At 35.8% G+C, this 144,179-nt stretch overlaps 1 long non-coding RNA gene across 1 annotated transcript; it reads left to right on the forward strand.

Annotated features, from left to right (window-relative positions):
• Nucleotides 1-14,199: 14,199 nt before the first annotated feature.
• LOC141276755 (uncharacterized) lies at nt 14,200-82,006 on the forward strand. The gene is made up of 3 exons (XR_012326747.1): nt 14,200-14,209; nt 47,655-47,713; nt 81,855-82,006. It is a non-coding gene; the product is annotated as an uncharacterized lncRNA (long non-coding RNA).
• The last annotated feature ends 62,173 nt before the right edge of the window (nt 82,007-144,179 follow it).

Below are 144,179 nucleotides of genomic sequence, written 5' to 3' on the forward strand. Positions count from 1 at the left end.
AAAAATTTTATTTATTTATTTTTGCTGTGTTGGGTCTTCGTTTCTGTGGGAGTGCTTTCTCTAGTTGTGGCAAGCGGAGGCCACTCTTCATCATCGCGGTGCGCAGGCCTCTCACCATCGCGGCCTCTCTTGATGCAAAGCATAGGCTCCAGACTCGCAGGCTCAGTGGTTGTGGCTCACGGGCCTAGTTGCTCCACAGCATGTGGGATCTTCCCAGACCAGGGCTCGAACCCGTTGTCCCCTGCATTGGCAGGCAGATTCTTAACCACTGTGCCACCAGGGAAGCCCTGCCCACTTAACTTCTAACTATAAGAGTGGCTGAACAGATGCAGATCTAAACCTAAATGTTTTCCCATAGTATTTTCATTTTCTCTTACTTTTTTTTTTTTTTTTTTTTTTTTTGCTATACGCGGGCCTCTTACTGTTGTGGCCTCTCCCGTTGCAGAGCACAGGCTCCTGACGTGCAGGCTCAGCGGCCATGGCTCACGGGCCCAGCCGCACCGCGGCATGTGGGATGTTCCCAGATGGGGCATGAACCCGTGTCCCCTAGCATCGGCAGGCGGACTCTCAAACACTGTGCCACCAGGGAAGCCCGTTTTCTCTTTCTGATTTGTAAGAAGGATTTTTATAGTAAAGATTTTAGTCTCTTGTGTAATATGTCTCTTTTCTCAGTTTTTTCAATGTCTTTTTATGTTTGTTTATAATCATTTGGAATGAATTGATTTATTATTGTTGAGTGTATTGATGAATTCTTTACATTTTTCCTACCTTGAATTTTCTATCTTGAGTCAACCATATTTGTTTCTATTTTATATCATGTTTAATTTTGAAATTTAGTATCTTTGGAATATATATAGCTATTGGTTGTGAATGCTGTGTGGCAGGATTCACTGTTACTATTTTTTTATAGTTGATGAGAATCCCACCATCATTTATTAATTTGTTTGCCTACTAATTTGAATGCCTTTTTTCTATAAATTAAGCTGTTCTGTATAAGTATAACATAGAAGAATTTTCCCTGGATTTTTCTTTTGTTCCCATAATCTTTCTGTATTTATATTCTGTATAAGAGCCATCACAGTAAATGGATTTTTTCAACTCTAAAATGCTATAATGTCAGGAAATGCAAATGCCTTTTATTCTGTTTATTTTTTGTAAGAAAAAAGTTTTATTAATCTAACCCTAAATATACCTCCCGATGAATTTGACAATCATATTATTGAGATCAATAAAAACTAATTTGGGATTTTATTGGATTAATATTAAATATTTACATTGATAGGAATATAAAATTTGTGCCATTATAATGCTTGCCATCTAGGAGAACAGCGTTGGTTTTTTTGTTGTCGTTCCTTGATAAATGCTTTCCATTATCTATTAACTCTCTTTATGGCTTCAATTGTTTGTTTTCTTATTTAGAGATATTTTAAGCTTTTGCTTTGAAAGCATAGTTCCACATTCCCAAAAGCATATTCTCTGAGATATTAACCATGACTCTGACAAAAAATGTTTTCTGGTATTAGATCTGGGACATGCTGATTTAACTTTAACAGCTTTCTTTTCCATTTACTAGTCAGATCTTTTCATATACTGATTTTATGGCAAATTTTAAAGGAGTTTGGCTTTCCTCAAATTTATTTGACCACAAAACTCATTTCTCAAGGGTCATATTAGGGATCTCTTGTTAATGAGAATCCACTAGGACTGTTACCTTAGTTACATCTAGGATCACTTTCTTTCTACAAAAAAATATATCTCTTGGAATTTCTTTTGATAAGGATTTACTGGTGTCAAACTCTGTTTTTCAAAAATTATTTCACTTCCGTTCTTGAAAGATATATTAGTTTGGAATATAAATGTTTTGTGTGGTATGCAAGAAATTATTTTCTCTCAGCATGTTACAGATATTTTTTATTAGCTTTCATTGTTGGTGGTGAAAAATCATCAATCATTTTTTCCATTTGTACAAGTAGATAATCTGATTAGTCTCTGCTAGTTCCTTTGCACATATGTTTTATCTTTTATATTATGCACTTTTATTATATATTTAGGTGGAGATATTTCTTAGTCTGATCTGGTATTTTTTGGGCTTTCTCAATCTGAGAACTGATATCTTACCATTGCTCATGGTAAATTCTTTGCCAGTGTTTCTTTATGTATTTCACCTCTCCTATATTTTTTTTCTCTTCGTTCGAAAATTTGGTAAAAATTCTACCAGTTGAGTGTATGTTGGAACTTAGCAGTCTATTCTCTACTGCATTTAGCTTCTTTTCATTACTTTCCGTATTTCTGTCTCTTTATATTGTTCTAGATAAATTCTTACTTTCTATCTTTTAGTTTTTGAATTTTCTCTTCAACTATGTGTATCTGCTCTTAAATATATCCAATGAATTTTAAATATCAATTATTGTATTTTTCTAGAAGTACTATTTTTTCTTCAAGCACTTACTGTTTCAATTAATCTATTGCCCTTTGCTCATATATTTTAATCTTAATACATGATTAAGGTTTATATGGATATATAAATTTTATACATTTATAACTTACATATAATATATAGTTATTATATAAAGTATATAAATATATAACATATATATGCAAATTAATTTTATATGTTGTCTCTGATGTTTTTAGCATTTGATGTCTGGTACAGTTGCCTGTGGTCTGTCAGGATTTATTTGCTGCAATCTCATTTCCTTGTGTGATTTGTAAGTTTTGGCTTGGAGCTCAAATTCCTTGGAAGTTTGTTTGTGGTAATTCTTTATTACTTGTATTGAAGATGGTTCCAGGGAACATTTTTTTTTTTTTTTTTTTTGTGGTACACGGGCCTCTCACTGTTGTGGCCTCTCCCATTGCGGAGCACAGGCTCCGGACGCGCAGGCTCAGCAGCCATGGCTCACGGGTCCAGCCACTCTGCAGCATGTGGGATCCTCCCGGACCGGGACACGAACCCGTGTCCCCTGCATTGGCAGGCGGACTCTCAACCACTGCGCCACCAGGGAAGCCCAGGGAACATTTTTATTTGCATCTTCCAGACACTTGAGGACATGACAAAAAGGGGATTTTCTTAAAGCTATATTTGGCCTAAGGTAGTTTGGACTACTCAGGCAATATTAATTTGAGTGTAAACTCATATGAGGACCATTTATGGTTACCAAATCCTATGAAACATAGATTTCCCCTTTTATTTCCTTCCACCTAGAATTATGTTTCCAGCCAAGCAATTTTTCTTAACTTTTCCTGTGAGATAAATTTACAGTCAGTTCAATTTTCTATTGTTCTATCTCTGTGATGAGTACTTCCTGTTAGGTATTCCAACTTGGTTGTGTCATGGTATCTTTTCCCTGTTTCCTGTGCCTTTCCAAGCAGCGGAAAGTAAAGCTGAAATTAGTCAGATATGGAAAATTTTTTCAGGGCACAAACTTACTTTAATAATGCTTTTCTCTTTAAGTTCAGTCTAGGACATGCGATGTCACTTCAGCTGAAACCACATAAAACCAATAATTCAGGTTTCATTTCTTGAGTGACAAGCCTAACCCCAGCACCTGGCTTCAAACAATAAGGCTGGCTCACATGGAAATTTTGGGGTATAATTATCCATTAGACTCTTATGCCCACTTCTTCCTTAGAATCTGAATCCTGGAAGGCCTCTAAATTCTGCAGTTTCAAAAATGACTTTCTGTTTTATTTCCTACCTATGGCCTATACTTATTTTCGATGTATGGAGGCTACACACACACACTCATATATAGTGTATATATGTGTATATATATATATACACATATGTACATTTTATATTGATATAAAAGTTTATTTTCTTATAGTTCACCTCTGATTTCTAGTTAGTTTGGTTAAAATGTTACTTCATATCATGAACTTTCAGAGCCATGTTGACAAGAAGTCCCTATTCTCAGTGTCTTTTATTTTTAAAACAGATCATAAAAAAACTCACAAATGCCAGCTAAATCCTGATAATAAAAAACCAGAACAGTCCACTACATATTTCAAATAGTATTTATGTAACTTAGTGGCCTGGCTGAAAGGCTAAAATTTATGGCCTATTTTTTTTTGTTTTTAAATTCTGATGGGTAGAAGCTAGGAATAAAAGATTAAAAAGAAAAAAAATAGAAATTCAGTAACCACTAAAATAATAAAACCTTGTACTAATGGTGTTATTTCAAAGGTATATCAGGTTATGTTTTCATTAGTTTGAATAATAAAATTCTCATTTGAGTAGTTATAGGGAAACATAAGGACAACACCAAGGCTGAATAATAATGCAAACTTTTTTCAAGTACACAAGAGGCTTCCCCTTGTGGTCACTCAGAAATAAATTTAGGGCACATGTGCTGATAAGAGATTTAAGTCTCCTTTACAGGACTTGGAGTAAAATAGGGTAGTATAGGAAGTAAGATATCAGTTTTGGGTTGACATACTGTAAATATTGACTATTTCAGAAAGAGTATACCTTACTAATTTGTTATACTACAATAAACTGAATCAGAAGTAGTTCCTACATCCTCTGTACCTAGTAGGAACCTCTCTCCCCCACCTGTCATTCCAATCCCAAGTCCCCACATATGCATTTTTAAAAGCACATCATAAATGTATTGATTTGCTCTCCCATAAAGAAGAAAGGAGATGGGTAACTCAGTATGAAACAAAGGTCATGATGCAGGCAGATTTGCTAGGCTAGGGTATGCAAGGGAATTACAGAAGTTTCTCTATGGATATAGAGTGTTCAATATTCTGTACCTTTGGTAAAACACGGGTTTTATTCTGATTGCCTGAACGACATGTATCCCACTGATTCCAATCAATGGTTTGCAGGTGCTGAAAATATGCAAAGGGGGAAATAAAAAGCTTCTCTGAATAATTTATTGTCTTAGATTCCTTAAATTATCATCCATAATTCTGACATCATGATTAATAGTAAAATATGAAAAATTATTTCTTAATATATGAAAGGCTTGTTATAAAGAGTTCATTATTATAATTGAAGATAAACAATAACTCATAGAAGACAAGTTGGAAAAAATTGAGTTAATTAATTTGTCAAAATTTAATCAGCTTTTATTAGCAAGCCGTATGTAAGGGTAAATCTTTTTTTGCGGTACGCGGGCCTCTCACTGTTGTGGCCTCTCCTGTTGCGGAGCACAGGCTCCTGACGCGCAGGCCCAGCGGCCCTGGCTCACGGGCCCAGCCGCTCCGTGGCATGTGGGATCTTCCCGGACCGGGGCACGAACCTGTGTCCCCTGCATCGGCAGGCGGACTCTCAACCACTGCGCCACCAGGGAAGCCCAAGGATAAATCTTATATGAAGCTGTTTTCTAAATAATTTTTTAGGGATAAGATGTAAGGGGTGGGCAACAGTAGGATGACAAATGGCTGGAAGACCCACAAATATTATTTTTAAAAGACCTTATCAAACATGGAGTTGCTACCAAGATTACATGCTATATATTGACTTAAAATAATAAAAATATAATTTAAAACCATATTTTTTCTATGCTTATTAAGAAAGATAACTTTTTATTCAAATTAAAGCCACTCGTACGTTCCTTTCTGACCTGATTCCTTCGTCACCCTGGAGATAAAGCTTCTTTTCTTACTTCACTGTGTATGTTTGTACTGCTAAACAATATATTGTTTACTTTACCTCTGAACTTTATTAAAATGGATTCATAGTTTGAAGAGCTTTTGCTCAAATAGTATGTCTTGAGATTTCTCTAGGAAATCTCAAGTTTATTTACTTTACTCTCTATTGTTCCATTTTATGAATATGATATCATTTATTCATCATCTTATCACTTCTAAGCATTTTCTTGCTTCTAAATTTGTCCTGTTAGAGAGTTCTCCTGTTTTTTATGATTGTTTATGCCTCTATTTAAAATAAGCAAGTTTCTATAATGTATATACCTTGAAGACAAAATGATGGGTCATAAGTTATTAACATCTTCATCTTTATTAGTTAATGGCAAATGGTTTTTCAACATAGTTGTGCCAACCTGAACTAACTAATCTTATATAAAGTTTCACTAATATTTTACTACTAAAAATACATCTTACCCTTTATTTTTCAACTTTTCAAACGATAACACACAGCAGAGTGCATATATGAAAATATATAACTTAAGGTGATACGCAAACAACTGCCAGTGCAACCCAACCCATGACAACGTATAAAACATTGCAAAGAAAAGTCCCCCTTGTGACTCCTCCCAAAAACGATACCTTCCCTACCTCCCTCTAAAAAGTTATTAGCATATTGTCATTTATAATAACAATTTCTTTGCTTTTACTTTTATCACCTAAGTACACATCACTAATCGCTATTATTTTCTTTAGTTAGATTATTTATTTTAAATTTTGTATAGCAGGCATGACATAATATGTTTAATATTGCACCTAGCTTCTCTTGCTCAACTTATATTTGTAAGGTATGTTTATATTATTACAAGTAACTGTAGTTGTTCAGTTTCATTGCTGAATAAACCATACTGTGTATGTGTATAGTGCAATGTGTTTATCCATTCTATTATTATAGCTCTTTATTTGGGTTGTTTCTACATTTTTACCATTATGAACTGTCCTACTATGAGCGTTCTTTAAATATGTCTTTGTGTACAAACTTCTATTGGGTATATTCCTTCTATATGAATTGCTGGTCATAGGGTATGCAAATGTATAGTCAGCATAAATTGTTGCCAGACATCTATTTTCAAAATGATTCTACCTAGTTCCACGTGTTCCACTTTTTCATGAACACTTGGTTCAGCCAGTCTTTGTAATCCTAGTAACATTTGTGTGTGATTAATGGTATCACAATGTGATTTTAATTTGCCCTACTCTTAAACTATTTAGCGTTATCTGATTTACTGGCCATGGATATCTGCTTATGTAAACTATATTTTTAAAACTCTACGATATTTGTGATTTTCATGTTGATTTATATGAGTTCTTTGTATTTTATGTTTGTTTTATGTCTAGAAATATCTTTTTCCTCACTATGTCAGTTTTCTTTTTACCATTCTAATTATGTCTTTTAATCTTAATTTTAACCTACCTCAGTTTATTAATCTTTACATTTCTGTTAGGTGTGATTTGTTTCCTTTTTAATAAAAGTTTTAACTCCTAGAGATCATGAGCATCATCTCCTATATTCTCTTCTAGAATTATTATTACATTTTGCTTTGAAACAGAATCAGATCTGCACTCCATATGGTGTAAATTTTTATGTATGACATATGGTAAAAGTCACATTTTAATTTTTACATATGAATAGCCAGTTGCTCCAGCACTACTTTTAAAAATGCTATCTTTTCTCCACTTTCTACAGTACACTAAATGTAATAAATAAATAGGCCCTATATATATGTATATATATATATATACACATATATATATGGCAATTTTTTGACACCCTATTCTTCTCATTTTTATATTTAGCTATCCTTTCATCAATAACTCTTGATAAACTTCCACATTGTTTTTGTTATCATTGTTACATTGCAATTCCATATACATTTTAGAAACAGTTTACAAAGATTCATACCAAAAAGTATTGAATATGAATTGGGATTAAATTAAATGTATAAATTAATTTTGGACTGCTTTACTGACATATTCAAAATATTAGTCGTGAAATCTATAAAAATTTCCTATCTTCCTTTCCTGAACAATCTGGATAGATGATTTTTTAAGTAAATGGATTAATTCAAAGAACTGGCTTTTAGTGTCACTTTTTTTTTTTATTCATTCCTACTTTTTAAAACATCTTATTGATTCTGATCTTAACCATTATTTCCTTACTTCAGCATACTTTGGGTTTAATTTGGTTTTTTGCTAGTTTTTTAAGGTGGAAACTTAGCTCTTTATTTGAGACTTTTTTCCTTACTAATATAAGTCCTTAAAGATAAAAATTTGCTCCTAAGCCCTGCTTTAGCTGTATTCCACAAATTTCGATATGTTGCATTTTCATTACCTTCAGTTCACTATGTTTTATAAATTTCTTTTTGATTTCTTCACTGACCAATGGGTTATTTGTAAATGTTTTGATTAATTTTAAATTATCTGGAAAATTTTCAGGTATCTTTATTGATTTTAATTTAATTCTGTTGTAGTCTGAGAACATACTTTGTATAATTTCATTCTTTATAAAATTTATTTTGTGCCTGAACATAGTCTATCTTGGTAAATGTTCTGTTTGCACTTGAAAAGAATGTTTACTCTGCTGTTGTGTAGTGAGTTTTCTGCAAATGACAATTAGGTCAAGTTGGTTAACAGTGTTGTCCAAGTCTTCTGTATTTTTAATGATTTTGTATCTACCTATCTTATCAATTAATGAAGGAGCATTGTTAAAAATCTCCAATGAAATTAGAGAGTGGCATTGACATATATGCATTACCAAATGTAAAATAGATAGCTAGTGGCAAACAGCCACATGGCACAGGGAGATCAGCTCCGTGCTTTGTGACTACCTAGAGGGGTGGGATAGGGAGGGTGGGAGAGAAATGCAAGAGGGAGGGGATATGGGGATATATGTATACGTATAGCTGACTCACTTTGTTATACCGCAGAAACTAACACACCATTGTAAAGCAATTATACTCCTATAAAGATGTTAAAAAAAAATCTCCACAGATGGGTATGGCTTTTTCTATTTTTCATTTCACTTTTACTAGTTTTTATTTCATGAATTCTGAAGTTCTATCCCATTATTGTATTGACCACTTTATTATTGTAAATGTCTCTCTTCATTCTTAGTAATATGTCTTACGGCAAAATTTCCTTTGATATTTATTGAGCTATTCCACCTTTATTTTTAACAGTATTTGCATAGTGTACATGTTGATATTTCTATCTTTTCACTAATTTATGTTGTTTCATTTAATGAGTTTTCTTTGTTGTTGGCAGTATAGAGGAGGCTTGTTTTCTTATTTTACTAAGTATTTCTTCGTGTTAATTGGAATGCTTAGGCCATTTACCTTGAATATGTTAAGTAATTTGGATGGTTTAATCTAACATCTTCCTATTTGTTTTCTTGTTTGTCTCATCTGTTCTTTGTTCCTTTTTCCTCTTTTCATGTCTACTTTGTTGTTTGTGTTTTTAATAGTGTTTTTTCCAATAATACACATGTTTATTTTTTCCATCTTAATTTTGTTAAAGAAAAATTTAGAATAATTGACAAATGTAATTATATATATATTTAAAGTATACAATATAGTGATTCGATATATATATACATTGTGGAATGATTGTCAACATCAACATAATTAGCACGTCCATCACCTCACATAGTTACCTGCTTTTTCTTTTTTTTTTTTGTAAAGGTGCACTTAAGAGCTACTCTTAGCGACTTTCAAGTACAATGGCATATTATTAACTATAGTTACCATGCTGTACATTAGATCCTCACAACGTATTCTTCTTATAACTGTAAATTTGTATCCTTTGACCTACATGATGCCATTTTTCCCACCCCATAGCCACTGGCAACTACCATTCTATTCTCTGTTTCCATGAAATTGGCTTTTTTGTTTGTTTTTAGATTCCACATATAAGTGATACTGTATAGTATTTGTCTTTCTCTGGTTTATTTCACTTAGCATAATGACCTCCAGATTAATCCATATTGTTGCAAATAAGATTTCCTTCTATTTTATGACTGAATAATACTCCATTATATATATAAATATATACCAATTTTCTTTATCCATTCATACATCAAAGGACATTTAGGTTGTTTCCATATCTTGGTTATTGTGAATAATGCTGTAATGGACATGGGGGTGCATATATCTCTTAGAGATTCTAATTTCAACTCCTTCAGATATATACCCAGGAATGGGATTGATGAATCATTTAGTAGTTCGATTTTTAACTTCAGAGGGAAGTGCCATATTGTTTCCCACAATAGTATTTTGTTGAGCATTTTTGTATCTATGTTCATCAGGGATGTTGGCCTATAATTTTCTTTTCTTGTAGTGTCCTTGTCTGACTTTGGTATCGGGGTATTATTGGCCTTGTAAAATGAGTTTGGAAATATTCCTTCCTCTTAAATTTCTTGGAAGAATGTGAGAGGGATTAGTATTAATTCTTTTTTTAAATATTTGATAGACTATACCTGAGAAACCATCTGGTCCCAGGCTTTTATTTACTGGGAGATTTTTGATTATTGATTCAATATCCTTAGTCATTATTAGTCATTCAGTTTTTCTATTACTCCATGATTCAGTCTTAGTAAGTGTGTTTCTAGTAATTTATCCATTTCTTCTAAGTTAGCATATTTTTTGGCATATAATTTTTATAGTATTCTCTTATGATCCTTTGTATTTCTGTGGTATCACTTTTCATGTGTCCTCTTTTATTTATAAAAGTATTAATTTGAGTAATCTCTTTTTTCTTAGTTAGCCTAGCTAAAAATCTTTAGTCCAGTCCCTGGACTGCCAGGGAAGACCCCTTACTTGGTCTTATTTTAGGACATCACTCCTAAAATACATATGTTTAAATTATCATGTCCTACTTTCAAGGAATACTTCATGCATATTGTAAAAACCTTAGAACTATATCCTTCCATTTCTCCCAGCCTTCATATATCACTTACTTGATTTCTACTTTGTTATAGCCCCAATATATTATTTTTTGCTTTAAACAATTGTCTTTTTAAGAGGTTAAAAATGAGTATCCTTGTACCACATATTTACCTTTTCTGATGTTCTTTATTCTTTGTATAATCACAATTTCCATCTGATATTGTTTTCCTTATACAGTTGACCCTTGAACAACACAGGTCTGAATTGCTCACGTCCACTTATCTGTGGATATTTTCCAGTAGTAAATACTACAGTACTACATGGTCTGTGGTTGGTTGAATCTGCAGATGTGGAGGAACCATGGGTATGGAGAACTGACTACAAATTATACACGATTAAGCCCCCCTTTTTTAAGGGTCAGCTGTACTTGAAGAACTTCCTTTAACTTTATTTAAGTGCTTGTCTGTCAATGATGAATTCTTTCAACTTCAGTTTGTCTGAAAAAAATATATTTTTCTTCTTCATTCCAAAAGTTAATTTTGCTGGACGATGTATTCTAGATCAGCAGATTTTATTCTTTCATTACTGAAAAGACTTCAGTGTCTTCTGACTTGCATCTTATCTAATGAGAAGGCTAGTGTAATTTTAGCTTTGTTCTTCTAAACTTGTCTTCTTTCTTTTGACTTCTTTGAAGATTTTCTCTTTATTTTTAGTTTTCAGCAATCTACTTATATATAGTAGTGTGGTTTCTTTTATACTGATTGGAATTTTTTCTGGCCATTAATTCTTGAATATTCTTTTTCTTCACATTGCTTTTTCTCCTTCTAGAACTCCAGTTGCATGCATGTTTGACTCCTTGATATTGTCCTGAAGCTCAGATATTCTGTTCAATTTCTTTATTCTTTTACATTCTGTTTCATTTTGGATCATTTCTGTTGCCATTTCTTCATTCATTAGTCATTTTTTTATTAACCTCAGTCATTAATCTTTTCTTAATTGCCATGTAATGGTGTATGTGTGAGTATACTCATTGATATTTACATAATATTTCACATAATGAAATTACATTATGTAATTACATTACATAATGATATTTCACATAATGAAAGTTAAATTATATGTGGGTCTTTTTATATCTTACTTTTATTTTTTTGCTCTTCATGTTCACATATTTCCCTCCACTTTCTTGTATATATACAGAATATTTAAAATAGCTTTTTAAAATTTGTCTGCTAATTTTATTAAATATATAATTTCTCATTTGTTTCTATTGATTGATTTCTCTCATAATGAATGTATTTTCTTGCTTTTTGAGTGCTTGGCATTTTTATTGGATGCTTTATATTATGTGCTGGATATTTGTTCTGGGACACATTTAAATTATTGTAATCAGTTTTCTTTTGTTTGTTTTTCTTTTCAAAGGTTGCATTTAAGCAATATTAGGGTGGTACAGCCTTTGGTCTAGGGTCAGTTGGACTCACTACTAAGGCAGTGCTTTCTGAGAGCTTTATCTGAGTACTCTACCTTCATATATTTGGAAATCTTTGCACTTTGAACAGTGGAAAAACAAACTATTCCCAGGTCAATGTGAGGTTAAGATATGGTTCTGCTTCCTTCTTTCTGATTGTTCTTTTTCTGACCTTCAACGTTTTCATCACATCCATACTCAGGTCAATACCCAGCCAAAAAAGCTAAGGAATTATTTGCATATCTCTCAATTTCTATATCTCTGCAACTCCCTCCTCTTCTCTATGTTACTTTATACTTTTAGTTCCTTTGGCATCCTTGAAGTCTGAAATCTTGTCTCCTTAACTCAGTGAAAACACCTTGTTCTGTCTAATTTCCCCTTTCCTATTGAAATTCCAGGCAGCAAGGTCATACGTGCTTCTCATTTATTTCCCTGAGATTGTTGCTCTATTGTCCTTATTGCACAATGATTGAAAACTGATGTTTTCTGGTGCATAAGACAGGAAGGTCATTCTGTTCAGTTTTCTAGTATATAAGACAAGAAGGTCAGCCTGTTTCCTGGGATATCATGGCAGAAGGAGAGATTCCAATTGGTTTTTGAGTATTGTTTGTATGCAGCATACTTGAAAACTTTTAATTTTAACTGTAGTTTGGGGGAATTTTCTTTGTTGTATATTATATTTCCTGGAATAATCTAAGTTTCATCTTTTCAATTAAACATTTATTTTTCTTATTTAGGTGAAGTGTTTAGGATCTCCTTACAATGTAGAATAAAAGTAGTGCTATAAAGCATACTTCTTTTATCATGAATGGAATAATTTTAATGTTTCAACTTTCTTTTCAATATTATTTAAAGATACCCTATATTAGTTCAAGGAAGTCCCCTCTGTTTCTAATTTTAATGAACATTTTTTCCTGAAAGAATGTTAGATTTAATTGTGTGCTTCCTTCTTTTAAATCGTAATTTTTATTTTCCTTTATGGGCATGATATTTTTTTATTATGTCCTTGTTTCAAATAGTCATTTAGGAAATACTCCTCAGTTTTAAAAATTTTGGAAGTTAGGGAGTATTTCTTTCAATAATTATAGAATCCTTGTACATATAATAGTGAATATTTGTATATTTTTTTTCTGTTTTCTAGAATAGTTTTTTTTTTTTTTTAGAAGGTGTTGGGGATAGGAGTTTATTAATTAATCTATTTTTGCTGTGTTGGGTCTTTGTTTCTGTGCGAGGGTTTTCTCTAGTTGTGGCAAGCGGGGGCCACTCTTCATCACGGTGTGCAGGCCTCTCACCATCGCGGCCTCTCTTGTTGCAGAGCACAGGCTCCAGACGCGCAGGCTCAGTAGTTGTGGCTCACGGGCCTAGTTGCTCCGCGGCATGTGGGATCCTCCCAGACCAGGGCTCGAACCCGCGCCCCCTGCATTAGCAGGCAGATTCTCAACCACTGTGCCACCAGGGAAGCCCTAGAATAGTTTTTTTTTTAATCAAATTTAAATTTGTTCTTCCTTGGTAGTTCTTAAAACTTGTTATCTAAACTATCTAGGACTGCTGCTTGCTTTCTCAACAGACTTTAACTTGCTACTCGTTTTTATTAATTGATCAATGCAACAAATATATTTTGAATGCCTATCCTATACCTGGCATTGTTCTAAATACTGGTTATACGCTAGCATAAAACAAAACAGAACAAAATCCCTGCCTTATGGAGGTTACATTTCAGTGAAAATGTTCAGATATGAAAATAAATAAATATATACAAAAATAAATTTACCTACTTCAACTATTAATTTGCCGGTTTCTCTTGGTAGTTCCAATAATATCTACTTTACATATCTCATCATATGTCATGATTTGCATATAAGCTTGGAATTTTTTGCTTCTGAACCCATTGACCTCTTCAGCAATAATAATAATTTATGGTAATATATTTATTTATTTTTTCTCATGTTTATATTTTAAATATTCCTCATGAAAAACATATACCTGACTTACGGATTTTCAACCTGCCTCATATTTTTTTGTTGTTGTTAAGTAGAAGCATTTAGTTCATTATCATCTATGATGTTGGGAGTTGTCTTTTTTTAAACCTCCTATCTTGTTTTATCTTCCTATCTTATATCTAGGTTTTATCTTCAGTTCCTCAGGCCCTAAGTGTTTGTGAATGAAGTTCGGCACCATCAAGGCTGAAAACCACAATGAATGTCTAGTTAAGCTCTCATTTTTGCTTTCTCTTAATTTTATCCCATAAAGTTAACTAATTTCTTGCCAGAAACTTATAAATATACTTAAATATTCATTCTTTTCCTTTTTCCTCAGGTTTTAGGACTTTAGAGCAGATGCTTAAATGACCCACTAGAAAAAAGAAAAAAAAAACAGGAATAATGTCAACTTTTACTAAAGAATCACTTAAATAGAAATTACTGTGTTCCAGTAACTTTCAAAGTATTTTATAAATATTAAATAACTTAGTTTAGTTAATTTAATTAACAATTTAAGTCTCATAACAAACTTATGGGAAAAGTACTCTAGTTAGTTCATTTTGAGATGAGCAAACTGATACCTGGAAAGATTAACTTGCCCCATATTAGAGAGTTAGTGTGATATGAGGTTGGTATTCAAATGCAGGAAGTATGTGCTTTAAACTCTGTGTAACTCCATTCCTCCCATGATATCCCTTGAAGGTTCACACAACACACACATACACACACACACACACACAGATGATTACCTGTCTTTTGTGCCTTATGTTAGGAATTGTAGTGAAATTCTGCTACTATATTTTATTGAGAAATAAGAAGAGCCAAGGAATGACTAAAATATGACTTGGCCCATCTAACTATGAAGAAACATCAGAATTTATTGTAAGGTTGAACTAGAGAATAATGTAGGAAATAAATAATAATCACTGATAAGATTTGATTGTGCAGTCCTTCATCCCTAAACTTTGTCACCTCTATCCATTAACATATGAAATAGGAATTTTATATATATATATATATATATATGTATGAATGCAAGAAATAGAAAAAGTCAGCTTTCATAGAGAAGAAAGAATGAAATAAAAAAGAATGTTGTCGAATAAAGAAATATAAAATATTTATCACAGTTATTTCACTCTAAGCTTCCCATGTAGAAATCAACCACATACTCTCCCATCATATCCATTTATTGCTGGAATTCTAGTGAATAGAAGGATCTCTTTTTTATTAATTTTTACTATTGCCTCATTCTAACCAATCTTTCTTTCTCTGGTTTTGCTCCATCAGTCTGTTTATTAATCCATATTTCAGGTTTAATAAAATTAAAAACAAATCTATTCAATTAAATTTGTTCATTAGACCTGCATTTCCCATCAGATATATCAGTTCATATAAAGTGTTTAGCACTGCAAGACAGAAGCTTCCTGATCTTGTCCATTACAGTCTTCCTGTCATCCTCACTCACTCATCTCTCCTTGTTGTCCTTATGTGTGAATGATTAACTAAATAAGCAGATACTGCTACAACTCTGTAGTTTTTCTGACAGCAAATAGAGTTAATGATTAGATGATCATATAAGCAGTATATGGTATTCCTGAGTCTGTTTTGCATGAACCATGTTAAGTGCTTATGGCAATAGTATGGTTTAATATTCCATGATTATAAAGGTTATGGAGATGTGGAGGATCTGATAAAATTATCAATTTAAGGCAGAGAATATTTGAATGGTTTACCTGTCACCTAGACCAGAGACAAACCTTTATAAAGGGAAAAATCTTTTTGATGACCTTTCTCTTGTCACAACCCTTCACCCTGAGAAAATGTTCCTGCCAAAATTAAATCAGGACTCACTTTTTTATCAAATGCCAGACGTTCACTTAATGGGCAGTAAAGATTGTGTGCCCCAAAAGATGTCACCTTGTCAGTATGACCATGTTTATTGGCTTTATTATTCTCTCATTCTCTCTCTCTCTCTCTCTCCACACACACACACACACACACACACACACACACACACACGGAATTTCATTTACTAATTACTTATTGATCATTAGGTAATACTGATAGTGAAATCAACTTCATAAGATCATTAGGACAGATAACTGTAATAATAATTTAGTTGAAAGAAAACCTAGTTTGAAGCAGCTTAAGAGTGTCGCTCAAGACAATAATATTTAATAAACAGAGTGCATACTTAGGTCTACTGAATTCAGATTTGGAGCTATTGTTCTACCTATATACTACTACATATATATAATTCATGTGACTATAAGGAAAATTGAAAATAAATTCAGTGTCGATATTCTCAGACAATTGTTATAAGGTCAGAAAGCAAAACATGTAGGTAATCTGACATTTTCTTAATTATCAGCTGCAGATGTAATAGTATGCTTTTATAACTTTGACATTCTCTGGAAATAAAATAGGTATGGTAAAATTTTTATCTAGAATTTCTTTCTTTTTATGAACCTTTCATATTTATTTTGGATTTCTGGCTGCTTCTCTCTTTTTAAGGTCTACTTTTTTGGTATAAAAATGTGGATTTTGTATGATCACTTTTTGTTTACTGTTAATTTTCAATATGGCTTTAAGATTGTGATCCTATAGAACAAACTAAGCAGAAGATTAACAGCTAAATAGAAGAATTGAACAACACTATAAAAGAATTAGACTTAGGCATATGACAAGACTCTGCTCAACAAAAGTAGATTACAGATTCTTCTCTAGTGCCCAAAATAGATCAACTGCAAAAATAATATATCACATTAATAATAAAATTTTAAAAATGTAAATTTCTGTAACCCTCTCAGAAAACAACTCTTCATATTCTTATTTCAGTTTCTTTACAGAATCTTCAAAATGTTCACTATTAAGTCATGCATAATATGCCATCAGGTTGTTGCCCCATAGTTTACTTAACAGCTTCTTTTGCTGGGTATTAGGGTAGCTTATAATTTTTAACAGTCATGAATAATACCGCACTGATTTCAATGCAACCTATATGAATAAAATATAATTTCAAGTCTTTATCAATATGCTTCTATTGGGATAAAAAGGACACATTTTTTTCCTTTATTATTATTCTTATAACATTAAATTATGATGTGCTAGAAATGATGGGTGGACAATTTTACTGCACCTCAGAAAATCTCTTTGAATACTGAGGACAGTGTAGCTAAAATATAAACTATTAATTTATGCTTCATTCTTTGTCAAAGTTTGTTGGTTTTTATGCATCTTAAATGCACCTTAACACATATATGCGTCTCCAACACATCTCATATTTAATTAGTGATTTTTTTCATCCCTGGAAAATGAGCCTAAGCATTGTTGTGGAAAATTGTGAACAATGCAGTTTGGTAAAAATAACCCAGATTCCCTTCAAGATACATTCAAAGACTCTTACTACCTGACCAGGTGTGTGGCCTTAAGCAAACCCCTTTCCTTTTCCCTTTATTAGCTGTGATTTCACCTCCTGCATAATAAAGTTACACAGGCCATCCTCCACACAATTCTGTATTTTTTTGAGAAAACCAGATTCAGACGAACCTCCAAGAACATGGATAACCATATATTTATTAGAACTAGAATTTGGAAACTTTTTTAGGTTTTAAGTATTTATTGATTAAATTATGTTATAACTGAACATTGCATTAAAAAATCCAGTGGTAGGATTGCGGGGAGATGAGTCAGGCTCTAGGGGAAACAATATTGGTGACTGTTGATAGTATTGAATCTGGGGAATGAGTACATGCATGACTATTATATTGTTTTATATCTTTAAAAGTCTGTAATTTAAAAATGGATTATTTCTTGGACTATTTTCATCTAATTACACCCACCTTTGTTTCTTATAACAAGATTAGCCTCTTTCTAAATTGACTAATAACATATATACTGCTTTTAGTGGAGACACCATTATCCACGGAGAGTAACCTTGCTCTGTGGTCCCAACAATCCCATCAAATTTTTAAAAATAATCTGCATCGTGTATGTGAGCACAGGTTCTGGAATCAGACTGCCTAGTTTTGAATCTTTTTTCTACCACTGTACAGCTATGAGAATCTTTCTTCCACCACTGTTCAGCTTCCTTTAAATGTTCCCACATTTAAAAGGAAGATACTAAAAATAATCCTATTTTGTTTGTTGTCACGATTAAGTCAATTAATCCACATGAAGTGCTTTGCATAATATCTGTAATGTAGTAAACTCCAAAAAATGTTAAAAATCAAACTTACCGAAAAAGAAAGTCAAACATTAAAATGTTCGTCAATTCCAAGTCATTCCATCTTAGATAACACATGTGATGCATGAGCACCACGGTACAGGAAAATCTCTCTAAATCCAGCTCACTTTCTGTTTTGTTTTGTTTTGTTTTGTTTTTGTTTTTTTGCGGTACGCTGGCTTCTCACTGTTGTGGCCTCTCCCGTTGCAGAACACAGGCTCCTGACGCACAGGCTCCTGACGCGCAGGCTTAGCGGCCATGGCTCACGGGCCCAGCCGCTCTGCGGCATGTGGGATCTTCCCGGACTGGGGCACGAACCCGTGTCCCCTGCATCGGCAGGCAGACTCTCAACCACTGCGCCACCAGGGAAGCCTCCAGCTCATTTTCTTTCAATGATTGATCCTCTAGTAGGATATGAGTCATTCCTGCTCATCCTTCCTGCAAACTTCAGGTTTCTCAGTCCTTGATTTCTTTTGAGTCACTTTCTGAACCAGAACATACACATATATCCACATAGATAAGAAATAGATGCAGGTCAGGCACAGATTAAATGGTGCTTACAAGAGAAACATTTCTCCAAATAAAGAATAGTGACAAGCGATTCAAGACTGTCTACAACGTGTATTACTGCTTCTCATATATTTTCAGTAAGGTGATAGATTTTTGTCTCGTTTTCACATAAGTAAATGAGCTGTTCAGGTAGTTTTATAAGAGCAATTAAATAGCCTGCATAATAAGTGTATTCTATTTGAAGTACACTAAAGAGTATGAAGTAGCAATTTATGTTTTCTACAATTCTTATTCCACTTTCAAGTTCTTAACATCATTTTAGCCAAGGTTCTGACTCTACCTCTTTCGCTTCCTCAGTGACACACAAGAAGGTTCTTATAAAGGATATCAATAGGGCTTCCCTGGTGCCGCAGTGGTTGAGAGTCCACCTGCTGATGCAGGGGACACAGGTTCATGCCCCGGTCCGGGAGGATCCCACATGCCGTGGGGCGGCTGGGCCCGTGAGCCATGGCCGCTGGGCCTGCGCGTCCAGAGCCTGTTCTCCGCAACGGGAGAGGCCACAACAGTGAGAGGCCCACGTACAGCAAAAAAAAAAATAAAAAAAAAAGATTATCAATATAAATTTAGTTTGAGGATCATGGCATAGGGGATTTATTTTCCCTGGACCTTCCCTTGTCTACCTTTCCAGATTCTCCAAGAATCTGCTGTTTCCTAGACACTATTTTTCATAAATACCTATGCAGTCGTGAGCTGTAAGTATGGGTATAAGAGGTAAAATTAAGTTGAAAGGCATAAGCAATGAAGGATGTTTATATTCAGAACTAAAAGAAAAATTAATTATTAAGCGTACCTCACCTCTTTATGAGTTGTAACATTACACTTTATCAGTGATCATTCACTAAATCATTAACACTGCAATGCATAACCATCTTAAATATTTAAAAATATGTAAATCTCATTATAGGTGTTTTTCATTTTCATTGAATACCTGTGGATTCAATGTCTTAATTTTTAAAAGCTGTCATCTAACTAAAGAATGCAATATACATGATAGAGAAGAAATTATTTCATGCCACAGCAATGAGTTAAAATGGGATGTTATTAAGTTACTTCAGATGATCTAAATTTTTTCTATAAAAGTATTGTTGCAATTCTCAGGAAGTAGTCTGTAACTTGTGAGAAAATATATCCTATATCTTTAAGGAAAACACAAGTCAGTTATTTGTAGCCCTGGCACATACTTCATATCAAATCATCTGTGGAGCTTTTTTCAATTCTGTTTTTTTTTTCTTTTTTTTTTTTTTTTTTGCGGTACGCGGGCCTCTCACCATTGTGGCCTCCCCCGTTGCGGAGCACAGGCTCTGGACGCGCAGGCTCAGTGGCCATGGCTCACGGGCCCAGCCGCTCTGTGGCATGTGGGATCTTCCCAGACCGGGGCACGAACCCGTGTCCCCTGCATCGGCAGGTGGATTTTCAACCACTGCACCACCAGGGAAGCCCAATTCTGTTATTTTTTAAAAATGATTAATGGGGAAAAATTTTAGGGTATAATGCAGAAAATGTGAAATTTCAGAAAAAGTCTCAGAGATACAACTCAGTTTTTGCATGTATACATACATAAATGTATGTATATATACAGTTACTGACATTCAAAGCTCTACTAAAATGCATTAAAGACTTGAGTAATTTATAAGGCAATTGCAACTATTTTGAAAGAATAACAGTCCTCAAAAAGCTAATACAATTGGAAAAGCAAGAGCAAAGAAGGAGGATTTGTCCCATCAAGTGATACAACATATTACAGAGCCATAACTTCACTCATCCTCAAAAATGTGACACTGTCACTCAAAGGTGCATAAAATAAATCAATGGAACAAGTAGGTGACCTCCAAAACAGACCAGTGTACACTGAACACTAGATATATAATAGAAGTAGCATCGTAAAACACTGGAAAAATGCTAGATGCTTTTAATCATTTTAAAACTTGGATAAAAGTCTAGGACAAAGTTAGAGTTCTCATACCATATACGGAAAAGAAAAGATCTAAAACTACGAAGGTAATAAAAGAAAAACGGGGACTTCCCTGGTGGTGCAGTGGTTAAGAATCTGCCTGCCAATGCAGGAGACATGGGTTCAATCCCTGCTCCGGGAAGATCCCACGTGCCATGGAGCAACTAAGCCCATGCGCCACAACTGCTGAGCCTGCGCTCTAGAGCCCGTGAGCCACAACTACTGAGCCCACGCACCACAACTGCTGAGACCCACACACCTAGATCCCGTGCTCCACAACAAAGAGAAGCCACCACAATGAGAAGCCCGCACGCTGCAACAAATAGTAGCCCCTGGTTGCCACAACCAGAGAAAACCCACACGCAGCAACGAAGACCCAACGCAGCCAAAACATAAACTAATTAATTAATTTAAAAAAAAAGAAAAATAACAAGAAAAAAAAGTAGAAGAAAAACTAAGGAAACAGCATTATAATGAAAAGGAAAGGAATAATTTTTAAACAAGGGAGAAATGATAAATATGAGTACCTAAAAGTTGAATTGTTTAATTCATCCGCAAACACCATAGACATTTAAATATGAGATGACAAAATTTAGAGAAGATACCTCAGTGTTTAAGAGTAACATGAAATAAAAACTTCAAAATATTCAATGACTTTGATAAAGCAGCAAAGACAGTAAGTCATACGAAAGTAAGAGAAAGAATTAAAATAGACACTCGAAGAGGAAATCTGGATTATTAATCATATGAATAAATGTTCATCTTTATTAATATTCTGAGATATGCAGAATTTTAAAAGAATGAGTGTCTACAACCTTGATAATGGCAAAAATTTTTTTTAAATTAAGATAACGGGCTTCCCTGGTGGTGCAGTGGTTGAGAGTCCGCCTGCCGATGCAGGGGAGACGGGTTCGTGCCCCGGTCCGGGAAGATCCCACATGCCGTGGAGCGGCTAGGCCCGTGAGCCATGGCCGCTGAGCCTGCGCGTCTGGAGCCTGTGCTCCGCAACAGGAGAGGCCACAACAGTGAGAGGCCTGCCTACCGCAAAAAAAAAAAAAAAAAAAAAAGAAAAGAAAAAAATTAAAATAACATGATATAAAATTAAATAATGTAAAATTCAATTGCTAGCCAAAATGTGAGGAAACAACACCACATGCACTTCTGGTAGGAGTGTAAACTGGCACAGAAGAGGGCAATAAATACTTATTAATCACTTAGCTATCCCAGTCCCAGTCTTGGAATCTTTTTAACCTTGAGAAACTTTCCCAAGGATCTGTAAAGGGAAATAAATACACAAGGAGGTGAATTGCAACAAGGTGTTACCTAACATGTGGCATTCTCATTTTATTAAACCATACAATATCCAGAGTGGATTTGCATAGATCTTTAAAAAGACGAAGTTGAGCTTATCAAGTAAACAAAAGAAAAACATATCTGTGGAACATTATCATTGAAAAATTTAGCACACACAGATACATTTAAAAAATATGAACAGAAAAAAAGCGAACAAAAACCCAAAACAAATAGAAAGGAAGTAATAAACATTAGAACTGAAACCAAAAAAATAAAAAATAAATCAGCAAAGGCAAAAGATGGTTCATCAGAAAAAGCAACAAAATTGACAAACGTTTAGTTAGACTAACTAAAAAAGAGAGAAGACTCAAATTACTAAAATCAGCAGTAAAAAAGGAGATATTACAACCAACCTTACAGAAATGAAAGAATTGTAAAGGAATACTGTGAAAAATGTTATGCCAACTAATTAGGTAACTTAAATGAAATGGACAGATGCCTAGAAAAATACAAAACGCCAAAATGAGTTCAGGAAGAAACAGAAAATCTGAATATATCTATTACATGTAAAAATATCACAATAATAAATTTTTTAAAAAATCTTCCTACAAAGAAAAGCCCAGGACTAGATGTCTTTACAGGTGAATTCTATCAAATGTTAAAAGAAGAATTAATATGATTACTTCACCATATCTTGTGAAAAATAGGAGAGAAAGAAACACTTCTCAACTCATTCTATAAAGTCGTTATTACCTAGATACCAAGACCAGACAAAGAACTTAAAAGAAAATTGCAGACCAATATCCCTTATGAATATAAATGCAAAAATCCTCATTAAAATACTAACAAATGGAATCTGGCAACATATCAAAAGGATTATACACCATGACCACGCAGGATATAACCCAAGAATGTCAGGATGACTGAGCATATGAAAATCAGTCAAGGTAATATCGATAGAATAAAAGATAGATACCTTCATATGACCATCTGAATAGATGTAGTAAAAACATTTGACTGATCACTTCATGATAAAATCACACAATAAATTAGGAATACAGGGAACTTCCTCAAACTGATAAAGGGTATGTATTAAAAAAAACGTAGCTAACACAATAATTAATGGTGAAATTGAATACTATCATCCTAAGATCAGGAACAAGACAGGATACACATTCACCACTCTATTACATATTGTACTGAAGGTTCTAGCCAGGGAAATTCAGCAAGAGAGAAATAAATGCATCCAGATTAGGAAATAAAAAGTAAAACAGTCTCCATTTGTGGAAGTCATGGTTTATATACAAAAATTATAAGAGAAAATCTTGTAGGCAATATGTCTGTATCTTAAACTAAGCTTATTAAAATAAAGTTTTTCTTATCACTAAAATTTCATCTGGTACAATCAATATTAACAATTTCTATTAAGGCAAAATTTTAACTAATTATATTTTAGAGAAGTTTCATAAAAGGCATAATTATAAGTGATTGTCTAAAATGCAGATTCATTTAGGAAAATAATGTGTAAGAATATGCATTTCCTAAAACGTTCTACCTTTATTTTTAGATCTATTTATTAAAATTCTGTTAAGTCTTTATGAATAGTAATTATCTTTCATGTGAACTAATTATCTTCTGGAAAATCCTCCATGTTTCTAAAGAGGCAAAAAAAATCAGTAACATTATAATAAAATAGAATTTTAGTACTCTTCCTGTCAAATAGGTATGCAAAAATTTTGCAAAATATTTGCTGAAAAAGGGTCATGTATAATAAAATATAAACGCACAATATTTTATGGGTTATTGGCTTGATTAGGTGAAAGTTAAAACGTAGAGTATGAATCAGCATGTTCCAGTAAGACTCCATTGTTGGAGAGCAAACTCATGCAGAGTCATTTGAGAGAACTGTGTCCAACCAAGGAAGAGAGCATTCATAACAAAAAGAGAATTCCAAGAATGAATACCACCATAGACAGACGGGAGTGAGAACTAGAAAGTCATTATACAGAATGGAGCAGATCCGAAAGACAGGAGTCCTGTAGGTAGGAGGAGGGTTAGGGGAGGAGATGGCAATTAGAAAACTAGAGGTGATAATAGATACTAAAAAGTTCAATGACTTGATTCTAAATCAGTACATTTTACTCTGATGATGCAAATGTTCATAATCTTCACTGTCCAATAGGGTAGCCACTAACTCCATGTGGCTAATGAACACTGAAAATGTGACTAGTGAGACTAAGTAACTAAGTTTTGAATTTTCTTAAATATTAATTATAATTTAAATGGGCACATGTGAAGATTTAAACAGGCTACCATATAGGGAAGCACAGATGTAGAATGTCCAGGGTCAGGAAGTAGTCTCTCCTAGGAGAAAAGAATTGTTTATTATTAGCTTTTTTTTAATGTACATTCTCAAGTCTATGAGGTTCTCTACACTGCAGTTTTGTAAGAAAACATTAGTACTTTCAGACAATGTAGAAGCTAAAAGGAACATGAAGGTTGAGTGTATATGTAACCCAGGCATTAACATAATTTGTATCAGCTGCACATAATGTTCATCATACTCATAAGTGACCTTCATCTTTATCTTGTAGGTGTTTAGGAACATTGGAGGTCTTTAGGCAGGATGTTATGATCATATTTTTATGTAAGGTATCATTCTGCTTGCAGTGTAGAGAGGCAGCAAATTCTTTGGGTAAAAAGTCTAGCTTTCTACAGGTCACTATTAATCTCTATCCAATCCATAAAGCAGAGGCATCTCTCTCTGATGTTATATCAGACAATTGACTGTCTCCTCAACATTTGCTCTGATTTGCCTATGTGGTTATGGCCTGTGACACTGCAGAATCACCACTGAGGGATTCGCTCCTCAAAGGAATCCAAAATTCTCAGACTACTTTCATACTGAAAGACCCAGGTATATTCTATTAAATTTTTTTTGTAGCAATAACTATTTAGATAGCCCTAAAAAACATGGTGCTATAATTAAATAAATGTCAGGATGAAATCGTAGTAGGCCTGAAAGAAAACTCAGTTGGCAAAATAATTTTTAAAACTTTGTTTTCCACCATGAGAAGCTGAATTTGTCATGTAGAATTTAATACACCTTAAATAATTTGGTATCCTATGCAAAAGAAGGTGTGTATTGACTTACTGATGACAAAAGTACTGTAGATGTAAGTTCACATATGGCTAGTGATCCTAATGAAGCCTCTTTGAACTTTCCACTAATTATGTCACAGAAGAATTTTAAAACACAGATTATTAGTGAATACAAAAGCTAAAAAGTTAACTAGTCTGTGAGTAATTGTGGAATCTCCACTGAATCATATCGACAAATACTTGTATAGATGCACCTTATGGTATAACTAGATTTTACTTTAGAAAACAAACAACTGTCAGGAAAAGTAATATGGCACTTTGCCATTTTATTGTATCTCCATATATCTGTCTTTCATTCACAGACATAGGGACCATAGCTACTAGAACTTATGAAGCTCTCCTCTGACTCCCCTGGGGCACCTTTTAGGGTGGTTCTGTCCACCATGACCTGCTTTGCTCTGAATTTAAGAACTGCGGTATCCAGAACACAACTCTTCAGAAATTGAGAAGACAAAAGAAAATATACTTTATTTTCAAGAAATGCTGGACGATTTTTTTCTTATCTTAAAGGAAGAATGAAATAGATGAATCTTTGCCAATAGTAATCTTAACTTTGAAAAGACCACACTACAGTTTAGGATTCTTTTTTTCAATTAATCAGCTAACACTCTCTTTATTCTACTATTTTATTTCTGGGTTAAAATTAAATCCCATCTACACTTACTCTTAGTAACTTATTCTCTTGTTCTTAAGTTTTTTTTTTTTAAATCAATTACATTTCCTAATTCTTGAGTTTAAACTTTAGGCCATTTATATTTATGTATTTTAGTTTATTAATGACAGGCTTTTATACTATTAATTTACCTCAGAGTATACTTGAGCTTCATTTAATAATCATCAACGGTGTCTGTTCTCCTAATCATCTAAATATTCTTAAATTCAGTTTGTTATAGTCTCCTTGACATCAGTATTATTTTATAGTTTTGTTGTAATCAATGTAATTTTTATTATATTTTTACCCTAATCTCTTTTTTAGCACTGTAGTCAGATACTATGGCCTATAAATTAGGATTATTTTTCTGCATTTTCTTTTATGGCTAAGTTTTTAGAAATCTCTAAAAACTTGTCCATCATTTCTTGAAAATAAAATATATTTTCAATATTTGTCCATTAAATTAATCTTACTGTGCAATTCAGATACCCTTTCATTTCTAATTTATGTTCTTGTGTTTGGTCTGTCAAACCCTGATTCTCATATGATTATATTTAAATCAATTTTTCTCTGTTTTTATTTCTTTCCAAAATTTTTTTCTCTATTACCAAAAAGATAATAAATTATTTACTTGTCAACAGACAGAATGTGAACCTGTCATCTCACTTTGATCATTTGTATAATGGATAAATAGTCCTTTCATATCTGGATCAGAAGTCCAGCTCCCATTCAAGTCTTTGTTAACAGCAGATTTTGCCAAGTATTGCTCTGCTACTCAATCTGGCATTGTCTTTTGACCCATTGTGTGGGCCTCTTCTATACTCAGCTGTTCATACTCAAATACACAATTCAAGCATAGTCAATAATTTCATTACTCTTTTTACTTAAAAAATTGGGACAAAAAATAATTTTGTTAATTATCTCTAAGTGTCTTTTTCTAGATGTGATGGCTCCGTGTAAAACCTGACTTGTCACACCTCTTCCACTACACCCTGATGTGAACAATAGTTATTTAATTAACAAACATAAGTGCAATTACAAAAATAATGAATTGGAAACACAATTCCAGCATTGTTTTTTAATGAGTTGGAATATATTAATACTTGTATGTATTTACAGTACCAAAATTGAAAGTGCCATAAATGGGGAAAACAAAAATGAAGATGGGGGAAATATACTAGCATGATCCCCAGCAGTGTATCAGTTTTTTTCTCCCTGAATAAAATCTAGCTAGCATTTTCCTTTTCATTTGAGCCTCTGTCACAAATTAACCCTGCCTCATTAAAATGATGTATAGCCAAAGCAGATTTTTTTTTAAACATCTTTATTGGAGTATAATTGCTTTACAATGGTGTGTTAGTTTCCAAAGCAGATTTTAAGATGATGAGAGAGGCTGTAGCATGACAGTTACTGAACCAATGAGCTTGCTGACAGCTTACAATAAAATGAATGCTTTCAAATAGAACATGTAAATGGAAGTACCTAAATTTTAGAGACCCACTCAGATACATGTGAGTATGCCTATTCAGGCATATTAGACTAAGTGTAAAGACCTGACAAATTGGTAAGCTCACATTAATTCTATTTTATTCTATATTTAAGCAAGGGCAAATGACTAGTGCAATCTTCACCAAGCTTATTCTAGACTTCATACTGTTCGCTTTTAATTTTGAGGGAAGTAATTAAACCAAAAAAAATTCTCCATTGGGAGAACAAACACTGTGAGGAGAATGGAAGAAAGATTTTTTAAATGGATGGTGTAATATAAGAACATTAGACAGTACTCTTCTACATTTACTCAACTAGATAATGCTGTTTTCATAAATCTGCTACTGACCGTGCTACAAATGTCTCTCTTGCCCAGGACAATGAAATGAACCCTCTTATCAGAGTTAGCTCTGCTATTTGTTGTTAATTCCATCCCCATCTTCTTTTCTGGAATATCCCTTCATGAAGTAGCCCAACTTTTAAAAGTCTTCAAGACTGTGGCTGTGTCTCTTTCTGATTAATGATCTTATATATACTTTCTCTATTTTTCTTTACTACTTCACCAGAGATCCATCAAATTTGTTTATCTTCACGATGAACAAGTTTTTATTTTACTTATCCTGTTACTCAGCTTACTATTACATTAATTTCTAATATTATTTCCTTTCTTCTACTTTTTTCACTATTCTTTTTCTAATTTCCTAAGCTACATGCTTAGCTCATTTATCTGCAGTCTTCTTCTTTCCTAATATGTATTTAAGGCTATAAATGTTCCACTAATCATGGTATTACTTGAATTTTATGTTTTTGTATGTATTATTTTTATAATAATTTAAGTATGCTAATTTGTATTACTTGTTTCTTAGATCCCTGAATAGAAGTATATTTCATAAATTCCAAACACATGGGATATTTCCAGCTAGCTTTTGTTGTTGTTGTCTAGAATACTAACTCTGCAGTCAAAGAACATAAAGTTGTATTATTTCACTTCTTTTAAATTTATGAAATTGCATTATCACCAGGCATATGGTCATTTGGTTTGGTATGTAACCCATATGTAATTCAACAGTTTTGTTTTGTTTTTTTAACCTGCAGTTTGGGGATGCAATGTTTTTTATAAGTCAATTAAATCAAGTTTGTTCACTGGAATAATCAAATCTCCTAGATGCTTACTAATTTTTTTGGTATGCATGTGCTATCTAAGCATAGTTGTGTTAAATCACTCGCAATGATTTTTTGATTTATCAAGTTCTCCTTTTATTTATTTTAAATTAGTTTTATAAATTATAAGAGTATTTATCAGGTACACTAATTGTACATTTTTGTTGTCCCATCTCCATTCTCTTCACCTATCATTTTTCTCTAGTTGTTTCTATGTCAAATGTAGCCTGGAAGTACTTTGTTTAGTAATATAATGTATCTCTTAATATTTGCTGCAAACTTTCTCTTTGTCCATAAAGTGTCTCACCTTTAGCAGCCCACAAAGCCATTTTGTTGCATACGCAAACTTGGAATCACAAAAAAGTTAACATCTCCAGAGTTGTCTGTTGACAGAAATTCAGAAGATGCAATTTTAGCATACTAAAGTCTGTTACTAATTGGTATTTTACTTTTTTTGGACAGAGCAATGATTTTAATATAGTATAGTATCATTTACCCCATCACAACTTAGATATAGTTTCTCATGAATTTTAATTGTTTGTATGTGTATTATATATGTCAGTTTCCTTCAAATTTATCTCTATCCATCTATATATCTACATACACACAATATATAGATATAAAGCAATCCCACTAAAAATCCCAGACTTTTATTGTGGAACTTGAAAAGTCACTTTGAATTTTATTTGCGAGTGTAAAGTGCCAAGAATAGCCAGGCAACTCTTGGAAAAGCACATGTTGGGGGGACTCAAACTGTAGCAATGAAAGCATTATGTTATGAATGCAGAGATAGATAGATAGCAGCCAAACTAATGGAAGATAATGGAGAGCTCTGAAAAAGATCCATACAAGATAGCACCCAGAGGTCACACAGCAGATCAGCAGGTCACTGGGGGTGGCAGGTGGGAGAAGGGGAGAATAGGCTTTTCAATAAATGGTAATGGATCATTGGGAATCCATTTTTAAAAGATTAAAGAAATTGTATCTCTCGTTACATCACACACACACACACACACACACACAATTTCCATGTGTATTAAACAATGAAATGTGAAAAGGAACCCTGTACAGCTTTTAGATAAATATACAGAAGTGAATAGGTCATATTAGCTGTGAGAATAAGTTGCTTTAAGTCTTTGATAACAGGTTGCTTCTCTAAAATATAAGGCTGTAGATTAAGTATCATTCTTCTCTTTTTAAAAATGTTATTCTGAAATAAAGTTGGTTTGGAGAAGTGTTCCTTTAGTAATAGAAATCAGTAATTTAGCAAATGGGGAAGAAATAAAATGTACTTTTTCCTGCTGAGTGACATAGGGCAAAAATGCCCTGTGGTATTTATGGGATGGAATCATAAAGTCCAGTTTCTGCCTTTTGATAGATTGTTTACTTATTCACATTAAATGTAACTGTCCACATGATTGGACTTAAATCTACCATTTTGCTATTTGCTTTTATATGTCTCTCTTGTTTCTTTGTTCTCAGTTCCTCCTTTACTATCATCTTTTGTATTAAACACATATTTTTATACGCCATTTTATTTTCTTTATTGACTTCTTAGCTTATTTCTGTGCATTTATTATGTTTTAGTGCTTGTCTTGGAATTACAATGACCATCTTTATTTCAAATTAAAATTTATATATTTCTGGTAAATTATAAAAACATTGCACAAGAATAGTGCCAACACTTCTTTGAAATATTATTGTTATACCTAGTCCATCCATGTATATTGCAAACCCAAGAATATAGTGTAATAAATTTTGCTTTAAACAGTTATTTCTTTTTAAAAAAAGAAAAAGTATATATACCGCATAACCATAGCACATACAGCACATACATATAATTTTATTTTTAGCCAAATATTTACCATTTCTGTTGTCTATTATTCCCTTCATAGATTAGCACTGTCATGTCATGTCATTTCTCTTCAGCCTAATGGAATTTCTTTAGCATTTTTTGTAGTCCAGGTCCACTAGCACTACATTTTCATAGTTCTAGTTTATCTAAAATTGTCTTTGGAACTTCCCTGGCAGTCCAGTGATTAGGACTTGGTGCTTTCACTGCTGTGGCCTGGGTTCAATCCCTAGTCGGGTAATTAAGATCCCATAAGCCATGTGGCACAGCCAAAAAAACAAAATTTGCCTTTAATTTGCATTTATTTTGGAAGCATAGTTTCACTGGATATGTAAAGCTTGGATGACAGTTTTTATTTTTTTTCTGGTTTCCACATATTTAGTAATTTATGATTCAAAACTGTACATTTTAAATAATATATTTTAGTGATGCTAAATTTCTTTTTAATCTTATGTTGATCTAGACAATTAACTTGTATAGACTCCAACTCTGAAATTTCTCTACCCTGGAGTGTGAAGCCACTGATATCTCTACATAGATTTTGTTTTATTTTGAGATTGTGTAAATATTTGGGCCTGGCTCTCTAGGAGGTTTTTCCTTGAACCTGTGTATTTTGCAATCAGTCCATGATTTGCAGAGATTATTCTTAGACACCTAAAGTCGATAAAACTATTCTGTACCCTCTAATCTTTTGTGGGTTAGGGAACACATTAAAAAGCACAGTAAAATTGCAAGTCTCCTTAGGCTTTCAACTTTTGGTACACTCCCTCACAGAGTTTAACAGGTGAGGGATGTGTGGAGAGTATATTAACTCAGTCTTTCCATGGTTCTCTCACTTCCAAAAATGTCCTCAAGAAAGAATGCTATTCAGTTTGCTGTATCCAGACTATTTTTGACAGTTTTCTATGAGTAAACACTTTTGATATTGTTGTCTACTTTTCAATGATTCCCTGAAAAGGTTGCTTTTAATAATCTTGTTTTATTTTGTACATATTTTCTGTGGAGGAGAGTATCCTAAACTCCTCATGTTGCCTTTATCATAAAGACAATCCCATGCATTAAATTTTTAATTTCTGTTATTATGTAAATCAGATCTACACTTTCCAGAGTTTTTTAATATGGAGATTTCAATTCTCTGATGAAGTTGTTAAAATTGTCTTGTACATATTAATAATAGTATTTTCATATCCGTATTGATAACTAATAATTAGACCATCTGGTTCTGTGTGTCTATTTTCTATTTTTTCTTTTGGTTCTTTTTTTGGAGGGGGAGCATGTCTGTTAATTTTTTTTACTAAATCCCAAGTATTTTGTGTAAGTCCCACTTATAGATGCTCACTTTTCTGGTAGGTCACAGCAGGGGAATCCCCTTAATCACATTAGGGACTGAAATAAGCTGCCGATCTGCCTTTTTTATAAAGCCCAGCTCCTGGGGGAAGGAACTTCAGGATTTCTAATCCTGTGGAATTTACCATGGCCTGTCTTCCTTTTAAGTTCTGAATTCCAGTTTTGAGGTTCTCAGAAGTAGGAAACTGCTAGAAAGTCTACTCTGATTTTTCTAATTCCTTTTATCTAGCTCAATTGCAGAATTTTTGAGTTTCTTTGTATAGGTGTTTTGCCCTTACTTTTAGGCTAAAAATGTGCAGGGATCCCAAGTGAGAGCCTGTGAAATTTACTATGACCCACTTCCTTATATGTCCTAAACTCCAACTTTTGTTTTCTCAGCATTGGGAAACTGCTAAAAGCTCTACTCTGCTTTTTCAGTGGTTTTCTATTTACCTTCTTAGTCTTTGCCCTTCACAGTTTAAAAATTTAACAAATATGTCAAGCTAAAACTACCAGAGTGTTAGTCTTACTTCTTTGTTCTTCTCTTCTTTCTGAGAACTTGGATCCTCAAGTCCTTACTGTCTTAGCAGTACCAAACTGAAATTTTAAAAATCTCGTGCTTTGAAGGACTAGGGACTGCCAGAATGTCTGCTGGTTTCTTTTCCTGCTATTTGCAGCCGCTGGTAACATACCAAAAATTGTCAAATTGTTCTAAGGAAAAATGCTTAAAGAATGTCATCTCTTCTTTCTGTAGTTCTCTTCTTTCCAGAATCTTGACTCCCCAAATCTGGGTTGACCTAGTAACTCTCATGCTCTCAAAATATTCTCTTTTTTTAATGCTTTCAAAATATTCTCTCTTTTTTTTTTTTTTTTTGTATTTTGGTATTTTCTTGCTTTTTCCTAAGACTTTGTCAAATTCAAGCTATAACATCATCTCAAAACTAGAAGTCATAAACATGTATTAATCAGTGATAGTGAAAGATGCTTTTCATTGTTCCTTGGCAAAATTGTTTTGAATATTTTGATATTTATATTAGTTGGGTTAATTTTTAAATTGGATTGTCAAATTCCTTTTTAAAAAATCCATTCATTTCTTAGTGGATTTGTTTTGAATATTGATCACTTTTTTAAGAATCAACTTTATAAATATTGAGACTTAAACTTTCTACTCATGACCATATTATGCATTTATTCGTGTATTTATCTGACATGTGAATTTTATGTTGGCTAAATAAGATATGTCATTTATAGTACTTTTCTTTCAATAGTTTCAATATGCTATTCTGTGGTTTTCTAACTTCCTGTCTTATAGTTTAAAAATACATATATAAGGTAGATTCTCTTTTCTTTGTTAGTAATTAGTTCAGTCTTTATCAACTTTGTAATATTAATTCTTTATTATTGGAATTCAAGAGGTTCTCCAAGATACTGCTACTTTAAAATTTTTTTCTGCCAGGGGTTAAATGAGAAGTTTTAATCTAAAGTTTCTAGTCATTATTATGTTCAAGTAATTTTTCTTCCATTATTTCTTTTATTATTACTTCTCTCCTGTTTTTTGCATTATTTCCTTTCCTTAATAATTCTGCCCCCCCAATTTAATTAAGAAAAACTTTAAATACACAAAAAAGTTGAAAGAATTACATAATGAACACCACTTTACCATGCATATTTTAACTAATTTCGGTATTTGCTTAAATTTATTATCATTAATATTGAGGTAAATTTGCAGGGAAATGGGCAAGTCTTAAGTGTACTAGTCAATAGCGCCATTGTATATCATTAGTAAGAGTCACATTCCCATTATCCAAGATGACCATTTTTTAACTAGTTTTCTCTCCTCAAAAATCCCCTTACCTCCATCCTTACCTTACCCTCAGCTAATGAGTAAAAGAAGTAATCATGTATTTCTCTGGACCTGCTGTGACATTTCAATTCACTAGAGATGTACCAAGCTCTTCTGAGAAGTCAAGCTATTAAAAGGACAGGATGTAACTGTATGTTTAGTAACATGGTAGGTATAACTGATTTAGGTCAGAGTATTTTTGGTAGAATGAAGGGAAATAAAGAATTAGGTACAGGGAAGTAGACAGAGCTGTTATACACAAGTCTTTCATCCAGTTTTGCTTTGGATAGGAGGAGAAAAATAGACATGTCCTTAGGGATGGAGAAGAGGTAGTGACAGATTTTTCTCAAAGGTGAATGACACCTTAAACAGTATTCATACAGATGGTCTAGTAGGGAATATGAAGTAGATAAAAGATAAGGAACAAAGGGAAAGGAAGTCCTTGAGTCAGCAAGAGGAAGACATCACCGACCACGTGGAGAATTTGCCTTTGATAGAAATAGAGAGAGTTATTCCTTTGGATAGGTACGAAGAAAGTAATGGACGAGTGGTGTGAGGATTTACACATCCAACATGGACTGAGGTAAATATTAAGTGTAAGGCACATGGTGGGATTCAGCTATAGCTGAAATGTCCAATATGGTGACCACTAGCCACATGTGGCATTTAATTATAAATTAAAATTAATTAAAATTAAATAAAATTAGAAATTTAGTTCCTCGATCAAACTAACCACAATTTTATATGCTTAATAGCTACATGTGGCTTAGTGGCTACCATATTGGACAATGCAGATATAGAACTTTTTTATCATTGCAGAAAATTCAATTGGACAGCATTAGCCTAGATTGTCTGTTATGAAAGATTGGGCATACAGTTCATTATTTAGTCCAAAATGTAAAGCTGACAGGTAAGAATATATGTAGAGACTTTTTACTCTATACTCTCAAGTTTGAGAGGATTGAAGAGAATGATCTTGCTGGATATAAAAGACAGAGTCAAATTTCTCTTTCAGCTAAACTCTCTTATATCTGCAGAACTGGCTGCCTGGCATATGGCTTCCTTTTCAACGTTGCCAGATAGTAATTAATAGAGGTTACCTTGCTGCTGCTTCAATTTACTTCTTTAATAACTAATGAGAATGAAGTTTCACATTAGTTTGTTTCAACTAGAGTGATTTTTCGTTTTTTAAATCCTGTATTTGTGGCATTGACAAATTTTACATTTTCAAAGCATGTTTTTGCTTAAGGACAGAAAAGATCTCTCTGTATTAGGATTTTAATACTATATTTGTTGGTTCTGAAGAACCTAGGGGCAGGACAGGAATAAGACACAGACGTAGAGAATGGACTTGAGGACATGGGGAGTGGGAAGGGTAAGCTGGGACAAAGTGAGAGAGTGGCATGGACATATAAACACTACCAAATGTAAAAGAGATAGCTAGTGGGAAGCAGCTGCATAGCACAGGGAGATCAGCTTGGTGCTTTGTGACCACCTAGAGGGGTGGGACGGAGGGAGGGAGGGAGGGAGTTGCAAAAGTGAGGGTGTATGGGGACATGTGTATGCATATGGTTGATTTGCTTTGTTGTGCAGCAGAAACTAACACAGTATTGTGAAGCAATTATACTCCAATAAAGAGCTATTAAAATAAATAAATAATAAAAATGTTATTTTAGATATGCATGATTTACTTATATAATTTAGTAACTTTACATAAAGGCTATAATAAATATATGTATCATTCTACAGCTTATATTTCATTGATTTTTAAGAATTAGGAATGTTAATGTATAGAGATCTAGATTATTCCTTGTATCTAATGTCACATTTTACTATTCATCTTTCTAAGGATGGGCATTCAGTTACTTCCATTTTTTTCTGTGATAAATGATTAAATATTAAGAACATTTACATATTTGTATTTCCTTGTACACATGATCTCCTTTATTAAGGTATTGTAGCTGACATTATCAGTGCCCTACCCTTATTCTTTCAGTCCTCCTTTCTGTATGCTGAGGGCTGCTTACTATGAACACCTGCTTGCTGTGGACACCATGAAGATAGTTCCTGGATAAGAGCAATTCAGCTAGCAAATAGGGCAAGCTGGAAGTACCTGAGTCAATGCTCCCAGAAGTAGCCCTTAGTGATGCAGAGAGTAGGGAGATAAAAACCCCAGATTACTCACCCTTGACTAGGATAACTCTGAGGGCGTGTTCTACAGTGTCCCCTACAGTTCCTCAGTCAGATGGAGCTCCAGGTGCCCACAGCCTTTCACAACTTCCTTCCCTGTCTCACTTCCCCACTGGCATTTTCTGGAACCATCTCACAAATACACTATTTGCACTGAAATTTTAGTCTCCAGGCCTGCTTCTGAAAGCATTCAAACCTAGGAACAATATACCTCGGAGTGAAATTGTTGGGTTGTGGAGTATGACTATTTTGGATAAATATAAAGTCAAAAGTGTATGCATGTATGTATGTATAATATATATGTATGTATTGTCAAGTTGGCATCCAGAGTAGTTGGGATTCTTATCAACACTGAATGACAGTTGTCTTTTCAACACTTGATATGATCAGATTTCCTTTTAATTTTTATCCATCATATGAGTGGGAAATGGTATCTTGTTATTTTTATTCCTTCATTATTAGTGAGTCTCGTCTTTCCTTATGGAATGAGTATTACATATACATGTTGAGTTAACTAGATGTGTCCTCAATATTTCTCATTTTTAGTTAATCATATTTCTCTCTTAATCTTTTCCTCTGAAAGTCATGGAGAATTCATCAGTTTTCTAACTCACTGATCTGGTTTTCTGACAAAATTAATATGCTACCACTGGATTTATTGTTTTTGCTTTTTGAAATCTGTGTATGTCTTCCTGAAATAATGCTTTCTTGAAGATACAAAGTATGTTATTTAGTTGTTTCATTTTTCTTACAACATGTTTACTTTGGTGGTGGGAGGGAGGCTTGCTAATTTACCTACAAGATGTCTCATTGCTTGAATTACTTCAACTTCTGATGTATAAGTTTTATTTGCACTAAAAATGGAAGTCTGTGCCTGTGCGTGACCAGATTTAAGAGAAACTCTTATTTGTATTAGACGGATTACTGTCTAAAACTGTGATTTGGGGACAATAAGAAAAGAACATTTTCTCCAATTTTAAGGAAAGAGACAGTTGGAAATGTATGATGTGGTTTTTAGTCCTGCCAAAAATGAGACAGAAATCCTGGTGAAGACAGCTGTATGGCAGAGATTTACCAGTAGGAAGTGTTTTCTTTTCCATATTGGTCATAGTAGTTCATCCTTACGTGGGATACAGTCCTTCTTCAGGTAGCAAAACTGCTCTTGTTATCTTGTAGACAGGATTCTTTCCTGATTTCTAATCTTGAGAGAGACTTTGCCCAATTTACCTTTGTTGTATTGGTTATTTTCCAGTGGGAAGTTGTGAAGCAGGGAAATAAATGCATGGGCTCAGAAAGCTATCTTTGAATAAATGTCTACATTTTTGAAGCAAAATTTCTACAATAATAAAACAATGATGAATGCATTTAAAATTCCCTAAGAAAAGGTAGATTTATTTTATTATTATCATTTTCTAGAAAAAATTATTAGCTCTGAATTCAACTGTAATCTAATTCAATTATACCTAAACCCTAACAATTTTCTATAAAGCTTTAAAAATTATGCCTTTTTGACATTGTCAGTATTAGCTTCTTTAAAAATCCATTTTATCTTCCTTTTGACATTGCTTTACTCCAGACCAATTACAAATGATGCAGCCTCAACAAGATTTTAAAAGCTCAAACATACTATGAAATGATGCAGAACAGAAACTAAAATTCATGTATTAATTTTCTTTTTTATTTTCATAACTATTTCTACCTAGTATGCTACAGAGACCTTAATATGAAAAATTTAAAATATTTTTCTCTCTTTAATGACTCTTCATTCTCTAATGACTCTTTGTTATATTGGCAAAATAACATTAAAAATCAGTTGTTTATTGTAGGTTATAATATTCTATACAACTGTCAGCGTCACTTTCAATCTTTATGGTAAATTCAATGAAACTTCCTTCCTTGACCCCTCAGGAATAGTCAGCGTTTAGATAATGGCTAAAACAGCTAGGGTATTGCTCGAGAAAGAGTTCATCTGGTAGTGGGAAAAAAAGAAACTTTAATTTCTCCCAGTGCCCCATGGAATGTTCTCTTTGGAGGCCTTCCTTTGGATTTTGGTGTCTAGGGATGCCTTTCTTGTGTTCTCCTTTTCTTTCATGCAGCTGTTGCTGTAAGAGGATATATGAGACCCCTCCTGGAGGAAATATCAAGTTCTCCACCTGCCTCATTATCTTCCTTGTGAGGCTAAATGGCTATATCTAATTAAATTACATGGGGGAAAATGACACTAATTTTCACTATGAGAATTTCCCTTAACCATCATGTTGGTCCTACCAAAGAGTACCAAACAACTTGGAGTCATGAGAACTAATTTTATTAAGAAATGGGCAGACTTCCTTCTATCCTTCTGCTGTGGATATGTTTCTTCCCTGGCAAACAGTCCTCCACCTTCTTTTGGTAAGAATTATTCTCTCTTTTATGGTGAAACCATTCTGTGTCATTTAGGAGAAACTTAGTCCCTCCCTGCCAACTGCACATCATTAGGAAGTTGATTTTGACCTCATTAATCAGAGTGCCCAAATCCCAAGGCTGATGAGTGGTTAAGGAATAGAAATGTCATCAAAAGGAGGCAAATGGAGTTCTCCCCACCCAGGATACTTCATTGCTATCACGGAAGAAGCTTTCCTTATGCTGCGATTAAAACACTATTAGGATTGAAGTCTCAGGCTGCCAAGAGCCATCATGCATATCACATAGAGAAAGCTTGTCTGAGAGACGGAGGTACAGAACTTAACGATCAAACCGAGCCTGAAGCTAGCTAATGTTGGAAATTTTGATTGGGGCTAAAAATAGGTATCCTTTAAAATTAAGCCAGTTTAGATTACCTATCTCTCTTACTTAAACTGGAAGAGTCCTAAGACAACTTTGGCTTTGAGGAAGATAATATACAAGAGGAAACCCAAGGTAAAGTGCACCAAGTTTATAATTGACTATATTCAATTTTCTACATAGCACATGGAGTGACCACCTGAAAATGTAATTACACTCATGTTACTTCCTCCCTTAAAACTTTCAAATTATTCTCATTGCCATTAAAATATTATCATCTCCTTCAAAGTCTCGTCTACCTCTGCTACCTTATCTCATTCCGTTACCCCTTTTTCTCTGCTCGGCTTTTTCTCTGTGTCCATCCATTCTTATCTCGTGGCCCATAGGATTGCCCACAGTTATTTGTATGGTCCGACTTATTTGGAGGGTTGAGCTCAACTGTCACTTCACCACCAAGTGTATCCTTGATGACCCTATCTAAAATAACCAATGCACTTTCTAACTTGTTGCTTTATTTCTACATATCACTTTTACATGATGAAATTATCCTTTAAAAAATTATGTTAGGGCTTCACCCTAACACAGTGACACAGTGATTAAGAATCCACCTGCCAATGCAGGGGACACGGGTTCAAGCCCTGGTCCAGGAAGATCCCACATGGTGTGGAGCAACTAAGCCTGTGTGCCATAACTACTGAACCTGCGCTCTGGAGCCCGCGAGCCACAACTACTGAAGCCCACGCACCTAGAGCCTGTGCTCCGCAGCAAGAGAAGCCACTGTAATGAGAAGCCTGCACACGGCAACGAAGAGTAGCCCCTGCCCGCCGCAACTAGAGAAAGCCTGCACGCAGCAACAAAGACCCAAAGCAGCCATAAATAAAATAAATAAATTTAAAAAAATTATCCACTTAGTTGACTCTGTTTGCACCTGTATAAATGTAAGTTCCACGAGAGCAGAGACACTTTCAATTTCGCTCATTGCTGCATCCTTGGAGGTTATAATGGTGCTTAGTAAAAAGACACACTAAACGCAAAATTGTTCAATTGATAAATGTTCAAATACCATTTCCCTAATTTTGCTCAGGAGTATTCTGTCATTCTGACTTTATTCCTTTGTAGGTCTTTCTCGGTCTGGCTCCTTTCAGGATTTCTCTCTGTCTCTCTCTCTGTCTCTCTCTCTGTCTCTCTCTCTCTCTCTCCCGGGTTATCTGTAGTTTCACTAACATACATTCAGTCATAACTTTTTGGGTTACCAGCTTGGGCTGAAGTCTCATCAGTTTTGAAAAATTTGAAGTCATTTATTCTTTAAATAAAGCTTCTTCTCTATTTGGATTTTACCCTTTTGGGTTGCAAACTTTATTCTATCCACCATGTCTCTGTGTTGCTCTTCCACTGTCCTCATTTCCTCATATCTATTGCTGCATTCTGGATAAGTTTTATAAATATGAAATGCAATATATATGTATATATATTTTTATATATATTATATCTATGTAAATATATCTCCAACCCATATTATACTTCTTTCTTCAATTACACCTAGTCTGCTACTTAACGTATCTCTTGAGTCAGATATTTTTTCATTGACTGTTGTTCACATTTAAAACTTCCATTCTGTTTGCTAAAGTCTGTTTTTCTGATTTTTTGGTTTCCTTTGTAATTTTATGTATTTCCTTAAGCAGGCCATATCCAGATATTTTATATTTTAATCTTGAAAATTCCAATGTCTTCAGTCTTTGGGGATTTAACTCTGCTACTGCTTGTTTCTGTCACTTATGACTCATGGTGGTTTGCCTTCTTGTGCATTTGGTGTTCTTTATGCAGTTATACTTATGTCATCTGATGCAGTCCTATTGGCTATTAACTGAGGGTCTCCATAGAGAAGTTATCCTCTGCGGTGGCATGGATGCTGGCATTTCTTCTGCATCATTCTAAGTTTCCTACATCCAAGCAAAATTTTGTTCTGTATCCTTCTCTTAGGTCTTTTATTTTACCTTACTGTAGTGTAATAATTTCTCCATGTTCATACAACAGCTACATGCAATTACATTACTTGGAGGTTCCAAAACTTATTGAAGTAATGTCCTATTTATTGAACTGATGTCCTGTTAATAAGCATTTAGATTACTTCTTGCCATGCCAACAGTAATACACACATACCAAAGAAGTAAAGAATGAATGTTGAATAAATATGTAGATGATAGATTAGACAGATAGATGATAGATAGAGAAATTGATAGACAGAAAGGTATTTAGATAAAATTATAGTAATATTGGAACTTTCCTTCCAGACACCTGTGTGTAGGAATTAAGTATATAAAATAAGTAGATACTTATTTTTTTCTGAGTTCAGAGCTAGCTGTATCCCCTACATTTTGCTATGTGTTGTCATTTTCTTTAATTAGTAAAGAGCTTGTAATTACAGTTTTGATTTCCTCTTTGACACATGATATTTAGAAGATTTTTTAAATTGCTGTGTTACTGCTTTTAAATGTTAGTTAAACATTTATTTATTTATTTAATTTTATTACCAGAATTATAGAGGCAGAGAAAATGGCCCATACAATTTATGCTTTGAAGATTTTATTGACATTTCCTTTGTGGCCTAACATATGTTAATTTTGAAATTATCAATTGACAGATGAAAAATGTGCATTTTTCCTACTGTGTAAAATGTTTAATTAAATATATAAGGTTAACCTTAATTTGTATGGAAATTAGATCTTTTATATTTTTGAAACTTGATTTGAAAAATTAGAGAGGAAAACATCCTGCATTATTATTTTTTTGATATAATTTTTTAGCACAGAGAGACTCTTAACAGTTACAGCTTCCTTGTGAATGGTACTCTAGTAAATAAAATGATTGACTTTGTCCCGTTTAATGCTTTTAGCTTTGGATTGTACTTCATCTGTTTTTATAGAGGTTGAGAAAAGTTCTCAAGGGGAGATAGAGTATACATCCCTTCCTTTGAATCTGGATGGACTTACCTATGCTTCAACCAATAACATTTGATAAAAATGATAGTCCATAACTTCTGAGCTAGATCATAAAAAGCCTTGCACCTTCTGCCTGGTTCTCTTGAAATTCTTGCTTTTGGAACTCTCCTTCTCATAACCCAGCCATCTAACTGGGAGAAGCCTGAGCCACATGGTGAGGCCATATATGTATACCAGTGATGGTCCCAACTGAGTCCAGTCTTTCTGTTTTCCTAGCCCAGGCTCTGCAGGTATAAGTGAAGGAGCTTCCAGGTGATGTCTGCCTCCAGGCAAGTGAATGGCCTCCAACTACTCAGGTCTTCCCAGCTAAGGTCCCAGACATCATGGAGCATAGATGAGTTGTCCCAGCTGTGCCTTGGTGACTCCTGACCTCAGAATCTGCAAAAATACCAAAAAGCCTTTTGCTTATGCCACTAAGTACAATACTAACAGGCACAGACACTAATCTTGAAAACCCTACTTTATTATTGCTTACATGTGCTTTATAAAACTTATTTATCCTTTTACAATTAATGGTGTATCATTTTAGGCATGTCTTTTGATAATATCATACAGCTGCTTACCTTTTAAAAATTTTATGAAGTCTTTGTTTTGGGGTGAGATTTTGTATTTGATAATGTATTTTAATGGAGCTATATCCTATTTTAAACTAATATACACTATTTTGGGGGTCATACTGCTTCTTACATCTATTTAATTTTGCCTTTGTCCAAAGCCCTTTGAAATATCTTCCATTCACCTTTATTTATTCAGAACTTTGGTGATACTGGGAAGATGATATGTATTTGCCTACTTCATTTTCATCCTCCACTTGCCCTGCAAACATGATCAGTGTTTCCTGGACCCTAACAGTAGCTTTTCTCTCTACCTTCACTGTAATATGGTGGGTAGGCGCTCCGGGAGGCACTGCTGGTCCTGCCAGTGCAGGTGGTCCTGGCGTAGCTTACGGCCGTTCATCGTTTTCTAGTCTCTTAAAGGCTATCATCGGTGTGGCTAAAAATACTTTTAAATCAGGAATTGTTGAATATTATGAGTATTATTTGTTACCCAAAGGTTATACGAACTTTCTTTAAAACTACCTTGAAGCAAATTTTTATAGAGATTTCTAATCTTTTTTTTTCAGTTTACTTTATGGTTTGGAGTCTATCAGGTTCACTTTTCTTTTTTTAATCAATGATAGTTATTTATATGTTCTTTGAATGCCGTTCATTTCATCAAGATATTGAAGCATAATTACTATAGAACTTTATATAATATCCTCTTGTGAATTACAACCACTTTCTCATTCTCAATATTTTTAATTAAATATTTCTTTATTTTGTTGGTTTATTTAAAGAACCAACTCTTATGTATTCGTCAATACTATGTGCAGTTTTCTAATTAATTTGTTTCTCTTCTTATGTATTCATGTCTTTTGTTTCTTCGGTATTATTTTATTCTGCTTTATAGTATCATGATTTTTTTTCATTGTCTTCCCCAAAATAAAACAATTTTTGTATATAACTCTTCCTGTAACTCTTTTTTTGTTCAAGATTATTTTTAATGCTTTTGCTTAGACTTCCTCACTATTTCACATCAGTCTTGCTAGGCTTATGTGTATGCCTGAAAAAAATTTCTCAGCTTTACCTCTGATGCTTCACCTGCTGTTTAGATGAGCAAGCCCCAGGCTGAATTCAGGAGTTTTGATCTTTCTTGCTATATTTGGGGCTTCTGGATGACCTACTGGGGATGTGTAATGTGTATGGTCAGGTACTGTGAATAAAGCACCTCCCGATATGAGCTGTTTGTCCAAGTGAGGCTTCCCTCGGAGTGGTAGTGGCCTGGAGAAACTTTGTACAGCCTGAGGCAGCTGTCCTTCTTGAACCTAATGTTTTCATACCACCTTTTCTCCAAGAAACTCCTAAATAATTTTTGCATATTTAGCACCACTGTGCTCTGGAGATGCAAGTGGAGATCCAGCAGGAATCCAGCAGGATTACTTAATCCAATATTAAACATACAAGCAGTCTCTTAGGAGGGTTTTTTGCAGCTGTTTAATAGAACATATTGGCCTCAAACAGTGGTTTAAGATGACCCTGAAAGATACGGTTGCTCTTTAATTAAGCTTCTGGGAGTGTCTGGAAATGCAGAAAAAGTTCACAACACAAACTGCATCCCAGGACTAATACGTTAACGGTTGCAGAATCAATTTCTGGAGATTCGAATGATCTGGGGACAGCACTGCCATAACAGAGGGGATCTAAGGACAACCTCATGGAGTTGGTAGAGAGGTAGCCACGGTGGCAATATCTGGAGCCAGTGAATGTGAGACCACATGGTTGGAGCCAGAGATAACATAGACCTACAGTTAGAGGATAACTGTACAGGAGAGGTACAGTGAACAGAGTTAGGCAGAATCAATTAAGCATCCTGGAATTCAGGAGGAAGCCAGTTAGACTGCATGGAGAAAGCATATCATTAATCCAGGTCAAACTGGGCTAAGTTTAGGGTCTGAAGGTAAAATGGGTATCAAAGATAAAGGGCAAAGGAAAAGTTCTGTTTGCCTCAGACACTACTATATCCTTAGCAGAACTTTGCTTCCTCTAGAGCTATGCTGTCTAATAGCCACTAGCCATTTAGGCAGTTTAAATTTTAAAGAAAATTTAAAATTCAGTTTTTCAGTCTCACTGGACACATTTTAAAGACTCTATCTGTGGACAGCACAGAATGAGCATTTCCAACATCGCAGAAAATCCTATTGGACATCAATAGCAGGGCTGCTCTTCAGCCGTGGTCCACAAATAGAGATGTAAGACCATCTGCTGAGGATAGTATTAGAACTGCCATTCATATTTATTTTCATCTAATCTTTTTAATGTTTATTTTGTGTATATTTCATGATGCACATAATTATTGATATACATGTAAATTCTAAAAACTGACATTTTATATTTAACTTCATTGCTTCTTCCTCCTTAGTATTTACCATAATTTAATATATATTTTCCTTATTTATCTTTTTTTATTATTTTTTGTGATTTCTACAAAGTCTAAGCTCCATGAAGGAAAGAAGTTTGGCCTTTCTTTTTTGTATTTACTGAAGTTATCATAGCACATAGATGTTCAATAAATAATTGTTGACTATTCATAGCCAACCCTTTGGATTGTTTAGGCCGTGTACTGCACAAAAGCAAGGCATTTGTATGACAGACAGGGGAGATTAGTATATTTGTTTCAGTAAGCAAATGACAAAAAAATGAATTGTTTTATCGAAACTATTACATTGGGACAAATTTCTGACACAAAAGTAAAGTCAAGGGAGAGATTCCTTTCTAATTTGCACAAAAGATCAGAAAGGCCGAGCATATATCGAAAGTATAAATACAATAGATTTTTAAAAAATGGGTCCATGATAGACAAAGTTGATATTCCTATTCTGGAGGATAGAAATCTAATAGGGGCAATGGTATTAAAAAATTCTACTCAAAAGAGCAAGTGGAGGTGCCAGTGTAAAGAAAGCCTGTGGAGGAGGACTTCGTGTCGGTTACTGTAATCAAGGTCCAAATTAGGTTGAGGATGGGAAGTTATCAGCACATCTCAGGGGATAAAAACAGGTTTGCTCAGATGCAGTCAGACACCATAAAAGCTGATAGCTTGCCATTCAACCAGCAGGTAACAAGTTCTCAATAGCACCTGTTGGCTCAAATTCATCACTCAAATGTACATTTGATTGCCATTGTGATCAGCTGTTCTAAAACACACTAGAAAATGACTCCAAAACTTATCACTCATCAGTCAATAGCAGTGCATTCTGCTGATCAGCGCGTGATTTAAAGCTTATCAGTAAGGCATGGGAAATAGTAAAATAAAATTTGAAGTCAAAAAGAACTGGGTTATAATCTGGACTCTTTCTCAAGTTGAACATGAGTACCTGGCTATATATTAACCTCCGTCTGTCAGTTCCCATATTTATAAAATGACATTAGTTGTATAAAATTTTACGTCTTTCACAGGGCTGTGGAGGGTTAATTTGACCATGTAAGTTCTCTAGGGCAGTCTCTGGCATATGGTAGAGGCTCAGTGATTGAAGATTTCCCTTTTTCTTTCTCATTCTTAAAATTCTAATGTGAACCTAAAGTCTTTCTTTTGAAGTCTTCACCTCCCTTCAGAAAGATGATAGTTATAAAAAGCATAGCAATTGATATGCATTGAAATTTTACTATGTCAGAGCCTCATGCTAAGTGCTTTACACGTTGTTTAAACTACAAGCACAGTGTCAAGTTCCAACCACTTCCCAACCCTGCTGCCCCCTTGTGATGCCAAAAATCCCCTCATGGAGTTAGCAACATTGAGAGCACTAACTTGCAGGAGAGTTAAAATTTCTCTACTGGTATGAGAGAGTTTTCGTAACCTTGTGCACATCGATTTCTTAATATTATCCCCAACCTTACTCTAATCTTTTTAAAGGATTTTAAAATAAATTTAACAGACTCTAGCATCAAACTAAGGGGAAGGGGAGGTGTTAGGAATGCTTGTCCAAGGATGATGAACTGCCCTCAGCCTAGCACCAAAGGTCAATTCAGAAAGCCTGCCTCTGAGGAAGTTGACATTTCAAAAGACACACTTCACTGACTTGATAATTTTGTTGTGAGCCAACTCCAAACTTCCCATGTTTCTCTGACATGTTGACATGACCTAAATTTATAGTATATCTCAGGAATAGTAATTTCTATTTATAGAAGAAAAAACCCAGAAAATTTCAAAACATCATAAAGCGTACTTTCAGAGCTTCTGGGACGCAGGTGACCTAGAACTCCAAGAACAAAATCACCCTGTCCTTATTCTTCTGTGGTGTAAAAAGAATGCCACATAGAGGAATAGAACATGCTTATAAATGCTATTCTTAAGAATCAAATCTTCATTCTAACTCTGCTCTTACTGTTTCTTGCCCAGGGGCTGCTTTTGTGCCAAGAATGCACTAAGAAAAAGAAAACCCTGGTAAATAAAAATCCAAAGATTTCTAAAGCTGGAATAAGTAATATTTTCCAATCCAGAAAATCACAGCTTGACTCACATCTCCAGAGAGCAAATCTCTGAGATTTTAAAACTTATTTCCACATTCTTACACCTAACACTTCCGCTTTTGTGATGTCAGGCTATAGGAAAAACAGTTATATTGTCACACATTTTATCTGACAGCCAGGAAACATTCTTATTACGTGTATTGCAAGACTTTGCTGAAAGTACACTGCGTTTTACTTTAGCTTTGCATATTTAAGGAGTAAAAACTGGGCCTGGTCGGGGGCAGGATGGGGTTTCGGCTGATGAGGTTGGGTGAGGCGAAACACAATGTGTTTCCTGCCCAGAAAGATCGATTTGATATTTGTGTCTTGGAATAGATTTGTTATTTATTTATCGGCTGCGTTGCATCTTCCTAGCTGCATGCTAGGCTTTCACTAGTTGTGTTGTACGGGGGCAACTCTTACTTGCGGTGTGCGGGCTTCTCATTGTGGTGGCTTCTCTTGTTGCAGAGCACAGGCTCTGGGGCATGTGGGCTTCAGTAGTTGTGGCATGCGGGCTCAGTAGTTGTGGCTCGCGGGCTCAGTAGTTGTGGCTCGCGGGCTCAGTAGTTGTGGCTCACAGGCTCAGTAGTTGTGGCTCATGGGCTCTAGAGCACAGGCTCAGTAGTTGTGATGCATGGGCTTAGTTGCTCCACGGCATGTGGGATCTTCCCAGACCAGGGATCGAACCCATGTCCCCCTCATTGGCAGGTGGATTCTTAACCACTGCGCCCCCCAGGGAAGTCCTGATTTGTTTTTTGAAATAGCTCTCAAAGTAAGTTTACTGGTCCAAGGGAATGGAGGAGGGGATTTTATACATTGTGACTACTTTTTAAAAAAGATTAAATGTCAATATCTAACTTGATTACCCATTATTTCCCCAAATTTGATTCCGAGGGTAAACATTAAATCAGTTATGCAAAGGTAGAGATATACCGACATTTGAGGGCATTTGCAAAAAAACCAGCATTGAGACTTTGAAGGGAGGACCCTCTCCAAAAAAAGAGTTCCCTGGTAATTTGAAAATGACTAACTTGTTAGTGATATAATAAGCATTTATTGAGTTATTTCTATGTCTGTTATAACAAGCCTAGAGATGTTAGGCTTATCTTTTGAGGATGTAGCAATCAAGTATGTATTTATCTGTTTGAATTCTAGGCCAGGGAGGACCTACAGAGATGACTCAGAGCCAGAGATTGGGATTCAAAGTACCAGGGGTGAGTACAAGGGCCAGCTGTCCTGCTCATGCCTCTAAAAGCAAGATTTACACAGTTTGATCAGAACAGGGATAAATCTGGAAGACAGTTTCAGAGGTCAGAATTTAGGCAAACTTGGAACAGAAAAGAAACAAAGTCAGGAGTAAACTGAAGTTGGTCCAGAATTGTAGTTGGTTCTTTTAAAATACCCACAACCTGCTTCCTTTTTTTTTTTTTTTTTTTTTTGTATGGATGGTATAAGGCCAAGGCCTAAATTTTAAAAAAATTTTTATTGGGGTATAGTTGATTTACAATGTTGTGTTGGTTTCAGGAATGTACAGCAAAATGAATCAGTTATACATATATAATATATCCACTGTTTTTTAGATTCCTTCCCCATATAGACCGTTCCAGAGTATTTAATAGAGTGCCCTGTGCTATACAGTAGGCCCTTATTAGTTATCTGTTTTATATATTGTAGTATGTATGTGTCAATCCCAATCTTCCAATTTACCCCTCCCCCACTTACCCCCTGGTAACCCGTAAGTTTATTTTCTACATCTATAACTTTATTTCTGTTTTGTAGATAACTTCATTTGTAGCCAAGGCGTAATGTTTTCTTCTAAGTGTCTACTGTGAAAAGGGAAATGAAAGATAATAAGATTCAGATGATGTATATGTACATATTTTAGGACATTTGTAAATATAAAATTCCGTGTAAGAGGGCTTCCCTGGTGGCGCAGTGGTTGAGAGTCCGCCTGCCGATGCAGGGGACGCGGGTTCGTGCCCCGGTCCGGGAGGATCCCCCATGCTGCAGAGCAGCTGGGCCCGTGAGCCATGGCCGCTGGGCCTGCGCATCTGGAGCCTGTGCTCCGCAGCGGGAGAGGCCGCAGCGGTGGGAGGCCCGCGTACCATAAAAAAAAAAAAAAAATTCCATGTAAGAATATTTCAGCCTCTACTTGACACCAAAAGCTCAAGCAACGAAAGCAAAAATAAACAAGTAGGACTACATCAAACTAAAATGCTTCTGAACAGTAAAAGAAATAGGAAAATAAAAAGGCAACATATGGAATGGGAGAAAATATTTGCAAACCATATATCTGATGAGTTAACATCCCAAGTATAATATTTAAGGACCTCATACAATTCAATAGCAAAAACAAACAATCTTATTAGAAAATCAACAAAGGACTTGAATAGACATTTTTCCAAAGAAAACATACAAAGGCCAACAGGTATGTGAAAAGATACTCAACATCACTAATCATCAGGGAAATGCAAATCAACACTACAATGAGATATAACCTCATACCTGTTAGAGTGGCTACTATTAAAAAGACAAAAACAGTAAGTGTTGGTAAGGTTGTGGAGTAAAGAGAATCCTTGTGCAATGTTAGTGGGAGTATAAATTGGTACAGCCAGTATGGAAACAGTATGGTGGTTCCTTTAAAAATTAAAAATGAAACTACCATATCATTTGGGTATGTATCTGAAGGAAATCTGCACCCCATATTCATTACAGCATTATTCACAGTAGCCAAGACATGCAACCTAGGAGTACAACAGGTGAATGGCTAAAGAAGACATGACATATATATACATACATATATATGTGTGTGTGTGTGTATATATATGTGTGTGTGTATGTATATATGTATATATATGTGTGTGTATATGTATATACACATACACACATAGAGAGAGGAGAGAGGGTCAACTGGGGAGATGCTGGTACCGGGTACAAACTCCCAGCTTTAAAAATAAATAAGATCTGGGGATCTAATGCACAGCATGGTGGCTATAATTAACAATACTGTATTATATACTTGAAAGTTAAGAGAGTATATCTTAAATATTTGGTAATTTTAAATAAAATTATGTGAAGGGTGGAGGTGTTAAATAACCTTATTGTGGTAATCATTGTGCAATGTAGTTAACCCTTGAACAACATGGGTTTAAACTGCGTAGGTCCACTTACATCAGGGTTTTTTCAATAAAAGCATACTACAGTACTACACGGTCCGAGGTTGGTGGAATCTGCGGATGTGGAACTGCAGATACAGAGGGCCAACTGTAATTATATTCAGATTTTCAACTGCACAGAGAGTGGGTGCCTTTAACCCCCATGTTGTTCAAGGGTCAACTGTATATATGTGTATCTAATCATCACATTGTATACCTTGTACTTGCATATGTTATGTCAATAATGTCTCAGTAAAGCTGGAGGGAAAAACGTAGTGGTTATACTTGAGTCCATAGCCATTTCCTCAATATTTTCTTTTACCTCCCACCCCAACACACAGACATGCACACACACACTCAAAGAGACACACACAGGCTGAACCAAAATAAAAATCAGTGTTGCTATCAAAAAATTCCATTGGAACTGGGACTTCCTTGGTGGCACAGTGGTTAAGAATCTGCCTGCCAATGCAGGGACATGGGTTCGAGCCCTGGTCTGGGGAGATCCTACATGCCACGGAGCAACTAAACCCGTAAACCACAACTACTGAGCCTGCACTCTAGAGCCCGCGAGCCGTAACTACTGAAGCCCGCATGCCTAGAGCCCATGCTCCACAGCAAGAGAAGCAACTGTGATGAGAAACCCGTGCACCGCAATGAACGGTAGCCCCCCACTCAGCACAACTAGAGAAAGCCCGCATGCAGCAAGGAAGACCCAACACAGCCAAAAAAAAAAAAAAATCCATTGGAACTAAATATGAGTCTCCTTATTTCTTAGAAACAAATGCTTAGAATATTTATCATTCTAAACCATTTCATTGATATAAACATTTTCATATAATGTCATGTTCAGCTGATGCTGTTGGATCAGTTATATCTGCTTTGATTTTTCATCACCTTCACTAATCCCAATCTTTTCCCTCACTTGGATTAATTTAGTACCTTTCTAACAAGTCTTCTTGCATTTAATATTACACCCTTAAAATTGATTCTCAACACTGCAGGCAGAATGATCTTTAAAAAATTATTTAGACTGTTCTGATCTCTATATTACCCTTCTCTCCAAACACTAAGTTTCTATGCCCGACGCTTCTTGCTCCATATATACTTCAGCGTCTGTTTATATGTCACCTCTGTAAGAAAATTTCTCTAGTCACACTATCTAAATTATACTTACGCAATATTCTTTTCCATCAAAGCATTGTGTTAATTTTCTTTCTGGCTCTTCCTAAAATGTATTTTTAAATTATTAAATTCTGTGACTAGTAGTTTATAGTTTTTTATCCACTAGACTTTCTTTTTCTTGAGTGAAGGGGCATGTCATTCCTGTTATTTTTTACAACACTAGTTAACACAAATTTCTCACATTAAAGACATTCGGTAAGAATCTGTGGAATGAATACATGAATTAATATTTTTACTTTTTACTTTACGAAAATGCTTCCAAAAAGGGTAACAAAAACATGGGTAAAAGTTTTTATAAACCAGATATTCGTAAAATCTCTAAGACAAAGAGTATTCATTAATTGCAAAAGAGAAAATGCAGTTGTTTTATTAACATCTTTATTAGAGTATAATTGCTTTACAATGGTGTGTTAGTTTCTGCTTTATAACAAAGTTAATCAACTATACATATACATATAACCCCATATCTCCTCACTCTTCTTTCTCCCTCCCACCCTCCCTTTCCTACCCCTCTAGGTGGTCACAAAGCACCGAGCTGATCTCCCTGTCCTATGCGGCTGCATCCCACTAGCTATCTATTTTACATTTGGTAGTATATATAAGTCCATGCCACTCTCTCACTTCATCCCAGCTTACCCTTCCCCCTCCCCGTGTCCCCAAGACCATTCTCTACATCTGTGTCTTTATTCCTGTCCTGCTTCATAACCACTTTTTTTTTTTTTTAGTTTCCATATATATGTGTCAGAATACGGTATTTGTTTTTCTCTTTCAGACTTATTTCACTCTGTATGACAGACTCTAGGTCCATCCACCTCACTACAAATAACTCAATTTCGTTTCTTTTTATGGCTGAGTAATATTCCATTGTATATATGTGCCACATCTTTATCCATTCATCTGTCAGTGGACACTTAGGTTGCTTCCGTGTCCTGGCTATTGTAAATAGAGCTGCAATGAACATTGTGGTACATGACTCTTTTTGAATTATGGTTTTCTCAGGGTATATGCCCAGTAGTGGGATTGCTGGGTTATATGGTAGTTCTATTTTTAGTTTTTTAAGGAACCTCCATACTGTTCTCCATAGTGGCCGTACCAATTCACATTCCCACCAACAGTGAAAGAGGGTTCCCTTTTCTCCACACCCTCTCGAGCATTTATTGCTTGTAGAATTTTGATGATGGCCATTCTGACTGGTGTGAGGTAATACCTCATTGTAGTTTTGATTTGCATTTCTCTAATGATTAGTGATGTTGAGCATCCTTTCATGTGTGTTGGCAATCTGTATATATTCTTTGAAGAAATGTCTATTTAGGTCTTCTGCCCATTTTTGGATTGGGTCGTTTGTTTATTTTGATATTGAGCAGCATGAACTGCTTGTAAATTTTGGGGTTTTTTTTTGCGGTATGCGGGCCTCTCACTGTTGTGGCCTCTTCCGCTGCGGAGCACAGGCTCCGGACGCGCAGGCTCAGCGGCCATGGCTCACGGGCCCAGCCGCTCCGCGGCATGTGGGATTTTCCCTCACCAGGGCATGAACCTGTGTCTCCTGCATCGGCAGGTGGACTCTCAACCACTGCATACCAGGGAAGCCCATGCTTGTAAATTTTGGAGATTAATCTTTTGTCAGTTGCTTCATTTGCAAATATTTTCTCCTATCTTGAGGGTTGTCCTTTTGTCTTGTTTATGGTTTCTTTTGCTATGCAAAAGCTTTTAAGTTTCATTATGTCCCATTTGTTTATTTTTGTTTTTATTTCCGTCTCTCTAGGAGGTGGGTCAAAAAGCATCTTGCTGTGGTTTATGTCATAGAGTGTTCTGCCTATGTTTTCCTCTAAGAGTTTTATAGTGTCTGGCTTTACATTTAGGTCTTTAATCCATTTTAAATTTATTTTTGTGTATGGTGTTAGGAAGTGTTCTAATTTCATGCTTTTACATGTAGCTGTCCACTTTTCCCAGCACCATTTATTGAATGGGCTGTCTTTTCTCCATTATATATTCCTGCCTCCTTTATCAAAAATAAGGTGACTATATGTGTGTGAGTTTATCTCTGGGCTTTCTATCCTGTTCCATTGATCTATATTTCTGTTTTTGTTCCAGTACCATACTGTCTTGATTACTGTAGCTTTGTAGTATAGTCGAAATCAGGGAACCTGATTCCTCCACCTTGTGATTACTACAAGAGATTGCTTGTAGTAATCTGTCATGATCCTTTGTATTTCTGCAGTGTCAGTTGTTACTTCTCCTTTTTCATTTCTAATTCTATTGGTTTGAGTCTTCTCCCTTTTTTCTTGATGAGTCTGGCTAATGGTTTATCAATTTTGTTTTATCTTCTCAGAGTACCAGCTTTTAGTTTTATTGATCTTTGCTCTTGTTTCCTTCATTTCTTTTTCATTTATTTCTGATCTGATCTTTATGATTTCTTTCCTTCTGCTAACTTTGGGGTTTATTGATTCTTCTTTCTCTAATTGCTTTAGGTGTAAGTTTAGGTTGTTTATGTGAGATGCTTCTTGTTTCTAGAGGTAGGATTGTATTGCTATAAACTTCCCTCTTAGAACTGCTTTTGCTGCATCCCATAGGTTTTGGGTCATTGTGTTTTCATTGTCATTTGTTTCTAGGTATTTTTTGATTTCCTCTTCGATTTCTTCAGTGATCTCTTGGTTGTTTAGTAGGGTATTGTTCACTCTCCATGTGTTTGTATTTTTTGCAGTTTTTTTTCCTGTAACTGATATCTAGTCTCATAGTGTTGTGGTCGGAAAAGGTACTTGATATGATTTCACTTTTCTTAAATTTACCACGGCTTGATTTGTGACCCAAGATATGATCTACCCTGGAGAATGTTCCATGAGCACTTGAGAAGAAAGTGTATTCTGTTGTTTTTGGATGGAATGTCCTATAAATATCAATTAAGTCCATCTTGTTTAATGTATCATTTAAAGCTTGTGTTTCCTTATTTATTTTCATTTTGGATGATCTGTCCATTGGTGAAAGTGGGGTGTTAAAGTCCCCTACTATGAATGTGTTACTGTCGATTTCCCCTTTTATGGCTGTTAGTATTTGCCTTATGTATTGAGGTGCTCCTATGTTGGGTGCATAAATATTTACAATGTTATATCTTCTTCTTAGATCGATCCCTTGATCATCATGTAGTGTCCTTCTTTGTCTCTTCTAATAGTCTTTATTTTAAAGTCTATTTTGTCTGATATGAGAATTGCTACTCCAGCTTTCTTTTGGTTTCCATTTTCATGGAATATATTTTTCCATCCCCTCACTTTCAGTCTGCATGTGTCCCTAGGTCTGAAGTGGGTGTCTTGTAGACAGTATATATATGTGTCTTGTTTTTGTATCCATTCATCCAGTCTATGTGTTTTGGTTGGAGCATTTAATCCATTTACATTTAAGGTAGTTATCAATATGTATGCTCCTATTACCATTTTCTTAATTGTTTTGGGTTTGTTATTGTAGGTGTTTTCCTTTTCTTGTGTTTCCTGCCTAGAGAAGTTCTTTTAGCATTTGTTGTAAAGCTGGTTTAGTGGTGCTGAATTCTCTTAGCTTTTGCTCATCTGTAAAGGTTTTAATTTCTCTGTCGAATTTGAATGAGGTCCCTGCTGGGTAGAGTAATCTTAGTTGTAGGGTATTCCCTTTCATCGCATTAAATATGTCCTGCCAGTCCCTTCTGGCTTGCAGAGTTTCTGCTTAAAGATCAGCTGTTAACCTTATGGGGATTCCCTTCTATGTTATTTGTTGCTTTTCCCTTGCTGCTTTTAATATTTTTTCTTTGTATTTAATTTTTGATAGTTTGATTAACATGTGTCTTGGTGTGTTTCTCCTTGGATTTATCCTGTTTGGGACTGTCTGTGCTTCCTGGACTTGATTAACTATTTCCTTTCTCATATTAGGGAAGTTTTCAACTATAATCTCTTCAAATATATTCTCAGTTCTTCTTCTCTTCTTCTGGGACCCCTATAATTCACATGTTAGTGCGTTTAATGTTGCTGTAGAGGTCTCTAAGACTGTCCTCATTTGTTTGCATTCTTTTTTCTTTATTCTGCACTGCGGTAGTTATTTCCACTATTTTATCTTCCAGATCATTTATCTGTTCTTCTGCCTCTGTTATTATGCTATTGATTCCTTCTAGAGAATTTTTAATTTCATTTATTGTGTTGCTCATCATTGTTTGCTTGCTCTTTAGTTCTTCTAGGTCCTTGTTAAATGTTTCTTTTATTTTCTCCATTCTGTTTCCAAGATTTTAGATCATCTTTACTGTCATTTCCCTGAATTCTTTTTCATGTAGACTGCCTATTGCTTTTTCATTTGTTTGGTCTGGTGGGTTTTTATCTTGCTCCTTCATCTACTGCATATTTCTCTGTCTTCTCATTTTGCTTAACTTGCTGTGTTTGGGATCACCTTTTCGCAGGCTGCAGGTTCGTAGCTCCTGTTTTATTTTTGGTGTCTGCCCCCAGTGGCTAAGGTTGGTTCAGTGGGTTGTGTAGACTTCCTGGTGGAGGGGACTAGTGCCTGTGTTTTGGTGGACGAGGCTGAATCTTTTCTTTGTGGTGGACAGGTACACTTCCGGTGGTGTGTTTTGGGGTGTTTGTGACCTTATTATGATCTTAGGCAGCCTCTCTGTTAATGGGTGGGGCTGTGTTCCTGTCTTGCTAGTTGTTTGGCATAGGGCGTCCAACAGTGTAGCTTGCTGGTCATTGATTGGAACTGGGTCTTAGTGTTGTGTTTGGGATCTTTGGGAGAGCTTTTGCCATTTGATATTACGTTGAGCTGGGAGGCCTCTGGTGCACCAATGTCCTGAACTCAGCACTCCTGCCTTAGAGGCACAGGCCTGACACCTGGCTGGTGCACCAAGACCCTGTCAGCCACACAGCTCAGAAGGAAAGGGAGAAAAAAAGAGAGAAAGAATAAATAAATAAAATAAAGTTATTAAAATAAAAAGTAAAAATTATTAAAAATTTTTTAAATTTAAAAGTGATAATAAAAGATAAGAAAAAAAGAAAGAAGAGAGCAACCAAACCAAAAAACAAATCCACCAATGATAACAAGCACTAAAAACTATACTAAAAAGAAAAAAAAGGACAGAAAGAAGCCTAGGACAAATGGTTAAAGCAAAGCTCTGCAGATAAAAATCACACAAAGAAGCATACATGTACACATTCAGAAAAAGAGAAAAAGGAAAATATTATATATATCTATATATATATATAAAAAAGGAGGAAGAGAGCAACCAAATTAGTAAACAAATCTACCAATAGTAATAAACTCTAAATACTTAACTAAGATAAACATAAAACCAGAAACAAATTAGATGCAGAAAGCTATCTTGAAGGTCTCGAGAAAACGCAGTTTTATAATGGAGTGTTCTATAAGTCACCATTTTTCAACGTGATTAGATTTAGTATCACTGATTATAGAACAATCTGACATTATTTATCTTTTAATATATTGCACAAAGAAATATATAACATCCTGTGTAACATTTGCAAAAAACGTTTTACTCAAACCTAATCACAAAGAAACAGCCAGACATACACAGAATGTGCAACGTGCTACCACATTTCTGGAATTCAATGTCATGAAACACTAAAAGGTGGAGGAAGGACCAGATTAAATAAGATTTTTTTTAAATAAAATGAATAAGTACAGTACATAATCTTCTGTGGATCCTGTCTATAAAATGTTCTTAGGACAGTTGGGGAAGTTTGAACATAAAATGTACGTTAGATACTAATGAACTAAAGTTATTTTTCTTAGGAGTGGTAATGACATTTTGCTTTGGTAGAAGTACATTCCTATTTTTAGGAGATTATTGTGCAGTATTTAGGGGTGAAATGTCATGATGTTTACATCATGCTGAAATTGCTCAACAAAAAGCAACTTTGTGTGTGCTTTATATGTATATATATAAAGCATAAAAAAATAATATGTAAGAACATAAAGAATAATAGATATATACATATAAATAATATATTCATGTATATACAAATAAAAAGCATGACAATATTAATGACAGAAATCGATGTGAGGATTCACCTAGGTGTTCATCAAACTGTTCTTTCAACTTTTCTATAGGGCTTAAACATCTATTAATTCATGAACTATGTGGCATTCTGTGAAAAGAGGAGATATTTCATTCACAACATTATAGATAAGACAATTCTAAAAAGAATGGCTTCCTTATGCATTTTGTGAGAAGCAATATTGTTACACCATAACTCTATTTATGAGTTATGCATATAAAGGAAGGTGATTCATTTTGAAATAATTAGGAAAAGTTAAACACAGTGCTTTAATTATTCTTTAGTAACCAATATAGTATGGTATGAGCCTGACTGTTGTCTTAAAGGCTTCACTGTGATATGTATTCTAATATAGACAGAAAGGAGAAAGTTTTTTTAAAAAGCATGTTAATTTTAATTGTTGCAATCAACTTGGCTAATCAGTGTTGTAAAATAAGGCTTAGCAGGCATATTTGCCATGTGCTAGTGAATAAATCATCTGAGACTCTGGGTCTGCCATCTTGTGGACACTTCAATAATTATACAGTATCAAAATTGACCTCATTTATCATAGCCATGCTGTGCTCCAAGATAGATAAGGCAGCTAAAATTTTTACCTGGAAATAGATTGTCCTGTCTCAACTCTTCATTCCAGGCTGTGGGGTTTTACAATCCTCATGATATTTTTAAGATAAAAGCTAAAAATATCAATTAATAATAATATAAAAATGAATCATAGTCATTTAATACCTATAAAAGTATCCAATATGATTAATTCATTATCTTAACAAAAATTTAAATGTGTCCTTCTATAGTATGATTGTATATACTATTCTCACATTAAGAGACCTAGTTATTGCTAGAAGAAAAAAGGAAATGATTGTCATATGCATATGTAAATTCAGTTAAAGATAATAATAGGTACCTTATAAAGAAGACAGCATTGTGCAGGGATGTGACTTTTAAGCTGTATCTTGGTTTGTTTTCCTGTGTTTATCATTTGTTTTTAATTTATTTAAAAAAACATAAATTTAAGCTGAGTTAAGTTAGTCTGGGGATATTGAATCATATCCCCCTTTTCCTTCCTCTCACCTTCTCAACTCCTGTGACAACTCCCACAAGGAAACCATGGAACTTTGGACTGCAGAGCATCATTCTGCACTTTGGAATGCAAGAAAGAAAACTGCACTGCAGTTGTACTGGTCTGGAATGAAGGTTGTGTGACTTTAGCAAATGAATTTCTTCCTCCAGATACCTGCCTCAGCATTTATAAACTTAGCATATGTATGAGTCATTCTTAGTCCAAATGATCATTCTGTAACATCTACTGAGCACCTAAAAAAATTCTAGACACTGTGGAAGGCAGTGGGATTACAGTGGTGAACGGGTCAGGAATGATTCTTGCTTACAGACTACTGATGACCAAGTCAGAAAACCAGAGTGCAGACATCATCTTTGGAGCCAGAAAGAAAAACTCATCTGTGTGTACTTATTTTTCTAAAACTGTTTGGAAAGAATTTGAACTTTATTAATATTTAATATGTGCATTAATAGTACTATAGACATAAAATTGTTAAATAAGTATTTAATTTTTTGAGGTAAATGCTTAGAATTTCACTGATAAATATGTGCAATAACAAATGGAGTCTACTGGTCAACCATCTTCAAACCATATGTATGTTTATGCAAATACGTAGCTCTATAAAATAACAACTGGAAACAAAGTAGCCAAGAGTTGCAACTATAGTTATAACTATATATGTATTTATAGGTTTCACATCTGTTCATGATGAATGAGTCCAGAAGACCTAAATGTTAGATAAAAGTTTAATGTGATCTAGATGAAAAAAGTGTTTTAAATTAAAAACTAAAAAAATAGGTGATATTATACTTGGAATCAGCAGTTGAAAAATCCTTCAAACTCTTATTAATTTGCTATAAAAGCAACTCTTTTTAATGCATTATTGGAAATTATTAGAAAAATAATTTTCTCACATATTCAAGGACTCAAAAAGCATAGCAGGTATTCCCATGGCATAAAAGAAAGAAATTCTTGAATACATACTCTGATCATCAGAGAAAGATTGAAATAATGAGATAAGTCATAGGGAAGTCACAGAAATGATTTTGAAGTGAACTCAAACCACTTAAAAGCAGAAATAATTTTAAGTCTTATAAATGCGGTTGTAAAGCTGAAGAATATGGTCTAAACATTCTTCTTTAAAGATATATAGGTCAAGAGCAGTTATGTTATAATTGTGTGGAAATAAAACACAGATTATATTAAGAAACACTTGAAGTTAGGAGAAGGGAGAAAATGTGTCCTGGATTTCAAACTTCAACTCGGAGACTTCAAAGATGGAAAGATATCTGTGTTCTTGGATTGAAAGAATCAATATTCTTAAAATGACCATACTACCCAAGGCAATCTACAGATTCCATGCAATCCCTATCAAAATACCAATGGCATTTTTCACAGAACTAGAACAAATAATTTTAAAATTTATGTGTAAACACAAAAGACTCCAAATAGTCAAAACAATCTTGAGAAAGAACAGAGCTGGAAGGATCATTGTCCCTGACTTCAGACTATACTACAAAGCTACAGTAATCAAAACAGTATGGTACTGACACAGAACCAGACACATAGATCAATGGAACAGAATAGAGAGCCCAGAAATAAACCCTTGCACTCATGGTCAATTAATCTATAACAAAGGAGGCAAGAATATACTATAGAGAAAAGACAGTCTCTTCAATAAGTGGTGCTGGGAAAACTGGACAGCTACATGTAAAAGAATAAAATTAGAACATTCTCTAATATCATATATGAAAAATACTCAAAATGGATTAAAGATCTAAATGAAAGACTGGATACCATAAAAATCCTAGAGGAAAGCATAGGCTGAACATGCTTTGACACAAATCACAGCAATATTTTTTTTGGCTGCAATGTAATTATAAAAGTTTTGAAATAATCTAACTCATATTCACCTATCATTGATAGATAGAATGAAAAAAGAAGTATATAAATTTATCTGAATGGTATCATAAAAGTTTAGATTCAGCTAACATTGTTCTAAACCCTTACTATGTATACATCAGAACTAGCTGATCAGCAGTACCCACCCCCCAAAACATTACATTACTATCTCAGTCTTTACACAGCAGAATATTTCCAATGGAACAAAAACTTAAGCACAAAGCACACAACTATAAAAATACTTGAACAAAAAGGGGGAATAAATTTATAAAGTGTAAGTAGAGTCAGTCTTTCTAAGCAGAATATAGCAATAGAACCCAGAGGCCATAAAGAAAATTACTGATGAGATTGAACACAGTAAATTAGAATATAGAAGTTGAAAAAACAAATGGCAAACTATGTGTCTGTTTTTAGGAAGGGGAGATGAATGTTTTCAAAGCATAAAATAGGTAAATAAGAAAAAGACATACCATGGAAAGACAAACCAAAAGAAGGCTGCTGTAGCTATATCAATAGCAGGCAAAGAAGAATCTAAGGCAACAGTAGTACTCAAGTAAAAAGGATATATCACTATTACAAAAGAATCGATTCAACAGAAAGATACACAATCTTACATTTGTATGCAACTAATAACAGTATCAAAATGTATTAAGCAAAAGTTGATAGAACCAAAAGGAGAAATAGAAAAATGTACACCCGTATGTGGAGATTTGAACTCATCTCTCACAGTAACTGACAAAAAGTCAAAGGCCTAATTTTCTCAATTTACAAAATGTAAGGCATTCTTCTTATTTAGCTAATGTTTTACCAACATTAAAAAGTAGGTATCACAATGGATAAATGTAGTGTTTAGGTGAGGTATATCAAAAAAGAAAATGTTTTATGACTGTTTTGCCTCATTATAAAGGGAAAAGTAATATAAGTGAAACTTTCAACTGAAAGCATAAGGAGGAAAAATAAAAGAGGTGTCAGTAATATCTGTGCCTTCCAGCTGCACTTTGGTAAAAACCAAGGTCCTTGCTGTAGTTTGTGGACCCTGTATTATATAACCCATCCTAAGGCTCTGACATTGTCTCCACCTGTCTCCCATCCTTCCCAAAAGTTCTAATCTTACTACAATTTCTTATTTTTTTCTTTTCTTTTTCAGGTTTTTTTTAATGTCACTGTTTGAATATCACCTCTTCAGAAAGTACTTGACACTTCATTTGATGCTACTCCCTATTATTTTAATTATCAAAACCTTATTAATTTCCTTCATAACACATCAGAATTCGTTATCTTTGCTTGTTTTCTGCTCTTTAAAAATCTGTGTCTACCATAAGAATGTACACTCCATTAGAGAACAGTCTATGTCTGCCTTGTTAACTGTTGTATCTCTAGCCTTTAGCACTGTGCCTGACACTGGAAAAATCATCTATGCATGTTTGTTGAATGAATGACCTAGTGACCTCAGACAGATGTAATCAGGAGAGACCGCAAGTATTTGGAAAGAGAAATGACATGTATTCAGATGTAAAGAAAATTTTAAAGTATAAATTTATACAGTCCACACCCATATAACACATCTGAAAATCTAGATAACACAAAAAATCATTTCTGAATATATATTATCGTGGTTTACTCAAACATTATTTTATATACTCCCCTACAGAAAGCCTGGGCAGTAGGCTATCTTATGCCTCTTTTGTGGATAACAGTGCTCAAAGCTCAGCATTGTTTAACATTGTTTCATAATAATGAAAAAATTGGAAACGACTTAAGTGCCCAATAAAAGTGTTTGGAAAATTAAATTATGATCAGTCCATTAGAGAAAATAAACTAAAATCATGAAAAATGATGTACAAACACATTTACTTGGAAACATATCTAATGTATAGTGTCAAATGAAAATAATACCTTACAAAACAGCATGTAAAATATCCTGCTCATTGTAAAACATACACACACTTATTTTTCTAAGGAAACACATAGGAAGGAAAAAGAAAGTCTGAAAGGAAACACCAAATGGTGTTAGCTCTTGTGAGCAGAATTATGGATGATTTCACTAACACCTTTATAAATTTCTTTATTGCCTAATATTTTTACACCGTTTATATAACTCATAATCAGGATAAAATTTCTGCTTTAAAAATTAATGAACAAATGAATAATATATCTGTGTTTCTAAGACCTTACATATTACAGTCAAATAAAAGAACATACATAAAAAGGGCATACTTATCGATCACTTTTCTTTTTGTAATCAATTTCAAACCTGTCTCTATGGAAACAGACAATGTTTCAATCAGTTTTGAAGGAATGATCCCTCCTACTGTGGGAACATGATAAATTAGGAAATTAGGGGAAAGCGTAGATAAATATGGTTCCATTGATGATGAGTAAGCCATCGCTCCTTATGGTTCCACATCTCTTTCTGCCTCCTTGTTTATTTGAACTGAAATGTAAGTGGTTGACATTAAGCTTTTCTTCGCCGATTATCATTTCAAAACACACCCATCTTGACTAAATACATTGCCAGCTGTATGACACAGTACTAACAAAACAACCAGGTAAGGAACTAGGCCACTCTTACCCATGAAATTCCCCTGGGTGACCTAGCTAACTGACAGCTCGAGTGACTTCCTCTAGTCTGTGTTCTGATTCCCACTCTTATGCTTCAAATTAGCCCATAATGTGTGATCCTGTGAAACTCCAAGAAACCCAACCATTGGACCCTAATAAAGGTAAAGCCCCAGGTCATACCCCCATCCCCACCCCCAAAGCTACCTTGCTGTGTGACCCTTGGGCATGCTGTGTACCCTCCAGAATTTGTGAATAATAGATCTTGTTCCTCAAAGTTCCCTGATGGCTTTTTGCTGAAGTGCGCCCTGTAATCATAATAAGAACCACAAAGGCCAGCCTAGCCACAACATTGGCTCCAGTGGGGGAAATGTCTATGGGGCTCCTCCAAGTAATACGGCAGAGCAAGTGCCTCAGGCATTTCTAGCAGGACCATTACCAAAAATAGGCTGAGACCTATACAATATGAACAAAGAAAAGATACCATAACATTTTCTAAATGGCTCTAGAGAAGTGTTAATTGTTTCATAAACATGAAAGATTGCATAACTAATAGATAGACAATTTCCCCAGTAGTACAAAAGAACAGAACCAAAGGTATTAGCAAAGAATTAAATCTAATTACATTTACCTTAAATTTTCAGTTTTTTAGTTTCCATTATTTTCTATAGAAGAGGCAGCAGTTCCGAACCTAGAAAATTACCTTAATACTATAATATATTTTAAAAAGACTAATTGAAATGTGAAAATTGCCTTTTAGAACTGTCTTTTTTTCTTTTTTTGGCTGCATTGGGTCTTTGTTGCTGCGCGCCGGCTCTCTCTAGTTGTGTGCGGCGAGCGGGGGCTACTCTTCGTTGCGGTGCGTGGGCTTCTCATTGCGGTGGCTTCTCTTGTTGCAGAGCACAGTCTCTGAGTGCACGCGCTTCAGTAGCTGTGGCACGCGGGCTCTAGAGTGCAGGCTCAGTAGTTGTGGCGCACGGGCTTAGTCACTCCGCGGCATGTGGGATCTTCCCAGACCAGGGATTGAACCCACGTCCCCTGCATTGGCAGGTGGATTCTCAACCACTGCAGCACCAGGGAAGTCCCAATTGTGTCATTTTTAATGAACAAAGCAATGAGTCCACAGACCTGCACCAGAAAGGCATTATACATTCACAACACTCTGTAATCCTCAAAGCACTTTTGCGTGTTTTATTTTATTCTCCCAATGACTCATGAATCAAAGCTTATAAGCGCTTTATTGCATTTGGGAGGCAGATAGGTTTAAATAACCATGCCTTACCCTTGCATGCAGGCTGAAACTCAAATCGAAGTCTTTAGGTTCCCAGGGAAATGTTCTTTTCACTAGATTGGACCATCCAGTCTCTGAGGTAATTGGAAAGTCTTTTACTAATCACGGCTAAGCAGTGAAAATAAAGAAGCAAACATGGTCTTTCTTCAGGAAATCTAGATACAAACATTTCAATTATATACATAAGACCTAAGCTGTATGTTTCAAAACAACCTATAAACAGATACATGGTGCCATGTATATGTTTGCTATGACTAGTATTTAACACAAGGGAACGGGAAAGAACAAGAAAGCTAAGTAATTTAGTCAAGTCTTCAAGGAAGAGAAGGGCTAGATTATGAAAAAGATAATCTTATAAGGTCCAGTGTTCTGGTTAGTACTGTTAGCAATTCCGGTAGTAATATACTAACTCAGTGTATTCCCAGTGATGTGCGCTTGAAATTCTGCCTCTGATTATGATACATTAGCTACTACTACTTTTTTGGAGTCACATTCTGTCATATATTGCTCTCACTGTTACCTCAAAGCTTGCAGCTGATGAAGCTAACTATTTAATTAGGGGGCTTCCCAGCCAGACTGATGTTGAAATAGAAATCACTCCCACCAGGGAGTAACAAAGATGAGGAGGAGGCAAATGGTTTTGTGGGGTTTTTTCTTTTGTTCTGATTGCTGAGCTTTTATTTGTGATTTCCTCATCTTTTCTTTTCCAAAGTCAAATTTAAATCTAGGGGAAAGTTGTGGTGATGGGGAGAGTAAGGACAGGAAATTCACAGATGAACACTCAGATGATGTAGCAGAAAGGAGTTTGGCTGGATCTCAGGACTGCCTCCAAGCCTGTAGCAGCCCAAGAGCCCTAGGTTATTGCAGAGGCCTGTAAATGAGGAAGTTGTCCTGGTCCTTCATCAGCAGTGAGCATCAGAATTGGGACAATTTTTGTAACTTTAAATGCTCAAGGCTCATCCCGGGTCCATCAAACTTGGAGCATTCAGGTATATTTGACTTTAAACAATTCATAGATGATTATGATGTTCACCTCTGGTTCAAAGTTATTGGACTAAAAAAATTAACACTCCCCTTGGCTCAAAACCTGTGAATTTCATATGGACTTTCTTACTACTTCATTTCCAGAGGTATTTCTGAAGGATAGCAGAATTTGCCACTCACAAATATGCCACTTTGACATAATGATTATTTTGAGCTGAAAGCAATTAAGAAGCTAGTATAAGAAAAGCTCTCTGCCATCCCTCTATTTGCCTGAAAGAAGGATATAAATTTATAAAAGTGTCCATCCTCTCCTATTTACCAGGAAAAACAAAAGTTAGTCATCAGAGACAACTTTAGACCCTAATGAGCCTGGAGATGGCACCAGAGGAATCTAGATAACAAACTTTACTAACGAGCCTTTGTCTACTGTAAATTTCCTATATATTTGCCTTCCCACTAATTTGCAAATAGTGAATGCACATAGTGAATGGTGAATTAGTGGGAAGTTCCTTTTCCTTTGTCTCTAAAAATTTATTGTTCCTTTGCTAAGATGCCCAAGCTCTAGCTACCCTTTGGGTTTCTCCCATGTATATATGAGGTATACATGTTTGTTAATAAGCTTCTATTTGTTTTCCTGTTGTTAAATTGTCTCTTGTTGAAGAGCCCAGCCAAGAACCTAGAAGGGTAGAAAAGGGAAAAGATTTTTTCCCTTCCTACACTACCTTATACTAGAAAATTATAGGAAATTCCTTAGAGTTATATATGTCAGTTTATAGTCATCTTTAAAGAGAGCACTGATACTCAACTCTCCAAATATTTTACTTCTAACTGCTGCGTATTCGCTTAGTGACAATACTAAAGGAAAGCTGCTGGTGTCCTGATTATAAATCAACATGTCAGAAACCTGGAGGATAAGATGATCAAAATGGAACTACCAAAAAATTGAGGATAACTTAGGAAATTAGCTTTTTGCTATTACCTCACACTATCCTTGTTTACCATAAAAGCTCTGTAACCACACTCTAGTTGTCACCTTCTTTATGCCTAGAAGAGAGGTAACCACTATAACCAGAGTCTTATAAAATCTCAAGATTTTAATGCTTGATAGCTCCATAATTCTGACCACACTACCGATATCCTGGACTGTGAGAAGCTAGGTTCATATTCTTTTATTGTAATACCTGTATACACACACACACACACACACACACACACACACACACACACACACACACACACACACACACCCTGAAATTCTCCTTGACATATTAAAGATAGTTTTCTATTCCCTCAAGACTGGCGGAACCATCCTTGACTTAGCTTATTTAAATATTTATGGACACTGTATGAGTTTGCTAGGGCTGCCCTAACAAAGTACCACAAACTGGGTAGCTTAAACAACAGAAATTCATTTGCCCACAGTTCTGGAGGCTAGAAGTCCAAGATCAAGGTGTTGGCAGGGTCAGTTTCTTCTAAGGCATGAAGAAAGATGTGCGCCAGGCCTTTCTCCTTGGCTTATAGATGGCCATCTTCTCCCTGGGTCATCATATCATCTTCCCTCTGTATGTACATGTCTGTGTCCATATTTTCTCTTCTTCTAAGGACACCAGTCATGTTGGGTTACACCAACCTTAATGACCTCAATTTGACCTATTTACCTCTTTATAGATCCTGTCTCCAAATACAGTCACATTCTGAAAGTTAGCACTGGAAGTTAGGACTTCAATGTTTGAATTGGGGGTCAGCTAGAGGGACACAATTCAGCCAATAACAAACCCCTTTTTCAATGACATCTTTCTCTGATCACTTTGGTTAGTGGTTGAATTGTCCTGATAACTTGTCATCTGAACAGGTAAATCATTTGGGAATGAGAAATTGCAATGAGCACAGTGCCAGAATCTTTATATCACTGATAATTTTGACTTTAACGAAATATAATTTCAACATTACTTTTAATCCTTTTCATCACTGTTCCTGGGACACATGATGAACAGAAGGTTCAGTAGTGACAGTCAAAAATTCATGGATTTGGAGACAAGTAATCTGGAATATGTCCTGGTTTCAACTCTAGGGAGCTTTTGGTAGATTCTCTTGTTACTAAATCATAGAAAATATCAACTCAATAGAATATTGTGAGAATTGAATAAGTTGATTATGTGAGAGTGTTTTGTAAACGGTAAAGTCCAATAGAAATTGTTTGTGAAAATATGGCTTTTGGAGTTAGCCACTCTGAGTCCAGCTCTTATCGTGGCCACTTACTTGTTTATTCTTTGGGCAATTCACTTAGCTTCTCTGAGCCTCATTTCCTCATTCAGTAAAAAGGGAGATTGTTGATGTCTACAATCTCTAAGACGTATGTCTCTATAAAGGAAAAAAGTAAGGTACTGGCAATTGTAACTTTAAGCATATTAAATCCTTATACCACTAAAATTGTTCCTTTTATGAGATCTGGGACTCTATTCATGAAGACAGTAAAGCCAATGAAGCCCCTCCCACAACTATCATGCCTGCGTTGAAATTTTGCTCCTTTTAATGAGACTGTAGCTTGCAACTTTATGATCCTTTCCTTTGACTAAGCTGGACCATTTGTAGTACTATCCAATGAATTTAGGATAGCTGCTGTTATGACTTCCCATGAAGGCAGTAACAGCTGTGTGTGTGTGTGTGTGTGTGTGTGTGTATCTGTGTGTGTGTGTGTGTGTGTGTGTGTGTGTGTGTTATTGCTAGGGATGGGGTGTGGGGTAGGTACCAGAGTTGAGCCTAGTGCTATAGAGTCCATCAGTATATCAAGATGCCATGTCTGAAAGGATAAAACTTCCTGAAGATGAGAAAAAGGAAAATCAGAATTAAAGAAATAATCTGGAGAATATTTTAAGCTGGAAAAGAACAAAGCAATAGAAAATAAGAAAGTGATATTGGAAACATACAGCCAAAGATGAGATGTGGTTCACGTGCACAGAAGGATTATTCAGGAATAAGCTCTTGAATAAAGTCACCTGACATAGTGTCCTGCCAATAACCATTTTAGGACAGTTTGGTATGTTTCTCAGTACTAACATAGGGGAAAATTATCACAATGGCCAGCTTAAAAAATTGCCCCTGAGTTCTTACTGGGTAAAAGTTAATAAACAGAACTCTTTCTAGCTCTAGGGGAAGATTGAAATTAGAGACACTCAATTTATTCCTGTTAATTCCCTTGGCAAACATATTGACTAATACAGTTTGCTACATGTGGTGTGAGGAACCAGATAAAAATGATAAATAAAGGCACAGACCCCACCCTTGAGGATCTCACAGACTTGAGGTGCGATGACCCCATAAACAGAACATTGCTGTCAGTGTACCAAGCACTCTGACTGAGCTGGTAAAGGAGGCTGTGGAGGTCAGAGTGAACTCCCATGAGCTGTCTTTAGAACTGGACAGGCCAGAGTTTCAGTTCCATACTTCAGAACCATACTTCTACTGGATGGCAGTGCTGGACTAAAATACAGGCTTTGGGGCCCGGTTTTAAATCTCTTTGCATAGTTACCTTTTAACTCTTCCTATCACAATATTATCTTCTAAGCATGCCTCTCAGTCAAGAGGAAGCGACTGCTTCTCCAAAATGATCAGTCTTGCACATTTACTTGGCTACTACTTGCAAATTTCCATGAAAAAGACCAAGGTACTAAACAAACAGGAATTATCTAAAATTCTAAAGAACTTCTTCCTAAATATCTACCAAAAATACCAAAATAAATAGGAAACATCTGAAATTATAAAAAAAATTCTGCAAAATATACTGAACATGGGACAATACTGAAGAAAATGCAGGTAAGAGATTTCACATATATGAAGAAAAAGCCTTCTTAGAAAGGAAATAGGAAGATAACCCAAGAAGAACGCTTAAATAATCAGGTTTAAAGAAGTTGAGGTTGACTACTACAGAAGTTGAGAACAGACTATGGGGCTCCTGGATAAAGAACTGGCAAATTGATTACTGAGGAAAGTTTACTGTAAGTTTTCCAAATTGACAGAGAGGAAGAGGGAGCGAGGGAAAGAGAGAGAGAGAGAGAGTCAGACTTTAACAAAAGGGATTTGGCACCAAGACTTCTGAAAAGATAAGTACTCTAACATTCTATAAAAGACCAGGTGAGAAATTTCTTTCCAAACTTAACTTCATCAATATATAAAGGCAACCATGATTACCATGCTCCCCAAACCTCACAGCAACAAATTGGAAGAGGGAAGAAGGGATGAAGTTTATAATATGAACAGGTAGACTTTAAAATAATAGCATAAAGGATGAGAGTGAGTCATTCAGTTGGGGGAAGGAGATGGTTCCCAACCAGGTTGTTGGTATTTAAAGAAGGATGCATGAATAAGATGGAAAATAGTGGGGACTTCCTTGGTGGCGCCGTGGTTAAGAATCCACCTGCCAATGCAGGAGACATGGGTTTGAGCCCTGGTCCAGGAAGATCCCACATGCTGCAGAGCCACTAAGCCCGTGCACCACAACTACTGAGCCTGCACTCTATAGCCCGCAAGCCACAACTACTGAAACCTGCACACCTGGAGCCCATGCTCTGCAACAAGAGAAGCCACTGCAATGGGAAGCCTGTGCACCACAACAAAGAGTAGCCCCCGCTCACCGCAACTAAAAGAAAGCCCGCGCACAGCAATGAAGACCCAACACAGACAAAAAAACAAAAAAGAAAATAGTCATATGTGGGTATTTACAAGAATGAATATAACAGAAAACACATCCAAACTGTTTCTGAATTCTGGCATTTCATTTACATAGCTATCATCACTGTTAGGAAGCTCAAAGTTGGGTTTTATTTTCAATCTTTACAATATACTTGGTTTTGCATATTTTTCTCTTCTTACTTCAACTGTGTTTTCTCCCTTTATCCTTACTGTAGTTATTTTTATTGTTTTTATATAATGAACAAATCTACATATGTATATTGGAAATTCACATCTTCTGCATGATGCACTATGTAAATTAAAAGCAAGAGACTTGTTGCAGAGTATAACTTGAATGTGAAGAAGCAAAATACTAATAGATTCCATTCATTAATACATCCTATAGTTCAGACAGTATCCTGAGGATTTGATATTATTTCACTAATGAAATAAGTTAACAACCCTATGCATTTTATAACTTCAATTTTATAGATGAAGAGAATGAGACTTATCAAACCTAAATAACTTGTCTCAATTTATAGCTAGGAGGCAGTGAATCCCACATTGTAAGCCTATCCTTTTGACTCAAAGCCCATGTTCTTTCCTCTATTCCAGAGGTCCCCAACCCCCAGACCACAGACCGGTACTGGTCCGTGGCCTCTTAGGAAATGGGCTGCACAGCAGGAGGTGAGCGGTGAGCAGTGAGCGAAGCTTCATCTGTATTTACAGCCGCTCCCCAACACTCGCATAACCACCTGAGCTCCACCTCCTGTCAGATCAGCGGTGGCATTAGATTCTCATAGGAGCGCAAACCCTACTGTGAACTGCGCATGTGCGGGATCTAGGTTGTCCGCTCCTTATGAGAATCTAATGCCTGATGATCTGAGATGGAGCTGAGGCGGTGATGCTAGTGCTGGGGAGCGGCAAATAAAGATTATTGTTAGCAGAGAGGTTTGACTGCACAGAGACCAAAATAAATCAGTTGCTTGCAGACTCATATCAAAACCCTCTCAGTGAGTGGCAAGGGACAATTAAGCTGCATCAGGTGGCAAGCTTTAACTCAGAATCCGTCACACTTTATTATTTTTTAACATCTTTATTGGAGTATAATTGCTTTACAATGGTATGTTAGTTTCTGCTGTATAACAAAGTGAATCAGCTATATGTATACGTATATCCCCATATCCCCTCCCTCTTGCCTCTCCCTCCCACCCTCCCTATCCCACCCCTCTAGGTGGTCACAAAGCACCAAGCTGGTCTCCCTGTGCTATGCGGCTGCTTCCCACTAGCTAGCTGTTTTACGTTTGGTAGTGTATATATGTCCATGCCACTCTCTCACTTTGTCCCAGCTTACCCTTCCCTCTCCCTGTGTCCTCAAGTCCATTCTCTATGTCTGCATCTTTATTCCCGTCCTGCCCCTAGGTTCTTCAGAATCTTTTTTTTTTTTTAGATTCCATATATATGTGTCAGCATACAGTATTTGTTTTTCTCTTTCTGACTTATTTCACTCTGTATGACAGTCTCTAGGTCCATCCACCTCACTACAAATAACTCAGTTTCATTTCTTTTTATGGCTAATATTCCATTGTATACATGTGCCATGCTTTATCCATTCATCTGTCGATGGGCACTTCGGTTGCTTCCATCCGACACTTATTTCAGTCTGCACATGGACCGCCCATTATTTTATTTACCACTTCTGTCCGCGCCTCTTTCCCGCACTGCACACTTGTCTCAGTCACCGTTTTGGTAAGCTAACCCTAGCTAAAATGAGTAAAAAATAAACGTCGCTGGAGAGCTTCTTTGAAAAGGGGCAAAGACCCAATTATGAGACAGCAGAAGACTCTGAGACTGCCACCAAAAAGCAAGCTGCATTTATAAGAAAATACCAAGAGTCCTACTCAAATTACAGGTTCATTGCAACAGGTGATTCACATTCTCCGAGTCCGCTTTGTATAATATGTGGCCTCCGGCTATTCAATGAAGCCATGAAACCTTCAAAACTGCTTCGCGACATGGAGACCAAGCGCCCTGCATTAAAAGACAAGCCTTTGGAGTTTTTCAAAATAAAAGAAAAACATTAAGAAAAGAAGCAGTTATTGAAGGCCACCACTTCAAATGTGTCTACACTGAGAGCATCATTCTTAGTGGCTAACTGTGTTGCTAAAGCTAAGAAGTCCTTTACTGTTGGTGGAGAGTTGATCCTGCCTGCTGCTAAGGACATTTGCCGTGAACTTTTAGGAGAGGCTGCAGTTCAAAAGGTGGCACGTGTTCCTCTTTCGGCTAGCACCATAACTAGACAAATTGATAAAATGGCAGAGGATACTGAGGCACAGTTGTTTGAGAGGATTAATGAGTCACTGTGGTACACAGTCCAGTTTGACAAGTCTACCGATGTTGACGATAGGCAACAGTGCTTGTTTCAGTGGGGTGTATTTTTCAGGAGGATGTGCATGAGGATTTGTTATGTGCACTTTTGTTGCCAACCAACACCACAGCTGCAAAACTATTCAAGTCTTTGAATAATTACATATCAGGAAAACTGAATTGGTCTTTTTGTGTCGGTATATGCACAGACGGAGCAGCTGCCATGACTGGACAGCTTCCTGGTTTCACTACTCAGGTCAAAGAGGTCGCTTCTGAATGTGAGTCTATGCACTGTGTCCATAGATAAATGCTGGCTAGCTGAAAAATTTCACCTGGACTTAACAACATTTTGCAGGATGTGATTAAAATTATCAACTACGTTAAAGTACATGCCCTTAACTCACATCTGTTCACGTCTGTTCACGCAGCTCTGTGAGGAGATGGACGCAGAGCACACGTCTTCTCTTGTACACAGAAGTGAGATGGCTTTCTAGAGGTAGATCACTGGCCAGAGTTTTTGAGTTACGATAGCCGCTCCAGAGATTTCTTTCAGAAAAACAGTCACCACTGGCAGCACATTTCAGTGACACAGAATGGGTCGCAAAACTTGCTTGTGTGACATATTCAGCCTGCTCAGTGAACTCAATCTGTCACTTCAGGGGAGAACGACAACTGTGTTCAAGTCGGCAGATAAAGTGGCTGCATTCAAAGCCAAACTGAAATTATGGGGGCAATGAGTGAACATTGGGATTTTTGACATGTTTCAAACATCAGCAGAGATTTTGAAAGAGACTGAGCCAGGGCCTTCTCTCTCCCAGCTGGCGCATGATCACCTATCTCAGCTTGAGCATTACTTCCCAACCACAAAAGACCCCCAAACTGGGAAGGAATGGATCCACTACCCATTTATGAATAAGCCAGGTGAATCGACTTTGTCCGTGCTAGAAGAGGATCAACTGCTTGAGATCACAAATGATGGTGGCCTTAAAAGTATATCTGAGACAACTTCAAATCCCCATACGTTCTGGATTAAAGTCAAGGCGGAATAAGCTGAGATTGCCACAAAAGCACTGAAAAGCCTGCTTCCATTTCCAACCTCCTGTCTTTGTGAGGCAGGGTTTTCTGCAGTGACAGCAACCAAAACGAGATTACGGAGTAGACTGGACATGAGCAACACACTTCGGGTGTCAGTGTCTCCCATCACCCCCAGATGGGACCATCTAGTTGCAGGAAAACAAGCTCAGGGCTCCCACTGATTCTGCATTATGGTGAGTTGTGTAGTTATTTCATTATGTATTACAGTGTAATAATAATAGAAATAAAGTGCACAATAAATGTAATGCGCTTGAATCATCCCGAAACCGTCTCCCGCCCCCCGCCACCACCGGTCCGTGGAAAAATTGTCTTCCACTAAACCGGTCCCTGGTGCCAAAAAGGTTGGGGACCGCTGCTCTACTGTATGATATTTCAGAAAGGACATTTTAAAGTAGAAGAGTCAATAAATACCTCTCTATGCAAAGCATTTTGACTTTAGCTTTGAGAAGTCTGATCATAAGGAGAAATTAAAGAAATACATCAGTTTCTAAGCTTAAAATGATCTTAAATGGTCTGAGCCCTTTCTACTTATAAAATATTTACTGCTTTTCTTTCTTTTATTTATCACATATTTTAAACAGAAAGTTTCATTTTGGTTTACTTCCATGTCTATACACTAGAATTATTAATTACAATGTCAATAGTCATAGAGTGGAAGGAAAGTGGTGTTTGTTTACGATCTAATCCAGCAATAATTGAACCATGAAACTGAAAAACACAATATCTGCTTGAAGAAAAAGAATCTTTCAAATATCTCTTATTCATTATCCATCCAAATGTTTCATGAGCTGCTGCTCCATGCCAAATGGTCTGTTCAGCACGGGAACAATCGAAAGGTGATAATATTTATGTGCTTCCAAGGACTTAGAGTGCAGTGGAAAATGAAATCCCTTTTCAAAACAATAGGATGAAGACTACAATAACTTTTATCTAAGGTTTGTTCACTTGGCCCCAAAGAGTGACTATTAGTGACTATTACTTACAATTTCAACTGGTATTTGACTTCTTTTCTATTTCCATCTCACATAGTTAAATCTTAGTACTGTATGGAAAGTCATAAGGCAAAAATGATAAGTGATTTAAGAGTGCAAGTTACATCAAGAAAGTATATATAAAAGAAATTAAGATAAGACCATGACTCTTATGAAACATACAGTTTACGTCCGAAAAATGTATGTCCATTATTGCAGTAACAACTAGATGTAATGTTGTGAAGAGAAATTGAACCATAAGAGCAGCACAACATAAAATGCTGAGATAATTTGGTTCTAGAGAACCCAAGATATCCCCAAATTCAAAACAGGGTGCTATGGATGTGGGTTTAGAAACAGAAAAAAGATAAGCGGGTGTTTCTTAATGGTAAGGGAGGATCTCTTGATTTGTGTTCCCAGACTTTTTTTTTAAATAAATTTATTTATTTATCTATATATTTTGGCTGCATTCGGTCTTCGTTGCTGCGTGTGAGCTTACTTTAGTTGTGGCGAGCGGGGGCTACTCTTCATTGCGGTGCGCGGGCTTCTCAATGCAGTGGCTTCTCTTGTTGTGGAGCACGGGCTCTAGGCGTGCAGGCTTCAGTAGTTGTGGCCCACGGGCTTCGTTGCTCCGCAGCTTGTGGGATCTTCGCGGACCAGGGCTTGAACCCGTGTCCCCAGCATTGGCAGGCGGATTCTTAACCACTGCGCCACGAGGGAAATCCGTGTTCCCAGACTCTTGATTGATTCGTAAGTAAGATCCGTGGCATGCTTCAAACCCTAAAATCGTTTGCAAAACATCATGTATGTCCATTTTTTCCAGGATGAAGGGTCCAGAGCTTTCATTAGATTCTTTTAATTTACCCTCAAAAAGTTAAAGAATCAGAGAACAAGAGGAGGAAAAAGTGAGCAAAATACAGCACCTATTCAAAGAAGAATAATTTATATATTTTAAGATATTTTTCATATGAGTACATACACGATCACTTTCTCATCGTATATAAGCAAGGAAGGAAATAAGTTTTCAAATGTATACATTGAGTGGATGGCATTAAAAATAAACAGAGGTAATTTTATCAAACAGAAAACCTCAAAATGATAGAGACAAGTAGTAGGAAATTGCAGTGTTGGCCCCAAAATAATAATGATGTTTACTCTGCATGATTTGAGCTTTATGTCATTTCTACAGATTATCTGGATGTAAATAATAAAATAAATGCTTTCAGATTTGAGGATATGCACCAGTGATTGGATAAGATTATGGAGATGAATCAGTCATGAAGCACAGCTGAAGCTCATTGGTTTATTTAGGGGAGGAGTAAAAAATTACTAGACTGGGGCTCCATTCTCTGTCTCAGCATGGGCTTTAAGTTAAATTTTTTAAGTTATACAATAAGTATTACCAGTTCAGGTATATATGTTTCATAAGTGTGGAATAAAGGCAAGTTTCCCAAGAATTTGCAAATGAGAAGTATCATGTCTGTCCCTTGGAGATTATTTTATTTATTATATAATACATACTGAATACGTCAGTAAAGAGATATGAGAAGTCACACTAAAGAAACAAAATGACCCTCCAGGAGAGTAAGTTGATGAATCCTGGTTTGCAGGACATCCAAATATGCACCAGTGGTGGACGTATTTGGAATTGTAAATTACTCTTGTGCTCTGTAATCTGTTATCTGTGCCCGCTGTTACCTATTTTGATTTACTCTGTAACTTGCCATACTTGGAGGCAAAGATACACTGACCAGGCCCCTGCCAACACTTTATCCATCTGCTATTTTCTCCACTGGCATTCTTATTTGGACGTGGTAGAACAGAGAGGGAAAGCAATGTATATCCTTGGGGTGCTGAAGTACTCAGTTATCTTTGCTGAACTGATGGAGGTCAGTCTACTAAAAGGCATTTCTATAAGGAACAGAGGAACTTCACACCCGAAGAGAGAAACATTAGGCAAACAAGCTTGCCTCCGTGTTTCAGGGGAAGAGCATTATTGTTTGTCCCCAGAATCTGTCTCCTGGCCTAGGCCCTTAATACTCACATGTGAGTTATATAGAAAGGGTTGGTAGCTATAACCAAAAACTTCAAGATCTGGTTTCCTAAATCTATGTGAGACATTAGGACACATGTGAGATTACTTTATTACTCTTTCTCAGAGGGTCACATAAAGGTGGATTTGACCACAGACCACCATTGTCTTGGACACTCCAGTGAAGGAGTATGCAGAAACATGGCAGGAGTGTGGTGTCATACCTGAGTGAAGATGCTGATACTGCCTCAGTATAGTTGAATGGTTGAAGCAATGGGACTGCTACCCAGTCAGTGTCATTTACTTGCTGCAGTGTTCAGTAAGAAAGGTGGAGTCAACTAGGAGTTGGTATTCTATAATGGAAGCTGAAGCAGGACATGCTGGACAGGGCAGTACCCATCAGAAGTGGCTGTGGGTTACAGCAGTGGCGAACTGGACACGGCTATGTGCAGAAAAAGGTGCAGCAGTGACCAGAGTTTACTGCTGTGTTCAGCACATGAGACTGTCAGAGGAAGGCCGGAATAAGAAGGAAAAGAAAATAAGAATGAGAATGAGAATAAGGAGGGGGAGGGAGAGGAAGAGGAGGAAAGAAAAGAAAAACTTTGGGAGGAACATGTAAATTATATGAGTCCTTTTGGAAACCTCTATAGTACTTGGAGATATACAAAAATATAAAATCCAAGGATAAAATGAAAGATGGAAAAACTACTAAAACAGAATGATAGGGTGACTATCATATAGTCTGTCTCTTCAGAATATTCCTATGCCCAGATATCTTTACATGTACCTTTATCAACTTTTCAAGAAGAGTTAATTCCAGTTTTAAACAACATATTCTAGAAAACAGAAAAAGGAAAAAACAATTAGTAAATAATTTTTGAGACTAATACAATTTATTTCAAAAATAAAATAAAGAATTCCAAAAAGAGATTCATTTTGTCCATTTGCAGATTATATAACTAAAATATTAGATAACTATAAATAATAATTAGTGTATTTTAAGAAACATCACTACTCAAAAGTTAGTTGTTAGTACTGCAGCATGATTCGATAACAGAATATAATGCACCATGTTAATAGACTAAATTTTAAAAATCCTATGACTATCACTAGAGGTATAAAAATAATTCTATAAAATTCAACAAGTTATAAAAATAAAAAAGCACTCATGAAACTAGAAAGCAAAAGGAACTTTATTTGGTTAAAAAAAAAAACCTACAAAAAACATTATACCTAATGAAGAAATCTTGATATATTTCCTTAGAGTCTGAGAACAAGGCAAGGATGCCCACTAACACAGCAGCTATGGAACATAAAACTGGAGGTTAGAGCCAACATAATAATAATAGTAGGACAATAAATAAGAACCTAAAAAATCAGAAGGAAAGAGATAAAACTGCCATTCTTTCAGACAGTGTGGGTTTTCTACATTGGCCAATCGACATAATCAATACATAGGAGAGATGAACAGAGTTGCAGAATATAAAACCAACTCATAGAAATAAATAACAGTGGTGGAGTTAGAGGGAGGATGATGAAGTGGGAAGCCCCAGGAATTGTCCCTGCCTCCACAAAACAATTGTACTGGCAGAATCTACCACATGTAAGTATTTTAAAACTCTAAAGTCAGTTGAAGGCTTGCAACTTTCAACAACAGGCTTCGACTATAATAATTTTAGTTGATTTTAGGTAAGATAACTTTGAAAATGAAGAGCATGGAGGTGGCGGGGGGGCTTGCCCTTCAAGATTAAGACATATTACAGCATCATAGAAAGATATATTATGGTAGAAATAAAGAGGTACTGGCATAAGAATAGGCAAATAGACCGATAGAGAAAAATTGATGTCATAAAGGTAGGCTCCTGTCAATGTGAAAACTTCTGTAAGAAAGTTGACCACATAAAGAGGAAAAGAAACCCTGTTTAGTAAATGGTATTATGAAAACTATTCACTAAATGGAGAAATATATTAATGAATCTCTACCTTTTACAACATACAAAAGTAGATTCCAGATGAATTAGAGACCTACATGCAGAGGATAAACATAAGAAGATAATAGGATATTATATAGATTATGATCATTTTGAACTAGTAGAAGCGACCAACTTCTTAAAAAACACTCAAATTGTTTAAATTGTAAGGCAAAAAAATAAATTGATTTTATCAAAATTAATGGTTCCATTCCAATAATGGACACCTTGGATAAAATCACAGATAAATTATAAGAAAATATACTTTCATATCTTGAAAAGAAGTGAGCATCTATACCTAGAAAACACACGGAACTCTTAAAAATCAACAAGAAAAAATTAGGAACCCCAATAGAAAAGTCGGAAAATTATATGAACACACAAATAAGAAGAAATGCAAAGCACGTTAGTAATCAAAGGAGTAAAAATTAAAACAACGAGGTACCTCTTTATACTTATTAGATTTGAAGAAGAAGAACAGCACGTTGGATAGTGCTGGTGTTTGTGGGGTAAAGTTTTGTAGGAATCACTTGCCCTGCTGGTAGGAGTGTGGACTAGGGCCACCATCCCAGAGAGCGACCTGGTACTATGGAGTCAATACATGGGCACATCACTGACTTTCAGCTGGATGTACAGGAACCATGCGTCTGTTGTTAACATTCTGAAATGCTCCTGCTCTGATTGGTTAATAGCTGCTTCCTTTCAGTCCCCTAAATTGCCTCCTGCTACTGCAAATGACTTGGACCTTCCCCTAGGAAACTCTAGATCATTACATAATCCATTGTAGTGATCAGTAGCAGAGCTGGGGTCCTCCAGGAACTTGCTCCAGAACCATAGGCAGTGTCCATTCTTACTAGTCATTTCCTTTGTTATGCCAGGAATATCATTCTTGAAAACACAAGCAATGCATATAACCCAGCAATTCTTCTCTAGATTATATGTCCCAAAGAAGTCTCACACAGATCCATAAAGGACCATGTATAAGAATGTTCATTACAGTGCCTAATAGAGAGTTATTCTTAATGTAAGTGGCCATCATTTGGACAAGTTAAATGTGCTGGATTTACACTGAATTTCTTTGTAACCACTAGAAGCCATAGATTATATGTACAAACATGGTTCCATACTAATAACATGGTACTGCATAAAATAAATTTAAAAAGAATGAGATACATACAAAAATACCAAATAACATATCAATTCTAACTTTAAAAAACTCGAACTTCTCCCCTCAAAAGAAGAGAAAAACGACCACGTTAATTAGAACTCAAAATTTTCCCACAAGGCCATAGAGAGAAATGACAATGTGAAATGAAGAAAACAAAGTAAGTTAAAACCAAAAATAAAACCAAGAAAGGCCTTGAGCAGACCAGTGATCATAGTGTGTCTTGACATGAGAAATGTGCTTAAGATCCATTTCAAAGCATAGGAAAGGAACGAAAAACAGGAAGGGGTGAGAGGGGAGGAAAGGAGGAAAAGAGAGCAAAATGCAAGGTCTATTTTATTAACAGTTTTTAAGCGTAAGCCAGAATCCAGGAGGCCAAAACACAAAATTCTGGGGGCATTGAAATCGTGGGGTCATGGGCCTGAATGGCTGACAGTGAGCACATAGGCAGGGTTGATGGATGAAGGTGAAGTCTCCTGGTGGAAGCTTGGCTGGGTCACCCTTCCCTGTGCAGCTCCTCTCCCTCAACCTCACTGTGGCTCTTCTTCACAAATCTGCCACTGGCATACATATAATATTTTTTAATAGATCTTTATTGGAGTATAATTGCTTCACAGTGCTGTGTTAGTTTCTGTTGCACAACAAAGTGAATCAGCTATATGCGTACACATGTCCCCATATCCCCTCCCTCTTGAGCCTCCCTCCCATCCCCCCATCCCACCCCTCTAGGTCATCTCAGAGCACCGAGCTGATCTCCCTGTGCTACGCTGCTGCTTCCCACCAGCCAACTATTTTACATTTGGTAGTGTATGTATGTTGATGCTGCTCTCACTTCTCCCCAGCTTCGCCCTCCCACCCCATGTCTTCAAGTCCATTTTCTATGTCTACCTCTTTATTCCTGCCCTGGGAAAACTGGACAGCTACATGTGAAAGAATGAAATTAGAACACTACCTAACACCATACACAAAAATAAACTCCAAATGGATGAAAGATTTAAGTGTAAGACCAGACACTATAAAACTCTTAGAGGAAAACAGGAAAAAGACTCTTTGACATAAACCACAGCAAGATCTTTTTTTTTTTTTTTTTTTTTTTTTGCGGTACGCGGGCCTCTCACTGTTGTGGCCTCTCCTGTTGCAGAGCACAGGCTCTGGACGCGCAGGCCCAGCGGCCATGGCTCACGGGCCCAGCCACTCCGCTGCACATGGGATCATCCCGGACCGGGGCACAAACCCGTGTCCCCTGCATTGGCAGGCGGACTCTCAACCACTGTGCCACCAGGGAAGCCCGCAAGATCTTTTTTGACCCACCTCCCAGAGTAATGGGAATAAAAACAAAAATAAACAAATGGGACTTAATTAAGCTTAAAAGCATTTGCACAGCAAAGGAAACCATAAACAAGATAATTTTTAAATAGTCCATTTATTTAAAAAATAATTAATAGGGACTGGACCAATTTCTTCAGGAGAGGTCAGTTATTGCTGAAGCATTGCATAAAAGTTGTTTGAGTAAAGAAGTTGGGGGACCGCATTCTAGGAACCATTATCCCCTATAAAATTTCACAGTTACATTTTCAAGCAGCCCAAAGCCGTATTTCATGCAGATACTATAAGCACAAAGGCAGCATATAAAGCATAATTGTTTATTGTATAGGCTGATGGAGAAACGAGCATTTCCACCAGGGCAGACGGCCAATTCAGAGCAGGCTCCCAAAGAACTTTACAAGGCTCTGTGGGGCTGGCCAAGTCAGCAGAGGACGGCCAGAAATCCTGCCTTCTAAACTGAAGTTTGACTTCCCAGGTGTGAGGGATCTCTTCTGACTCAAAACTCCCAACAGACTTTATCTAACTCTCTTTGCAGATGAGCAGTCTTTTAACATAACATTTATTTGTGTCTACGCTCCCTTAAGAGACCAAGAATTTCTTTGATAAGAGAACTTGTATTTCATTCAGCCTTGTTTCTAGTATACGGTCTAGCACAGACAATAAAAGTTCTGTGTTTGGTGGTATTGACTGAATACGTATCTCTGAGGGAAAATACTCAGTTTAACAGTTTTTTGGTAACACATTTCTATGAACCAACAGAGGTTCATGTTAAAATTTACCAATCAGAAAATCATTTAATACTAAAGGTTTTTATTTCTCAGAATCTATAAATTTAAAGCATAAAATTTTAAGAAAAAGTGATTTATACCTCCATTTCCCAAACTCTGTTCCAAGGAATTCTAGCTCTTAATGTTCTGGAGAATCATAATATGCACTTACATACTGAGAGATTTTTTAAATAGTGCATTTTTTAAACAGCTTTTTTTTTAAACTTAGGTTTTTATAAATTTTATTTTATCATTGAAACTTTCTATCTAACACCTATTACCATCCCCTGTGGAAGTGATATTTCCAAGCACACACTTTGGGAAATGTTGCTCTGACAGGGGATTTCATGGGAAAAATAAAAGAAATATATTTCACCTTGATTCTTCCAGATGTGTTTGTTTTGACAATCTTCAATAAAGAATTTCAAGATTACACTGATCCTCAGTTTACTTTTGGTAGTTATAGAACAATAAATATATTTATTTATTTAAGTTAAATAGATATATTTATTTCAGTTAAACATATATAAATGTTTGTGAAACATGTATGTGAAACATAACAATATAACAATAAAGTTATGAAAATAACTTTGGGTGGTTCTATAACATGAAAACAAAATAAAATCATCATTTGCCTATATTTCTGGCAAATTAGATTACATTATTAAATTAAATGTATTCTTGTTCTGCAATTATTTGCACCATCCCCCAAGCAACTTTCCTGGAGAATTGGTTTTTTTGGAGATGACTTGCTATTTGGTTAATGGGTGGTGGGCAGAAGTGACAGCAGGTCTGTTTTAAGTCTAACCTTAAGAAATATCATATATTTCTACACCAGGAGCTCCTGGCCTCCGCAACAGAAGAGCATGCCTCAGGTGGCCACTTCCACACCAGTGACATCTCCAGAAGGAGACACCTGCTGCAGGGCCACACCAGGCATCTGGTGGACCTGTATCCTGAAATTAAACTGCCCCAGCTGACCCACAAATGCACAAGTATGAAATAAATAGAAATAAACATTTATTGTTTTATGTTGCTAAGACTTCATAGTTGTTTGTTAAAACAGTAATAGCTAAGGCACTGTCAAATGTACATGATCATTAACTTTTCTAAGAAACTTGTCTGTGGAATCTGTCTCCTCTTCAAGTACTCCAATGCCCCACTCAACCAATGCAATTCCTGTTGGGACTCTTGAAATGTATGTCAGCATCACCTGTTCCAGCCTTTATTTTGCCAAACCCAAAAAACACCTGTCCTCATCTTACTCACCGTTAAACACACTTGACCTCTCAGTGCTTCTGTAAACACTACTTTCCTCTCTTGGCTTCCTTGTCACCCACTGTCCTGATGGTGTTGTTTGTTTGTTTATTTTCTTGACTTATACTGAGCACTCCATTCTGGACATCTTTGTTGGACCATTCAACTCTGCTTTACCTATTGCGATATTTAAGTTTTGGTCTTGAACTCTCTTTTTTATCTCTATCTACACTTCCTCTCTAGACAGTATCATCCGGTTCCAAGACTTCAAATATTGTGTTTGTAATCCAAATGCTAAATTTTTATCTCAGCCTCCAAAGTCTAAACTTGTATGTATAAAATGTCCACTCAGCATCTCCATCAATATGTTTAATAAGTGCCTTTACCACTGAGGGTGCTTGTTGGCAAACAGAACTGTAGCTATTTCAACAGGAATGTATTAAGGATATACATTAGCTCACAGAATCTCTTTAAGGACTAGAGAATCAGGCATGAGAGCTACAAAGTCAGGAATATGCAACATATTACCATCTGGACTACTCTGCCTTCGCTGTCACTGGGCAGCAGCACCTGAGTCCACCAGTAGCCACTGACACTCTTGCATGGACCAAGGCCAGTGTGGCCTCTTATCATTAATGGTTATTGAACAGCATGTCCTTCTCCAGATGGTTCTTTTTCAGATCTAAATATGAAGATGCATTTGATTGACAATACCTAAGTAACACTTGTGTTCCTACTGCAAAAAAAAGCTGGAAAAAGGACTTACGACTTCTAGCTTGGAAAGTCAGGACTCATATAGCTGGAAATTTCATGAACATGATATGTCAATCAAGTAGTCTAGATAATGCTGTAGTAACCAAAAAAGAAAAATCTCAATGGCTTAAAACAACAAATGATGAGGGAGTACATGGAAGGTGCTTAGCATATCTGAGACATTCTGGAATTAAGGCTGATAGGAGGCTCCAATCTCAACATATGACCTCCAAAGCAGAATAAAAGGGCGTGGTAAATTGGGAAAGGGCTCTTAAAACATCCACCTGGAAGTAATACACATTACCTCTTCTTGCAATTCATTTGTCAAAGCAAATCACATGACCATGCCTAATATTACAAAGGATAGGGAGGTGAGATCCTACCCTGTTCCCAGAATGAGAGAACTGATTTTTTTGTGAACAAGCCTCATGATTACAACATACAGGAACAGTTGTTACAAAGAGACCACAGAGCCCCTTCGACGTGTAAGTCATATGGTGAAACTTCTTCCACTTGAAGTCCTCCAATGTCTTGGCATCATTGAGAATAAAAGTCAGATTCCTTGTCATGGCCTTGATCCAGCCTCATCTCAAAACAAGCCCCTTGATCACTTGTCTCCAGCCGCTCAGCATTTCTGGTTTGAAGTCTTTGAGCTTGTTTCTTTGCCTTAAGTGTTCCCCCCACAAATTTTACCTGCCTTACTCTTTTTCATCGCTCAGTTGTCAGATCACGATTTACCTTACATTCTATTAGGTAAAATTGATGGTTCTTTAATAGTACTTTTCACCAGGTTAAATGATCCTGTTTATGAATTCACTTAACTGTGACTACCTAATAGAACACCCGACAGATTGTTGGTGCTTATCAATATTTGTTGAATGTGTAAATCAGTGACAAACTGAATGAATAAATGAAACGCCTTATTCATTATTACCACACTACCTCTAAATATTTGGACTGAGGACATTAAGTTACAATGAGCACAAAGTTTTTCAAACTTATAATTGTTGGAATTTTGGCACAAAACATTAACTCTGATATTAGTAAATTACTCTCTAAAAACTTTCAGTGATGCCCCAGATCCTTAGAATAACATAGAAAAGAACTTTATAAATCTGGAAACAACGCATTTTTCTAGATTAAATTACATTAATCTTTACCTCCTTATCCACACTAAAAATTAACCAGAATGAATAATTAACCATTTTTCTAACTTCATACAAAAATATACTCCATTGAAGGAAAAATTCAATCTGCAGGAATCATGCCTAGAGATATTTATGCATATTTGCTATTACAATGAAAGATCTTGCTTCCTTCTCTTCTCTAAGTCCGGTCCCTTCATGTGTGCTCTAGATCCATCTCCTTTTTTCTTGTTGGGAGTTCATTCCCTTATGATACCTGTATCTATTTCTTTTTTTTAAACAGTAATTTTATTGGAGTATAATTGAAACACAATTAACCACACTTGTTTAAAGTGTACAATTTGGTAAGTGTGGTAAGAGCACACTTTTACACACCTGTGAGGTAACCAGGACCATCAAGGTAGTCCACATATCCATGACCCCAAAAGCCCACTTTCCTATTGCACTGTCTCCCTGGCTACAGGCAGCCACTAATGTGCTTTCATTCACTGTGTACTAGTTTTTGTTTTCCAGAACTTTAGATGAATGAAATCATACAGTATGTCTCCTTCTATGTGTGGCTTCTCTTTACTCATGATTATTTTGAGATTTGTCCATGTTGATCCATGTTATTGTTGAATAGTATTCCCTCGGTTGGATATGCCAAGGTTTGTTTATCCATTCACCTGATGATGGGCATTTGGGTTATTTTCAGTCTTTAACTATTACAAATAAAGTTGCTACGAATATCTGTGTACAAGAACACATATGATTATATGTTTCATTTCTCTAGGGCAAATATCTAGAAGAAGAATGGCTGGACTATATGGTAAGTGCACATTTAACTTCTTAAGAAACTGCCAAACTGTTTTCCAAAGTGGTTGGAGCATTTTACCTTCCACCATCAGTGGATGAGAATCTCAGTTCCTCTACAGTCTCACAAACACTCAGTACAGTCAGTTAAAAAAATGGTGGCTGTTATAATTGGTGCATAGTGGTATCTCATGTTTTGAATTTAAATTTTTCTAATAATTGTGAGCATTTTATATGTTTGTTTGCCATCTGTTTATCCTCTCTGTTGATGTGTCTATTTAAATAGTTTGCCTATATTTTCCATTGAGTTGTTTAAGTCTTCTTAGTAGTTTTAAGAGTTATTTTTGTATTCTAGCTATAAGTCCTTTATCAGACATATGATTTGCAAATATATTTATTTTTATTTTATTTGACCTCCTAGACAGCCCCATTCACTCTGCCCCCACTACTACTACTATGTTCCATAGCTTCTTACAGATACTACCTCAAAAGTATTATCCTTTGTCCCTTCCTTTCCACCCGGAACTAATAGTAGCATCAATTATTATTATTTTCTGTACTCCCTCCTGCTTATCTTATTTCCCCACTGGATTGTAAGCTCTACCAGGACATAGATTTTGTCCTGTTCATCACTGGAATCCTGACACCTGGAATAGTGCCTAGCATGCAAGCATGTATATCCTTAAAGGCCAGATAAAAAGCACCACTTGTGTAAAGCCAACAAGAAGCTCCCAAGCAAAGTTAATTTCATCTTTATCTGTTCTCATGTAGTACTCTGTGTATCCTGCTATATCAGCAATGCTTTGCATTATTATCCTTACTTTCTACTGCTGAAGGAGTGTTGCTAAGACAAGCACAGTGGCTTACTTGTTCCATGAGATACGATCTCTAAAAGTCCCTAGTGCACTACCTTCATGCATTTTATTTCCTTTATTCTTTCCATAATTTCTTCCCTTCTGTACTCATAATAAGCACATAATAAGCACCATCAATCAATTAAAAATTGATGGATATTATACATCAAATAAACAGAAACTATTAAATTCATCGAAACACATGTCCATGCATATTACAAACAGATAGGGGGTTCTGTGTATCTATATAACACATTTTCAACAAAAGCACATTTTTAAGTTTAAATTTCTCATGGATATCACATGTGAACCCAGGCAGACACTTCTGTATAAATAGTTGGATACATGTTACATTTCTAACCTATAGTTTCTGAGAGGGTGAGTATTATTTCTATATATGTATAACTATATAGAGACATCCATATAATACTACATTCATATAGCAGCCTGTAAAGCTTTAAGATATAACAAGTTGCACCACAAAAAATGGAAGATTTTAAAAATAGAAATCACAGCTTTTCACTGAAGGGAAGGGATCACACACAGTGATTTCATGAACACGTTGTGACAAGCATAGGTTTTTCTTGTGTAGTCAAAGAACTCCTGGGCAGTATACTTGATGTTGCATTTCTCAAAGTGGAGCCCAAGGGCCAGCTACATAAGAGTCCTTCTGTGTGTGTTAAACCTTCAGTATGCAGGACACCTCCCCACCTCACCGCATCAGGGTATCTGGGGATCAGACCCATGAATCAGGACGTTTTACAAGCTTGACAGATGATTCTGTTGCACACTGTATTCCGAGAATCGTCGATCTAAGGCACCCTGCCTTGGGCAAACAGCCTTGGGTTGAAGAATGAGAGGCACGATGGGAGAACAGCTGTGAGTGGGAAGTTCGATAATCTGTGTGAGGCACAGAAGGCTGGTTGCGTGGTGGGTGCTGGCATGCGCTGAGTGCTGGATTCAGCAGGGTGTGGGTGATTACAGAACAAGGATTGTTTTAACGAGGACCTTATGTTCCCCTTCAAGGTTAAGGAAGCAAGACTCTCAGCTGTCTGCTTTTCCATGTCTCACTTCCCTTTCATTCTCCACCTGTTCTTTGACCTTCCTGTCAACTGTTTCCATCAGAAATATGTTCTGAATCTTGGCAGAGCTCAGCACTGCCTCCCTCTGTTGTGTCTTGTCGTCACCTTGCTTTAGCACATCCAGACTCGGTTATGGTCAGGGGCACAGAGTGTCAGCCATTACCCAGCGTCTTAGGAAAAGTCACTTCTGAAATCTGGTGACAACTTCTCTGCACACAGAGAATATTAGAGATGAGAGGCATTTTCGAAATCACCTAGGCTACGGTAGGTCCCTCATTTTAAGCTACGGTAACAGCTTTAGAAAGCAGTTAAAAACCTGTAGGATCATAAAGCAGCCTAGCAGCCAACCCGATCCTGTACCCAGGTCTCCGCTCTCCCACATGATCTTCCAGAAATTCACTGTAATACATCTTTAAATAGAACTATTATCTAGGGTCTTCAGTGAACACCAAACAAATTTTAATGGATAAATGAAGCACTGGGTGATTAATCGATCACTGACTGAAAGATGAATAAACATATTGATGAAAAAAGAGAATTAAGAATGGGTTTCAGTATCAGGTAGACAGTCTATGAATGCTAGAAACCCAAATGTAGTCAATAAACTGCATTTTAGAAAAACATTTTGTTAGCTGTAATTTGTTATTTTGTGTTTAATAATATCTATGACACTCAACCTCACAAGACACTTCCCATGTACAATCCCATTTGACACTTTAAAAAATGTTAACAGATATTCATAAACCTGTCCATAAGCTTTAACAAAAAGCTTGAGGTTGTGAGATGTTAAGAAGTTTGACATTTTATGCAGCTAGCTACAAGCAGACTTAGAATACAAATCCAAATCCATTGCATCCTTTTCATTGGCAATGAAGGAGAAAAACTACATACAAAAGCCCTTCTCAGAAAGTTTTTAAGGAAACTCAGATAGTCTGACTCTTAGATTATTTAAGCCAAATATGTTAAAAAAAAAAAAAAAGTAAATTAACTACATTTAAAAAAAGAGCCACAGTAGCTGAATCTAAAATTTAAGAAGAAATAAAGATAGAAATGGAAAAAAGCAGTGCTGTTAAGGACTGGAATACATGATGATTGTGGTGTGCTTTGCTGTTATCAAGCATCTGGCTCCACCACCAGCTCATGCATAGCTCCCACTATTTTAAATCCAGTCCTTAATTCTGGCCACATTGGGCTACTCAGAGTCCATCAGGAAATCATAGTAGAGGTTGCCTTCTGTGTACATACTCAATTGTTTATTTAATGATATTAAATATTATTTTTTACTAAAAGTTAATATATTTCCAATATACATATGTGTTTTATGTGTTTATTTTAAAATATAGAAAATATAATTGAAATAATATATATATATAGTTTATTTATAAGTGACACTTCAGAGTTGTATATGACAATTTTTGACTTAAATATAATATAATTTTTGGCTTAAAATGATATCTTCTTGAAAAATATTTTCAATGGTGACGTGGTATTCTATCATATAGTTATTTCATAATTAATATAACCAATTCCCAATTGTTGGAGTTGCCATTTATTTCCATAATTTCACTCTTATGATAAGGATATACTAAGGATCTTTATATATAAATAATGTATCTGTTTGTAGCTATTTTCACAGTATATATTTTGCTAAAAATAGAAATACTGAGCACATCAACTCCCTATTCCCTTCGTATCATGCTGAACCTATTAACATGTGACATTGACAAGGCATTCTCTTTCACCTGAGATTGATTATAATATTTTTCTTTTGTTTGACTAAACTTAGACTTACCTTGAGCCTATAATTTTTTAAAGGTTAATATGCTTTAAATAAATTTCTTGATTTAATATAGAGAAGAAATCTAAAACTTAAAGAGATAAAAATTTTGAAGTAGATTTATCATTTGCAATCTATTTACCCACCCACTAAATATCACTTCAAGAGTATACCAAAGCACTTCCTTTACCAGTCATTGATGAAAACATTGGGGGGGTGGACCAACATTCCCAAACATGACAACGCTATTCTTTGAATGCAAGGTAAGCTGGTGGCAAATGTTGCTTTTGAAATGGGCTCCTTTATCTCACTAGAGATTGGAGAGTCATGGTTTTCAAAGGAAATATTGGAATGTAACTCAGATCCAAGGTGAGAGTGGTTAGCATATTAGGCAGCAGAACTAGACTGGCAATGAAAATGGATTAACTCACAGAGGTCTTTGGTAAAGGCTGATTGATCAGTGATTTGAATAAATGAAAAACACTCTAGACGAAGTAATCAAAATCTGCCTTTGCCAACATAATGCAACATGATATATTAAAGGTCCTCTACCAATTTCTAGGCTTGAGCCAGTTTAGAAACCCAGAGCCAATTAAATATTGGAGAGGCCAAATATCCTTGCAGGAAGACCATGTATAGCATTTCAGATGTGAACTGTGAATCTTTTGTCTATATATTCCCAAAGTCACCTTTGGCTATGTGGCTATGCATTGGGGAAGAGGAGGAGAGAAGGAGGAAGAGAAGGAGAGAAGAAAGAGAAAAATGAGAAATATCCTGATGTTTTAGAAATGATTCAACATTGGCTGTGAACTGACACTAATATTTGCAGATCCAGAATTTCAAGACATTCAACTGGCAAGAGTGGGGCTTATTAAGGTTAGGTAATCAAGAAAGCTTTTACCTAAGTATATCTCGTGGTAGGTCTACAGGAATACATAAGAGATATGAGCCAAAGGGCCAAACAAAGCTCTCTAGAGTTCCTTCACCTTGAAATAATAAAACAGTACTGTGTCCTTGGGGAAAATTCAGAGATTGGTCTCAACTTCAGTGACTTGAAAGGTACAGGTAATTGCTATTCTAACTCCATTTAGCATTAAAGTTAGATTCAAGAAAGACGGATTGAGCAAACCCCTCCTGCTAATAATAATCGTGAACCCTAGAAAGTGTTGGAAGATACTGCAACTTGACTAAAAGCATCCATAAACTAGACAGGAAATAGCTATTGATGCAAATTAGGTCAGCTTGACATTTAATCGATTTCCTTCCATGGGAAGGAAAGTTTGGATGGTGCACAGAGCATAGAGGTTAAGCAGAATTTAGAGCATAGAGCATAGAGGTTAAGCAGAATTTAGAAGTTTTGCTAGGCTGATGCATTAAAAGTTAGAGTATAGGACTGCCCAAGTGTGGAAATTGAGTAGGGAACCATGGAGAAGGAAGACTCTAGAGAAGGGAACCATGAAGTCTACATACAAATTTCTCTCATATCCTTGCTGGACAACTAAATTACATGTGGATAAGGCAACACTCCCAAAAAACCAATGCAAAGCAAAAGCTGGATGAATTGTAGAGCTAAGCAGAGATTTCAGCTGCTGCTCAGTGCTGAGGAAAGAGAAAGTACTGGTAGTAAGAGAGGCTTTTTAAACAACTTGGACTTTCCATTGAAAACTCTGAAGGGCCAGGTCTTAGGAGTAAGAACCTACTATACTACAGCCTAAAACCAAGCCTCCAAAGAATTAAGTTAATGCGCTAGTAATTTAACTCCCTGCCAAATTCAAACTCAGTATTCTTCAGAGGTAAAATTAACAAGCATACAAAAAATAGAATCCAATCTCTAAAATATGTCACTTACAATGCTTTGGGATGCAATGAAAAATTCCAGTCATGAGAAGAAGCAGGAGAATGTGAACCATAATCAAGAGAAAAATGGCCAACAAAAACAGATTCATCTGTGACCCAGATATTGGAATTGGCAGAGAGGCAATTTAAAATCACTTTCATAACTATTCTTTAAGATGCACAGGGAAAGGTAGATATAATAAGTAAAGAGAGACTAACAAAAAGATATGAAAACTTTAAAACTAAACAAAAAAAGAGAATTGATCATTATAATCTGAAATTGAAAATTAATTGAATGAGCTCAACAGAAGTTTGGATACTACATAAAGAAGTTTCAGTAAACTTGAAGTCAAGTTTCTATAAGAAATTATCCAAATCGAATCAAATTTATGCACAGTGGAATAAAAGATTTAGAAAATTAACAGAGTCATAATGACGTATTGGACAAGAGAAACCAGGCTAATGTATGAAATCTGATCTTGAGAAGATTATTAGAGAGAATAAAACATAAAAATATTTGAAGAAAGAACTTCTGAAAATTTAACAAATTTGGTGAAAAACATCAATTCACAGATCTAAAAAACTCAGGGAATACAAAGGAAGATAAATACAAAAGAAACCACACCTAGGTATATCCTGATCAAACTTCTGAAAATTAAACATAAAATGAAAATCTTAAGTCTGAGTAAACTAAAATCACGTTACGTATAGACACAAACAATGAGAATATTGGCTACACCTCATCAAAGCAAAGGAGGCCAAAGACAATGGAGATATGTATTTAAAGTGGAGGAAGGGAGGAAAGGAGGAAAGGAAGGAAGGAAGGAAGGAAGGAAGGGGAAGGGAAGGGAAGGGAGACAAAAGCCCTTTTGTTGCTGGATATAGAACTTCAGAAGTCCTATATCCAGCAACAAAATCCTTCAGAATAAAGGTAAAATATTTTCAGATAAACAAAAGTGAAAAATTTATCAGCACAGTGACACACTATAACAAATGCCAAAGCAAGTTCAGTCTAAAGAAAAAATGACATCAGATGCACATTTGAATCTACAGAGAGAAGTAAAGAGCTTGTCAAATGATAAATATTTGAGGCAATGTAAAATTCTATTTTTTCTTTTCCTGAGTTCTTTAAAAATCAATTAAATATTCAAAGCAAAAATAATGCATATGAAAATTTTCAACATATGGAAAAGCAATGCATGTGAAAATAAAGCAGAAGATGGATAAATAGAATTTCACCTATATTGTATGTGAAGAGATATAATTGAATAATATTAATTCAAGGTAGACTATTTTAAGATGAGTGCATATTATAATCAGTAGAACAACCACAACAACAATATATTAAATAATATAACTAAAAAAATTAAGATAAAATGGAATACTAAAAATATTTTTTGGTGTAAGCATAACTTTATTAAAAAATTTTTTTTAATTTAAGTACAGTTGATTTACAATGTTGTGTTAGTTTCAGGTATACAGCACAGTGATTCAGATATATATATATATATATATATATATATATATACCTTTTCAGATTCTTTTCCCTTACAGGTTATTATAAAATATTGAGTAGAGTGCTATACAGTAGGTCCTTGTTGGTTATCCATTTTATATATAGTAGTGTGTATATGTTAATCTCAACCTCTTAGGAAGACCATAGTACTTTGTACTTGAATGGCTAAAATTATTTTAAAACTAAAACTGACAATACCAAATACTAACTAGCAAGCACATGGAGCAGCTGGAAAATCAGCATTGCTGGCCGGAATGTGAAGTGATGAAACAACATTGTAAACTGTGTGCCTTTTATTTATCAAATTAAATGCTCAAGTTTCAACCAGGATCCAGTCAGAGTTAGAAACCATGCCAGTAATCTAGATATGGAAAATGTGATACGGAGAATTGTTAACTGTAAAAGGCATTTAACTATTAAAAGGGCTAAAAGAGGTTTCAAAGGGGTCCATAAGCATCAAATGCCAAAAGCAGCTACTACGACAGATGGAGAGAGATGTGAACAGCAAAAGAGCTGGAGTCTTAGAAGAGGGCCACCACAGCCACTCCCTCACACACAAACACTGAAGGCACACAGGCAGACTTTTTTTTTTTTAACACCTTTATTGGAGTATAATTGCTTTACAATGGTGTGTTAGTTGCTGCTGTATAACAAAGTGAATCAGCTATACATATACATATATCCCCATATCCCTTCCCTCTTGCGTCTCCCTCCCACCTTCCCTATCCCACCCCTCTAGGTGGTCACAAAGCACCGAGCTGATCTCCCTGTGCTATGCGGCTGCTTCCCACTAGCTATCTATTTTATGTTTGGTAGTGTATATATGTCCATGCCACTCTCTCACTTTGTCCCAGCTTACCCTTCCCCCTCCCTGTGTCCTCAAGTTAATTCTCTACGTCTGCATCTTTATCCCTGTCCTGCCCCTAGGTTCTTCATATCCTTTTTTTTTTTTTTTTAGATTCCATACATGTGTGTTAGCATACGGTATTTGTTTTTCTCTTTCTGACTTACTTCACTCTGTATGACAGACTCTAGATCCATCCACCTCACTACAAATAACTCAGTTTTGTTTCTTTTTATGGCTGAGTAATAGTCCATTGTATATATGTGCCACATCTTCTTTATCCATTCATCTGTCGATGGACACTTAGGTTGCTTCCATATCCTGGCTGTTGTAAATAGTGCTGCAATGAACATTGTGGTACATGACTCTTTTTGAATTATGGTTTCACAGAATCAGACTTCTTAAAAGAGGATGTGGCTGATATGGGGACACAGTATTGAAGAAACTTGCCAGAGAGCTAAACTGCGAGTCTGTTGTGGGGGTGACAAAGAGAGATGCCAGAGTGTGTAAGCACTTGGGCAGATGATCTCAAAGACTTGTCTTCGATTTGGTGTATTAGTTATCTACCACTGCATAACAGATTAGGTATCTACTGCTGCATAACATGAGCTTGAAACAATAAAAATTTATTATCTTATTATTTCTGTGGGTCAGAAATTTTGGGAGCACCTTACCTTGGTCTTCTGGCTCAGGTTATCTCATGAGGGAGCAATCAAGACGTTTGCTGGGGTTGCAAAGTTCAATTTAGGGAGGATTAGCTTAAAAGCCCACTTATGAGCCTATGGCAGGTCTCAGAAGATTCGATTCCACAATCACTGGCTGTTGACTGGAAACCTCAGTTCCTGGCCATATGTGCCTCTCTATAGAGCTGCTCACAACATGGAAGCTTGCTTCCCCCAGAATGAGGGATTCAAGAGATAAATGAGAGAAGAAAGCTACAGTCTTTTTGTATCCTAACCTTGGAAGTGACATCCCATCAATTTTGCTGCCTTTTTTTTTTTTTTCCTAGAAGTGAGTACCTAGGTCCAGCCTAGAATCAAAGGGAAGGAATTCCATAGGGGAGTGATTGAATACTAGGAGTCAGTGATTGAATACTAATATTCTAATTGAATATTAGAAGCCATGCTAAAGGCTATCAATTTAGAGCTTGAGGGAAAGAAATCTTTCTAGTTAGTATAGCCTGCAGAGCAAGGAATTCTTTCTCTTAACCCTAGGGACCTAGTCTTATCTAATGATATACAAAGTATCTGAGTCAGATCAGGATGCTCCTTCAGTAACAACAGTAGGGGACTCACAGTCAGCTCAGCCAAGATCTTGGAAAAAAGTTAAGCTTCTTTAACAATAGACTATTTTCCTTTTCTTAAATAGCTCATAGTATTCAGTTGGATCTTGGTAGAGATTGAACACATGATCTTGAGAGACCAATGATCATGAGACCAAACTGCTTGCTCATGATGAGCTGGAAGTTGATTCAAATATGAATAAAATTAGGAGTAACAAGCAGTCTTCCTTCATCAAGTGGAAATAAATAGTATATTGAGGGCTGTGAATCAACAGGCCCTGAAGAATTGTGACTCTCTTCATTGATTTTTAGCTGAAATAAAACTTTTCAGACTTCATACTGAGATTTTAAAAGACATATTGATTTATTTAATTTTCAGGAAAGTTCTATTCTATTATGTGTGCTGTTGTCACTTTGTTCCAGTGTCTCTGATTTTTCTTCAGGGAGACATGGATATAATATTTTATCCTCATAACTATCATTTTCTTTCTCATACTTTTTATTCATTTCATCCTTTTGCATTGAATTCTTGGGAGAACCTCCTGATGTTTCCTTCAATGTCATTGGTTTATTATTTCAAAGTGTTGATTCTTATTCTGGATGCTACTGATGGGATTTTAATTCTGTGACTATGTTTTACTTTTGTTGCAATAATTCTTTATTCCCTATAACATCTTTTTATTGCGAACTGCCTTTTTAAAATTTCATCATATTTTCTCCTTATGACTTTCCCCTCCTATTTCATAGAAACTACTTCTGTTGTATTCTGCTACATATATAAGTTTTTAAACTTTGTTTTTTAATTCTTTTCATGTTCTAAAATATTTTGGTCTTAGGAATCCTTTACACTCTTAAAAATTATAGAGGACCCCAAATAGATTTTTATTTTGCAGATTATACCTGTCAGTGTTTGCCACATTAGAAATTAAAACTAAGAAGTTTTAAAATATTTGTTTAGTAATTTGTTTGAAATAATATAAACCCATTACAATAACAGCTGACCTAATGGAAGAGAGATATATATTCCCCTATCTGCTCCTACATTCAGTCTATCGCAAAATCATGTTATATACTCTTTGAAGAGAGAATGAAAGTACAAAGTGCAAATAACATCTGAGTATTATCATGAAAATAGTTTTTACATAATGGGCCCTCTGAAATGGTCTCAGGGACCCCAAGGGTCCCCAGACCACACTTTGAAAATTGCTGCTCTCATATATTTTTTCAGAGGTTAGCTTTTTTTCTGAGTCAATACTATAATTTTTCATTTCACTTCATGTCATTTGTTCCTTTACTATTATATTATTGCTTGATAGGAGATGCTTTTATAACACACCATTCAAATAAATATGTTACCGAAATCATTTCAAGTTCACATGGCCAACAGAAGATGTGGTAAATTGCATTCATGTTCCCCACCAATGCTTCACATTTGTCCATCTCTGCATCCTTTGCAATATAATCTTTCAGTGCCCTCATAGGAAGGAAGATTGTGAGGCTCCTGAATCTCGGTTCTGCCATGTGACTTGCTTTGGCTAGAGGGATACAAACAGAGGCTTGAAATAGGCAGTGCTTCTGATGTCACCGTGAAAAAGACATGCCTGGGCTACTTCCCTGGTCCAAGAAGGAGGATGAGAGAAACTTGGCAGAGTTGCCAAGACAATTTAGACCAGTGAAGTTGCAGGCAGCCCACAGAGCCATGAGCTATATAGATAACTTATTATTGTTACAAGTCCCTGAATTTGTGTTTATTGCACAGCAGTTGTTAACCGATACAAAAAAGGACAAGCAAAAGGGATTGGTGTTATATTACTTGTCGTAAATGTACAAGACACAGTGCTCCTTTTCAGTCAATTAATATCATCGGAGTAGATAATTATGTTTCCCAGGTTTTCCAAACTAGAAAACAGGATAAGAAACAAAACCTAGGTCTGTATGAGGACAGAAGCCCTCATTGTTTTTCTAGAAAAGTTAATGGGACTCTATAGGGACCGTTATCAGCAAACAACAGAAATGGTGTGTGTGTTTGGACCGTTAAGGATCTCTCAGGTAATTAGCTGATTTAGCAGTCGATGTCTATGTGCTGTTCAGCTGGCTCTTTCCAACGAGATTTAGAACATGTTTCTGTGTTATCTGGAGGGTACCTACCCTTGGCTGTCCGTCATTCTTATTCTATGTATTATTGCAGCCGTAGGAAGCTCTATCCCTGACATTTCTCCTATCAAATCTCAAGTGTTTCCATCAAGAACTATTTTATTGTTTAAACTTTTGAACAACGGATCTTACCATAGGCTTAAGAGTGAATTGTTGTAGATGGAGTTGTGATATTTTTGTTCTTGTCCAGTGGGTTTTTAGAACCAGGTTTTAGTAGCTGCTCTCTGAAGGAAGTTCTGTTATTACTTGGCTAACTCTGCTAATGTCATCCATGAAGAACACAATGATTGTCTTTGATTAACTGAAGAGGAATATGTGGGATTGATATTAAACTTATTCAGTATAGACGCAGAGAGCTAAAGGATTGCTAAGAAAGGAAAGGTACAAAGGAGCAGACTTCAGATTAACAAGAGAAAGATGGTTTTTAAAGTTAACATACATCAACTAGTGAGATTCCTGTTAGTGGAGGCAATTAAGTCAAGCATGAATGATCAATTATCAAAGATATTGCAGTAAGGGGCTCTCATTCTGCTTTTATGGATTTTGGAAAAATCCCTGATGTCCAATATATGCTATCAGAAGGTCTGTGACCATCTGCCCACCTCGTAGAATCATATGACTGTAAGGTCATATGTACTTTTCTTGGAGAAGATCCACAAATGCATTATTCTCAAAGGATCCCTAAGCCTCCGAAGATTAACAGTTAGAAAAACACCCATCCATATGAAATGAAATTGGACTAGATGAACTCTGACATTGTATCAAAATGTAAATATCCTATACAGTAAGCAACTGTAATTTTTTTGGTCAACACAGTATCTATAACTGTGAGATATATGTGTGTGTGTGTGTGTGTGTGTGTGTGTGTGTGTGTGTGTGTGTGTGTGATATATATATATATATATATATATATATCACATTTTCTTTATCCATTCATCCACTGACAGACATGTAGGTTATTTCCATACCTTGGCATGGAAATCTTGGCAACCTCCAATTCATATATATGGCCTTCTTAGTCCACCATCTTCTTGATGTCCTCTTATTTATTTTTTTCTGAGAAAAACAGCCAGAAACCATAGAGGGTTGTATATATCTGAGGTCCCCCTAGTACTATTTTGTTTTAAATGATGGGGCCTCCTTCCTCAGTTTGCTGTTAAGGAAGTTGACCATGCAACTCATAAGTTTAAATCAAGAATTGTAAACAGATAAGTGGAGATTTCTGTATATTAGAGCAACAAACAATCTACAACATTGACATGCTATATGGGCTTGGGTAAAGAATGCTTCCAAATACTTGGTAAAAGTGTATACTTGACTAGCCCAGCTCAGAGATGCATAATATAATACTGTGACTTAAAATAAAGCTGCATTTTTAATGTAAATTGAAGTGTTTTGTTCAAACCTAAATGCCTAAATGTACCTTGCAACAACATCTTCCCAAGGAATATTTTCAGATTGAAATTGCAGTTGTTTTTACTTATATTTTTGTTTCTAAAAAATGCTCATGTAAAAATCGATATAACTGGCCATGTCCTTTGTGAATATTCACAATTGTTTTATTTCTATAACATACAATTATGAACAAAAAGTAGATATTAAGCACTTATGCTCTTAATTATACTGCATTATATGAAGTCCTTACCTTTTCATCCTAGGCAGAGGAGGAGTATATAGGTAATTGATCAAGCAGAAGAATTAAAAAGACTGTTCTCGCCCTGAAGGATCTAGTACAAAGAGAATATAGCAGAGGAGCATATGATGCCTTACATTTGGTTCCACAAAATGTGCAGGAATAAATTAAGAAGTATGTACATAGTTGTAGCATGTGAGGAAAAGGCTTAAGGGTTTTATGAAATTTTAATTTTGATAAGAAGCAACAGTATGCTAGGTGCAATGAAACTGCACAATGAAGTTACAACTGTCATGACTCTTTATGCACTGAATACTCTTACATCAAAATAGATTTTTAAAAATTACACATGCAAGAAACAAACTGACAGAAAAACATTAGAATTTAGAAACATGGTAGACTTCCTTAGCTGTTGCCATGTTAAGTAGGCAAAAAAATAGATAGTAAACATTTGTATAATAAACCTTATAAAATATAAAAATAAAACTGCTGACAAAATGCATCATTATAGACCTAAAATGTCTTAATAAACATAGCAATTATATCCTAAAGGAAACTAAGAAATATATTATGAACAAGAAGGATTAATTCTAGGTGTGCACGGATGGCCCAGTAGTGGAATATACATTAATATTCTTTCTGAAAACAATAGATTAAAGAAGATACATGTTAGAATTACACCAATAAATGTAAAAAGGCACTTGCTAACATTTAGCCTACATTCTTGGTTTTTTAAATGTTAGAACAAATAAGAAGACTCAATTTTAGTCAATAACAAACTTTTAGAATGTGAACTATTGGCGTTTCATTTTGTGACTCACCTCAGTTTTCTTATACCATTCTCTTGGTTTAATTTTACCTCTTTTATAGTTGTAGATTACATTACCACTTTTTTACTTGCAAACTCTGATTATCTTTTCTCTTTGGGGTATTACATCCTGAAAACGCAGGTCTAATGTGCATGTTTGAGGAACTGTGCAGAGTGCCCTGTGGCACAGGAGGGAGGAAGCACGTGGTGTCACAGTGGGCTGGTCTCTGGTCACCGATACCCGATGAGAGGCTGAAGCTTGAGTTAGAAAATTGGAAGAAGGACTGAGGTTAGAGAAAGATGCGCATGTGTCCACTACTCTGCTCGCGTCAGGACTGGCAGGCAAGGTAGGAGAGCAGGATAGTTAGCTGGAGACCTTAACGTGCTGTTTTGCAAAACTAATGACGAGGCTTGATTGTAACACTAAGAGGTGGAATCCCTGGAAAAGTGAGGAGAGCAAAGAGGAGGATGTTGTGGTGATTGACCATGAAACAGACGAAGCACCCCTTGCTGTCTGACCCCTCATACAAGGAAAGCAAAAACACAGCAGCAACAACCCCAGCTAGCAGGGCAGCCCCCAGTTCAGGAAACATTCATGATGAGAGAATACACTCCCACTGAGCTTATTGATACAGCTGCCAGGTTCCAACCAAAGGCCAGGGAAAGTATCCAGGCATGGAGAGTGCGGCTGTGAGATAAAGGTGACAATGGCAGAAGGCAGAGAAAATGAGCAATATCACTACATGCTCTGCCCTCCAGCAGTGCCTGCATGGTGCTGGGCGTGGGGGGCACTTCAAGGTACTCTCTCCCTTATAGATTGGATTATTCTAGCTTGCAAGGAGCTTGGCCCAATGTGGAGGCTCTCCCGGGGCATGTGGGACCCTGAAAATCTATAAAGGATCTACAATGAATTCTTAGGGAGTTGGGAGTGAGACAGGCCATCTATGTCCCTGCCTTTGAAAGCCCTGATCAGGCCACATTCACTGCATGAATGAAAGCCAAAATACTCCAGACCACCCCTAGTACCTGGTATGGAACACTGATATCCATGCTGTGCTCAGCCATGGGAGAAGACATTTATGACATTGGGTTATCTGTTGCTGATCTGGGAGAAACTGACAAATCCCAGGAACAGGTATAGAGTGTGGGTAACACATGAGACAGAGAGGGAGCTTGAGAAGCCCAAAATGCTATCCCAATCAACTGTAAAGGGTCCAGTAAAAGTAACCCGGAAGCAAATGTGGTTTGACCTCATCACTACCAGGACCCCACTTGAAAAGACAGACCAACAAACCATGCTATGTTGGTTGGCCTGTGGAAAATCTTCAAACCTGAAGAATGTTTCAGACCTGCTCCTACCACCCCTAGTGCCCTGTCTGCTCCAGCAGAGGCCTCAGGCATACAGTCCTATTCGGGGTGGGTGTCTCCCATGCCCCAGGTATAAGATGTAGGCCAAGATCACCTCCAGGTGAGCACCATTGGAGACCTCATGTTGAGCTCACTATTCACTGGTCCCCTAGAAATAAACAAAAGGTGATGGCTTTGGTTGATACTGGAGCCAAATGTACTCTAATACCTGGTAACCCTCAGAAGATTTCTGGTCCCCTCAGCAATATCGATGGTTACAGATGGCATTCTGGATACAAGGCGTTTATCAGATATATGGTTTGCAGATACTTCCTCCTAGTCTGTGGCTTGTCTTTTCAATTTCTTAAGGGTGTCTTTTGAAGCACAAATATTTTTAACTTTGATAAAGTCCAGTTAACTGATTTGTTATTTTAGAAGTTGTGCTTTTGTGTCATACTAAGTACTGTTTACCCAAGCCAGGGTTATTTAAACTTTCTCCTTTCCCCCCCTATGTTTTAGTGTTTTGTCTCTTATATTTCAATCTACAGTTCACTTAATTTTTGTGTGTGATGTGAGTTAAGGGTCTGGATGTATTTGTTTTGCATGTGGATGTTCACTTGTCCCAGAATTGTTAAAATGACTCTCCTCTCCCTACTTGATTGTCTTACCACCTTTGTTAAAAATCAAAAGACCATAAATATGAGGATTTGTTTCTAGACTCTCATTTTTTGTTTCATTGTTTTCTGTGTCCATCCTTATGCCAACACCACATTATTTTGATTATTTTGGCTTTAGAATATGTTTTCAGATCAGGTACTGTTAAGTCCTCCAGTTTTGAAATTGTTTTAATTACTTTCCATTCCTTGAATTTCCAAATAAATTTGAAGATCAGTTTGTCAAATGCTACAAAAAAAAATGCTTTCTGGTATTTTAACCATTAGACAGACTTCCAAGTCCAGATTTTCTCTCCTGCATAATCAGAACAATATGTAACAATGCCACTCAATATATTGGACATCAGGCAATGTAGGACAGTAATCACTAAGATATGGGAAACAAATGAAGTGAGCCCTTTTGTTGCACCAAATCACTGCCTGGAGAAAGTTTCCAAGTCACACAGTGGGAGAACATACCCAGGAAGAACTCAACGTACTCTCTGAGTTGAGGAGATGGAGTTGGGGGTCTGGTGATACCCAGACAACTAGTCTTTGAAGGACAGAGTACTGACGAGGAACAGTGTCACAGAGAGAAAGCTCCAGAGATCTATAGAAGGTCCTTCTTTAGTATCTGGTTGAATATTACTAATCAGCTTTTGAAAATAAAGTGAAACCTATCTCAGGTTGACATCTATATTTATAAGCCCCATTTGTTACTTTTATTGAAGTACAAAAGCAACAACTGGTGGCAATACTTAAATGACAATATTAATTAAGAATCAAAAATATAAGAATATATATTCTTATATATATAAGAATGTAATACATATTCTTATACAAATATATAAGAATAAAAGTAGAACTTTATTTTTATGACTTTATGAAATTTAGAAGATGGAAGACAAAGGAAAGGTATATAAATTTAGAAATCATTCCCCAGATCATCTAGACAACTGAAAATACAAATGAAGTAGTGGCAAGAAAAACATTTGTTGTCACACTTCCCACCACGAAAATTAACTACCCATTAACCTTTGATGAATCCAGATCTCCAAGGAATTTTTATGAATGTATAACTCATGCACTGAAATTAACAGTCAATGATATATTAAATAACTAAATACAAAGTGACTGTGCTTACTCTTCTCATTTTTTGGCTTCTGTAAAAGTAATACCTTTATGTATTTTTGAAAATGAAATCTGCAGCAATGCAAAATCAATTTTAGAACATCAGATTTTGTCCTAGCATTGCTTTATAAAGACACATTGTCATTATCAGAATGTCAAAGATGTTTTTCTATATTAACTCATTTGTCCTCCAACTGCATCTGCAATCCTGAATATTTAATGTCCTGACATTACTTAAAAGACTTTTTATTTTTATATGAGCAGCATAAAAATGGAAATGCTGGCATACATTACAAAAGTCCTGTACTTTACAGCCGCTTTGACACTAGAGAAAATTTTGTAAAATGAATTCTAATTAATTTATGGATTTCCATTATGCAATTTAAATAAATGCAATCACACTGAGGAAGAAAATTAACTTAGACTCCTACCACACTTGCTACAACAGAATAATATCTAGATTGATCAAAAGTTCAGACCTAAGAGGTGAAATATGAAGAGTTTAGAACTAAACATAGTTCAATATACTTATTCTCTTGGAGTGGCTAGAGATTTCTAAGAATCATATTAAAACCATAATGGAAAATTTGGAGAAATTTAAGTATATTAAAATAATTAAAATTGAAAAAGATACCATAAATAGAATGTAAAGAATAAATGGCAAACTGGGAAAACATATGTACAATACCCATGAAGGTTAATGAGCAAAATAATTTGCTAACTAGCTCATAAATCAATTACAAACTTGAACCCCATTAACTTAACAGAAAAAAAATTATATATATATATATATATATATATATATACACCTCTGGGTTAAGGAAAGACAGTTTATAGGAAAAGGACTAAAAATTGCATGACAGCAATAGCTTTAAATGTTCAGCCTCTCTTATTGTTGAAATACATAATGTAAACAATTAACTCAAATGTCAGCTTTGACAAGACCGAATGCTGGCAAGGGTCTGGAAAAACGGGAACTCTCAGACACTGTTTATGAGTGTGTCGATAGGTGAGATAGGCACAACTGTGTTTAAAATATTATTTTGCTTATCATTACTTCTTGCACTTTATTCCTTCTTTGTTTGATTCCTTCTCCCTGAAGTGCATTCTCAGATGTCCTTACAGCAACACAGATTTTTAGTGGTAAATTCAGCCTTTGTTTAAAAATATCTTCATTTCACCCTTCAACTTGAATGGTCATTTGATTGTAATTTTTAGATAAATATTTTAAGTTGGAAGTTAATTTTTCTTATTTGTTGGAGAAGTAAAATCTCCAGCCTCATTATTATTTTTCACATTTTATTATGAAAATTTACCAACACACAGCCAATTTGAAAGAATCGTGCAGTGAACACTCTTACATTCACCACCTAGTTTCCACACATCACATCTGTCTATCCCTCTATTCATCCATTAGTTCATCTTATTGTTAATGCATTTCAAAGTATATTACATATATCAGTATACTTCCTCCTCTTTAAACATGCATATTATTATCTAGAGCTCAATATTTGTTTGCAGATTTTTTTATGCCAAATTTAATTCAAGGGCATACACAAATCTCAAGTGTACAAGCAATGAGTTTTGACAAATGTACACACCTGTGGAACCTAAATCACTCTTTGGCCTCAGTTCTTGATGTAAAGCTTTATTATTGGAATTTTATCTCTGGTTGCCCTTACAATACCATCTTTGACTTTGATGTTTAGTACTTCACTGCAATGTGATGAGGAATAGATTTATTAAGAATTTTTTTACTTACTAATCCTCAGGTTTTGTAGCTTTTATAGGTTTTGGAAAATTTCCAGTCATTTTTTCTTTAAATACTACTTTCTGTTTTTCTCCTTCTGTAATTCATGTTAGATATATTTTTTGTCTTTTAAGTTTTTTAACCACTGATTGTTCTTAGGATTATTATATTGAATGAATCAGTGCCTTAAAATAAATCTTCTCTCTCTATATATAGCTTACTGGTTCTGTTTTTCTGGAGAACCCTGACAAATACAATTGCTCAAACCACAAAACGTTCATTTGTTTAATGTGTGTATCCCACCCCACACCATCACTAGAATGTAAGCTTTATCAGGGCAAGGATTTTGTCTATTTTGTTCACTGCTATTCTTCCAGTACTTACATTAATTACTTTCCATCTCTTGATCTCTCAGTACTGCATTCTGGATAATTTTCTCTGACCTGCTTTCCATTTAACTAATACTCCCTTCACCCTTTAAACTACTCCCTTTAAACTAATTTTAGAAGCTCTAACTCTTTTTCAAAACCTTTCCTTATTTAATTTGTGTTGTCTTTTTCTTATATTACCAACCCCTGTTGTGTTTTTAAGCATTTTAAACATTTATTTTTCTATTTCATATTTTATTATCAGAAATTAATGGTAGTCTATTTCTACTCTTTGTTTTGTCTACTGGCTATTGTTTCTGTGGATTGTTTCCCTGGGTTTTTTAAAATTTGCTTTAAATGTCAGCTAACCTTTAGTAGATTCCTGTTTTAGATTTAGGAATCTTTTGGGAATATCTTTCCTACAGTAATTTTCATTTGATTTTACCAGTACAACACTGGTGTTAATTCGTCAATTTGAAAAATTTGGACCTTTGTAAATAGTATAAAGTTTCATCTCAATCTTGCATAGGGCCAGAGTTTGACTTTCCCTGGAGTCAGAGTTATAACACAGACGTTTCATTTTCTTCTCTTTGTGCCAGTAGATGGATTTGGACCATTTTCTTTGAGGATATAGTCCCTTGAAGTTTCCAGTTTATCACAGATTGTCTCAGATCTGTCTCTCTAATTTTTAAGAGCCAAATTTGATCTCCTCATCCTTCTGGGCATTATATTCAAATCCCCTATGTTACTATGGCCACACCATTAACTCCTCCCATACCACCACCAAAACAGCGAAATTTTGAGCCCTTATTTTTGTCCCTATGTTTTTAAGTTTCTTATTAGTTTCTGGCATTTATATATATTCCTTTCTTTCCTGTGGGAGATACCACAGGAACTGAAGCTTTACCCAGGATCTAAGGTGTTTAGAGTGAAAGTATTTTCAAGTTATGTTATTCTACCATCTTGCTGGATCTAGATTCATTTCTTTCTTCCATTTCTTCTTTTTTTCCCCAAATTTGCATTACAGTATTTTAGTTGTAAAGTAGTCTATCACTGGATTTTGTTATTTTAATCCAGTTTTAGAACCTCCATCTTTTTACTACTGTGATATGTTGATATTTACATTGATTACTTACAAATAGGATTTATTTCTACTGTTTTATTTTGTTCTTTCTATTTACCTTACATTTTCTTTGCTGCTTTTCTTTTTTCTTTTTTCTTCTTTTCCTGACTTGGATATAGGATAGGTCAACTTTTTTGTCTTCCTGAGCATTAGTGTCTCTCAGTCTTTAGGATAATTATCAGTTTGAGTCCCATTCAAGTTCCTAGTTTGAGAATTCCTACAGCACCAGGTAAGGATGCATAAACTCAGCATAGGCTCAGGGCTTTGATTTCTCATGGATTTTTTAATTTTAATGTTACAATACCAAAAGGACTCTTTTGTCACTCAAAGGGCTATTTTTCAAAAGTTTCCTTTTTCTCCTTTTCCTGGAAGTACATCTCCCAGGTGTCCTGACTTTATATGAGAGTCTTAGTCCCAACTTCCCATAACTTAAAGGTCCAAGTCCTAACTTCTGTTCCCTGCATGGAAACTAAAGTCTGATTCTCTAGGATAGGGCCTAATTTGGGGTTTGATAATCATCTACAGGGGCAACATAACCTCAGTTTACTGGCTTAGTGCTCTGGTTTTCAGTTCCTTCTTTATTTCTGGCAAATGGAACTTCTGTTTTATCTTATGAAGTGAGCCATGCATTATATTTAAATCTGCCATTTGTTCAGTTTATAATTTAAAAAGTTATAGGCTTCCTTTTCCAGCATGTTGTCAGAATAAGAGAACCATTGCATAAAAATTAAAAGCTTTGTTAAAGAATACTATTTTGTTTACAAAAAATATATAAAGTGCTTACAATAACATGTACAGATGCTTTACATCACGTGGAAAATATATTAATGCTTCTACAAAAAAATGGCTGATGGATATGAGGATTTATGCACAAAAATTAATATGGCTAAAAATTTTTTAAATATATATAGTTAAATAGTACTACAAAATGGAAATTAAACAGACTTTTGTTTTTCAACTCACATTGACAAAAGTTAGTACAATCAATAATTATCCATATTAGTGGATATTTTCTGAGATAGGTACTCATATATTACCAGCATATGTTCCAAATTAAAAATGTATCTCTGTGATCCAGTAATTCAATTTATAATATTCTCTCCTAAAGATTTACTCAGATATTAATTACTCTTATGTTCATTGTATAACCAACATTTTGAAATAAAATGAATATTCAGAAATAGGGAATACATACCTCTACCTTCTTTGCTCTTTCAATGAGGGATCCTGAGGGACATGTTCTATCCTCACTCCAAAGAATCTGACTTCATTAATAGGAAGAGTTTTATTTATATAGTGATTAACTTGATAAATATATTCAACATTATGCATATAGGCTGATAATATTATTTGCATTATTGATCCTTTTACCGTAATCTTAATATGAGAATATTAAACAGCTGGAGTTTGAACTGGTCTTTAAGAGAAAACCGGAAAAAGAAAATAAAAAGGCAAATTTACATTTAGTCAGTGAAGGTGATTTCTTTACAATTTTTTTTCTCCTTTCAATCTTTTAGCAGCATTCCAGGAATTTAAAAAGGCAGGGTGAGAGCTCTACTGTTTTGCAATCAAGACTTGATCTCATTTTGAGTAACATTATTTGAGCATAAAAGTAATGATTTTCTTTTAAACATAGGCTTTTCAAAGATTTTCTGTACACGTTAGTGTGATTTTATTACATCTAAAGGCTATGTTTCCCCTCTGCCCCAAGAGAAACAAATTTCCATTTTATGAAGTCAGCAGGGAGCCAGGCTCAATTTATAAAAATTAACTTCACAGGGAACTTTTCCTAAGACTAACTATTGCCACATGAGGAAGTTACACTCTGGTAATCAAAGGCTCACTTGCAGAAACAAATTAACCCTCCAGCATTAAGAAACTGGTTTAAAAAAAAAAACTGAGAAAATGATGAATTATAGTTTCGTTGAAAAAAAACCAAAGACCCTCATCAGATTGAAACACAATTTTGACATTTTAGGAAGGTGGTGCTCAAAATCTGTGTGCCAGGTTACCCATTGGGGGTCCAAAAAGAATATATTTTAACTTTAATTTGCATTTATTTTTCATCGCATCCCTTATATCTATGTTTTTGTATATATATATATATTAGTACAATACTACATACATACATTGAGGATGCATACTCAAAACCATTTTACATGTAGTGACATGTAAACATGAAGTGAGGCTTGATCTAAATGTTTGAATACCACTCCAAGGCTTCTAGGGAACAAATAATTGAGAAGGAGCAATTTTATACAGATGGCAGTACATTCAAATAGCGATCACAAAATCTTGCCATTCTATATATTGAAAAAAGTGACATTACTTAAGAAAATAATTCTGCATTCATTGACTAATTTTGTTTCATGTCTTCTATTTTCTAATTTACTATTGTGATGTTTTGTTCAATAGAAGAACTACGGAAGTGTGTTCGGTAGTAATCTTGTCATGTAAACAGAAATCCTAACGATTCAACTATCACAGTGGCAAACCATTTCACCATATTTGGTGGGCTAGAACCTTTCTGAAAGCTTTAAAGAAGAATTTTTGTATTTTGCCTTGAAAAAATAACATAAGACGAACACTAGGTAAAAGGTCTTCCTTTTTAATTCTGTAAAATAATTTTCCTGTTATGAATCCATTTTATAACAAATTACAGAGACTATTAATTCCCTGTTTCATTGGTTCAGAGCACATATTCTTTTTAAACATTTAATATACTGAAGGTGAAGTGCCTGTTACAATTTATGGCATCTAAAGATAGTTGCAGGCAGGTGGCCATTACGATGTAGTTGCCATTTCTTTGGCTTGTGCAAACATGAAGAGTGGCCACATCAAAACGTGCAGAATGGATTTGAGTATCTTGGGAGAGAATTCTAGAAACAAGAGTGGAGTGCTTTCTCAAGAAATGTTGCTTCTCCAATGCTCTTGATGTCTCAGTCCATGTTGGAAAAATACGTGGGCTTGATAACCCTAAATTAGGAATTAATTCAGGAAAATCATACTTTGGAGATGAAGAAGCTTCAGGAATACTTCAATCCATTTATTTTACTTTTACTTTCTTTTGCATGCATGTCCAAGAGTGATATGTAATAAAAGTCTATATTTAAATAAGCATGAGTTCTTTCAGTAAGTATAAAATAAAAATTCTAAGTGATAAGAAAGCATTGCATCTTTTAATTGGTGGCACAGTTTATTTTCTTATTGGTACATTAAAATGATGATTGTACAGTCTACAGTATCTTAGATTCAATGAAATATGATACACCCACTGTAGCACATATGCACTAGATAATGAAGGAGAAACAGTTCTAGTATTTGGCTTCATTTCTTGGCTTTCTTCTGCTCTTTTCAGTTTCAGTTAATATAAGTTAATGTAAACTTCCTCATGCTGCTCCCTATGTATCATTTTTCGCGTATTGGGAAGTAAGATAAACAGAATAGAGCAAGCTATAAGACTCCCCAAGGGGCTTCCCTGGTGGCACAGTGGTTAAGAATCCGCCTGCCAATGTAGGGGACACGGGTTCAAGCCCTGATCCGGGAAGATCCCACATGCCGTGGAGCAACTAAGCCCGTGTGCCACAACTACTGAGCCTGTGCTCTCGAACCTGCAAGCCACAACTACTGGGCCCATGTGCCACAACTACTAAAGTCCGCACGCCTAGAGCCCATGCTCCACAACAAGAGAAGCCACCACAATGAGAAGCCCATGCACCTCAACAAAAAGTAGCCCCTGCTCGCTACAACTAGAGAAAGCCCACGCACAGCAACGAAGGCCCAAAGCAGCCAAAAATAAAATAAATGAAATAAATTTTAAAAAAAGACTCCCCAGGAAGAGGCATAGATAAATAATAATCAAATCAATATAATATACACTTACATAATGCAAGCAACGTCAAAAAGATGAAACTGCCAATTAACCATGTCATAAGTGGTCATCTAAGCTGCAATAAAAGACATATTTTACAAAAGATTTGGAAATTAGTATAATAGAAGTGAATGTCTCCAGGTAGTTATTGTTGCAGATCTTAAAGGCATATGAATTGAATATCTTGTAGCTGATGTGAATAAGAAACTGCAAATTTTGGCATGCAAGCTTCCATCATGATTTGGAAAAATAAATTCTGATGATTTTCCATCTCCCAACCTTAATGTGCTCAAGGCACAACATTTTACACAGTTTAAAGGTATTGGGGATGCTCCTGCAGTCATCAGCCAACTGTCCACATTGGACACCATTGACATATCCATCATCCCTGCACTCATGGGTCTCTTGGGGTCCAGTAATTCTGATGATCTTTTGACACATTTGGGGTTCCTACCCTAGGGCTGGGCTGTGAATACTTGGGCTCTGAACCTAGTAAGCTTGATCTTCACAGCCAGCTCTAAGACAATTTTCACCTCCCTAGTGCACAGCCAAGATGCTGGGCACAGTTCTCTGCTACTCATATTCTTCCTAGGCTGGGGGAGAAAACTATCTCTTACTCTTCTCAAGTCACTCTCTTTTACCCCATCTGTTCTAGAACACCTGCAGTCTCCCTCCAAATAGTTTTGTCTTTTATAAAAGGCTAGAAAATTCTTAGACTTACAGAGACGCTGAACTATAAAAGGACTCTGCTAGCTGCTTAAAAGGAAGGGGGTTCTAGGAAGATCTAGGGATGACACACAACAATTACAAATTATTTTGCCACATCCACACCAGAATTTCTTACCTTCAGCTAGGGCATCTCTGGTAATTTTCAGTTAATTGCAACAATAGCGAAGAAAATTGCAGGCCAGTATGAAATGTACTTTCTCACAGACTATATACCTGCCCAAGCCACAGAATACACCACAGAACCATTATGTTTATTATCATAGAAAGTGCTCAATCATTAAAATATTTTTAGTGAAAATTTCAAATGAGGAGGTACTTTGTTATGCATTATCTAAATGTGCATTCTGTCTTTTTAAGCCCTAGATGTTATTTTGTACTTTGCATCATTTTACCACTATAATCGTCAGTGAAACAACCAAGGGGAAATGGTACAGTATGAGGAGGTTGTAGAGTACCAGTTTATGAGTTTGTTTATTCTGCAGAAATTTTACTGCTGCTCAAACTGACTGCTTCTTTAGTGCCTTAAATCACACAGCATAATCTGTGGACTCGAGATCAGAACAATAAACTTCACTGAATTTACAGACTCAGGAGAACAGAATTCAATAGGGCCTTTTATTATGACCATATCCTGACAACGTTTTCCTGACTTTCAAAGCTTCAGGAATTCATAGGAGAGATGCCAAAGCAGTATGCTGTTTTGAGTGTGGACCTTACCCCCACTGTCAATAACACCAAATCTTGAAGAAAACAACTCAGATAGGAAAAGACAAGACAGAGGGACCTCTTATATGGGTGCAGGAATTTGCTCCAATACATGTTAACATACACATTTTTTTTTTTTTTGCGGTACGTGGGCCTGTAGCTATTGTGGCCTCTCCCGTTGTGGAGCACAGGCTTCGGACGCGCAGGCTCAGTGGCCATGGCTCACGGGCCCAGCCGCTCCGTGGCATGTGGTATCCTCCCGGACCGGGGCACGAACCCGTGTCCCCTGCATCGGCAGGCGGACTCTCAACTACTGCGCCACCAGGGAAGCCCAACATACACATTTTTTAAATGGAAATATAGAGCCATTTAATCAAAATGTCTAGCTTTCTCACTTACAGACAGTTGCCCATCAGAATTATTACTCATCACTGAGGTGTTGATGGATCACATACACAGCTGCTTTATAAAAGAATATAGAATCCAGCATGGCGAAGGCAGGAAGGTGTAATTTAGAATGTTTTCTCAGATTTTATATGTCTACAAAGGACATATGTCTTTTAAAATCTGACTTCCCATACCTAATTATTAATCATATATACACATAAATATATTATTGTATTAACATTATATAAATTACGCAACATACAATAGCAATGAATAGGAAAAATAGATAAAAATAACTACAAAAATATTTCTAATAATTTCTCTGGTCACTGGCTATTTTCTCTCTGTTGGATAATTGGACATTATCCAATTGGATAGTTGGATAATTTCTATTGCTCTACTTTCAAGTTCACTGATTCTTTCTCCTCTGTCCGTTCCATTCTACTGTTGATTTCATCTATTGTGGTTTGTTTGGTTTTGGTTTTTTTTTTTTTTCAGTTCTGAAATGTCCATTTGGCTGCTACATAGCACAGGGAGATCAGCTCGATGCTTTGTGATGACCTAGGGGGGTGTGATAGAGAGAGTGGGAGGGAGGCTTAAGAGAGAGGGGATATGGGGATATATGTATACATATAGCTGATTCACTTTGTTGTACAGCAGAAACTAACACAACATTGTACAGCAATTATACTCCAGTAAAGATGAAAAAAATTAAAAAATAAAATGTCCATTTGGGTCTTCCTTCTATCTTATTTTCTTTTGTTGATATTTTCCATTTCTTTCCTGAGAGCTACTAGATTTTAATTTGTTTCAAGTGTGTTTATAATTACTTGGTAAAGTAATAACAAGCCAAAATAACAATTGTTATGAAGATAATAAACAGGGCTGTGCGATACAATCTAAAGAGTAGGTGTCTCTGATTTTTTTACCTTAACTGGGAAACCTAAGTTCAAATTTGTTTTGTAATTAGTGATGAAATGTCACAAACCACAAAAAAAATAATTAGTTAATCATTAAATGTCAATATAAAACATTCTTTGTCCGTTTTAATGCTTTTTGGTTTAAATTCTACTGTGATAATATAATCGCAATCTCTGTTTTTAAACAGATGAAGCAATATCTGTAAGAAATAGAAACAGAAATTGGCAAAATCACAATCAGTGTAGGAAACTTGAGAATACTGCCCTCACCTTTTGACAAAACAGAAAAAATAAGGATATGGATTTAATTAAATAATACAAAACTTTAATAAAATTGTATATTTTATGTACATATAAAATTTTCTTCTGAAAGTTTCACAGAACATTTTACATTTTATCACTGACTATGCTACAAACGAAAATTTTAACAAATTCCAAACGTTAGTCATTCTTTTGCAATTAATATACATATTAAAAATCACAGGAAAAACACCACCACCTCTCAAATAAACAAAACAGCATAGAAATATGAAAACATCCTCTAAAATCATTCTTGTTCAAAGTGTAAATCAAGCTGCAATATAGAATTTAGAGAAAGCTGTACACAGAGGACAATCAGTAATTCAAAATATTTTTATTATTGAGCATAAACGGCTACCAAAAATGAATTGTTTTAGCAAGAAGTTAATTTTAAAAATCTTAAAGAAAAGTAGAAAGATAGTCAATAAAACAAATAGAAATCAACTAATTAGAATACAAAAATAGGATTTATTTTGCATTTTTTATTTTCTTGCAACTTTCTGTATCTCATTTTTAACCTTTTCAGTACTTCCCAATGCTTTTTCTTCATTGAAGAGACCTTTTTCCTTCTGATTCTCAGAATCCATTTCTTTCTGCATTCTCTTAAAGATACCAGAGGTTCTGTTTTAGTTGCTTTGGAACTAAAGATGTGTCTAGAAAACATGGATTATTATTGATTATTTTGTGATTATTACTAAAACTAACTTTGTCATATATAAAAGAAAGTTGTTAAAAAATATGGTCCATTCTGGGAGTCAAATATGTTAGGTATGCAGCTATTCAATGAGCTATTACAATGCAAACACTTGAATAACCACCACCAAACTTCAAAATATAGACTGTTGCTAGTATCCCAATTGTCTTCCAGTGCTCCCCCACAAGCACTACTCTATCTTCTTTCTAAATGTAACCAAGTCCTGATTTCTATTCCTATAGTTTATTTTCTTTCCTCTTTTGGAACTGATATAAATGAAACAGTTGAGTAAATATTTTTGTGTCTGGCTTCTTTCCCATAACGTTATCCATGTGAGATTCGTACATGCTACTCTATATAATAATAGTTTATTCATTTATATCACTGCATGGGATTCCACTGTATAAATATAACACATTATATACTGTTGATGGATATTTGAGTAATTTTTAGTTTGGAACTAAGAGAATAATGCTTCTGTGAACATTCTTATGTGTGTATCTTATCGCATATATATATACACATTTCTTTTAGAAATTTAATTGTTGAATTATAGAGTATGTATCTTAAACTAAAGCAGTAAATTATGAATAATTTTCAAAAGTGGTTGCAAAAACTTATCCTTCTATCAGAAGTATATGACAGTTCCCATAGCTCCCTATCCTTACCAACACTTGGTATTATTCTTCCAAGTTTTAGCCAAGTTGGTAAGGGTATGGTACTATCTCATTGTGGTTTTAATTTGTATTTCACTGATAAACAGGTGAGAGTGAGTGCCTTTTTCATATGATTAATGGCCATTTGAATGCCCTATTTTGTGAAATGGCACATCAAATTCTTTGCTTATTTTTCCATTGAGTGGTCTTCTGTTATCAAAAGGAAGGAGATCAGTTAGCTTATGCCAAATTTGTGGTGAATATGGGCCTCTTGAGTGTTAAATCACTGGATATATGAGGCTAAAACTCAGAAACAAGATCTGGGCTGCAGTAATACCAACATACGAAATTCAGTCTACAATACTTGCTTTTTTTACAAACTCGCCATGGTGCTTTGCCAATCCAGTTACATATCATGTGGCAGTATTAGTGGCAGCTTTGTGGCCCAGCTCTCTGTGGATTATGCTGGAGACTCAGTGAAATATAATGACAGTAATCTCTATAAACCTGGGACAGTTATCAGCATAATTTGGAGACTGTTAATAAGCCAAATTTCCATCAAAATTTATTACTCCAACAGGGCCACCCTTGACCTGAAGGCAGACAACCAAGTAATGGCTTGTAAAATGACATTTTTAAACTAGAAAACACATTAAATTGTGATTTACAGTGAAATTGCTGGAATCAGAAACTGGATTTTGTGATTCCATGTGACTTAAACCTTTAAAAAGATGTTAATGGTCTACAAATACATTCTTTTATTTAGCTTTTAGTCACAAGATGCATCCCAAATCATTAACAGATAGGATTTTACTACATATCAGAAAGGTCTTCCTAGATGTCACAAACTGAAATTCTTTCCCTGAGCCTTAATAAATTAATTCAAATTTTTCCATAATCCCAATTAAAACAAATAAGGATACTCCATTTTAAACTCACATTACTTGAAGCAATCTGTTTCTTAGAACTGGAAAATTTTTATTGCAATAGGACAAAATATTGATATTATGGAATATATTCTTCCTATCTCTCTCTCTCTCATACACAGACACACACACACAGTAAGACAAAACAAATGTGGAATACAAAAATTTTCAATATTGACCTAATTATAATATCTCTGCCTAACTGTCAAATATGTAGTTGGAAAAATCTAAAGAGGGATTTAGTATATTCTAAATTAAGGGATATATTTTCATAAGTATACTGACAATCTTATATAAATACTTCCCTTATAAATTTTCAAAAATTATATTTTTTAAAAAAAGTTTTTATAGCAGTGTGTACATGTCAATCCCAAACTCCCTAATTATCCCTCCTCCCCACCTTACCCCTCTGGTAACTAAGTTAACTGTAAGTCTGAAATGTAAGTTCAGACTTCATTCTGAGTCTGTTTCTGTTTTGTAAATAAGTTCATTTGTATCATTTTTTTAACTTCCACATATAAGTGATATCATATGATACTTTTCTTACTCTGTCAGACTTACTTTACTCAGTATGACAATGTCTAGGTCCATCCATGTTGCTGCAAATGGCATTATTTCATTCTTTTGATGGCTGAGTAGTATTCCATTGTATATATGTACCACATCTTCTTTATCCATTCCTCTGTCGATAGACATTTTAGGTTGCTTCCATGTCTTGGCTATTGTAAACAGTGCTGCAGTGATCGATACTTCTAATTGATTTAGAGAAGTAATATGGTGTAAGGGGAAGCATTGTGATAATTGGAAAATAGCCTTTTGTTGGAGTCAAAAGGCCTGGATTTAAATCCAGCTCATGATTTTCAAACTGAATTGCCTTAAATAGCTCTTGCAAACTTAGACTCTGTATTTCTAACTCATAAAATAAAGATAAAATTTTCTGCTTTTTTCCTTTTGGATGCTATGAAAATAAAATAAATAATTGTTTCTGTAAAAATTTTGTCAAGTGAGATATTATACCAATCCAGTTATTTTTGTCTCCCTTATCAATATAGGCCACTTTTGCTAGCATTTTTCAAAACCTCTTCATACCTGAAAGAACTTTCATGGCTGTGCTCAAATGTAACCACCTCTGGTTAGCCTTCCCTGGCACCTAAAGAGACAGTTTAGATACCACCTTCTCCATATGTCCATAGCATATTAAATTATCACTGTTATAACTCTTGGTTCATAGTAATAGTAGTAGTTTAGCAGTCATAGTAGTCATTTAACAATAGCAATATTAGTAGTAGGAGTAGCAGTAGCAGTAATAATTTCTGTTTATTAAGTGCATCTAAGGAAATGCATGAAGCACGAATTTAAGCTTTGCAACAATTTGATAAGGATAGTGTGTTTCAATATAAGAAAACAAATTTTAGAAAGATCAGCAAACATATCCAAGATCCACAGTTCCTAACCTCATGTATCAGTTAGCTACTGCTGTATAACAACTCACCACAACATTTAGAAGCTTAAACAACAACTATTCTTTCAGTTTGTGATTCTGTTGCTTGGAAACTCTTACTAGACTGAGCTAGGAAATTCTTCTGGTTTTAGGTGGTTTCCCAAATCTGTGGTAAACTTCAGCTTGTCTCTGCAGGACTGCATCTGCTTTTGACAGTTGACTGACTCTCAGTTGGGCCACTGTAGCTTCTCTCCATGTGTGTCTGATTCTCCAGGTGTCCAGGCATGGTCACATGGCATGGACAGGGGATGAGAATGAGCAAGAAAGGGAGGATCTAAGCAGAAGGATGCAAGATTCTTGAGATGTAGTCTTAGAACCACACCCTATCACTTCTACCACATTCTATTAGCTGGAGAAAGTCACAAGGCCAGCCCAGAGTCAGAATGGGAAGGAATTAGATAGTTATAAAACAAAAGCATAAACACAGAGATAACATTAATTAATACCATCAACAATCTACCACAACCTACATCATGCTACTTCCCTAGTTCTAGATTTATGTGTCTTATTTGCATATAAGATTGAAATCACTTCAGGAGCAAAAACCAAGCTATAGGATCCCAGCACTTATTCCTTGCCTGGGGATTTATTTTAAGTTTTAATTTTTGTGTGCAGAGACAACACTTGATCCAACTTACAAAGCTAATTGAAGGAAATATTTACAGATCTATTCATTTGACTTTTACTGAGTTACTACGATGTACTAAGCAAATCTTTCTAAAGATGACTCTTCTAAATATATGCAGAATTATCATGGTGTTTATTAAAAGGCTCAGAAACACGTTTCTAAGCTTAGAGTTTGTATTTCTGTTTAAAAGCAGGAAAAAATAATCTTGGGTATTGTTAAAATCCTCATAGCACAGCTACTTAAATTCTAAGACATTCAAAGAAGCTTTGTCTCACTACATTAGGCATCAGTCTTGAAAATCCACAAAAAAATATTAGTGAAAAGATTTGCTTTTTATGATATTTTGTTTGCCATCTCCTATCCCAAATCAGCTAATCTTTATAGAAAAACTGCAGGTTAACATAGTCAGATCATAATATCAGTCTATAATATACTTTATAAGAAATCCTTTATAATCCCTAGAGATGATTTTGGAATTCAAAAGTTTAGTACTCAGTGAGAAAATTCTTGTTGTGATAAACACTCAAATAATATTTTCATAATTAAAATGAACATTGAAAAGTGTATAAATTTCTAACACATTTAGTGAGAACCTACTATGTATAGAACTCTGTGGATATATGCCCTAGGGGGTGCTGGGTATTTTCCCCAATTGAAAGATTTGTATTCTATTGAGAATAATAGAATGCACATAACTATGAAACTTTAGTAAATTATCAGGAACCTCCATATATGTGCAGAATATTTTTTATAAGGAATAATTCACTTCACAAATATTCTCTCCCTCATAGTTGTACCTCAGCTTTTTTTGTTTGTATGTCAACAGGCATGGGCAGGAGCATTGTAAAAGACAAATTAAATTCATGATAAGAAATTGTACCCCCAAAATACCACTCGAAGTACTCAAAGAGCATGCAGCAAACATTCACTCAACCATGATTGAAACATTTTTGCAAATATTCTATGGCTTAAAAGGACTAAAATAATGGGCTAAAAAATCTTGAGCATAGTTTTTGCCTTCTATTATTATATTCACTCAATTCACACTATTACAAGGAAGCCCTCACTTAGTCTCTCTCTAGTCTACATTACTTTGCTTCTAACATCACAGTCTTACCTTTCCTCTGAAGTCTCGCCCTACCCCATTAAATGGAAAATAAGATCATTATTAACTTCAGAGCTTGTAATAGACTTTGCCCTCTTTCACTTCATTATCATTCATTAGCAGCACCTCCTCCTCCCCCCATATTCTTACTGTTCCATGTTTCTTGTTGCCTTTGGTGTGCTGTCTCCACTGTTTCCTTGGTTTCTAAGAGCAGAGGTGGCATTTGGTGACCTACCCCGGTATTAACATTCAGTTACTGCCTCCATTAAAGATGGACTAATTAGAGTAGGCCATGTGTCGGCCCAGAATTAATGAAAGGGAATGCAGGAATCAAAGCAGGGCATTGATTATCCAGGACTCTGAAATACGAAATCAGCCTCACATTTTGGAAGTCTGGGTTATGATTATTGACCTAGTTATGCATTAGTAGTATTTTCATATCCAAAGTCAGTGACTAGATCCATTTTTATCAGTGCTGTGCCAGTGTGTGTATGCACATGTATGTGCATGTATGTGTTAGAATTTATTTGATTTCTCCTTTGAAAAGAATTCTATGTGAGCAAGCATGAGAAGATTTCATTAGTGAAAATCATTAACAATACTAAGAACAAGGGAATATCAGATTGCTTGCCATCAGACTCCTTATTTTGATTCGATTCATCTAATTTTTTAAAACACTAAAGACCCTTTAATTTACATTAAAGGTCTTTCTAGGAATAGAAATGCTTGACAAGGGTCCTCGCTACCATCTCCCCTACATAATTACCAGCTACCACATTTCTAGCCTGACCTTTATTTTTTGCATCCGTTCATAGAACCTGCCTAATCAATGTCTGGGAACATCTGTCAGACACTGAGGAGAGCTCCACCCTTTTAGATGTCAACTCACTGAAGAGATTAAAGATCATTCACCATGCCCCTCAGATTTCTTCTGGGTGCTGACTCTGTCCATCCTGTTGGCCATCAAAATGCTATGAGCCACATAATGAAATGACATACAAAAGAGATGGTCAGTTAAGATGTGAAAGATGAAGATGTGGAAATTAAGAAAGTCTAAAGATTATACTTTTTTTTAAAGGAGAAGGAGTGTAAAGCTGTATTAGAGCAGTGCTTCTAAAAGTTCAATTTTCATAAGAATCACCTAAGGAGCTTGTTAAAATGCATTTTCTGATTCAGTAGGTCTGGAATGGGGCCAGGGATTTTGCATTTTTAGCAAGATCCTAGGTGATCTACAAACTATATTTTGAGCAGCAAGATGCTAAAAGCTTTGGTGACTTGGTCGAGCAAATCAACATATTAAGATCTATTTCTTCCCCTATATTCTCCATGGTTTTATTGTAAAGAGGCATTATACTTCCAAATGAAGAATAAAAATATTGCAATCACTCCCCAACCCTGAGGGTGAGGTTCCTAAAATTTTAAGTTTTCATAAATGACAGGAGAATTTAAGAACTTAAGGTAGGGGCTTCCCTGGTGGCTCAGTGGTTGAGAGTCGGCCTGCCGATGCAGGGGACACGGATTCGTGCCCCGGTCCGGGAAGATCCCATATGCCGCAGAGCGGCTGGGCCCGTGAGCCATGACCGCTGAGCCTGCGCCTCCAGAGCCTGTGCTCCGCAACGAGAGATGCCACAACAGTGAGAGGCCCGCGTACCAAAAAAAAAAAAAGAAGAACTTAAGGTAGGGTGTAGAGAAGAAGATGGATATTCACCACATGAAAATATTTATCATTATAATTTTATTACATACATAAAAAGAAAAAGAGAATAGCAGAATAAAAAGAAAGAAAATAAATTGCACCCACATATCTTAATGAGTAATAATGACCTCTGTTAAATAAGTTCTACTTAGCTTTATCTCAAGATGACTTCTGTGACTTTGATAATATTTTTAAATTGATGTGATAGTGATGGTGTTTCTAAGGAAGGAAGATAGGGAGGTGAAATTTTTTTAGGAAAAGAAGTCTTGGGAACTCTCTTTCCCTCTAATTCATGGATCTGCAAGCTCTTTGGAAGCCCAGTCCTTCTTTATCCCTCTAAATGGAAGGTGAAGTCATTCTTTGAAGCCCACTTTGCACCTCTTGGTCAATTGTGTCAACTAACTCCAGGTTCGGTTAGGACTTGCTAACACTGCTTATGCACTTTCATAAAATATAGTCCTTGAGTACCAGGTCATAATGAACTCATTTTCAAAGAAAAGTTTGCTTCCTTAGGGTTTGTTCTGTATCAGGCAGCCTGATAGGCAAAACGAAGTTTTTGAGATGATGCAGCTATAGGCAGATGCCTGTGTTCATGCTGTCTACAGTGTGAGTATTGCCCTTCTACTGTTCAGGTCTGGACATTTCACGTTCCCACTAGTGAGAAGAATTACCTTCTGTTTTCAGTTGATCACTATTTCTTCAAATAGTATTTATGCCCCATTCTTTCCTTCTTCTCCTCTCCTTTCTGAACCAAACCTACATATATGTTAGAATATCTGACACTGACCCAAAAGTACCCAAATCTTTGCCATTTTTGTTCAGTCTTTTTGGTTCTCTGTCTTTCAGATTGAATAGTTTTTAATGATCTATCTTCATCTTCACAAATTTATTCTTCTATAACCTTCATTCTGCTAAGCCCAACTAGTGAATTTCTAATTCAGATACTGCATTTTTCAGATATAGAAATTACATTTGGTTCTTCTTATACAGTTTGTATTTCTTTGATTCAATGTGAATATGTTTTCCTTTACATCACTGAGAATAGTTTAACAGCTACTTTAAAATCCTTTTCTGCTGATTCCATCTGGGTCATCTCACAGTTGGATTCTTTTGAATGTTTTTTTTCCTCTTCCTCTCTAGACTGGTTTACATTTTCCTGCTTCTTTGTGATTGTGGGTCATATCCTAGACATTGGCAGTGTTATGTTGTGGAGACTCAGGATTCTGGCAAATTTCTCCAAAAAATGTTATTTTTGTTTGTTCATTCATACTAGCAGGCAATTAATTTCTGTCGACCCAAACTGCAAACATCTCTTCAACATCAGCTCAAATCTAATTTCAGTTCTTTATTCTTAATTCTTTATTCTGCTTGCAACCTGCCCCAGCAACTGAGGTCATTAGTCAGCCATAGATTGGGCAGAGAAAATACAGAGTTTGGGTCTGTCTTCCTCTCTCTGTCTCTTTCTCCCTCTCCCAGTCCTCACTTTGTAGCTGCTATATTACTCTAATTCTTGTCCTCCAGAAAGTCTATTGGGGTTTGAGCTACCCCATGCTGTACCAAACATGGATATCTTTCAGGCTAAAAGCTACAAAAAATGGGGAAATCACCCTGTGATATTCGCTCCTTCCAAACGTTGACTCCCCTTTAGAACCTTTCTGCTTTTGTTTGTCTTCAAATGCCTTCAAGTAATTTTTCTTTTTAATTTCTTCTCCTTTTTTTTTGGTATTTTGTCCAGATCAGTAAGAGGGTTGGTCTTTAGGAGCTTACTCAGCCATATCAGTAGTAGATCTTCAATTTATTATATACTTAGATCTATTTGTTATACAAATCTATCATTAATAATACAGGAGTTTAGACCAGAAGTTGGTGCTTCCAAAATAATACACAAAATGTTTAACATTGGCTTAGTGGTTGGACACAGATATTGCAAGTTGGAAATCTGATAACTCTTGGTATACTTCAGCATAAATAGGAAGACAAGCAGCCTAAGCATACTGAGCCTGTTGATCTAAACGCTGTAGAGAGTGGTTGCCAAAGGTAAGAATGTCAGTGTGTGTTGAGGTTCACAGCCAATTTAGGAAAACTCTCACAGGAAAGGGATAAACTTAGGCAAAATTTGTCCCAAACTGAATCAGTTATAAGAAGCAACGTAGAAATGGGGTGACTATATAATTTATCATCCAAACCAGATTATAGTTGTGAGTGAAAGGAAACATTATTAATAATTAATTGGGACAAAAGGAATAAACAGGCAATATCTACTACACACTGGCCACTAACTCTGAAGAGACAATCTTGGAAGGAAATAAAATTGTAGTATCAATCCCTTTCGTAACATTTCTCATTGATAGTCTTCTGTCAGAATGGGAGGCAGTCCAGTAATAAAAATCAGATTAAGAGGATAACCTTCTGACCCAACCTACTGCATCTATCTTCGTGAAACTGAGAAGAGAGGGATAGGCAATCCATAGAGGACAATAATTCTATTTCAAGTGAGTCTTCAGGCTTAAGAATCATGTCCAGATGAAATCTTAAGCTCTGATTTTTTACATGTGGAATTGAATAAAAACAAGTAGACCAAATTGGGCTAAATTTTGAGAGATTATGCTATCTAATAGTCATGAATATAGACAATAAAAAACTATGATTTCTCTACCTTAATGAAACACTTGAGTCTCCAAACCTATACAAGGTTATGATTTCATGGAGTGTCTGATTTGGTTTTATTTGTTTTATAGAGTTTCATGTTCAGGGTTTTGATCAAACATAATTATAATTCTGGGCTTAATTCAATTAGTTAGAATGCAGGTTTTCTTTTTTGGTGAAAGATAAGCCTTTAGGGCAGTATAAATCTGTTTGGTCACAGATTTTAGCCCTTTTACTCCTTAAAACCCTATTTTCTCAACTGCTTGCACTTTTGAGGATAATGAGGACAATGCTATAATTAATTAACATTAAAATTTATTAGTTTGTTTTATTGCCTGACCTATGAGATAGTTTTTCTCTTGTAATCATGTAATTTCCAATAGGGAGTTAAATCATTTAATATTTCCTTTGCCAGTACAATTTAATCAGTACTTCCAGAAATCCAGAAAATAAGCATACTATCACTAAACCATATTCATCTCCAATACCTTGGGATATTGAATGAAATTCTTTGGTAAGTTTAGAAGAGTAGAGATTGGTCACATTGTAACAGCTGTCCTTAACAGGATTCCCTACTTTGTAAGTTTCACAACTAAGGCCCAAGGCATGTTAGTGGTTAGTCCTAACAAATTTACATAAGATTTGAAGCAAACCAATGCATTCCATTCTGAATGATCACCTTTCCTTCATTCACCTGAGACAGAGAACATGTGAATCAGAACAGGAAAAAGGGCAACCATTCTGTCAACTACTCCTCATCCTCAGAGATTGCCTGGACATAAAAATTCCCACAATTTTTGTTCCTATTTTGGATATTGATTTTGCACACTTGCCACTTTAGAAAGGCAGAGCATAGGTAAAGGCTCCCTTATTTTTTAAATTAAAAAACAAACTGAGCTACCAGGGAGAAAATAAAAAGCAAAAGACAAGTGCCTGAGTTGCAAAATCAGCCAATGTGATTCTTTCTGAGAAGTTGGTATTAGTTTTTCTTTTAGTCCAAATTCCCTTTAACTCATAATTATATAGGAACAGAGGATACTTCCTATTAATACAATAATACAGTATTAGCAATCTTAAAAAATAAGAAAAGAATTTAATCTCCCCAAGGGGAGATATATTAGAGACCATAAGCACAGAATATCTAACAATTTGGATAGAATTTTATACAATAATTGACAACAGCAATGGAAGAAAAAACACTGACAAATAGAAGTCTTTGATCCATTGTATATTCTGGCTTCCTTTGTTATAGATTAGGTGACCATAGGTGTGTGGGTTTATCTCTGGGCTTTCCATCTTGTTCCATTGATCTATATTTCTGTTTTTGTGCCAGTACCATACAGTCTTGATTACTGTAGCCCTGTAGTATAGTCTGAAGTCAGGGAGCCTGATTCCTCCAGCTCCGTTTTATTTCTTAAGATTGCTTTTGCTATTCGAGGTCTTTTGTGTTTCCATACAAATTGTAAAAATTTTTTGTTCTAGGTCTGTGAAAAATGCCATTGGTAATTTCATAGGGATTGCATTGAATCTGTAGATTGCTTTGGGTAGTATAGTCATTTTCACAATATTGATTCTTCCAGTCCAAGAACATGGTATATCTCTCCATCTGTTTGTGTCGTCTTTGATTTCTTTCATCATTATCTTACAGTTTTCTGTGTACAGTTCTTTTGCCTCCTTAGGTAGGTTTATTCCTAGGTATTTTATTCTTTTTGTTGTGATGCTAAATGAGATCCTTTCCTTAATTTCTCTTTCTGATCTTCCATCATTAGTGTATAGGAATGCAAGAGATTTCTGTGTATTAATTTTGTATCCTGTGACTTTACCAATTCATTGATTAGCTTTTCAATAAGTGGCACTGGGAAAACTGGACAGCTACATGTAGAAGAATGAAATTAGAGCACTCCCTCACACCGTACACAAAAATAAACTCAAGATGGATTAAAGACATATATGTAAGGCTAGACACTATAAAACTCTTAGAGGAAAACATAGACAGAACACTCTTTTTTTTTTTTTTTTTTTTTTGCAGTACACGGGCCTCTCACTGTTGTGGCCTCTCCCGTTGTGGAGCACAGGCTCCGGACGTGCAGGCTCAGTGGCCATGGCTCACGGGCCCAGCCGCTCCGCGGCATGTGGGATCTTCCCGGACCGGGGCACGAACCCGTGTCCCCTGCATCGGCAGGCGAACTCTCAACCACTGCGCCACCAGGGAAGCCCCATAGCAGCATTATTTACAGTAGCCAAGATAAGGAAGCAACCTATGTCCATCTACAGGTGAATGGATAAAGAATATGTGGCATATATATATATATTTATACAATAGAATATTAGTCTTAAAAAAGAAGGAAATTCTGCCATTTGCAACAACATAGATGGACCTGGAGGGCATTATGCTTAGTGAAATAAGGCAGACAGAGAAAGACAAATACGGTATGATATAACTTACATGTGAAATCTTAAAAATAAACTAGTGAATATAGCAAAAAAGAAACAGACTCACAGATACAGAAAACAAACTAGTGATTACAGGTGGGGAGATGGAATAGGGGAGGGGCCAGATAGGGGTAGGGGATTATGATGTACAAACTACTATGCATAAAATAAATAAGCTACAAGGATATATTGTACAGCACATGGAATATAGCCAATATTTTATAATAACTTTAAATGGAGTATAATCTATTAAAAATATCGACTCACTATGTTATACACCTGAAACTAGTATAATACTATAAGTCAACTACACTTCAATAAATAAATACATAAATAATAAAAAGAAGAAATGAATGGCATGTTTGTAACTGGGATATAGCTGGTGTTTAGAGGCTCACAATAAATATTCCACACCCAAGACACATTTTCTCTTATTAATATTTGAATTTCTTATGCCTAACTAAATCCTGGCATATAGCAGATATTCAGTAAAACTACTCAGTTAAATGAAATAATGAACCATGTAACCTACAGGCATTTACTCACATACCCAACCGCTCTTCTAACCTGCACAGATTATCAACAAGCTCATGTCAAACAACACATTTGACTTCCCAGTAAAAAATTGCAAATATGGGCCACTGAGCTCCAATGAGAGAAATAAAAAGGTTTACCATCATCCAAACATGATTTCCTTCAGTCATCTCCTCAAAAGATAACCTTCAGGCCCCTCAGGAAAGAAACTGTCCTAAAAGATCTGCAGTATGATGGGAAAATTTACACATGGGTTGGGTAATGCTTTAGCTCTCAGCTCAGGAGACTGGAATTTCAAATCCCATGTATTCCCCCTAGACATATATATATGGCTTTTCTATCCATTAGAGAAACAAAAGAGGAACAAGGTGAACTCTAAATTGAGTCTATTTAATGGGCTGCCGCTTACAAACGCTGAGTGGAAAAGTGAACTCCCCCAAGTCAGTATTGAATGAGTGGAGAGCGGCAGCTGGTAAAGATTACAAGCAATTTTTATGAGATTTATAGTAAGCTAGTGAACTGCAACATGACAGAGGCTGAAAGTGAAATTAAACCAGGTCGTATATCAGTGAAGATTTTGTTTTCAGCAGCTATGAACTTTAAGATGATTAACAAGACAAGAAGTATGGATTCCAGGGGCTCTTTGGAATACTCTAGGGCAGACAAAATTATGAACAAGCAGAAGATGGGAACAGTTAAAACTGGAGTGGGAGGGGGAAGAGAGTTCATTGTCAACATGCGTTAGAGAAACGGATTCAGTTACAAAACCGATGGGCATGACTTGAGTGTTTTGTCTCATCCCCAGGTTTGCACCCACCCTTTTCAGGTCTCCTGCCCAGTCTACAGAATCAAACCTAACCCAAACCCTTCTGCATTATTCCCCCTGGCCCAGCCTAGCTAACAGTGCATATGCCATGCCCTAGTTTACACACATGAACCACATTGACCCTCAGCCATACTGCAGCAGTCCATATTAGTAACTTCCTGGATGCCAATTTCCTGACTGTTATTTAAGCCATATGTCTAGATTTGTTTTTTTACCCAGGACACTCCATTCTCCTGAAATAAGACTTCCTAATACTCAACTTGGGCTGTTTTCGGACGGGAGGCTTTGCCCAGTGACCAGACTTCCTCCAAGCATATGCCCTGGGTCTATTCCCCTTTTGCTCATCTGACTCTTGTGAAGGGGTTCTAGTTCTATATTTTCACTCTTCTCCTTCCTCCTTTCCGCTGCAGTTTACCCAGCACTCTGGGTATAAAACATGCTAATTCTGGCCCAGACCTGGATCAAATTGCCTGTTTACACATTACTGCAAGCATTGTAGATAATCTTCAGATACACTATCATTTCATGGCTTCCTATATTTTGTTCAAGCAGCTAAATCTATAACCCATATACAGAAAGACTAGCCAATGAATAAAATGGTCAGGCCAAACAAGCTTGGTGATTTGTAGTGAGAAAAAAATATTCTGCTTTTCTAAACCAAAGGAAGCCATCACTACAGTTTTCTAATACAAGCTTCTCTATGCTCTCATGGAGCCCCACCTATCCTTGTGCTCCTTTTTTTCTGAGTTCTAAAGTGTCTCACTTCTACCCTCTGAAGTCCCAACTACCTACAAGAACCATACTCTGAAACAGGAAAAAATTCAACTCATCCCGAGGTCCCTGGACCTCTTCCTTGTACAGGGTCAGTGCCACCCAGGACCACTCACCCTGACCTGTTGAGGCTGTGTGCAGCTATTCCTTCAGACCTGGAATGAGGAAAGAAAAAGCTACTTGTATCTTTTTTTTAATACTGTCTGCTTCTAAAGATGCCAAGAGGATGATAGATGGGATTTACCTAGTCAGTAGAGCTCCAGAGACACCCTACCTGCACCTGCACCTGCCTCTTCATCACCAAAGGCACCATCTTTCACTATTCAGAGCCTCTGAATCAGTCTTTTCCACAGCCCAGCATTTCTAAATGCATGATCTCAACTTCCTCCATCAGAACCAGCTGAGAGATTGTTAGAACACCTCACAAAGACTGATTCAGACACTCTAGAGCTGCACTTCACACATCTACATTGTCAGCAAGATCTCCGGGAAGAACCATAGCTGAGTACCCTGAAGCAGAGGGTTGTCACCAAGTGGTAATTTCAGTCAGGAGGCCAGGGTACAATTATTCATATTTTGGACCTCCAAGAGCTTAGCAGAAAACAGTATGTCTTCTAAAGAAGCTTGAGAAACTCCCTAAAATATGACAGCTGGGGTCCTACCTGTGTTGCAACTGGGGACTTGTGCTGGGAGTGGCCAGGTAGATCTTTGCATGGATGTCTTTGTAGTGATGGAAGAGCCACACAGAGGCTGAGTAGGGATTCTTGGACAGTCAGAGTGCTCCCCCTAGTGAACAGGAAGTGGTATTTTTATGGAGTTACCCTGTGCCCTTGGAAGAGCATGTACACACCTTCAAGGACCAACCTTGATTTCCAAATTTTTACCAGTTGACATGTCCAGCCAATCATATATACTGTGCTGAGTGTGAAGTGGCTTCCCTAAAGGTTGATCCATGTTTTGAACCGGAAACTCTAAGGGTCTTCAAGAGTAATCATATTGAGGTCATTTGGGACAATTTTGGAGAACCAGAGCCTGCCCAGATTTGCTGGAAAAAGAATCCTATATTGATTCTTTTTCTATATTCATCCTATATATATATAATATATATATTATATATATAATACATTATTATATATATAATATATATTATATATATTATTATATATATATTATATATTATATATATAATTATATAATATATAATATAATATAATAATATATATAATATAATAATCCTATATTCATCTATATACACCCTAGGCAGATGCTGATGATGATGTCTTTTGCACTAGAGTCTGAGAGGTCCCAGACCTAACTGGGAACATTGGGATCTGCCTTGGAGAGGCCAGCTTTCATGGGATTTCAGGTAATTCTGTGAGAGTAGAACATTTTCTATGTGGAGTGATCAACCAAGAGCTTGTTGCCAGGTTACCACCTGAAATCTTGGAGCTGAGGAATTTTCCTTACTGGTGGAAGAGGCAAGACTGCACGAATGGTTATGTCACTAAGGGTATAAGATAGTAAAGACAGTAAATATTCCTCTCCAGAAAGCTAAGCAAGTCAGGAAGGAGCCATGTAGAGCTTATTCTGCTGTCAAAGTAGACAGAAAGAAAGCGTATGTGATTAAACAATCTCTTTGGACTAAAGTGGCCCATGGAGAGAGATCTGATATCATAAAAGATGGGAAAGATAGACAATAAAAGTGAAAAATATCTGAGGGTTTCATGGTCTATCTATTTTCTGGGTCTCAAAAGCACAATATTGGCATTTGATGCATGAGAGTAGAATGGATGGCATTTCATGCATTGTAGACAATGCCCAATAAGTATTTGGTTAGAGAGGTAGAAAACTAAAAAGAAGTCCAAGATTTTTGAAAATTGAAAGAAGTTTGTTCTCCATCTGTGTAGCAGTAATTTAGGAAAATTCCTGCAGCCAAATGTACAGCGAGGTTTAGGGATGGAATGGTATTGGAGCAACTGAGGTGGGGGACAAGAGAAAGGTTGAAGGAGACTAGAGGACAGACTTCGGTAAGAGCAAATGTAAAGCAGATGTAAAGGATGGGATAGAAATAAAGTCTACGTGTATGTGTGTGTCTTAGAAGAAAGTTTTTTGAGTGTCAAGGGGACCAACAAATTAAATGTAGATAAGGGAAAAGCAAGAAAGATATATCAATAATAATTCCAAATAATGTGAGCCACAGAGAAGAGTGGATTCGTAATGTCATTTATTTACTCATTTGTAAAACCAAAAACTTATTGAGTTCCCAGTATACACCAGGCAAAGGGCTTGAAGCTGGATGTTTGGAATGGGGGGAACTATGTGTGTGTGTGTGTGTGTGTGTGTGTGTGTGTGTGTGTGTGTGTGTGTGTGTGTGTGTGTGTTTGTATATATATATCATGTGTGTATAATCCCTATTCTCATTGTACTAATCTAACCTATCCAAAAGTAAGTAATGAATTTAATATTTGCTTTCTGGAGCTTTTTAATATTCAAACACTGTTTCTATTTTTACTAATTACTAAATAGTCATAATTCAAAGATTATTATTTAAATCGAGGGTCAGCAACCTGTGGTCCATGCGTCAAACTGGCTCACCAACTCTTTGTGATTAAATGTCTACTGATACACAGCCATGCCCAATTTTATGTCCTATTTATGGCTGCTTTTGTGAAACAATGGCAGAGTTGTATAGTTGTAGCAGAGACCAAATAGCCTGCAAAGTCCAGCAAACTTACTATCAGACCCTTTACAGAAAATGTTTGCCTGTCCCTTGTCTAAACCACTATCACAGACGTGTCCACAGTTAAACCTGACAGCACATGTCAGACTCAGGACAGCCGCTTTTCCTTCACCTGCTGCCCAGGCTCCAGCTTTTCTTTCTGCTGCAGACTACCTTATGTGCTACTCTAGCACCCGGGCAGGAAGTGGGGGCAGAGGTCTCCCTCTAAACCAGACTATATAGTGGGACACAATTACACTCATTTCTGGGGGGAAAAAAGACATTAAAAAATGTTTTTAAAGTCAATACTGAGAGGAAGTACAGGAAATAGCAAAAGTAACGTAAAGGAAAGTTACAAAGTTTCAGACAAACTGTATCTTTTTCAAATAACATGTATTCAGGTTTGTAGTAACATTAAATACCAATAGAGCCTTATGGATTTGATAGGTCTGAGAACATGGAATCTGAGCTGTCTCTGATGCCTTCTAAAATCCTCAGATGAATAGAAAAAAATATGAAAGAAATGGTCAACAACCCTAAATTGAGGGAAAGATCCCACTCACATGTGAGAAGTGTTGTGAGAAGTAGTTTCCTAGATAAAAGACAAGGGAAATCATAGCTGCAACAAAAGCTAAGGAAACAACTTCCTTAAAAAAAAAAAAAATATGGAACTATATCACAGAGAATAAGCAGATACCATCCAACTTGGAAGAATTGTATTTGGTGATGTGGGAGACCACAGAAAATTGGATCCACCTCCCTGGCATATCTTTATGTTACTGAAAAATCAGTCAAGAGCACTGAAAAGTAGAGTTGATGGTGTGTGCATCCCCCAAAGGAGCCTGGTGCCTGTACCAAAGATGCCAAGGTGTAGTTTAACTTGTTATTTGAAATAAAGAAGAAAATAGGAAAGTGCCACGTATATGTATGTCAATTATCTTCTGATCCCGAGTAAACTCATCTTTGCTGGAGAAATATATGGCAGTCTGTTTATTTCAGATCAACCCGGAATATATGAGTTCACAGGTCTAGAACACACACTTGAGAAGTCTTCCATAATTAGGGTTGAAATTTAAATGCCACGCATGCCTGGTAGAGAAGCTCTCAGGTCACAGGCACCTGGAAGATAGAGGGGGGTGCTCTGCTCCCAGGCCTGGGGGTCAGGTCAGCCTGCCCTGGCTAGAGGAAAGCAGGAGGGCAATCTCAATGTGTGATGACCTCAGAGACCAAGGTTGGGGTGGAGAGTGCTCTCAGGAAAACACAATTCTGCTCTCAGCCATCAAAGATAATGAGGACAAGCATTCTGTACATACAGAACAGACCTTGTATAGGACAGTCCTGCCACCTATATTGACTTTGTCAGATGCCCTACATATCCTGTCATCAGATTTTTTTTTCAATAAATTACAAGAATTCAAAAATTAGATACTTTTCTGCCAGAGATTTTGGCCCTTAAATCACTTAAATACCAAGAATAGTGAAAAATCATACCTCTACAAATAAAGATCTGAACAATCCCCTAATGCCTCTCTTGCAGGTTTGGCTAAGGGACAACCAAAAAGGGGGTTGTGGGAGATGGAAAGGAGAGAGGTAGAGAATTAAAAATACTTGTTTTTCAAGAAAGGACAAGATTCTTCTCTGACCAAAGGACCAAGTCATAATAAGCAACTGCTATTAGAGAGAACTTGGGAGCAGTACACACGCTCTGAAGTCAACCTATCAGCCATAGCCTCACTCCTGGTAACTAGTTTCTGAAAGACAGCCGATCAAAGACAGTTCCACACTTCTAGACAGCAACCAGTCACCAAGTGCCTCACCCCAGTGGCCACACTCCTAAAAGCCAGGCTGTCAACAGCAGCCTTAATCCAGTGACCACACTAACACAGGTGGAAATCCATCAACCCCTAAACACTCTTGCTTCTGAAAATCAACCAATCAATCCCTGAACACCAGGCTTCCCGAAACCTTCTATAAAATCAGCTCTCGCTTTGTTAAGGAAGTTTATGCCTGACTAGTACAGCTCTCCCTTGCGGATGATCAGGAAGTTCACCTTGTTTAGCATCAGTTGCCTAATTTTTTGTTCACAAATTTTCAATCCTTTCAGCATCAACCTCTGTTAACTGTCAGATATAAATTTGGATTTATGAGTGAGAGATAATACTATAGAAGAAATGAGATTAGCAATCTTTTCAGTTCTGAGTGATTGTTATCACCTATTCTTTATTTGTGTGTATTTGAACCCAAAACACAGGTGTAAATTTTGTGATGAACCTTCTGAACAATGATCATTTATTAAATGAGAGAAATGTCATTTTATAGTTCTTTGAATAGTATGCAATTGTTATTCAGTGAGGGAAACTGAAAGTCGGTTATAAGCCAGCATATAGTGACAGCTAAGTATAAGAGATGTATGATTTCCTCAACTACTACCAAAGGCAGTGATAAAACAACGAATTTTTTAAGAGAAATTCAGATGAAGATAATTACGGTAGAAATTGTAATGGCTTCCCATGCTGTATATCATTATCAGTCTTTCAGCTCAAATGACTGTTTGAACATACTGCTACCATAAGTATATTCGGATTCCAAAATTGCAAGTAAATTTTCAAGTGCCAGGACAAAATCTGCTGCAATATAAAAAATGTAACAGCTCCTTTTACTATTACAGAGATTATCAATGATCTAAATGTCTCACCTTTTTTATGGTAGAGCCATGATTGCGAGTAATCACAATGAAAAAAATATTTTTTTCCATTGCCTGTGCAATATTTTTCTCATAGGAAAAGCTGACTTATAAGTAAAATTCCTTCCAGATGAGACTTCAGAAACAAAAGCAGATATTTGTAGAAAAATCTTATTTAATTAGGAGGTTTTTTTTAATTGTACTCTTTTTGATGGAAGTAATAAAAATACAAATTTGGGGTAAAGATGCAAACAATTTTATTCAAAGTTGAAGCTAGGCCTGACTGATTCTGTGGGAGGTGTTTGCTGTCCTGTCCATATTCTGCATAATGTTACTCAAACCATATCTGTGTCCTTTCTGTTGACTTTCAAGCAGCAGCCATAAAATTGTTCTTACTTCAGCACTGTGCGAGCTGAACAATTAAAGGGTTTTTGTGTTTTGCTTGTATTTAGTATTCTTCAGTTCTCCCAAATTCAAACACCTGTTGGTTCTCATTAACAAATCCAGTTGAGAGAATCCTCAGTTTATTTGAAGCACTGAAACCATACTAAACCATACTTCAATTCTGATGGCCCAAAACATTCTTATTGACTTTCTAAATAATTTCATTGAGTGAAGCCTGCTTATTTCTTATTCATAGTTCTCAAGATCTCTTTAGCAAAAGCATCATGCAAATTGAAAGAAGACAGTGTTATTGAAGTACTCCATTGCTTAAAGGAATATGCTGAATGGGTTAAAGAAAGATTGATGAAAAATTTATTTAAGTGTCAAGGTTTTTCTTACTAGGCATAACATTACATATGAACAGGAAAAGAAATTCTTATTTGAAGAGGATAATTACTGCATTTGCCCTATCTTTTCAAATGGATTTTATCTCTTGAAGAATTCAGTTATTTTACATGGATGTTACTAAATACTGTTCCAACATGGGAACAAGTGGATTCACAATGCATAGTATTGAAGAAGAAGAAGAGAAAAATGCTCTTTTTTTCAGTGAAAAATATTTTTAAAAGCCATTAACCCAGAGATACAACATGATCCTGAAAAAATGTAAAACCAAGTTATGCCATGAAATATGGCATTATAGACTTCAACACATCTAACATGAAGAGCTTTCTCAGAGTAGAAACCTTTATGACTGTGAGTATTCAGTGGCTGGCTCATAAGGCTAATGTTGAGTATATTTTCTCATTAATGAATATTGAATGGACAAAAGAATGAAATAAATTGTATGTGATAACTAAAGAAGCTGTGTTACAATATAAATGGAACATAGGCTATAATTGCAAGGAATTTTATAAACAAATTCTGCAAAACAAAGAACTATTAAAGTCAGATCATCAAGGAAATGTAATTAAAGAAAGTGTTATACAACTTAGAAATTTATCATTTATTTGAGATGAACAATTAATAATTTTTAATTTGATTATTTAGATTAATATGCCAATGTAATATTTTTACTTTATTTCAAAGTGCATATGCCATTAGAAATGATTCAAATTTAAGTAACATTCTATATTTTTATTTGCTAAATCTGTTTACCCTAATCAGAGATCTGGGCTTGCCTCGTTTGCCCAAGGTTGAGAGAGCTACCTCTATAATGTTTTCAAGAATATGTACAAATTGACTTGGGATACAGGGGTCTAAGAAAAGCCCCCTCCTTCAGAAGCCAAAGCTCCAGCTGTTGATCCAGCCAGGTTGGCATAAGAGGACAGAAAATATCATCTGCTGGAATTTCCATTAAGTTTCCCATGTTACAGATGAGGAAATGGAGGCTTAGGCAAGTAAGATCACTCACTTCTCAGTAAAGAGCAGAGCCTGTGCTGTGGTGGAAAAAAAATGCATATGCACCTAACAATAGAGCACCAAAATACATGAAGCAAAAACTGACAGAATTGAAAGGAGAAATAGACGATTCAACAATAATAGTTAAAAAGTTGAGCATCTACTTTCAATAATGAATAGAACAAGTGGACAAAAGATTAACAAGAAAATAGGACCTGCGCAAACTGTAAACCAACTAGACCTAATAAATACCTACAGAGCACTCCACCCAATGACAGCAGAGTTTACATTCTTCTCAAGTACATTTGGAATGTTCTCCCAGATACCTGTTATACTAGACCACAAATTAACCGTTCGTAAATTTAAAAAGATCAAAAACATATAAAGTATACTCTTTGACAACAATGGAATAAGATTGGAAAACAGTAACAAAAAGAAATTTGATAATGTCATACATAGTAACATTAAAGAAAAAAAAAACTCCCAAACAATCAATTGGTCAAAAAAGATTCACAAGGAAAATTAGAAATTACTTGGACCTGAATGAAAATGAGGACACAACATACCTAAATGTATTGGATGCAACTAACTCAGAAATTAGAGGAAATTTTATAACTGTAAATTCCTATATTTAAAAAAAAGATGATCTCAAATCAATAACCTAACCTTTCAAATTAAAACACTGGAAAGAGAAGGAAAACCTTCTTTTTGGATAGACCAATTACAAGGAAAGAGATTGAATTAGCAACAAAACACAACCCACATAGAAAAACCCAGGCGCAGATGACTTCACTGGTCAATTCTGCCAAACATATAAAGAATTAATACAAATTTTTGCAAACTCTTTCAAAAAAGAGTTTCATGAAGCCAGTATTACCCTGTAAATAAAGTTCAGCAAAACACAGAAAAAGAATTGTACACCATGGCCAAATGAGATTTATTCCAGGAATGCAAATGCAAGATTAGTTTAACTTTCGGAGATCAATTAATGTACTATACCATATCAATAAAATTTAGGACAAAAACCACATAATCATCTCATAAATACAGAAAAATATTTGACAATTTCCAACACACTCCCGTGATTAAAAAAAAAAAAAAAAAACAGTAAACTAGGACTAGAGAAAAACTCTCACCCTGATAAAGGGAGCCTATGAAAATCCCCCAGTTAGCATCATACTTGATGGTCAAGGCAGTCAGCGACCCCAGCAGGTGCAGGCCCTGGCCCCACAGAACAATCCACCTGGTGGCTCAGTCCTCGCAGTCCTCCAGGCAAGATGCCCCCACCCCTGCTCTGATCCTGGCTGGCTTGTGTGCCCAGCCAAGGTCTGAGCCTCCCCCATAACCAGTCTGAATGCTCAGATCAGGCTGTCTCAGCACTGGTCTCTGATCCTATCGAGTTCTCTCCTGGCTCCTGTGTGGGCTCCTGCCCTTCCTTCCCTGAGAAGCTTTCTGTTCCTTTCCCATATCATGTAGTGGTTCTGCCACATCCTATCCTGGGGCAAGGAATTAACCTCTCTGAACCTCACATTTCCATAGGACAAATGGGGTGATTGCAATATTTGCTGCTAGGTGGAGGGCTTTTTTTTTACTTAGAAATTTCCTTTATTATGCACAATTGAGTTGTTTATCTTCCAGGAGCATATGTGAGAGAAAATAAGAATTTCTATTCCATTGCTCAAGAGGACCTAATGATGAGTGCAGGCAGAGAATAAGGATCAGAGATGACTGTAAGTGACTTTGAACAGTGTAACTAGAGGCAAGAAACCAAAAGATCACAGGCAGATGGATGCAGGGAATGCATATATTATTGCACATTCTTCAAAGTTGTGCAGGCTGAGTTCTCTGTCACCCGGGAATGACGATGCTTTCTGAGCGGCTGCAGCACGTACATCGAAAGATATACTCCCCCCATCATTCAGTATTAATTTGATACCAGCTTCCTAGGTCATTTAGGGAGACAAAGAAAAATCAAATGCAGAAGAGAAATGGAACAAAAGTAATTATAGAGGTTTGAAGAAAAAACTACAACTCAGGTATTCAATAGTCAACTATATTGCGTTGCTATACTTTGGTTACTTTTAAGACGACAAGAATACATTTTTATATATAAAAGGGGAAATAAATATTCTACTAGTATTCTTCCCTTTAAAAAGTTATACTAACTGAGAGATAAATTAAAATAAAAGTACAAGTAGGTGAAACGTCTTGGCCTAAAAGAACTAGAGTGCACACGGGAAGCAGGGAAACATAAATTTAAGTGTAAAAGTAGCTATAACTATGGGTAGAAAGTGAACATCTTTGCGCAAATAATTTGTGAATTGAAGGAACAAAAACGGAGCATTACAAAAATCATATAAATTTAACAATAATAAACTGGGTCTAAAGTCACCTAATCACTCAGAGGAAGTTAAGATGAATTCTGAGAAAAGAAAGTAGAATGAAAAACAGGAAAACCCATGAAAGTAAATAAATGAACCAAAATACAAAGAAATGGACCAAAATACAAAGAAGGCATATAGAGAGAGAGCATAGAAACAAAACTAAACTAAACTAAACAAAAATAACATCTAGGAAAAAAATTGGGTCATAAGCCCAGCATTTGATCTTCTTCATCAACCAATTTTAAATGTTCCTACAATAGGAATGGGGAAATTTCTGGAGATCAGAGGGCCCTCTTATTACTTAAAACTTTAAGAGCAGACATGGGAAGGTATTCCCAAAGTATAATTTAAATAAAAATATAGGTTATCAAATGGAGTGAAGAATGACAAGTATTCCACCAGCACATCGATGTGCCAGGTACTGTTCTGTGTGCTTTACATTTTAAATTCACTTAATCTTCACAGCAACCTCATGAAGTAAACATTTTTTTTCCCTCACAGGACAGGTGAGAAAACTGAGACATAAGGAAATTAAGTTACTTTATTGAGGCCATACAATTAATAAATTCTAGAACTGGTGTTTCAATGCTAATAGTTTGATTCCCGATCCAGCCAGTGCCATTTTTTCTTGTTTAGAAAGACTGGAACAACATCAAATGCTGCGAAGTTAGAAGAGCAAGGCCTATAAAGAAATAAAAGAAATGGAAAGATTGTTTACCCTGGGAATTAAAAAACAAACAGTGAAAAAATCAGGAACAACCTTGCTCATGATCAAAAGGAAAGCACCATCTATATACAAAGACCTTAAACAGAAACTGCCAAATCCTGCTGAATTAACTACTTCTAGTGCTAGTAGTGCCCTAAATCAGCTTCTAATATAAGTGCTTTTCTCCCATAACCAGGGTTCATGTGTCCAGGAATCAAGGGGTGGGAACTGGAATGGCACCACTCACCATCACCCCTGGCAAGTCTCACTATATAGCCCAATATACAGTCAGTTTTGGTAAATGTTCCGTAGGCTCATGGAAACTATATGCATTATCTCATTGGTGGGTGCAATTCTCTACATATGTTTATTAGTTTAATGCAGCTATGTATCCTTTTCTTGGTATTTTTCATGTTTTAATTTCTAAGCATTGTTGAATCCCTAGCAAGGTTTTTTGGGTTTTTGTTTGTTTTTTTTACATTTTTAGAAAATGCCAGTCATTATTTCCTCAATTAGTCCTTCTGCCCTGTTCTTTGTTTCCTTTATCTTTGGGACTCCAATTACACATATATTAGACTTCCTCACCGTATCTCACATGTATCTGACACTCTTCTTAATTTTCTACCCTTTTTGCTCTCTGTGTTTCATCCAGGATATCTCCCATTAACCAGTTTATTGATTCTTTTTTCTACTATGTGCAATCTTCTATTAAACTCATCTATTGAATTTTTAATGTTATTTTTATTTTTTGATAATTAAATTTTCATGTTTTAATGATATTCTCCACTATTTTCTTGAAACTAATGATCACAGCTATTTTAAAGTCTATTTGTGATAATTCCAATATCTGGATCATCTGTGGTTTTATTAATTGTGTTTTTTTTCCTTGGTCCTACTTATTGGAATGCTTGATAATTTTTATTAATTGTTGGACATTTCACATGATAGACTGTAGAGGCCCCAGAAGGTATTATCTTCCCTTAGCTTTACTCTACCTCTGGTAGACAGAGTGTGGGCAGATCACCTTCATCCAATCAGGGACTGGGTTGACCTAATTTGAGTTTCAGTCTTTATGAAGTTTTATTTTCTCTGTTTCACCTCTACCCCTAGACTGTAGCTTTCTCAGAGGTTTTACAAAGCCCCTCCTTTAAGTGGATTCTGAAATACAGTTTTTGTCTTCTTGCTACCATGAAATGGTAGAAAACTCTACTCTGAATTTTATGAGCTTTCTGGCTACCATTTCACATTCCTGTCCTGTGTAGTTTAAGAATTTGGCACATGCCTCAAGGACAAAACTGGTTACATGTTGATCTTACTTTTCCATACCTCCCTTTCTACCAATATCTTGCTCCACCCAACGGCCTGGCTCTCTTGGTATCACTCAACTTCCATTTTTGTCTCTTTGGCCGTGTGAGATTGCTATGGGTTCTGCTGAATTTTCTCTCTCTTAGCTACAAACTTTGTCTTGCTCTGTACCTGAATTCTTAACTACTTGCTCGGAACCAAGAATAGTCAAATGTCCCGAGGAAAAAAAAGCAGGTACAAATGTCACCTCACTCCTCCAAGGTTTTCTTCTCTCTGAGATCTTGGACCTTGAATCCTGATTGTTTTGGTGGCTCTCTGATGCCTCCAAGCATGTGCTGTTGCTATTTCATATTGCTTCTCACTGATCTCAGTAGGAGTGTTTGCCTTCTGCAAGCTGTTCCTTCAAAGCCCCAGAGTCTTATTTTAAAGGAACTTTTCAAATCCTCTACATGGATCATACTATGAACACTTTTCAGCCAATTACCATTTTTACTTGAAATTATATCTAATATTTAGATCCACACCAGCACAAACAGATCTACCTTCTTTTGTTTGACAACTACATAATATACCATTGTATAGCTAGACCATAATTTATTGACTCAATGTCTTACCAATGTACCTCTTTTCTAGCTTTTTACTATTAAAGTTTTCAACATGGAGAAAAATAAAAATAGTATGGTCAACACTGACAAAGACCTTTTGCTTGATCAAACTTTAGACAGGCTCCTGAAACTTCTCCTGCACCTATCTGTGTACTTCTTGTAAAATCTAGTTTTAGGGAGAACACCCCAACCTCAATATCTTGATATCTGATCAGGTTCCTTATCCTCTACCTTCCCCCAAGTGATGTCTCATCACCTTGGCCTGTCTTCAGCAACAATCCTGTTAGATGGGTCTGGCCGTAACCCCCCTTACCCTTGATGTTTCCTCCTGGTAATTTTCCATTCACTGACCCCGACCCTGCTTGTTGGCTATAAATTCTCACTTGCCTATGTAGTATTTGAAGTTGGACTTGAGCCCAATCTCTCTACCCCTCTGTAAAATCCCACTGCAGTGGTCCCTATATCTATCAGGATGGTCCTGAATAAAGTCTGCCCTACCATCTTTAACAAGTATCGTTGAATGTTTTTTCTTTAACAACACTTAAATATTCATCTAACTAGCTTTTACAAAATGACATTTTGTCACTTTTCTGTTCTTCCTAAGCTCTTCAACATGTGTCTCCTAAGAATAAGGATATTTCTCCTTTATTACCACAATATATTGAACGGTTTTGTTATGTCTGTTGTTTTGCTGATACAAATAATGCTTTCAATAATATTCATGCATATTTTGGCTAACATGCCACGTGATAGTCTAAAAAATGGGTTTACTGGTTCAAAGTGTAGGTGCATTTAAAAATTTTGTAATAACTGGCAGATTGTTCTCCAGAAATGTTACACCAATTTGCACTCCCAACAAACAGTGTATGGGAGCTCCTTTGAAAGAGACAACTTTTGATGTCTCTCTTTAGGTGTCTCATCTGGTGATCTTGGCATCCTGTGATTTATAGAGCGTGTCAGTTAGTACTTGAAAGTCACCAACTGTATGAAGGCACTAAGGGCTTCTTAAACTCAGGGATGCTTTTCAGAACCTTAAGTATCCTGTAAAAGAAGGCAAACACTGAGAAAACATAAATGCTAAAATTTCAATTCTGATTATCTAACTATACCTAAATCATGAAAGGATCTAGTAAACCTTTCCTAGATAAAAGAGAATTTAGTTTCACAGAGGCATGATCAAAAAGGAAACAAAAGGAAAGGAGCCAAACTTGAGGATATCAGGTATAAGTTAGCCAAAATCTACATGGATATTATTTAAAGCATTATTTGTATCAGAAAAATAATAGTCACAGCAAAACTGTTCAATACATTGTGGTAATGAAGGAGAAATGTCCTTATAAGTAGGAGAATGCAGAAGAGCTCAAGAAACATGAAAAAATGTCAAATGTTTCCCCAAATTAAGAAAAAATTATAATAGCCACAAAAACATTTATTTTAGGTAAAACTAATGATTAGTAAAGCTTATTCCACTTAATTCAGATAAAATTAAGTTGGCAGACAGCAGAAGCAAGAAGAACTACAATCCTGCAGCCTGTGGAATGAAAACCACATTCAGAGAAAGATAGACAAAATGAAAAGGTAGAGGACTATGTACCAGATGAAGGAACAAGATCAAACACCAGAAAAACAACTAAATGGAGGTAGGCAACCTTCCAGGAAAAGAATTCAGAATAATGACAGTGAAGATGATCGAGGACCTTGGGTAAAGAATGGAAGCAAAGATTGAGAAGATACAAAAAATGTCTAACAAAGACCTAGAAGAATTAAAGAACAAACAAACAGAGATGAACAATACAATAACTGAAATGAAAAATACACTAGAAGGAATCAATAGCAGAATAACTGAGGCAGAAGAACGGATAAGTGACCTGGAAGACAGAATGGTGTAATTCACTGCCACAGAACAGAATAAGGAATGAAAAGAAATGAAGACACTATAAGAGACCTCTGGGAAAACATTAAACACACCAACGTTCGCATTATAGGGGTTCCAGAAGGAGAATAGAGAGAGAAAGGACCCAAGAAAATATTTGAAGAGATTATAGTCGAAAACTTCCCTAACATTGGAAAGGAAATAGCCACCCAAATCTAGGAAGCACAGAGAATCCCAGGCAGGATAAACCCAAGAGGAAACATGCTGAGACACATGGTAATCAAACTGACAAATAGACAAAGAAAAATTATTAAAAGCAACAAGGAAAAACAACAAACGACATATGAGGGAATTCCCATAAGATTAACAGCTGATTTCTCAGCAGAAACTCTACAAACCAGAACGGAGTGGCATGATATATATAAAGTAATGAAAGGGAAGAACCTACAACCAAGATTACCCGGCAAGGATCTCATTCAGATTCAACGGAAACATCCAAAGCTTTACAGACAAACAAAAGCTAAGAGAATTCAGCACCACCAAACCAGCTATACAGCTAATGCTAAAGGAACTTCTCTAAGTGGGAAACAAAAGAGAAGAAAATGACCTACAAAAACAAACCCAAAACAATTAAGAAAATGGTAATAGGAACATACATATTAAAAATTACCTAAAACATGAATGGATTAAATGCTCCAACCAAAAGACACAGGCTTGCTGAATGGATACAAAAACAAGACCCACATATATGCTGTCTACAAGAGACCCACTTCAGACCTAGGGACACATACAGACTGAAAGTGAGGGGATGGAAATCAAAAGAAAGCTGCAGTAGCAATACTCATATCAGATAAAATAGACTTTAAAATAAAGAACGTTACAAGAGACAAGAAAGGACACTACATAATGATCAAGGGATCAATCCAAGAAGAAGATATAACAATTATAAATATATATGCACCCAACATAGGAGCACCGCAATACATAAGGCAACAGCTAACAGCTATAAAAGAGGAAATCGACAGTAACACAGTGCTAGTGGGGGACTTTAACACCTCACTTACACCAATGGACAGATCATCCAAAATGAAAATAAATAAGGAAACAGAAGCTTTAAATGACACAATAGACCAGATAGATATAATTGGTATTGATAGGACATTCCATCCAAAAACAGCAGATTACACTTTCTTCTCAAGTGCGCACGGAACATTCTCCAGGATAGATCACATCTTGGGTCACAAATCAAGCCTTAGTAAATTTAAGAAAATTGAAATCATATCAAGCATCTTTTCTGACCACAACGCTAGAGATTAGAAATGAATTACAGGCAAAAAAAAAAAAGTAAAAAACACAAACACATGGATGCTAAACACTACATTACTAAATAACCAAGAGATCACTGAAGAAATCAAAAAGGAAATCAAAAAATACCTAGAGACAAATGACAATGAAAACACGCCAAACCAAAACCTACAGGATGCAGCAGAAGCAGTTCAAAGAGGGACGTTCATAGCTATAGAAGCCTACCTCAAGAAACAAGAAAAATCTCAAATAAACCATCTAACCTTACACCTAAAGGAACTAGAGAAAGAAGAACAAACAAAACCCAAAGTTAGCAGAAGGAAAGAAATCATAAAGATCAGAGCAGAAATAAATGAAATAGAAACAAAGAAAACAATAGCAAAGATCAATAAAACTAAAAGCTGGTTCTTTGAGAGGATAAACAAAATTGATAAACCTTTAGCCAGACTAATCAAGAAAAAGAGGGAGAGGACTCAAATCAATAAAATTAGAAATGAAAACAGAGAAGTTACAACAGACACCACGGAAATACAAAGCATCCTAAGAGACTACTACAAGCAGCTCTATGCAAATAAAATGGACGAACTGGAAGAAATGGAGAAATTCTTAGAAAGGTACAACCTTCCAAGACTGAACCAGGAAGAAATAGAAAGTATGAACAGACCAATCACAAGTAATGAAATTGAAACTGTGATTAAATATCTTCCAACAAACAAAAGTCCAGGACCAGATGGCTTCACAGGTGAATTCTATCAAACATTTAGAGAAGAGCTAATACCCATCCTTCTCAAACTCTTCTAAAAAATTGCAGAGGAAGGAACACTCCCAAACTCATTCTACGAGGCCATTACCCTGATACCAAAACCAGACAAAAATGTCACAAAAAAAGTAAACTACAGGCCAATATCACTGATGAACATAGATGCAAAAATCCTTAACAAAATACTAGCAAACAAAATCCAACCACACATTAAAAGGATCATACACCATGATCAAGTAGGATTTATCCCAGGTATGTAAGGATTCTTCAATATACACAAATCAATCAATGTGATACACCATATTAACAAATTGAAGAATAAAAACCATATGATCATGTCAACAGATGCAGAAAAAGCTTTTCACAAAATTCAACACCAATTTATGGTAAAAACTCTCCAGAAAGTAGGCATAGAGGGAACCTACCTCAACATAATAAAGGCCATATACAACAAACCCACAGCAAACATCATTCTCAGTAGTGAAAAACTGAAAGCATTTCCTCTAAGATCAGGAACAAGACAAGGATGTCTACTCTTGCCACTATTATTCAACATAGTTTTGGAAGTCTTAGCCGTGGCAATCAGAGAAGAAAAAGAAATAAAAGGAATCCAAATTGGAAAAGAAGGAATAAAACTGTCACTGTTTGCAGATGACATGATGCTATACATAGATAATCTTAAAGATGCCACCAGAAAACTATTAGAGCTAATCAACGAATTTGGTAAAGTTGCAGGATACAAAGTTAATGCACAGAAACCTCTTGTAATCCTATACACTAACAACGAAAAATCCGAGAGAGAAATTAAGGAAACAATGCCATTCACCATTGCAGCAAAAAGAATAAAATACTTAGGAATTAACCTAGGGAGGTAAAAGACCTGTACTCAGAAAACTTTAAGACACCGATGAAAGAAATTAAAGATGTTACCAACAGATGGAGAGATATACCATGTTCTTGGATTGGAAGAATCAATATTGTGAAAATGACTATACTACCCAAAGCAATCTACAGATTCAGTGCAATCCCTATCAAATTACCAACGGCATTTTTTACAGAATTAGAACAAAAATTCTTAAAATTTGTATGGAGACACAAAAGAACCCGAATAGCCAATGCAATATTGAGGGGAAAAAATGGAGCTGGAGGAATCAGACTTCCTGACTTCAGACTATACTACAAAGCTACAGTAATCAAGACAATTTGGTACTGGCACAAAAAGAGAAATATAGATCAGTTGAACAGAATAGAACGCCCAGAGATAAACCCATGTACCTATGGTCAACTAATCTATGACAAAGGAGGCAAGGATATACAATGGAGAAAAGACAGTCTCTTCAATAAGTGGTGCTGAGAAAACTGGACAGCTACATGTGAAAGAATTAGAACACTCCCTGACACCATACACATTAATAAACTCAAAATGGATTAATAAACTCAAAATGGATTAAAGATATATATATGAGACCGGACACTATAAAACTCTTAGAGGAAAACATAGGAAGAACACCCTTTGACATAAATCACAGCAAGATCTTTTTTGACTCACCTTCTAGAGTAATGGAAATAAAAACAAAAATAAACAAATGGGACCTAATGAAACTT

The sequence above is a fragment of the Tursiops truncatus genome, chromosome 16 (assembly GCF_011762595.2).
Source record: "Tursiops truncatus isolate mTurTru1 chromosome 16, mTurTru1.mat.Y, whole genome shotgun sequence".
Lineage (NCBI taxonomy): Eukaryota > Metazoa > Chordata > Mammalia > Artiodactyla > Delphinidae > Tursiops > Tursiops truncatus.